The sequence below is a fragment of the Cenococcum geophilum genome, assembly GCF_001692895.1.
Source record: "Cenococcum geophilum 1.58 unplaced genomic scaffold K441scaffold_4, whole genome shotgun sequence".
Lineage (NCBI taxonomy): Eukaryota > Fungi > Ascomycota > Dothideomycetes > Gloniales > Gloniaceae > Cenococcum > Cenococcum geophilum.
The window spans coordinates 3,778,354-3,919,424 of NW_027137562.1; the positions used below are offsets into that span (position 1 = coordinate 3,778,354).

At 40.9% G+C, this 141,071-nt stretch overlaps 22 protein-coding genes across 22 annotated transcripts; 14 read left to right on the top strand and 8 right to left on the bottom strand.

Annotated features, from left to right (window-relative positions):
* Positions 1 to 15,520: 15,520 nt before the first annotated feature.
* On the bottom strand, positions 15,521 to 18,105 carry K441DRAFT_602627 (uncharacterized protein). The gene is made up of 3 exons (XM_067645273.1): positions 17,981 to 18,105; positions 17,223 to 17,923; positions 15,521 to 17,164 (listed from the first exon to the last, which is right to left on the bottom strand). The coding sequence occupies exons 1-3, from the start codon at positions 18,024 to 18,026 to the stop codon at positions 15,749 to 15,751; spliced, it is 2,163 nt and encodes a 720-aa protein (XP_067508903.1). The 5' UTR covers positions 18,027 to 18,105; the 3' UTR covers positions 15,521 to 15,748.
* Positions 18,106 to 18,339: 234 nt separating this feature from the next.
* Positions 18,340 to 19,746, top strand: K441DRAFT_673716 (uncharacterized protein; the record flags this gene model as incomplete). Its single annotated transcript, XM_067650672.1, has 3 exons — positions 18,340 to 18,848; positions 18,905 to 19,242; positions 19,298 to 19,746. The coding sequence occupies 3 exons, from the start codon at positions 18,340 to 18,342 to the stop codon at positions 19,744 to 19,746; spliced, it is 1,296 nt and encodes a 431-aa protein (XP_067508904.1).
* Positions 19,747 to 20,794: 1,048 nt separating this feature from the next.
* On the top strand, positions 20,795 to 26,129 carry K441DRAFT_602629 (uncharacterized protein). The gene is made up of 3 exons (XM_067645274.1): positions 20,795 to 20,934; positions 20,989 to 24,531; positions 24,585 to 26,129. The coding sequence occupies exons 2-3, from the start codon at positions 21,223 to 21,225 to the stop codon at positions 25,749 to 25,751; spliced, it is 4,476 nt and encodes a 1,491-aa protein (XP_067508905.1). The 5' UTR covers positions 20,795 to 20,934; positions 20,989 to 21,222; the 3' UTR covers positions 25,752 to 26,129.
* Positions 26,130 to 27,984: 1,855 nt separating this feature from the next.
* Positions 27,985 to 28,686, bottom strand: K441DRAFT_214647 (uncharacterized protein). The gene has a single exon (XM_067640554.1). It carries the CDS (start codon positions 28,557 to 28,559, stop codon positions 28,104 to 28,106), a length of 456 nt encoding a protein of 151 aa, XP_067508906.1. The 5' UTR covers positions 28,560 to 28,686; the 3' UTR covers positions 27,985 to 28,103.
* Positions 28,687 to 31,520: 2,834 nt separating this feature from the next.
* Positions 31,521 to 33,207, top strand: K441DRAFT_214713 (uncharacterized protein). Its single transcript, XM_067640555.1, has 2 exons — positions 31,521 to 31,547; positions 31,598 to 33,207. Exon 2 carries the CDS (start codon positions 31,727 to 31,729, stop codon positions 32,900 to 32,902), a length of 1,176 nt encoding a protein of 391 aa, XP_067508907.1. The 5' UTR covers positions 31,521 to 31,547; positions 31,598 to 31,726; the 3' UTR covers positions 32,903 to 33,207.
* A 942-nt stretch (positions 33,208 to 34,149) lies between these two features.
* K441DRAFT_652930 (thymidylate synthase) lies at positions 34,150 to 35,571 on the top strand. Its single transcript, XM_067647441.1, has 2 exons — positions 34,150 to 34,443; positions 34,510 to 35,571. The coding sequence occupies exons 1-2, from the start codon at positions 34,358 to 34,360 to the stop codon at positions 35,366 to 35,368; spliced, it is 945 nt and encodes a 314-aa protein (XP_067508908.1). The 5' UTR covers positions 34,150 to 34,357; the 3' UTR covers positions 35,369 to 35,571.
* A 180-nt stretch (positions 35,572 to 35,751) lies between these two features.
* Positions 35,752 to 37,054, top strand: K441DRAFT_652931 (FabD/lysophospholipase-like protein). Its single transcript, XM_067647442.1, has 2 exons — positions 35,752 to 36,232; positions 36,311 to 37,054. Exons 1-2 carry the CDS (start codon positions 35,760 to 35,762, stop codon positions 36,918 to 36,920), a joined length of 1,083 nt encoding a protein of 360 aa, XP_067508909.1. The 5' UTR covers positions 35,752 to 35,759; the 3' UTR covers positions 36,921 to 37,054.
* Positions 37,055 to 37,171: 117 nt separating this feature from the next.
* Positions 37,172 to 40,810, top strand: K441DRAFT_214750 (uncharacterized protein). The gene is made up of 2 exons (XM_067640556.1): positions 37,172 to 37,751; positions 37,800 to 40,810. Exons 1-2 carry the CDS (start codon positions 37,514 to 37,516, stop codon positions 40,637 to 40,639), a joined length of 3,078 nt encoding a protein of 1,025 aa, XP_067508910.1. The 5' UTR covers positions 37,172 to 37,513; the 3' UTR covers positions 40,640 to 40,810.
* Positions 40,811 to 65,396: 24,586 nt separating this feature from the next.
* K441DRAFT_627711 (glycerol:H+ symporter-like protein) lies at positions 65,397 to 67,809 on the bottom strand. Its single transcript, XM_067646175.1, has 4 exons — positions 67,426 to 67,809; positions 67,301 to 67,368; positions 66,639 to 67,244; positions 65,397 to 66,590 (listed from the first exon to the last, which is right to left on the bottom strand). Exons 1-4 carry the CDS (start codon positions 67,721 to 67,723, stop codon positions 65,625 to 65,627), a joined length of 1,938 nt encoding a protein of 645 aa, XP_067508911.1. The 5' UTR covers positions 67,724 to 67,809; the 3' UTR covers positions 65,397 to 65,624.
* A 207-nt stretch (positions 67,810 to 68,016) lies between these two features.
* K441DRAFT_538043 (actin-like protein-like protein 6A) lies at positions 68,017 to 69,631 on the top strand (the record flags this gene model as incomplete). The annotated part of the gene is made up of 5 exons (XM_067642510.1): positions 68,017 to 68,068; positions 68,128 to 68,626; positions 68,683 to 68,777; positions 68,828 to 69,228; positions 69,281 to 69,631. The coding sequence occupies 5 exons, from the start codon at positions 68,017 to 68,019 to the stop codon at positions 69,629 to 69,631; spliced, it is 1,398 nt and encodes a 465-aa protein (XP_067508912.1).
* A 351-nt stretch (positions 69,632 to 69,982) lies between these two features.
* Positions 69,983 to 70,900, bottom strand: K441DRAFT_539106 (N-terminal nucleophile aminohydrolase; the record flags this gene model as incomplete). The annotated part of the gene is made up of 2 exons (XM_067642545.1): positions 69,983 to 70,639; positions 70,727 to 70,900. 2 exons carry the CDS (start codon positions 70,898 to 70,900, stop codon positions 69,983 to 69,985), a joined length of 831 nt encoding a protein of 276 aa, XP_067508913.1.
* Positions 70,901 to 71,184: 284 nt separating this feature from the next.
* On the top strand, positions 71,185 to 75,992 carry K441DRAFT_602644 (uncharacterized protein). Its single transcript, XM_067645275.1, has 3 exons — positions 71,185 to 71,492; positions 71,549 to 72,230; positions 72,280 to 75,992. Exons 1-3 carry the CDS (start codon positions 71,397 to 71,399, stop codon positions 75,795 to 75,797), a joined length of 4,296 nt encoding a protein of 1,431 aa, XP_067508914.1. The 5' UTR covers positions 71,185 to 71,396; the 3' UTR covers positions 75,798 to 75,992.
* Positions 75,993 to 77,697: 1,705 nt separating this feature from the next.
* On the top strand, positions 77,698 to 79,552 carry K441DRAFT_602645 (ubiquitin carboxyl-terminal hydrolase-like protein 22; the record flags this gene model as incomplete). Its single annotated transcript, XM_067645276.1, has 6 exons — positions 77,698 to 77,818; positions 77,871 to 78,110; positions 78,159 to 78,248; positions 78,307 to 78,638; positions 78,697 to 79,128; positions 79,190 to 79,552. 6 exons carry the CDS (start codon positions 77,698 to 77,700, stop codon positions 79,550 to 79,552), a joined length of 1,578 nt encoding a protein of 525 aa, XP_067508915.1.
* A 416-nt stretch (positions 79,553 to 79,968) lies between these two features.
* Positions 79,969 to 81,817, bottom strand: K441DRAFT_214809 (NAD(P)-binding protein). Its single transcript, XM_067640557.1, has 8 exons — positions 81,574 to 81,817; positions 81,509 to 81,522; positions 81,390 to 81,452; positions 81,237 to 81,331; positions 81,090 to 81,181; positions 80,895 to 81,036; positions 80,346 to 80,840; positions 79,969 to 80,283 (listed from the first exon to the last, which is right to left on the bottom strand). The coding sequence occupies exons 1-8, from the start codon at positions 81,735 to 81,737 to the stop codon at positions 80,185 to 80,187; spliced, it is 1,164 nt and encodes a 387-aa protein (XP_067508916.1). The 5' UTR covers positions 81,738 to 81,817; the 3' UTR covers positions 79,969 to 80,184.
* A 197-nt stretch (positions 81,818 to 82,014) lies between these two features.
* On the top strand, positions 82,015 to 83,272 carry K441DRAFT_684338 (uncharacterized protein; the record flags this gene model as incomplete). The annotated part of the gene is made up of 3 exons (XM_067651768.1): positions 82,015 to 82,288; positions 82,341 to 82,576; positions 82,631 to 83,272. 3 exons carry the CDS (start codon positions 82,015 to 82,017, stop codon positions 83,270 to 83,272), a joined length of 1,152 nt encoding a protein of 383 aa, XP_067508917.1.
* On the bottom strand, positions 83,050 to 85,703 carry K441DRAFT_652940 (Glycosylphosphatidylinositol:protein transamidase, GAA1 component). The gene is made up of 5 exons (XM_067647443.1): positions 85,651 to 85,703; positions 85,354 to 85,603; positions 85,060 to 85,298; positions 84,129 to 85,009; positions 83,050 to 84,078 (listed from the first exon to the last, which is right to left on the bottom strand). The coding sequence occupies exons 1-5, from the start codon at positions 85,661 to 85,663 to the stop codon at positions 83,539 to 83,541; spliced, it is 1,923 nt and encodes a 640-aa protein (XP_067508918.1). The 5' UTR covers positions 85,664 to 85,703; the 3' UTR covers positions 83,050 to 83,538.
* Positions 85,704 to 85,788: 85 nt separating this feature from the next.
* K441DRAFT_652941 (uncharacterized protein) lies at positions 85,789 to 87,398 on the top strand. The gene is made up of 6 exons (XM_067647444.1): positions 85,789 to 85,994; positions 86,103 to 86,240; positions 86,292 to 86,373; positions 86,435 to 86,500; positions 86,550 to 86,671; positions 86,726 to 87,398. The coding sequence occupies exons 1-6, from the start codon at positions 85,817 to 85,819 to the stop codon at positions 86,914 to 86,916; spliced, it is 777 nt and encodes a 258-aa protein (XP_067508919.1). The 5' UTR covers positions 85,789 to 85,816; the 3' UTR covers positions 86,917 to 87,398.
* Positions 87,399 to 89,242: 1,844 nt separating this feature from the next.
* On the bottom strand, positions 89,243 to 89,836 carry K441DRAFT_673732 (uncharacterized protein; the record flags this gene model as incomplete). Its single annotated transcript, XM_067650673.1, has 1 exon — positions 89,243 to 89,836. The coding sequence occupies one exon, from the start codon at positions 89,834 to 89,836 to the stop codon at positions 89,243 to 89,245; it is 594 nt and encodes a 197-aa protein (XP_067508920.1).
* A 396-nt stretch (positions 89,837 to 90,232) lies between these two features.
* K441DRAFT_496922 (HET-domain-containing protein) lies at positions 90,233 to 90,967 on the bottom strand (the record flags this gene model as incomplete). Its single annotated transcript, XM_067642001.1, has 1 exon — positions 90,233 to 90,967. A coding segment is annotated over one exon (735 nt), but the record flags the coding sequence as incomplete, so codon positions are not given.
* Positions 90,968 to 92,517: 1,550 nt separating this feature from the next.
* On the top strand, positions 92,518 to 93,038 carry K441DRAFT_214887 (uncharacterized protein). The gene has a single exon (XM_067640558.1). The coding sequence runs from the start codon at positions 92,586 to 92,588 to the stop codon at positions 92,886 to 92,888; it is 303 nt and encodes a 100-aa protein (XP_067508922.1). The 5' UTR covers positions 92,518 to 92,585; the 3' UTR covers positions 92,889 to 93,038.
* A 9,288-nt stretch (positions 93,039 to 102,326) lies between these two features.
* K441DRAFT_537967 (uncharacterized protein) lies at positions 102,327 to 103,355 on the top strand (the record flags this gene model as incomplete). The annotated part of the gene is made up of 3 exons (XM_067642508.1): positions 102,327 to 102,428; positions 102,487 to 102,584; positions 102,635 to 103,355. 3 exons carry the CDS (start codon positions 102,327 to 102,329, stop codon positions 103,353 to 103,355), a joined length of 921 nt encoding a protein of 306 aa, XP_067508923.1.
* Positions 103,356 to 104,364: 1,009 nt separating this feature from the next.
* Positions 104,365 to 105,748, top strand: K441DRAFT_652951 (galactose mutarotase-like protein). Its single transcript, XM_067647445.1, has 2 exons — positions 104,365 to 104,946; positions 105,004 to 105,748. The coding sequence occupies exons 1-2, from the start codon at positions 104,444 to 104,446 to the stop codon at positions 105,503 to 105,505; spliced, it is 1,005 nt and encodes a 334-aa protein (XP_067508924.1). The 5' UTR covers positions 104,365 to 104,443; the 3' UTR covers positions 105,506 to 105,748.
* Positions 105,749 to 141,071: the final 35,323 nt, after the last annotated feature.

The window sequence follows — 141,071 nt, forward strand, 5'->3', positions numbered from 1 at the left end:
TTGAGCAGCTGTAATACGGAAGGCAATGGCCAAAATAGTCAAATTACGGGCCAAACAAACTGTTAATAACGCTCTGCACCACCGCAACGGACCTAATACAACCCCAGTATATAACCTCCCGCTTAACTCTAAAGTCCTCGTGTGGCGGGAAAGCGGCAATTGGACTGGACCTTACCATCTACTAGCCGTAGAAGATAAGACCTGCTGTATATAGCTCCCTAGCGGACCGATAAGCTTCAGAAGCACGTCTGTAAAACCCTATTTTCGGTCCAAAAATACCTATAATGTCGAGCCAGATGAACTAGAAGCAACCGCCGAACCAGATAAACTAAAAACAACTGCCGAATTAGATAAACTGGAGGCACCCTTACCTACCCTAGAGGTCCCCTAGAAACCCACTAAACCTACTAAACCTGCCGTAAAGCGTGGCCGAGGACGCCCCCGTAAGAATCCCGTAACGGAGAACCACCTAACCTCTATAGGCACATCCGCAAAGCAATCTCCGCCTATGGATATATTAGTTCTAGTACAGGAAACCCCTTTTACGGACTTACGGCGTAAAGAGATCAACGGACTACTTAAAAAGGGTGTCTTTGCAATTATAACGGAGAGAGACGTTCCGTAAGGCGTCCGTATATTCAACTTACGCTTCATTGACGAGATTAAGCACCCTAGTACTAATAAAGCCTTTAAGAAATTAAGGCTCGTTGTATAAGCTTATAATAACTAGGGAAAGGACCTAGTCCTTACGCAATCGCCTACAATTTAACGGGTTAGTTAACGGATTATACTCACACTTACGCCTAGACTACAGCAAACCAAATCCGTAGCCCTTTACTTACGGGATATCTTACAAGCCTATGTGCAGTCTAATACCTACCTAAGCAGGGATATCTTTATACGACTACCCTATAAGCTCAACCTATAACTAGGAACAATTTTACGGGTCGTAAAACCTCTTTACGGAGTACTAGAAGCCGGAAACCATTGGTTTAAGACATACCACCAGCACTACGTTAGTAAACTCAAAATAGAACAGTCAACCTACGACCCTTGCCTTCTATACAGCCTATTAAACGGCCTTAGTATTGTTAGACTCCAAATAGACAATACCCTCTTCTTAGCAGACTAGACATTTGCGGACGCTAAAGAGACTAAACTGTAAGAAGCTAAGTTCCTGGCAAAGCCGTAAGAGTAGTTAACTAAGCAGACTCCAATTAAGTTTAACGGAGGCTTAATTATATAAAAGGGCAACTTAATCTAGCTAACCTAGGAACGCCAAGCTTAAAACCTAAAGCTTATTACAGCAAAGCCTACGGACCTCACTAGTTCCCGCGGAGAGACCCGTAAGACTATAAATATAAAGGACTAATACGCTGCACAGCGTGTAAGAGGCGCCTATATTGCTATAGTCTGCCAACCCGAATCTGCCTATAACTTATCCTTTGCGGCCCAGGCAGTAGATCCGCAAGAAGAAAATATTAAGCAGCTTAATAAGCGCATTTAGTAGCAAATTAATAATGTAGTAAGGGGACTTACTTTCGTACCACTAGACCTAAGTTCCCTTAGCTTACTGGCATTTACGGACGCCTCCTTTGCCAATAATAAAGACCTGTTATTACAAATCGGCTTTATAATTATACTTACGGACCGCAATTAGGACGCAAATATACTGCACTAGTTTTTAATTAAGTGCAAACGAGTAACCCGTAGTATACTAGCTTCTAAACTATATGCACTAGCTTATGGATTTAATATAGCAGCCGCAATTAAATCAACGGTTTAGAAGATTCTACAACTGGAGCAGTTACCCCTGGTTTTATGCACCGATTCAAAGTCCCTTTACGACTGCCTAGTTAAACTAGGTACGACACAAGAGAAGAGGCTTATGGTCGACCTAATGTGCTTATGTCAGGCCTATGAACGACGTAAGATTACAGAGGTCAAATGGATTAGCAGCGGAGATAACCTAGTAGACGCCATGACTAAGGCAAAGCCGTGTTAAGCTCTTAAAACCCTAATTAATACGAATAAGCTTAACCTAAAGGTTATAGAATGGGTAGAGCGAGACTAACGGAGCATTTACGGTTCAGCNACGGCCCGTCGGAAGGCCGTATGGTGCATTCACGGCCCGTTAAAAGGCCGTATAGTTTATTTTATGGACCGTAAGCAGGACTTACGGCCAGCTTAGAGCACCATTTGGAAGGCAACCCAGAAGGCACCTTAGGAGGGATTTCCTATGTATTTTCTTATGTGTTTTATGGTTCTATTAAGACAATTACGGAGGCTATATATAAGTGGTTTCATTTTCCAAGTACCGCCAGTGTATAATTACAGCACCTGTCGTACCAACCGCGTGCTTACGCGCTCGGTACGCCGAGTACGCGTTTACGCGTTTGGTGCACCAACTACCCGCTTACGCGTCTGGTGCACTTCTGAAGCACTAACTAATTAGGGGGGAGGCGCATCAGTATATAGACTACGTAGTCTGCTTCATACAATCGACAGTCACCACCGTCTAAATGAGCATACGATACTATACGTATTTCGTGCCCCTAGACACGACTCACTTGTACCATTAAATTGGTACAAACACTTACCTTACTAACTATAGCTTTTTTTCCTTTATACTTAAGCCAGAGCTTCTAAAAGGAAGCGTTATAGCTAGTTATCCAATTAGGCCTCTCTTTCCAGTTATTTTAGCAGAATTGCTTAAGGTTAAGGTATAGTAGGTAAGCTGCGTAGTAAATAGGCGTCTAATTAAGCGCCATATAGTATTTTTAAAGCTTCGCCTACCTATAATTAATATTAATTTTATAGAAATCCTTAATCGCATCTTAATTAGGATAATTCTTTATTATTACCTTAGTTAATCAAGCTTTAGCTTCTTTATAGTGTCTTATTGGAAACTCTATATAAGGGATAACTTCCTATATCGCGCTATTACGCCTAGCCTTACTTCTTCCTTTAAGCTTAAGTATAGCTTGCTAAAGCGGCTTAAGAAGCTAAATATATTGCTTAATATTGCCCTAATTATAGGAAGTAGGGCCGCCGACTTATACGTAGAGAGGGCGATTAAGAGGCTTCTAATACGGATTTAGATTCTTTCTACATTGTTAACTAGACTTAATCATCGCGAACTTCCTATTTTACTTATTAATATTATATTATATTATTAAGGAAATAGGGCCTTAAAGCTTAACAGCCTGTTTAAATGTTATTAAATAACTGTTCTACCTAGTTTTAATAGGCTTAATAAGCTTAAGGACTTTAAAATTGGCACGCGGTAGTATAGCGTTCTCCTCTTACTAAAAGGTATAGAACTACTTATACTTTTATAGCAAACAGATTAAGTAAATAAAATTAATAAGAGTTCTAAGCAAGCCTTTCTTTCGCCACTCCTTTAGGAACCGCTACTCTTCCTATAAAAGTCTTAGTTTTAATTAAATTAATAATAGGAAAACGCCTACCTACCGTTAAGGTCTTATCACCGTTCTTAAATATATCTTTATTAGTTCTAAATAGACTTAATTAAGCTACTAGATTAAACATATGGGTAGTATACCGCACTTAACATTACTATTTATTAAATCCGAGCTTTACTGCGAGGAAGTTAATATAGGTGTTATTATTATAGGCGTTATCTATAACGAACTAGCTAATTTAACTACTAAGATTATACTTAATAATAATATTGCCAATAACGTTATAGTAGTTATAGCCGCTATATAGGCTAAGCTGCCCTAGTAAAGCAAGTATAAAGTCTTAAATCTAACCTTAATTATCTAAATAGTAAACGCAGACGCTAGTAAGAGCCTTCTTCCTATCGCGCGTTATCTAGCTATTAAATAATATATAAAATCTCGTTATTAATCGCGCTAGTTCTTCCGTTACTACACCTTTATTACTATTATATTTAGTAAGAACTTAATTATAAATTGCCTTGTGGTTTTGGTATAGATTAAACTTAGCGCCCTTATATACGGCCATAATTAGGGCATAAAATTTAGGTCACTTAACTTCTTATAGAGAGTGGTTTCCGTCGGCGATCTATAATATAACTACTTATTTAAAGATATTGGAGTTATAGGACTTAATAAGCTTATTAGCAACTGCTTATAATACATAATAGGTTCGTTAAATCTGCTCTAAAATAGTTAAGGTCTTCCGCTTTTAAGACATTGTATAATTAATAGGACTATAAGAATTAACTCAGTGGCCATCTATATCCTTAGCAAGGTATCCTACCGCAGAAGTAGTAGCTCTACTAGTCTTATATAATGTTACCTTAATCTTATATAGATGGCAGTATTTATATAAGAAAACGGTTGTTTTCTTACCAAATCTTTACTAGAGCCGCTAGCTATGGTCCTATATAAAGCTCGGAGTTCTAAAAAGGTCTTAATAAGGCCATTAATATTTCTCTATATGGTCCCAATTAAGGCCTTTGTATTCGTCCTATAGGGAGGTTAATTCTAATAAGGTATTGGAACCTTTATAGGCTTCGCTAGGCGCAATTATAGGCGCGTTCTCTACTAAATTAATAAGGCCAGCTTTAGTAAGATGGGAAGATATAATGTAAGCTTTGCAGTGTGTGGGAATTGAACAAGCAACTTAATTGTAAATCTATAGAAATCAGGTGGAATATATAAATGAATGTAGAGTCATGACCGTAGGGTCTATGACTCGATTTTAACCATATACGAGGTATACGAGGTACGGAGGACGGAGCAGAAAGAAATTTCCCCTTCCTATTTGGGAAAAGCGTGGTTTGGTGCCAAGACCACACCAAAATTTTGACTTCGAGCAACTCTATACCGACTTTTTAATAGAATCGACTTACTTAATCGCTCGCAACGTCCTCTATATACCTTCTACTGTTTTTCCTTACTGTTCTTTAACCCCAAAATGCCTTACTACGGCCTTACAACGAGGGCGCAGGCCGTAGTAATAAAGGCTTTAGGTACGCCCCTAAAACTAATTACTTAAGCTACCGGGATTAGCGGCAAGCACATCGGTAACCTATTAAAAAAGGCAGTAAAGAATAGCTAGCGTGCAGATTAGGTCCTCTTTAATAACTACCTTAAGAATAAGCCCCGCGTAGGGCGTACCAAAAAGATTACCCCCAATATTAAGCAGAGAGTCGTTAACGCTATTACATACGATCGTTATAGGCGTAAAAAAAGCAGCTAAAAAATCGCTTAAGAAATAGGAATCTCTACAGCGTCTATTTAAACTATACTTAAAAAGCATAGCTTCCGTAAGATAAAGCTAACAAGGAAGCCTAGATTAACCGCAGCTATAAAGAACGAACAGTATAGATTTGCAATAGCCTACCGCCACTAGACCCTGGAAGATTGGAAGGCTATAATTTAGTTAGATAAGACGAGTATCGTTTTAGGCCACCGCCGAGGGGGCTACTGAGTATGGCGACGATCCTACGAGGAGAAAAAATAAGCCTATAAAAGAGATCTATATAAACTGCGCTATAAGAAGCGTATAGGCGGAGCACTTACTAAATAGAAGTTTACGGCGGTATAAAAAGCTTTTACCCGATTAAATAGAGGTGGAATTAATTGGTGGCGATATTTAATGAATATCTTACTACCTAAACTTCTTTCTTTTACCTAGAGCCTTACGTGCTTAAATCCTAATACGATTGTACAGGAAGATAAGGCTACTTCTTATATTATAAAGATTCACTAAACCTACTTTAACGTTTGCGAGATTTAACGTCTTCTTTAGCTAGGTAATTTGCCTAATCTAAATATAATTAAGCCCTACTGGAGCTACCTAAAACGGATCACTATAAAAAGAGGCCTACTTACCTCTTGTGCAGCTACGGAGAAGGCTTAGCTTAGAGCTTAGCAAGATCTTAAGCAGTAGCAAATTTAGCAGTGGATTAAGAGGATCCTTTACTATATTAAAAAGGTTATAGAACTTAAAGGAGGCAACAATTATAAAAAGGGAGTAGAGGAACAGTAGTAAAGCCGGAGGCAGCTTTATAAGAAAGCTAATCGCAAGCTCTCTACAATTGTTAAGGTGCTTAAAACTAGTTACTAGATATTACGCAATTACTGTGGTTTACCTAATACCTATCTACAATTCTTCCTTCCAAAGTAGAGCTGTAAGGAAATTAAGGAGATTACTAAGGAAGAGTAGCAAAAATTAGTTAATTTAGTTATTCTAAATCAACGTCAAAATACTTAAGGCCCTAGCTTAATTATAGATCGATAACTCTATAACTAAAGGAACAATCGCGATTAGGTAGTAGAACGGGTAGAGAGCTAGACAGAAAGCTAGGCAGAAAGTCAAGGGCAGTAGAGGCAATTAAAGCCTCGAAAACCTCGAAAGCCTATAGAATATAAGGTGCGGTAGAACGAAATTAATCAGGTAAACTTTAGACACTAAAACACTACGTTTTAGAAGCTATATAGATAATATACTAGTATCAGAAGCTTCAATCAAGTTAATTGAGTTGATTTTGGTGGGGTCTTGGCGCTCAAAACCACGCTTTCCCAAATAGGAAGGAGAAATCTCTTTCTGCTCCGTCCTCCGTATACGAAAGTAGGGGGGTGCAGCTGAGCGTGGTCCGGAAAAAGTTGAACGTGGTCGCCGATGGGGGTCGGGGAAAGCTGAGCGTGGTCACCGATGGAACGCCGGAAAAAGGTCGGCGGTACCCAACTTTTACCCATACAGAACGCGCATCAGTAGCCACAATTTACCTTAACGACTGTATACACTGAATATGCAGTGCATATACCAAGCATATACACGTACTAGTATAAAGTAAATAAGAATATATCGCGGTAGTTAAATGGCTTATTAGGAGGAGTATATGCCCGTATATACGCTGCATATACTTAGTATATACAATAGTATAGCATATATAGAATAGTGAGTATATACGCTGCATATGCTAAGCATATACTATAGTATGCCTACTTTATAGAATAGTAAGTATATCCGCTGCATATGCTAAGCATATGCTATAGTATGCCTACTTTATAGAATAGTAAGTATATCCGCTGTATATGCTAAGCATATGCTATAGTATGCCTACTTTATAGAATAGTAAGTATATAAGCTGTATATGCTAAGTATATACTATAGTATAGCCTACCTACTTATATAATAGTAAGTATATACGCGGCATATACTAAGCATATATAACAGTATATCTTATTATAGAATGGTAAGTATATATAATAGTATAACCTACCTTATAGAATAGTAAGTATATTATAAAAGTATATATATTAGGTCCCGCCGCAGTTATAATATATTTATAATAACTACTATTTTTTTTAGCTATATAGCGACGTAAAGCGTATAGTATATACTTACTATTCTATAAATAGGCTATGCTAAGTATATGCTTAGCATATACAGTGTATATACTTTGCATATACTAAGCATATACACTTACTATTCTATAGGTAGGCCATACTATAGTATATACTTAGCATATACAGCGTATATACTTTACATATACTAAGTATATATATCTTAAATATTATATAATATTATTTATTTGCTAATTCTAAAATAATTAATTTTTTGTATATGCGCTGCATATGCATAAAGCTCGGCGTGGTCCGAAGTTAATCGTGGTCCGAAAGCTGCGGGGTACAGCTAAGCGTGGTCCGGAGAAAGTTGAACGTGGTCGCCGATGGGGGTCGGTGAAAGTTAAGCGTGGTCGCCGATGGAGCGCCGGCAAAAGGTCGGCGGTACTTAACTTTTACCCATATAGAACGCGCATTGGTAGCCATATCTAACTTAAGCGACTATATAAACCAAAATATCTAGAGTATATACTACGCATATACACAGAGACGTATATATAGAGATATATATATATATACCTATACATATACACACACATATATATATACACGCGTATTTATACGTCCTATACTATACTAATAATAAGTAAAAACTATATTAAAGCAAACGAGAGTATAGCAGGGTAGTTAAACGGCCTACTAGTTAGTATCCATAACTATATACTACGTATATGCTAAGTATACGCAAATACCCTAAATCGCACCTAATATTAAATACAAAGATAATGGTTCTAAAGATAATATAATTAGTAGAGAGAGTATTAAAGATAAGGAGGATAAGGGGGATAAGAAGGTTGAGGGTTAAGATAGTATATAATAGCGGCTTCCATTTTATATAGGTCTCTCTAAGGTAAAACTCTGTACCACTCTATACATAGGCTATATATAGGCTATATATATACTTAAGATAGCTAGAGTACACTTTAAGACTATAGAGCACTTATTAGCTCCTACGGTAGACATTAAATTATTATCTAAGAGGTAGTAGACTATATTATAATGCCAGAATATCCGGCAACTAGAAAGGAAGGAATTGCACATTTTATCTATAAAGCAACACCTCTACTATCTATAGATGTAGATAAAGAAATAGTATATAAGGTTATTAAGCAGTATATATTAAAGGTAAGTAATATATATGCTAGGCATATGCTATATTCATACCTCTAGTAGATTTAATTCTTATTCCATAAAACTGGTGACCCTAAGATTATATAACTATAGCTTCTTAGAGAAAATAATAGAGAGAGTAGAAAAGTATTTTATTAAGCGTTTAAATATAGCGGTATTAGACACTACGAGCACGCCTATAAGGATATCCTCTATATATGCCCCGTATATAATAGGGTTAAGCTTAAATTAATTAACAACCTCCAAAAGCGTAGCAGTCGTCTATACTAGGCGGTAGAGATTAATAAAAAGCTTAAGTAAAGTATAGAGAAGTAAGTATCGTTTATATATATTAAATATATACTTATAATATATAGCTACTACTACGGTATTTTATAATTATGGCGGTAGTATATTTACCCTAGGACATAAGAACGTATATATGGTAAAAGTAGACTAATAATGTTTTTTCGGCATGGAGTACGCGTATAGCCAGCGTATGCGTAATATATGCTTATTATATACAGATTAAGTTTATCAGTTATTCTAGCAGCAATAATACTAAACCATGGCATACTGCCTGGCCTTTATTATTAACAACCGCCCAAGTAGATATTTAATACCTTCGTCTACTTATAAAATATAGAATTTAAAAACTAAAACAAGAATGTACCTATATTAGACATTTAACATTAAAGCGAAAATATTATAGTATATAATATTACATATTGCATACGCTAGGTATATATTAACCCTATATAGGGTTTGACCACCTATAAGGCTAAGGTAGAGTAGTAAGCCGAACATATAGTGTACAGCTAGATTACTATATTCCTATTAATATAGCACGGTATCCTTATATTTGCCTTATTACGCGGAATTCTTATATATATTATCTACTATACCTAATAAAGCTACCAATTGACCTTGCTAATAACGTAGTTAAAGTAATAAGGCAGATGGAAGTCCTAAGCCTTATAATATGTATACCCCGTATATGTATAGTATATGCATAATATATACGAATAAAATTACTTACTATAGTATAGGTCGATTTATCCTATTATTGGAATATTATACTTTATATAGAAAGTATAGGACGCAGACACTATGTGTAGTATATAGTAGTCTTAATATTAAGGATCGAATTACTACTTTAATTCAAAAGGAGAGGTTGCTATAATTCCCAGAGGGGACGGTATATATAGGTAAGTATAGGTTAAATACACGCTATATATATATAGAGCCTAAGCAAAGCAGGTGTAGTACGCGAATTCTCTATAAACTAATATAAAGAGAACACCGAGTAATGGATTTAAGTAATTTATAACTTTAATAATAAGTATTTTCTTATTATATGTTATATATACGCGCAAGCTAAGGCATTCTAATATATAACATATATTGAAATAGACCTATTATTTAAAATGGTATAAGGTAAAATGAATCTATTCTTAATTACGGGATGGGACGAGAATTTAAAACATATATACGCCCTATACTAAGTATATACTAGGCGTAGGCTAATATTTATAACAGGAATTAAGGTATAGGTATATACCTTTCTTAACCTAGAAACACGTGTTGCATATATAAAGATATTTAAGCTAATATTTAAGGTTTTAGGCGATGCTGCCTAATTATCTATACAATTTGCATATATTTACGGAACTGGACTTCGCACGGCTATAGTTAATATATATAATAAATAAGCCGGTAGTATATATAGAGAATATATACGCGTTATATATGCCTAGTATATACTAATAGTATATAGGTTTTAGAGATTACCTATATTTAATTAACCTATTATATAAATGGGACGAACACCTTTAATATATCCTTGTATTCTGCCTAGTATATATTAAATAAAATTTTATAAAGCGCTTTCTAACTTATAAAGTAAGATATATTATAGAGCAGATATAGGAAGCGAAGATAGAGTAGAAACTTATAGCGCGTATATAAAGTATATACACACTATATCCGGAGCTTATATCTTAGATAAATAATAAGAAGAAAATATAGATACTAGCTGGGCTTATAAAGGAAAAGTTAAAGGTCCCTTATAAGTAATAGGCATATACACAGAAGTATACTAGAATTAGTAAAAGTAGTTACTTTTAAGACAATAACTTTACTAGTTGAAAATTATGCGTACTTACTGTAGTACTTTGGTAATATATACGCTCTGCATATACGCTATATATTCTAATACTTTAATATAGACTTAAACTCTATATATAAGAGATATTTAATCTATAAGAGCTATATAAAGAGACGGGAATAGATAATATATAGAGAAATTATTGCGACTTAAAGTGGATAGTAGTACAGCTATAGAAATAATATATATATATACGCTGCAGATACAGAGTAGATGCTAAGCTTAAGCAGCCTAAAAATAGCGGAAAGCAGCTAAGCGATAAGCTAGAAATCCTAGACTAAATCTTCCTTAAAATCCTTAGAACCCATTTAACACCCCTAAGCTAAATCTACAGCATATACCTAGTGTAGAATTATCTACTATATTTAGTAGGCAGACTATATCGCAGATAAGTATAGTAGATAATAATATAGTATTAGTATTAGATACGTCGCGCATATCCACAGTATATACAGCGTAGATACCGCCTTTACTATCTTAAAGTCAAACGCCTTAGACTGCGGGTAAGAGGTATAGGTCTAACCTATCTACAAAGGAGATAGAAAAGGAGGTATATATACTATATATATAAAATATAGAGAGACGAATTAGTAAATTAAAATAGGCTAAAGATATATATAATAAAGTAAAGGAACTAGCAGAGCTTAAGAAGTGGGCGTAAGAGCATAGTGTTAGTATATAGGGCGCATATACATAGTATACAGAGAGTAAGTATTATAGAGTTCCATTACCATAAATAAAGAATTAATTAATATGGGCCTATAGCCCCCGCGCCCTATATCGGGTATATACCTAGCCTAACTACCTAGCAAACTCTGCCGAAACTCTAATAATGCATACTGCACACTACGTATGTAGTGTGCAGGCCTAGTATATACTAGGACTTAACCGGTAAGGCGGGATAAGTAATAGGCTCCACCTATAGTAGGAGAGGCTTATATAGAGTATAAGTATAACATATATAGTAGAATAAACTAAACTTACTAGAGCTCTTACTACCACCACAGCGGCGGCCAGTTGGTTTTCTGCCCCCTATGCTTAATATTAGTAATATATATACAGGGCATGTACAAAGTAAACTTACCACTTTAGCGGCGTATAGACGGTAAGGGGGATTCCTTACAGTCGCCCGGGGGGGTTGGGCCGCGCTACGTATATGGTTAGCGTATGCTAAATATATACAAATAAAATACTAACCTTACGCTTTAAGCCGGTGGAGGGAGTAGTGGGGCCAACGCGCTATTTCCCTTAAGTTAGTATACGCCTAGTATAAGCGCGTATTAACCTATAGTTAGTAGAAGACATTAGGGGTTTATATATATATAGTATATACACGGATAAGCTAGCAATATAACTAAGTGGTGGTTTTGGTAATATATGTGCAGGGGATACGCCAAATTTAACTTTCCCAGTCTCCTAAATATAGAGTTAAGTATTAGTTTCGGAATCGGGCAGTAGCCCTAGTAGTAGCCGTACTTATTCCTTATATACGCTACCCTTAGGCCTATAAGTACCTTTACGTCTAAAATTAAACTTAGGGGGAATAAGTATATAGATAGATAGATATATATATTAGGGTATAGTGCGTATATACAGAAGCAACACTAGTGCTCTTACCTCACGATGGAATTGCCTGCCAAATTAGGTGGCAAACCCCTAGTCCTAGGCACTATATTTAATTAGCTTAGGCTTAGTATATGCATAGCACAGAGTGAGCATATATAAAGAGTGTGTAGGTATTTATATACTCCGAGATCCTAGACCCCGAAGGGCCACGACTATATACACTATTAGCGACGTATATGTGATGTATGGGCATAGACATACCTAGGCTTATATAGGTATCTAGCGTCCTACTAAGCACTAAAGAGAACGAACAGTTTTAGGGCGCTATAATGCATTAGCCTTGTATATACGCTGTATATATAATAATAATTCTTCTTTGATTAACGTCTGATACGGATGCTATCTAGCCCCACGCAGACTACTCCGTACACAAGGGAAAAGTAATATTGACGGGAAAAAACCCTTGCTGCTGGGGGGGAGGAAAAACCCTATGAGCCACCTCAGTAGGATGAAAAACCCCGATTTACCATGTCCGTCCGTAGCAGCGGCCCTGCGGGCCTATAGCTATGTCCTGCCTCCTTAGATGTTTCGAACTCCTTGGGAACCACTACTTCCTTCTCTAGCTCATTAAAGCTGGGGTTTACTACGTCCCAGCTAGGCCCTGCTAATCGATTGCTGTGTCTTATTGTCTTATTATGTCCTATATCTTGACCATCCCCTGTATGCTATCTCTTATAGACCATTGCCGTATACGCTATGCCTCCCCCCCCCCTAGAGCCATCGAAGGCGTAAGGGGGATTTATCCGTTCTAACTACCGTAATACAGATAAGCAAGCGGAATATTGTGTATTTAGGTATCTTTTATGCCTAGGCCCTAGCTAGGCCCTTTCTAAGGGTCACCACTCCGTCAAAAGGAGACAGGGAAAACCGTGGGTCGTAATCCAGGCTGCTAGGTAGTATTTGGTAGTAAGACGGCGAGTGACCGCATGCTCCGCGGGCGATCGCCCTGGGGGTTAGGAGGGGCCGTATATTTGCTCGTTTGTTCGCTTGTTGCCCGTTCGTCGATGTAAGGTCGTTGATGCTTTCTATTGGGGGTAAGGGGATGTTATTGAAAGCTGTTTATCCACGTTGGATTACATAGGTGCTTGATAGGAGAACTAGTAGCTGTATTGTGAAGGGGTACCGTNAGTAGTGGTTTTCGAGATCTCACNATCCCATGCGAAAACTTTNCACTACGCCCCACGACGCATACAACCACCAGGTCCTACTTGCACGCGCTGTGCAACGTCTCTGCGTTGGCTCTGGGTCTGAACTTCGAAGACCCAGGTTCGTAGCCGTCACCACGTACAGGTGCAGAATCCGTTTTCGACGGCCTACGCTGTATATATATAGTATATACTTCTCGCCCGCGATTAGCTCTTTAACTGGCGTGTTATTTATGGTCGGGTTGGTTACTATATATAGTAAGCATATACCGGGCTACTATATTAACATAGTAGTATATATAAGCACCGCTGTGCTTATTACGGATATGCCGGCGATACTATAGCTATATTAGTGGAGCCGTAGATACTGCGTATATATAAAACGTATACTCGGTTAAGCGGTAAAGACACGGCCGCATATCTACGTACTGTTAACTACGATATCGCACCTATACTTTAGCTCAGCATATACTATGCATAGGGTATAGATAAGTAATATATATTATAGTATTTACCGAGAAGAGTATAGAGGCGGTATTAGGCGGGTCTGGTATACGCTTAGTATATGCCTACGCAGTATATAAAGCCGTATATACTTACGTTGTCTTAGACTAAGACAGCCAGGGCTATATATAGTTAGCATATACACTAGATATGCAATTCTATATACACTTACGTCTTCCACTAGTAAGAGCTGCAGCGGCGCGCGCTATAGTTATTGTAAGCATATACCGTGCATATATAACTATATAACTTACTAGGTATTACCTAACTAGGATTTAGATTTGGAATTGGGCCTATAAGGCTTTATAAGTGTGTATATATATATATGGAGCATATACTTACTATAGTAATAGCTAAAGGGAGACAGGTTAGCAGCGGAGGCCACCTGCGGGTTGTTAAAATCCGCAATTCTTAAATTGCTTATAGTAAGCGTATACGCGGCGTATGCGATTATTAAATATATTTTTAAAAGTTCGCCCTAGTCTTTCTGTTAGCATATATAAGGCCTATGCCTACGTTACGCTGTACATACTTATGGCATACGCTGTAATATTATAGAGAAGAAGTCGTGGTGTGACTATTATTGTGGATATGCTACGCGTGTGCATAGGCCATATTTTAATAACTAACTACCATTACCTTATTTGGCCACATTAAGGCATATACACAGCATATACAATAATCGCATACTATAATATTTGCGATTTATAGACGAACAACTTTGCATTTTCTATTTTATTTAAATTGCATGTGCATTACATATATAGGGGCTGAGCGTGGTCCGAAGCTGAGCGTGGTCCGAGGTTGAATTTGAAGTTCGGACCACGTTGAACTTTTGGACCACGCCGAGCTTTTTTCGGACCACGCCGAGCTGTAAGCCCCCGAAAGCTGGTTTGCAAGTTCGGACCACGTTGAACTTTTGGACCACGCCGAGTTTTTTGCGGACCACGCCGAGCTGTGAGCCCCGAAAGTAGTGTTGATGCAGCCTTCCAGGCTGCAACCTTGTGTCTCAGCACAGTCCAGGTAGTCGGTTACATATAATATAGGCAGTATAGCAATAGGAATTGGTGGGTAAGAGGAGACTTTAGAGGGTTAAGTTAAAAAGACGCGTTTAGATGTTTATTTTTAGCGTATATATTATATCACGATCGTGGTATGTTATAGAACTACCCAAAACTCAACCACTAAGAACCCCCCCCCTTAGCCAAAAATAATACCTATATCTTATATATTAAACGAACAAACCAACTTAATTAAACAAGACGATATGGGGCTTAATTGACTGCTAAAATTAGGCCCCTAGGCTTGATTGGTTGTTTAATTACAAAGTAAACAAGTAAACAAACTAGCAAACGGGGTTTGTTTATCAGCAAGTCTGGTTAAGATCCTTCAAGCGTTTCTTCCGGAAACCTGCCTAGTTGGAGTGTAGCTTCTGGTATACAAATTGTACTTCGCTGCTCTGGCATGGGAAAAGTAGAAAATCCTCACAAATTAAGTCTGTAAAGCGGTGGCCACTGTCTCAAGCCTTATTCTATTTTCCATTCCAGAGAGAGTATAACTTACAGTACCATGGACGTCGCTCTGGAGTATCACCAATTCGTCCCTCATTCAAGCGCTATGTGTTGAACTATGCAGTCAAGAAGGAGAACTCTGTCGAATTAATGTAGGCTGTTGAGCCTCAATATATACAGTCAAGTCAAATGGCCAAGACACCCCTGGTCTATACCCTCAAAGGAAACAGGACGACGATCGCAATTAGCGCGTCGTCCGACACTATGTGTTCACGAAGCCCATATAGTACAAAGCAAGCGAGTAACCGCCATGCCAAACACCCACTGTACCATCAACGCCTACTTTTGGAATTTTCGCACATTCCTCTTCATATTCATCTTCCCCCACTTCTCGAGCTCCTCCACCTTCGCAACCCACGGCGGCAGCTTGATATCCGGCTCGCCAATGCGCCACTCCTCCGGAATCTCAATATCCAAATCATCCTCATCGTCCGGCTTGAAGTCCTTCCACGCCCTCCGCTCCCGCGCCTCCTCATAGCTGTCATAATGCGGGTCCTCGAGGTAAGACCAAGCTGGGGTGTCGCAGCAGCCAAAGACAAAGATGACCTTCCTAGGATCCAGCGTCTCGACCAGGTCCTCATGCGCCGCCGGTACCAGCAACTGCACGAGTTTCTGCCCCGGGTCGAGGCCGCGCAGCAGCGCCAGACAGACCAGCCGCGAGGTTTTGGGGTCGGGCGGGTCGACATAGTTGTTCTCGCTTTTCGGGAAATACGGGAGGCGCATTTTGGTCGTGCGTGGCAGCTGGCCGTACCGCTCTTGCAGGGCCGGGTCTTCGGTCACGACGATGGAGATGATGCTGCCGTTCAGAACTGTCTTCATCCACTTGGGATCCACCCAGTTGCACAGCATCATGAAGCCTATGAAACCTTGGTCTGTAGAACCGTCCTCGCCGTAGTAGATCTGCCAGGGTGCCATGCAGGACATGGGCTCGGCTTCATACACGCGCTGGCCAGTCTCCTCTCCGATACCTTCGCAGTGGAAATAGGACATCATGTGCATGTCGCGATGGCTGGAGTCAGTGCGTGTCGTATTGGGGTTTGGTTGAGGTTCAAGCGTGTAAAGTGCCGCTCCGGATAACTCGCTGGCTTCCTTCAACGCCCCTTTCACACCAGGCGTCATGTTTTTGCTTAGATACACAACCTGTGTAAGTCGTAGACGTGTTATAGTCTGCAGGAGGACTTCAAGTCCCGCCATATAGGCCCAGCCGGGCGTGTTAACCACTAGGGGTGACCCCGGATGCTTTTCTAGGAGTTCTTGATAGCGTTGAAAGAGCTGAATGGTGCAGAGGTAGAAGTAGGTAGTGTATTCCTCAGCTCCATTTAGCGGGATTGGGTAGGCCCAGACCAATTCATTAGATTTGGAGGTACCCAAGCCTGGAATAGAACTAGGATGCGTAAACGGTGGTCCAAGGTTGAGTTCTTTCACTAGAACGAGAGAAATCTGGCCATGCACGGTGTATTCTGGCTCATTTGCGTCCAAATCCAAAAAGAAAACAGGGGTATTATGTCTTTCAGTCAGAAATCGGTTGACGAGAAACTTGGCGAACGTTGACTTGCCCGAGTAGTTTGGGCCACAGGCCATAACAGCTGGAAGGGTTTCGGATGAGCAGATTGTGTTCATCAAAGCCTGCCAGGATGGTAAGATGAGAACAGGAGCAAGCGGTCTCTTCAGGGGATCCTCCTCTGTTCGCGTCATCTGAAGTGACAAGATTAGCCATTATGAAGAGGGTCTGAAGGGTTCCCGAATAGCTTACTAGGCTGAACGATCGGACTTCTCTGCTTAGCTGTCCGTTTTCATACTTTTTCCGAACATTCCAAATTCTAGAGTATAATGGAGACAGTTTCTCCATTGAGCGCATCGTGTAGTCACAGCTGAAGAATTGAACTTCAGATCGAGAACTTGAAATGCACTGCACAACTGGGACCGCGTGTGTAGAAGGTGCGAAAACTCGGTATCTGATAGGAAATGTTGGATGGCTTCGAAGGATCGCCCCGTTGATGGTTACTACACCTTGCAGGACTGCAATCTCGTACGTTCCAACAAACGTGACTGTTTCGACTTGTCTTAGGAAAATAGTAATATGCTCAGTGGATTCTGATTTTATGTTAGTAGTCGTAGGCGTCCATGTACAAAGAGTCCAAGACCGATTGGCAGGGCGTTCATCGGGAGGGAGTCCATTGCCTCCCGACGGGGCCCCATCAACATCAGTGTCATATTCAATGTCTGATTCAGCGTTGGGGGCTAACGGTGCTGATCTAGACTCTGATGCTACGTTTGGCGGATCAACAGCAAAAGGAACAGTGCCTGAATTGCTGAAAACACGTGCTGATCTGGAGTTATATTCTAGAGCATCTTGATAGCCAGGATCATTTTGTGATGCCTGTGGCTGGTGTAGACGAGCTTTGGCAGCCGCAAAGGCACTCAACGGCGTTTGATTTTTCGAGGAATCGACTGCTGTGACACAGTCAGGTGACTTCATCAATGAACATAGGATGAAATAGCAAAACTCACAGTCAGCTAGAGCATGAAGCTCACCAGCCTTGCGCTTCTCAGCCATTGCACTTTGAGGCCAAGAAAGTCTCAGGGTTTTGTTGCGAACTAGTTCGATCTGATGAGGATTATCCCTTAACCCGTCCTAGGGGAACTAGCCAATTAGAAGGCTAGATTTGTTTGTGTTCCTAAGGCTTGCGCACGGGCCATATCCTCGTACCGGGTAGGGATAGTGCGCAAGTGATTTTGATATTCCGAGCGAAAATTAGTGGCTTGGTAACCCGGGCGGTCAGGAAAGCTTGCACATTTCTGCCGTTCGTAAACTTTTTTCAAGAATTGCTGAAGGCCATTGAAGGCCACGAGATGGTAACGGAGCCGCGATGAAGAAGGTCAGGGTCACCGACGTACCCTTACCGGGCTCAGTACCCAAAAGCCCTCATAAAGCGACTCAAAAGACTGCCAAATCTCAACTGAGCGAAGAGTTTGTCGGTGTTAGCAGTGAGGAAGAGTCCGGGAATAAATCGCAGGGAAAGAAGAGCAATATCAAAAAGAGCGCAAATGTAAAAACCCTAAAGGCTGTGGCAGCCCCACCAACGAAACCAAACGGAACGTCTAGCGCAAAGCGAACTTACAGCGAGTCGGGAAGCAAGAGTGAGGACAATAGCGGCAGCGAGAGCGAGGAACTTGAGGACCGCGACACGACAGATGTGCCTATGAAGGGCTCTAATAGCAATGCTAGGGACACAGAGGCTGAGAGTGAAGAGAGCGCGAGTGGAAGCAGCAGCGAAGAAGATGGAAGCGGAAGTGGAAGCTCAAGCGAAGATAGCGGAAGTGAGGAAAGCGAGAGTGAGGAGCTGAACACAAATATCCGAGAAAATGCTAGAGCGAGGTATGCAGAAATTGACCTTTCAATATTAGCCTGTGGCAGAACTGACAGTTGTCTAGTCAATCAGCATCCTCTCAATTACAAACAGTCCCATTCCATCCTCCACCACCATTCGAACCTCCCAGCGACTTTAAAGCTATCCTAGGGCATCCCGCCTCATCGTCAAATATACTTAAATTGTTCGATAAGTCTAGCCTCTCGGGAAAACAGATATGGCATATAACGGCTCCAGCCGGCATTCCAATCACATCAATTAAAGAAGTAACGCTAGAGAAGATTACTCGCCGTGAAGTAATTCTTAATCACAAGGGGCTTGACTACAGACTCTTTCCCGGTGAGAATGAAGAGCAGGGTACAACGAAGCTGCTAGTTCCTGGCGCTGGCGGCTATACTACTAGTTCGTATGAAATTCTTGGTTAAACTTAATTACAAGACTAAATACTATTTCACAGCTCCAAGCCCCATATCTCAGACCCTTAATTTGCAGCAAGTTGTACACTTGCCCAACCTTACCAAAGCGCAAGCAGATCCGGCATCAGGTTCAGCCGCTGCTGCGTCGTCCAACATAAATTCCACAAAGCCGGTTCGGCAACAACCAAAGGGCCTTCGAATGCGCTTTCTACCATCCGGATTCGGCGATGAGGATCCAGGAATTCTAGGATCATCAGACAGCGAGACTCCTACACCTGCAAGGCCAGAATTCAGGATGCCGGATGGCTCACGGCCTACCCACCGAACTAAGAAACGAAATCATGAGGAAGTGAATGGAACAAATCAAGTGAGCTCTAGTCCGGTTAAGAAACCCAAGAAGACAAAGGACCAAGATGATTCGAAGAAGAAAATGGAGAAAAGGGCACGGAAGAGGGAAAAGGAAATGCCAAAGACTAAGATGATGCCCTGATTGTCTGAATGTCTGTACCAAGAAAATCTCAGAGCTCGCCCATACTTTGGGGTTGAGCTGAGTAACGCGGTAGTGGGGATCCGCGGACTTCCTTTTTTGTGGAGGTCTCACATGAGACTGCTTTGCTGATAAGGCAGTATCTTTCGCATATTTGCGGAGAGTTTCTAGGGATTGGAGAAACATCGGAAGCGATAGAGCGTGATGTTATGGATACCAAACGAGCGTTAAAACGCTCTTTCATTCCGCAAAAGGCGTTTGGTGCAATAACTGGTCGGCTGTGGCTGTGGACTTGCTTTTGAATATAGTCGAAGATCTTGCCTCTGTATGGCAGAAGCTTGTGGACCGAGCTTATTCCCCTTTTCCTTTGAGGCTGGCGTTTCCGATTGTTTATCATCTGGGTTGGCTTGTGAAGTTTTTGCGAAGCGAATCTGTATAAATGGATGAATCTTGGCATTCTTGTGCAGCCTGTAACTACGAGCCCCCCAGTGTGCTCGCAACACCACACCTAATTTCGCTTTCTTGCACACTAGAGAACTTCAAGTTTAGCTCTTACAATTAAGCTTAAAAATCAGAGACTTTACCTTTCTTGAAAGTGCACACACCTTGCTTGCAAGTGCACAGCCCTTTTGTAATTGCATAGTGTTTACGCTGGATGGTGCACATTTGACTAGTTTCTAGCGAAATTGGATGTGGTGTGTCGCGCGCACACTGGGGACACCGGAACCTGTACAGGCTGTATGGGGTTTGGAGGGTTTTTCTGTACATGTTCTGAAGCTGACCAAAGCCAATGAAACATGGAGGCTCGTGAGTTTCAGCAATGCATGTTCTAAATATACCTAAGGAATTAGAGAGTGTCATACGCCTTTCGTCCTAAATGCAATCTTTTCAAATGCTCGAAAATTAGAGCTTGCCACCCCTTCAAAAGGCGTGTGTCATTTCAATAAGGTTTGGATAGACGTTTGGTGTTGACTTTTGAAGTGGTCTTGGCGCGCGTAGATCACTTTCTCCTGGAAACCGCATAACCGTGTTTTGGCAGTCGATGATGAAGCACAAAACTCTAGGACCCAAAATGCGCCACCCTCACTCCGCAATCCACCATAGAGGCCTGATAGAATCCGCGCTCCTCTCGTAATTACCGCTGCATCTCATCGTGTGCCCAGCCGGTCAGATCGCAACTTTCACAGACAGGTAAACAACACAACATTTCGTCCACTCTTACCTTCCATAATGTGACGCGACTAGTTTTCCACGCAACAACATCTTTCACATACCCTCACAAAGTGACCGTCTCTAACGAGTCAGAGGCTAGGCTTTTGCCGATCAAAAGCGACGCGTCCCTCTTCCGAACAGCGCACAACGTCAAGTCCATACAAAATTGAACCGCTCACGTCCTACAACTCCCACGAAGCTCTCAACCCCCAAGGCTGCGAGCCTACCGCTATACCTGCATTTTATCCATCTGCCAATGGACTCAAAATGTCTCACGACTTATATGAGGCTGAAGATGTCCGGTCGTTCGAACAACAAGACTCAGAACTCCCTCCGTTGCCCATCGATGATGACGACAGTTTCCTTCAGGCCCCTAGCGAATCCGCTGATAGCCATATAATTAATGAGGAGAGTGCGTTAATGGACCGAGAGATGAAGCGCAAATTGATGGACATAGAATCCAGTTTCATACCAGAGCCCTCGATCAATGCAGAAGCGCTGCCAACTGCTGGCGTGGATGATACATACTTGTTTGGAGGTTCGCCTGGAAACACGAGACCGCATTCTCAGAATTCGTCACACGAGAAAGGCCCAGGACACCCCCTTGATGATGAACCTATCCACGATCCCGCGGCGGAGAATTCTTCGCTTTTATCGAGCTCCCCTCCTACACCCTCTGATGCATATAAAACCCCGGGTCCTCAAAGACTCGACACTGACACCCAGGCCGGACATGATATAAATGGAGAGTCACTTGATGAGGGAACATCCACATCGGATCCCCTACCATCGTCTCCGGCAGCTGCAGCAGCAGAGCGAACTTTATCCCGGGCAACATCGAATCCTCGTTTCGCGGAGAATACCGAAGCGGAGAACACCGAAGGGGAGGAGAGAGAAGGTGGCACAGCTCGGATTGAGCAAGAATCCAAAGACAATGACGAAGCACGATCAGAACATTCGCAAAGGCCACATTCAAGCGCATCTACTGTAAAGGCTCCGGAATTCTCACCCTACGAAGAAGGCTCATCAGCCTCTGCCGAACATCAAGATATGAGCATTGAAAACCTATCTGTACCACTATCATCCGCACCCTCAAACACAACCAGCCTTAACAAGCGACCCGGGTTTCTTCAAAATCGGCAAGCAAGCCAACGGTCGTCACTTTCGTCTTTCACGAATCGATCCGACATGTCTGGAGATGGCGGAAGTGATGCAACACTTGGGGCAGATTATGCATTGCAGAGCGGAGGTGCTGCGCCAAGTTCAAGTAATCAGGGGCGTCTTAGCTTCGGGTTATCAAGGCTCCCCAGCCTTGGGAGCATAGCATCATCCGTCTCGGGATACAGTGACTCGAACCCGTCATGGGATCGTACAAGAAGTATCAGCGGCACATCCGTAGTAGCAGGTATGCAATCTGAGAAGAATCTCGAACGGCTTGATGAGGAAAGGCCAAGCTCTGCAACCCCCCCTGCAACACCTTGTGCGTCCAGTGTGAAGCCAATAGTTCCTACCGATACCGTTATCGCCAGGCACATCCAGGACATTCAGGTACCCGATACTGTGGCAAGAGAATATCGGGAAAAACACCTACGGTCACCAGATAAAAGACCATCAATGGCAATGCCATTTCACAGTCGAAACAAACATAACCTGACACTCAAAGAGCAGAACAGTAAGATCGACAAACTAAGCAAAGAGAATTTCGACCTCAAACTGAAAATTCATTTCCTTGACCAAGCACTACAGAATCGTTCAGATGAAGGCGTCAAAGAGATGATCTCAAAAAACGTGCAGTTGCAGACTGACCTTGCGAATGAGAAGAAAGAGAACCAGTCTTTAAGGCGGAAGGTGCGGGATCTAGAGCGTAAGATAAAAGCGCAAGAGGACGGCCTAGCTGCTGCACGAGAGACGACCAGCGGGTCTGAAGAAGATAAGAGTGACCAATCTTCAAGGCAGGCTGATATGGAAGAGGAGATTACTTGGCTGAGAGAACGACTCGAGTCCACAGAAACCTTGATTGAGAAGCTCAGAGAGGAGAACCTTGCAAAAGAAGTCGAAAAGAGACGTATGGCGGAGTATATCAAATCCATGGGTGAGAGGAATACTTCCGAACCTTCTGCTGGGGTGAACGAGGCTATGGGGATGTGGAAGGAGGACCTAGATGATGAACGAGCTAGAAGGGAACAAGCTGAGGCCGAGGCCGAGAAGCTCCGCGAAGAAGTGAGACGACTCAAGGACCAATATCAACCCCCACCTACGACGAATCATAATATCAGAAATGTCTACAACATCAGCAAGCGCAATCTCACGTCTTACACTACACGCTCTCACTCCGGATCCGACGTCACCAACGAGCAAGCTCCGGCGGCTAGTGGAACTAGTAGTACGCTTGTTGAACAGCTTCGGACTGAAAATTCAGAGCTAAGACGAGATCTTGGCGCTCAAACATCCATGCTTACCTCCCGTAACCGCGAACGAGAGCGATTACAACAAGAAATTGAGGACTTAAAGCTCACCGCACGGAGGGGCGATGGTGTTAGATCAGTTGCCGGAGATAGCATATTCGAACGGTCAATATCTCGTGCCCACCAGCGATCGGCCTCCAGAGCCAGCGGTGCAACCCGTGTTACTCAAATGAGCGATCCCGAGCGTGATGAGTGGGAGAGTAAATGTGCAGCACTCCGAGATGAAATATCCCAGACGAAACTAATCAACCAGGACCTTGAGAGGGAGCTAAACCAGCACCTTAATATTCTTGAGGATACCGAGAAAGAGTTGGAAGAGCTTAAGAAGGACTTGGATCTTCAGACCGAAGACCTTCAAGCGTTACAAGCCGAACGCGATGAAGCTCTCGAAGCTCTACAAGACAAAGAACAAGAATGCGAGAAACTACGGGAGGAAGCAATCAGCACCATTGAGAGACTGGAAGACGAGATCGAACAAAAAGAACAGGAGCGTAATCGACTTCTCACCGATATTGACAACCAAAATGAGGATTTCGCCGCCTTGCAACAGGAGATGAAAAACGTCAGCGAGAGCTTAGTTCAGCTAGAGGATGATCGTGAAGGCAACCTCAGAAAGATTCAATCATTAGAGCAAGAGCTTGATGATGCTAACAGGGAACTTGAGAGCCTCGATAAACGTCTGCGCGATGCTCTCTCAAAGAATGAGAGACTTGAAATCCAGCTTGAATCAAGCCAAGGCGAAATCTCTTTCCTTCGGGAGGAACAGGAAGGCGATAAGATCAAGATCGGTGAACTTGAATCTGCACTCAATTCAGCACGAACAACGATACAGGACGAAAAAGAGAGATTTCGTGATCTGGAAGAGCGCTTGGCAGAGGAGAGACGGCAGCGCGAAATCCTAGACAGTCAAGAAAAAGAGGAATTGCAGAAAATGCTCACAGACCTCAACCTACAAGCATCTAAGGCGAAGGAAGAGGTCAGAAGGCTCAGGAAGAATCTCTCTTCGAAAGAGGTTGAAGCAACCACCTGGAAGCAAAGGCTTGATGAGTTGGAAAGCAATCTTCGCGAAGCTCTCGGCGACCTCAACGGCACCAGGTCCAGCTTGCTAAAGGTACCTCACGCAATTGCATTATCCCCAGATATATATTAATTACTATCATTCAGGACATTACTAAACTGCAACGGGACTTGGACTCTACCATCCTAGAGCTTGACAGCACGAAGAACGATCTCGCAGAGAAAGACAGACTTCTGCGGAATCGGGATGCGTTGTTGGAGAGCACTGCGCTGGAGAGCCGAAGGCTCTCAGACCTGCTCGAGCGTGAACGCCAAGCACGACGACAAGACCAAGCGAACTTCGAGAACGCCAAACGCGGCCATCAAACCGTCACACGCACAGTTCAACAACATGAAACTCGCGTCCTTGAGCTCGAAACCGCTCGGAATCAAGATCGCCATAAGCTTATGAACCTTGAGCGCCAGTTCAAAGACCAGCTCCTTGAGCGCAACAATCTTCTACTCGCTCTCTGGAATCGTCTTTCAACTCTTTGTGGCGCTGAATGGGCTCGCACCAACAGCCTCGTCAATGGCGAACTACCCTCTCTCGAAGTCATCTCGCGCAACCTGCCTGGCTTCAATAAGAATATAATTCTCGCCGTCAAAACCGTCGAAAACATTGTCGGCAATTTCCGCCAGCGTATTCGTATGATCGAGAAGGATCTATGGAAAGACTACCAAACCCTAGAGCACACGCTTGACGTCCGTGTGAAACGTCTTGATCAACTTGAGAAGACGGTGCTAGCGCAGCGGCAGAGTATTGGGCGACCGTCGACTATTAGAGGTGGTGTGGTGGAGACTGGCAGTGTACACACAGAAGTCTCAAAGCTTAAAAATGAGAACAAGATGCTAAAAGCTGAGTTACAGTTCCATCGCCAGACGCAAACTCAATCCAGCGAGTCGCAGGCTCAGCGCTCGCCGTCGAGTAGCCGGAGTGCGAACCGAGCGAGTGTTGCGGCCACGCTGCTAAGACACCATTCCACCAGCGCGGTGGAGGCACTGGAGAAGCAGGATGGGCAACAGTATTCACCAGCCCTCCAATCCACTTCATTGCAGCCTAGCGAACAACGATGGATCCATCGACTCAAGGAACTAGAGAAGAGGTTGAAGGCAGAGCGCGAGGCAAGGCTTTTAGATCGGAGTGGAGCGAGGAAGAGATTGGAGGAAAGCAGTGCAGAGAAAGAAGAGCTAAGGATGTTACTCGAGAGGGAGAAAGAGCGGCGAGGGAGCGTGGATGATTTAATAGACCTGAATATGGACAAAGTGATTGAGTAGGTTACTCAACTGTACTACTATCATTGGAGCGGCGTTTCTTAGTCTCTATGAGTTTCATAACATCACTCTCAGCCGACGTTTTCTTGGGATGAGAACTTTTGGCGCCTGAGGATTTTTTTTCTTTTACTTTACTAAGAAGAGGACTCATCAACCTTACTAAACAGCATTAGACCAGGCCCGAGATCAGGCGTCGTTGCGTGGGAAAGATTGGGAGATCTGCATGAGCTTGAGTTTTGGCGAATTCATGTATTCAATGTGCTGCGTCGATGACATTTGTCTATCTAGGTGCCACTTGCGTCTAGATTTGTATATTTATTTATCCTAGCAGGTTAAACAATTCATGAGCATACGAGCATATCATCCGTCTGATATAAACCGAATTTAAAGATATCGCAGCGCCGTTAATGATTGAGACCCATTAGCGAAGGCGAGTTTTACTTCTAACACTCATCTACTGCTAGAACTTCCCTATGAGTTGCGTACATTTCAGCATCTCATAACAAGCACACTACCATCAGATTACTCTTGAGGTCTCCCCACATCTCAACTCTCACTTCGACAACCGCCCTGCAATAAACGCAGCATTAGAAGGTTATTTCTCCTTCTACCCACCCGCCTTCCTGACACAAAGCCTTCCTCGCCTAATATCTACACTTTACTTTACTTCTCTTGACCAAGAAGAACCTACTGCTCCATTTTACCTTCTTCCCTCTTAGAACTTATTGCCAAACGCCATCCATCCATCCATCCACCCATCCATCTGCTACCTACTCTCTGCATCAGAATCAATTTCCCCTCGCCTCAACCACATACCAGCCCTCAACCTATTTTCAAGGTGAACGTCGCAATAGTACGTATGCTAGTGAGGAGTCATAGATATCTCACGCTAATCAGTTATCAGATGAATGAAGCGCCTGGGCATGCAGCCACCCCAGCCAAGCGCACCAAGCGTCCCTACGTCAAAAAGGCGTCACTGAAGAACGGAGATGGGACCACGAAGCCAGCTCCAAAGCCGCAAAAGAAGAAGGCGGCAGATAGTTGCCAGAAGGAGATTGGAGGGTTTCCGATTGAGCAGGAGGAGAATGGTAAGGTAGCTGAAGCCACGAAGACAGCTCAGCTACCTGTTGAGAAGCCTCCGCCAACCCATTCTGTCCTGCCCGCCGCTGGAAATGCCGCCACACATGGTCCAGAGAGAACTGAGTTGAATAAAAACAGCGCCACGGAGATGGCTGCTATGGAAACTGGAAAACCACAAAAGGGGGGCCTCTTTGATGTTGCAAGTCAGACAATCAGTCGCATAAAGGAGGAGTGGGACGCTTTGCAGACTGCGTCAGCTGCTGATCGCCAGAATATTGAGAGTTTGAAGACTGAAATTGAGGAACTTCAAAAAGCCAAGAAGGCTCGAAATACATCCATCGTCAACCTGATCCGGGACGCCCAAGTGACAAAGCAGGACCATAACTCCAAGGTTACAAAACTATATTCGCAACTGACCGAAGCGCATGATGATGTGAATCAGAGAAAGGCAATGTTTCAAGAGCTTTCAGCGAAATATAAGGCACTAGATGTGACAGTCTCATCTCACTTGAGATCAGTCGATCATTGGCGTGATGAGTCCACTGCAACGTCTAAAAAGTTAGTCGAATCCGTGCAAGAATTGGAGGCCATGAAGGGCACACAAAGGTCAATGGTGGATTCTTGGACGCTTGAGCGCGACCAGTTGAAGACGGAGCTAGATCGTACAAAGACAGCCCAATCAGCCCTGGAAATCCGTCTTAGAAAGGAGCGCGACAAGTTGAAGGCAGAAATCAAACGGATCGGGAAAGCGCCGCCAGAACTAGTTACGCTGAAGCGCAAGTATGACCAGCTTAACACCGAGTTCAAGGACTTAAAAGAGTCCAGGGCAGCCGAACTGGACGCTGTGAACCAAAGACTCGATGGTACCCAGAAAGCCTTTATCTGTCTAAACAACAAATATGGACAGCTCTTCGAAGTTGCAAGCGACGTCGGTAACTATGCCGGTTCGATGGCCAACGATTGTTATGGAGAGGTTGGTCGAGCGATCAAGAAGCTGAAGAGCGAGCTGCAGGACGGCGGTCCGACGAAAATTTGATGGGGGGTCAATGAGGAGCTTTGAAGGCGATTACGACGGCAAATTCCTAAAATTGAGATGAGATGAGGCTTTTGCCCCATGCGCTTGCTATCTTGGTTATTTAGAGGATCTTAGGTAGGCAGCGCATGACGCAGGAATTCGGTCGAAGTCGCGCAAGTGGTGCGATGAGCTATTGAAAATGAAATGAACTCAATAAAAACGATTGAGATAGCATGCGTGCAGTGTCCGCTTTCGATATATCATAAGGTTCGGGGGTGAGCATTAGAATGGCAGCCTGGTGATAGATTGCAAGAAGTTATTGAATAGGAGCGGATGCGGTAAAGCGGTGGCGGATTCTTGTCACTCGATTTGGATTTCCGGGCCACCTGGCTTAGATAATTAAAATGGATGCTCGTAGGAGCTTCGCGAAGCACCGTTGCAGGTGATGGCAGGAAACGGGCTGGCCATCTGTGGGACATGTTGCATAGGTTGAAAGCATACATAACAAAAAGAATATACGTCCCGAAAAAGACTATATCACGGAATTGGTTCAGCGAAATGCAGAGGGAGCCAAAAAAAAGTGCACTACTGGTGGTTTCGCGCGGGCCCCCGGGGGTACGGGTGGGAGGGCTCGCAGATTCCCGGGGGTTGCTAGGGGGCCCGGGGGTTTTTACTTCGTGAATAATCTGCAAGTCATTGTTAGCGCTTCTGACCATCTGAGGGCCCCACCTTGCCCAAAGGCGAAAGAACCATGTTTCCTAGAAACAATTCCCAGCCCTCGAATTAAGCGAAGATCTTCCAAGTACCTTCTTGTGTATTCCAAAAATCTTATTTGAAATCAAGAGGGGTTGTTTTACACAGCTGTAGGAATGGCATGTTAAAAATATTATGGTCGGTTTGAAGGAAGGTCAGGGCATACTTTGAGAGATAACCTATAGCAGTTCTCGAAACTCACATGATAGTCAAAGTATGAAAAACACGTTAGGGTGCAGACCACGAAGACCTCCAGATACCCTCAAAGATATATATGACTCAGGCTTAATAGTATTCAGACGCTCCGTCCCAGTACTTTCTTTCAATATCTCTCAGAAAAGTTTGCTCAGGCCGGCAACCGAAACTGTGAGGTAATGGGAGGGGATATGGTATCAGCAAATTACTCCTAAGGAAAGCGGCAACTTCAGAAACCTCAGAAGTAGAGATGGGTGATATTTGGAACGAAACTTATTAAGAAGCCCATGCAAAAGCATCAGAAGTGAGCACAATGAGGTTGACTTGGGGGATGAGCTTAGCGATCTGTCTTTCCTCAACGGGGATAGTTCGAACTGGCGAGTCTCCGCCCAAAACTCGCAATATTTTTCTTCTCTGCTCTATATAAAATATCTGAAGAATAGGCGAGGGATGGCCTCGTGGAGGCTGGCCTGTAGGATTGGATTTGTAGTGGCTTAGATGATCATAATCTGCTAGAGTTAAGAAAAATGTATTCCACTCTTGATTATTACGGCCCTGTTCCCTGGAACACTTATGGATATCTACGCCCCCGCAGTAGATCACAAGACCTAAAAAGATATTCCGGCTGCTTCAAGAGGCGTGCATAAGTGTCGACACGTTTGTCGGCTCGTGGCATTCACATGCACACGATCGTGATGTAAGATTAGAGTTTTGGCCCACAAATTATCGTCAAAAATATCGTTAAGACTGCTAAGGAGTACGAGGGGCAAGAACGACTTGGCTATGGCTATGGGCAGATCTATATACGATATCTATACTGCTAACAGCTCAAGAGCCCTGGGTGGCCTATGCTAATACCTATGCCAAGCTGTTACTATTTTAGGCTAGATATGGGGTCCCCCCGAGCCCCCACGTAGATCCAGGTGCACGTTACAGTTACACCAAGGTAATACGAACGGTTCTACCAAAATAAATGAATATATGACGAATATGGGCGTCTGTGTAAGCCTATGAGGCCTATACGGCTACGTACAGGCTTCAGGGAACAGGATCTACAGCAGCAAGAGCGCCATCGGTATCATCAAACCCTTTATCAACTGACCACCCTCCGAGATGGCAATAGACATACCAGGCTACACATGATGGTTCCCATCAAGTGTTTGCTCCTCTCGCAACACCATCCCCCACTTGTGCTGTCGCCACTACTGGAACCTCCACCCAACACTCTCTAACCTAAGTACTTGACCCTTTTAACCCCTTCTACTTCCTTTGGTTCCTCTGTAGAGTGTTATCTCTTCTCGCTAGACGTCAGGGTTGATATATCAGGCGCCTTCCCTATTACAGCATCCGACGGATGGGGATTTATTTAAGTCCTCTCAGTAAAGCCCATCAAACCACACTAATACAAATGCAGTAAAGCGGACAGAGCAATAAATATAAAAAAATTTATTCTTCACATGCTTCTCTTCAATGCCAGATTGCTGAAATAGTTCTCAACTGCTGAGAGGCAGCCACTAAACACATCACTGTACGCATCGTTTGCAAAAATCGTGTTGAAAAATCCCCCGCATTGTTGCTGGAATTCCGCCGGGGTCACGAATCCATTGCTTTCAAGGCCCTGGGTGATATCATGTCCCTCTACTTTTGGCCGCTACCAGGGAGATTGGGTTTTAGCGTCCTTTGCTTCAGGGAGGGCAGACTGCATTTAAGGTTTGACGGTTCTGCTCGCTTGCGAATGGACGCGCGTGCGGCGCGGTCGCGAGCTTGTCATTACCAACCGGAGGTCTCCGAACTCTGTGATTGAACGGCGGAGTAAACGCCAAAGTTTCATAATGGATCAGCCTCTCGATAGCGATCGTTCCAATTGGTTTAGCTTGTGTTTCTTTAACGCCGCTTAATATTTCACGGACGTGCGATTTTCTTTTTTTGAGGCCCAGTACTATTCAAAGATTTATAGCCGATTTTGTTGCCTTATCTACCTTCTCCGTCGTTCGTTGTTGAGCTGGTCAAAAACTGTCCCCAATAATTAGTTGAAAAATGGCGGCGACATTGATTGACGTACGTATTGCTAGTCCGCTGAAATCATAGCATCCTATAAACACCATGTCTTAGACGACTGATTGCACCGATCAGGGAATTGACAACTTTGTGATAGATCACATTTCCTGGAGGTCTCAAAGGAAAGTCCGATCTGTGTTTCGTCTACAAGGTCCGGTGGACCAACCCTTCGCTCCAGTTCTCTCATCCACTCACAGCGAACCTCGTCTGAGTGTTTCGACGAAGATATGACTGAAGCCCTTTTCTCTCCACCAATTGGTTTGCATGCAGGCCGCCGGGACTTGTGTGACTACTGATTGGCGTGACCCCGCATAACACCCCTTTCAGCTCAATCGTATGTCGCCTTGCGTCTCCCGCCGTCGTACAAATACGAGAATTCAGTTCTATATTGTCTCTCGATCGTACGAATTTGTCATCACCTCTATCACAGGCAGGCATTACCTTCATTTCGATCCAAACATTATTACTTTAATCTACTCAAAGGCAGCTTCATTGGTCACAGACCTTTTAGGTAACCAGTTCCAAGCTACTTGATTAAAAGGGTTCAATCTGGCCGCCGTGGCTTATGAGAAAATTAGACTTCCGAGTAACTGTTGCTGGCTATCCTTTTACGGTTTTGCTTTTGGAATACCAACTTTACACGTCACTCCTCACTCCGACCCTCTCTTTACCAACAATTGAAAAAAGTGACAGGGCAGGTTAGTGTTCATTCTATTGTATATACACCCAATTAGTACCAACAGTTAAGATCATGCTATCCGCTGGGGGAAAGGCCCATCATAATTTGACCGCTCAGCTTCTACCCACTTTCGTTTCACTGTTGTACTTCGTCAGATTTCATAGATCGCTGTAGTTGATGGTCCTCAATCAATTATAGATGACGATTGGTGATAACGAATACCGTCCATCCCAAAATCTCCTCCAGAGCGGGAATGACATTGGTTTCGCTACACCTTCAGCGATAAACAGATGCTTTCGTCCGCGCCGATCTGGGCTAGTTTATGATATCTCTTTAAGGGATCAATCGCCATTACCCAATTGTCTGCCTTCAGATAAGGGCGAGTCGGACACTGAGCAGGTGATACAGAGGAAGCGGAGGAAACTAGCCGGTGATGGAGGACGCTCTTCGCACAATGAAAGTAGTAGTGTAAAAGTCAACTACAGGCTTTTCGTTTGCATCAAACTCTCACCAGATAAACTGGCTAAGCTTCCAGGCTTCCAGAGTGGGGAAGGCTCAAGTTGTACAGAGCAAAATCGTACTAATGTGTCGAGCCAATTGAGTTCTGCGACCGTTAAAACAATCGCAGTGGGCTGCCAGAGGTGCCGGGAAAAATACACCCAATCTCATGAGGGCCTCACGAAGCGGTATTCCGAGCTCAAAAAACAGCACGATTCCGAACTCACAAAACGAGATGACGAGATTCGTCACCTCAAAGACAGTCTTCAGGAGCATACGGTGCTTCTCATCGAAGCCAAACGAAAACGCCAGAACGCACAACGACGGAATGAGCGCTACGAGGCCGTTCGACTAGAGAATGCAAACCTATGGAAGATGAAAGCAGACTGCGATAACGCACGGATATCTCAGGATCGACAACATAAAGAGCAGCTCGATAGCCTCTACGAAAGGGAGAGGCAGCTGGGTGAATCGTTGGCAAAAGCATCCGACGAATTGCGCCTTTTGCGGCAGCGAGACGAATTGCAGGTTAAAGAAATTGAGAAACTCGTTCATGCTGATGCTCACTGCTCTAACTGCGAATGTCCTGCCCTAAAAGAATCACAAGAATGTATTGCAGAGTTAAAGAGAGAGCGGATGAGCTTGATGAAGGCCCGCGACGTGACGTATCTGGAGAAGATGGATGCCATCGAAAAAGCAGAACTTGTCGAAGTCAAATTCAGGAATTTGGCAAAGGAAAGAAGTTGGTGGGAACAAAAGTACAGGAGTTTGCTTGTTCAGCCACCCACGCCCTTTCTATCTCACTTGGAGTTAACCAAGAAACGTTCTGAGGTGGACTCCACGAAGAGCCCTCTGCTCTCACCACCTAGGACTTGAGAAAAATTTTTATACGAATCTAATTCTAGAATTTTTCGAATGGATTTCTGTTGTATAAATTGACTAGTTGGCGACAGTGATTTGCTCTCCTACATGTGTGTTACCAACGGATGTCTGTATACAGGCATGAACCACTAACGACGGCGAATGGTGTCGACCTGAATCGGCTATACTTATCCTGTCTCAGTTACCTACCCCTTGACTCGGTCACCGACTCGGTCACCGACTTAGTCTACTGCACCTTCATCATGTATATATAGTCTCTTTTCTTTCATAGATCAATCAACACACGAGTCCGTTCAGCAAATGGCCTTCCTATGCTCGACACGAATGTTCTGGAGAATATGCCGGAAAAACAACGCTACGAGAGAGATTAGCTACGCTGCCAACCTCTGTAAGCTAGTTGCTGCAGCCACGGCGTAATTAGCGTTGTTGCAGGGTCGGCGTATACGGTATTCTTTGCTACGCGCAAGGATAGCAGGGTCTGTGCTTGAAATCCTATTCTTCAGCCAGACTTGCGTGAGTTAAGCCTCATTCCCGTTTCATAGCGCTCTTCAGATTGACCAATCTGCACTTTGGTTTTGGACATGTCAGCCTTTTATGATGTGCAGAACTCATTTGCGACAAGAGTCTTCGGTCAACAATAATCATACACCCCCTAAATGATACGCGTACACCCCCCAATTGATATGCATACACCCCCTACCCAAACAGCTTAGATCCTTCCACTTCAAGTTAGAATATCACGTGTGTTTGACTTGTTTACACCCAAATCACAAAAATTAAAGTGTTAAATACAACACCTGTAATACATTTAAGATCTAAGTTGACTGGTGGGGGTAGACTACGGAGTACTTTGCGAGGCGCTATAAGAACCAGATGGGTGCTGCTGCTTCTACTTGACGTCTGTAGATTGCCCCTACGGCACGCCCGCGACTGCGTCCGGCCCGCGCCCGGGTAGTGCAGCCAGTGTTTCGCCCGAATGCCGAGAGCTCCCGCTGAGTAGGGTTATTAATGCGATTTGTAGAGCCGCTTGGGCGACCGCGACGACGCTTTACAATTGCAGGCTCTTGTCGGGCAAATGCGAAGTATTGATTTAAGTATGGGCGCGTGGTGTTGTTTTCGCGATTTGAGTGTAAACAAGTCAAACACACGTGATATTCTAACTTGAAGTGGAAGGATTTAAATTTGTTTGGATAGGGGGTGTATGCATATCAATTGGGGGGTGTACGCGTATCATTTAGGGGGTGTATGATTATTGTTGACCGCGATTATTAATTCCTGGGTCACAAGCGGACTAAAATAGCGCCCGAAGTTTATCCATCTTCAGAAGGTCTTAGAACGCGTTACATCTCGCACGTCGACGCGCCTCCACGGAACAATCAAATCAATCAAGCGCGTCACCATTATTTGACTATTCGCGTTTCTACCAAGTGGAGAGTCCAGTTGAGAATAATGACGCCTGCTGCGTCGCATGAGGAATTCCAGTACCTCGAGCTCGTGCGCGACATTTTGGACAATGGCGAGCGTCGACCCGACCGGTTAGCTGTTGTCAACATCCAATGGCAAAGTTTGGACTTCAATTTCTGACATTTTTGACATTCCAGAACCGGCACCGGGACACTGTCTATCTTTGCACCCAGGCCCTTGAAGTTCCAGCTTCGAGAAAATGGGCGTCTAGTCCTACCTCTACTTACGACAAAGCGTGTTTTCCACCGTGCCGTCATCGCCGAGCTGCTCTGGTTTATTCAAGGCAGTACATCATCTCTGTCGCTTAGTGAGGCTGGCGTGAAGATCTGGGATGGCAACGGTTCCCGCGAGTTCCTCGATAGCGTGGGATTATCGCACCGTGATGTGGGGGACCTTGGACCAGTCTACGGCTTTCAATGGCGACACTTTGGGGCCAGCTACGTGGACGCATCGGCCGACTACACTGGCAAAGGCGTTGATCAACTAGCCAACATCATACATACACTTCGTACGAATCCATACGACCGCCGGGTGATTTTGACTGCTTGGAACCCGCGAGATTTGCATAGCATGTCTTTGCCACCTTGCCACATGTTTGCTCAGTTCTACGTGTCGTTTCCAATGCAGGGACAGGCGTCGGAGGGGAGCATCGAAAACAAAGCGAAAGGTAACCTCCACTGTCAAATGTATCAACGGTCCTGCGATATGGGTCTCGGCGTACCATTTAACATTGCAAGCTATGCACTTCTGACGCACATGATCGCCCACGTTTGCGATCTGGCCCCTGGAAGCCTCACACTTGTCATGGGGGATGCGCATGTCTATATCGACCATATTGATGCTCTTCATACACAGCTTGAGCGTGAGCCACGGACATTTCCGGAATTGGAGATCACATGCGACAAAGGTGGAAGTATTGACGGTTGGAAGGCAGAGGATTTTGTCATTAAAGGATACGATCCTCATAAGGCAATTGCAATGAAGATGGCTGTCTAGTGAAGTAGTGTAAGATATCAAGGATCTGGCATGCCTTAAAGCACGCGGCGGAGCCTAGAAAGCTTAGCTTGGCCAAACATAAATCAACTCTTCGGAATCAGGTATTTGTCCAGTGTTTGTTGCGAATGAAGTTCACGTTGAAGTGCCTTTCGAATATGTGGTCTGAGCTTGCTAAGGTAAATACCAGACCTTCTTACGAAGGGTTCGCCGAAAACGGCTTAGCGCCGGGCAAAACCTCGGAAGAAGGTCTGGCCCCGAGGCAAGCGAGGTGAAGTAAGGCCTCTGCTGAGGTAATGCGCCGCCCCTCCTTACTTGCGTTAGCTCCCTCGCAGAGGCACCCTCGACCTAACAAGTACATGTTTAATAGAGCAAGAGGATAAAAATAATAGCTATGGCATTAGACCCCGCAGCTAGTAGACAAGAGACACAGACGACGACGACAACGGCAACGACGGCCCCGCCGCCGCCGGGCAAGGAGCTCTACCTGCTCGCCCTGGACGGCGGCGGCGTGCGCGGCCTGTCGGCGCTGCACATCCTCAAGCAGCTCATGGAGCTGGTAGACCCGGAGACCCCGCCGAAGCCGTGCGACTACTTTGACCTGATCGGGGGCACGTCGACCGGGGGCCTTATCGCCATCATGCTGGGCCGGTTGCGGATGAGCGTGGACGAGTGCGTAGCCGAGTACAAGCGGCTGTCAGCGAGGGTATTCACCAAAGTGCACCATCGCATGAACTGGAAGGGAAATGTGCAGGGACGGTTCGATGATGAGGCTCTCGTGCGGGGCGTGCAGGAGCTACTGGTGTCGAGGGGATTGGATAAGGATGCGTTACTGAAGGAACCGGCGGTCGGGTCAGCCTGTAAGACGTGAGTTTTTGTCTCGATCTGCTGTAGTAGTTCGATTTTAATTTGGCGTTCGCATGGCGCTGAGTAGTCTGAATACAGTTTCGTCTGCGCTACAAGTAAAGATACAGGTGACACCGTCGTCCTGTCGAGCTATTTTTCGCGAAGGAGAGGCACGTCACTGTTGAATATCGCTAAGGTATGGGAGGCGGCGAGGGCCACTTCGGCAGCCAGCTCCTTCTTCGATTCGATTTACATTGGGGATGAGGGCTTCGTGGACGGTGCCAGCGGTGCCAACAACCCCATCGACGAGGTATGGTCGGAAGCCCGAGATATTTGGCGTGAGAGCGCCGGGTGGAGGTTGGAAGACAACCTTCGCTGCCTCGTGTCCATTGGGACTGGAGTGCCGACGCTGAAGCCCTTCGGGGACGACCCGATCAAGATCGGCAAGTCGTTGGTCGCCCTCGCCCTGGATACGGAGCGGAAGCACGACACTTTCCAGAAGCATCATTCGGGCCTGTTTCGAGAGCACCGTGCATTCCGTTTCAATGTCATGCGCGGCCTGGAGGATATCGGCTTGGAGGAAGCGGATAAGCAGGGNGCTATCGTCGCGGCGACGAGGAGGTACACGCAGGCTGAGGATGTCTACGACCGGATGGAGATGTGTGCGTGGGCTCTGCGCGACCGCGAATGTGCGTCTGTTTCCCGTTGATTCTGAGGAGGAAGCTTCTTGCCTTTGCGAGGAAAAAATGAATAAGGTCTTCCGTGTATGAGAGCTAATAATCCATTTCTGTCTTTTAGGGCTTTGGCAGATTGTGCAGCAAGTCTACTTGAATGTAAACCAACCCGATTTGTGTTGCCCACTTTCGGATCACACGCCTCACTCTGATGAGCACTTCATGCCCTACGCCAATACCTCTGTCTTTCGAGCGTGGTGTGAAAATAAAATATCCGGAATACTATGTCGGCCGCCCTCGAATGCGCCATGGACCAACAGCTCTCTTGCCGCTTATATTCTTAACCAACTGTGCACCATAAAGCCGCGGCACTTGCTTAATGACTTTGAAGAAATAGATTTCCTGATTGCCCATGTGCATTCTCCAGGAGACACTACCACAGAGCACCACCTATGGCTTTCGTTGCTTGGCCAATTCATTAAAAAGCTCATTGAGCGTATACTGAAAGACCGTGGAATTAGCCATCCGGATATAGCCTCGCTCCGCAGTTTAGACTATATATCGACCACACAACTTCCCATTGCCGCCTGTCAGCAGTTTTACGCAGTTAAGATATGGCGTTGGGAATATGCAAGCCAGCCAACTCTTCAAGATGTTCGAAGGGTTTTTGCTGGCTCGTCGAGAACCAGTCGTCGTTGTGCTATTAGGAACTATGGAGACAACACAATTCATGAAAATGCTAGGGGCACTCGCTGGAGAGTCCGCAACAAGACATATCAAGGTGCTGCTCTGTGGTGACGTGTATCCTTCGATTGCACCAGATTTCCGAGAGTTTCAGCTGATCGAAGCGGACACAGAGTACAAAGGTATAACAATGAATTAACATGTCCCAGCCAAAATTGACTAGTTTGTAGAATGCTTACGGTCGCTCTACCTGGAAGGATATCGCGCCCGTCGGGACGAGGTGGCAGTACGTGAACCGGGAACGAACCAGTGGATCTGGAATCATCCTTCATACAAGGCCTGGGAAGACCTACAAGCTGGGGCGTTGTGTATCATAGGAAAGCCGGGCAGCGGCAAGTCAGTCCTAGCCAAAACCATCCAGGAGAGCCAATTTGCGAAGACGGAGGTCACGAGCTATTGGTTCTATAGTAAACGAAAAGGCGACCGGTTTACTAGCCATGCCTCGCTCGTTCAAGCGGTACTTTACCAAATTCTGAAGGCAAATCGGAATTTTCTTCCATGCTACTATCAAGCATATCGAAAGAGCTACCCTGGGGTGAGCACCTGGACGATTGAGGACATGCGGCGCGTCCTCAAATGTCTCGTTGAACTCGGCAAAAGCCTCTTCTGTCTAATTGACGCCCTCGACGAAGCGGAAAATGACACGATTATGGATATGGTTGGAGACCTCGTTTTCAACACTCCAAATTCTCGAATGAAACTCGTCATCCTGAGCCGTCCCTTAAAATGCTTCGAAAGAAAACCTTGGTTGGACTACAGCATCATTCTCCAACGAGAAAACCAGGCAGATGTCCAGAAGATTGTTGACACTGGGATGGGCCGTCTGCGGGCCGCTATACATTCCCCCGATAGCGAGGGTGAGGATGATGACGGTCCACCGCTTGTCCGCCGCGGAGTTTCCAAGACCTCTCCGGTGCATAGCAGACAACGAAAGACCTACTACTGGAGCATTAAGACAGAACACCAGGAGCAGGCTGATATGAAGATGATTCGAGAAACCCTATTGTTCCGCTCGGATGGAGTGATTTTGTGGGTCGCCTTGTGTATTGAAGAACTTCTAAAGCTGGTCAGACGTCCTGTATTCAGGTTCAGCGAACTGAGAGACAGGATCAACAGCTTGCCGGGCGATATGACGGAGTTTTATGGGCAAATCGTCCGGGACTTGCAGTCTACTCTCAGTGAAGAAGATCTGATCATAACTCGAGAAACGCTAATGTGGGTATCCGGAGCAAGTGAGCTAAGAACATTTCATCTACAGGAGCTCTGGGACGCTCTCGCAGCTTCCTTGCCACACTCTGAACCCATACCAGAGGACGAAGATCCGATAGTCTTCAACAGGATACCGATTAGCACATGGAATCGCTTTCGCCGTGCGCTCCAGAAACTCTGCGGCCCATTCATTGAGTTTAGACCAAACGAATTGGACGAGGATACTGAAACAGCCTCGAAAAAGGAAGAAGCCCGTCCAGACTCCATTGTTCAACTGATGCACCAGTCGAGTAAGGATTTCCTAGGAGATCGTAAGGCGGCAGGGCCGCTTCATTTTACTCGGGAGGAAGCAAAAAGGCTGGTCACTGATGGTGTAATCCACTATTTAACAACATCGTTCCCTGATGCGACCGCTACCTACGTCCCTAAACGCCTTTCTACGCCTGGCTCGATTAAATTCTGGAAATCGTCTATCGGTCACCTTGTTGCATACTTGGAGGATAAAAAACTGCTCCATTTTGCTCTACAAATCTCTATAAGAGAGCGGCTAGGAGCGGAAGCGAATATAGCCAATGCTTCCGAGGCATACCTCTTACCAAAGTTGGAAAACTGCGACGACATGGAACTCCTGTCTACTTTCCGCGGATATGCTTTCGAAGAGCACTTTTCGGCGGTCGATGTTGCAGAATCCGCGATTGTCGGTAGACTTTTCTACCTAGCAACAACACATGGCCTCCCAACTGCCGTCACCAACTTACTGGACATGTCCACGCTCATTGTCGACTGGTGGCTGCAGTACAGGAACAGCGTTCTCAACGCTGCGCTTTTCGCCGCGTTAGACAATGATATGAAGGACTTCGAGAAGGTATTATCATTCGGTGAGAGCAACGCCCAGCAGCGTGTTCGGCGGTTGGAATTGGATGGAGAGCGGGAGAAGTCCTCAGTCTATGCCAGAGACGGACTCTATCACAAATTGCGCAATCCACCAGTCCCTTCCTTTCCGGGCTTTCTCGAAGTTCTTCCCGGAGATCTAGAGGACGTGAAGGTAGCCGTATCGCGGATAGTCGATCATTGGCGAGCGTTGGATCGCCCCGGTGTGATAGGCAGCATTGGTGTTTGTGCTCTTGATAGCAAAGTTCGGAGCAAAACAAGTATGAACATCTTGAGGCTCATGTCTAGGAGTGAATTTGGTATCATAATATTTGGAGATAAGGTTATATTAGATGAGCCTGTGGAAAACTGGCCTGTCTGTGACTTCCTTATTTCGTGGTTCTCAGAAGGGTTTCCCCTTGAAAAAGCGATCGCTTATGCAAAATTGCGAAACCCCTTTTGCGTAAACAATGTGCAGATGCAGATGGTATTCTGGGATCGGCGTTTAACTCTTAAACTCCTCGATCAGTTAAATGTGCCTACTCCAGAACGACTTGAAGTGAGTCGAGACGGAGGTCCTATGGTCCCTTCTGCGGAGCTGGCTCAGCACCTCTACTTGAAGACAGGATTACGTGTTGGGGGTCCTGGAAATGGCAACTTAAGCTCGCCGACCAGAAATGTCAGCTTGGAAGACGACGGCGACACCCTTGTCGTTGATGGGAAAAGACTAAGGAAGCCATTCGTGGAAAAGCCAGTGAACTCCCTGGACCACCAGATCAATATATACTTCCCAAAGAGCCACGGCGGCGGAGGAAGACGACTGTTTGGAAAGATTAACAACAAGAACTCAGAGAAGGACAGCTCTCTTCACACGCCTAGAGCTGCAGGCTTGTTATTCAATCACCCAAGTTTCAATATTGAATTGAATTGAATGCCAAGACTCAATCAATTCAATCAACTGAGAGCTCGCTGGCTTGGCAACTCAATCAATATAGAGGTTCTAGTTGAATTGAATTGATTGATAAATATTGAATCTTTTAATATTATATAGAAATATGCTGAACATAACATAATAATGCTTTAAACCTTATTGTTCTTAGACCCCCTTACCAAAAAAGGGTTACCCGAGCATTACTCGTTGTTTACACTATCACATTATCGCCGGGATCTTGGCAGGTAAGAAAAGTTTTATAACTAGATTTGCCCACCAACAATATCAATTCTATTACCACTATGAACAGGGGGTACACAACAGGATAGTAACTCAACACTATGCCAAGACTCGCGATAGACCTATATTAACGGCAGGAGCGACGGAAACGACGGTAGAAAGCGATTCGGGCGCCGCCAGGTAGGCCCCCCTGCATCAACACTATGCCGAGACTCGTGATAATTACTAACTACTACGTAGTTGCAATTAATTGCAATCGTTTCAATATTGAATCAATCAATTCAATCAACCGAACCTTCTGCTTACAAAGCTTTCAATTCAATCAATTCAAGGCCTCAATTGAATTGAATTGATTGAGTAACAAGCCTGTAGAGCTGTTACAGAGCCTGGTAGCAGTTACATATACGAGAAATTCTTGCATGTCGAGAATGCGGAGGACGTTAAAGCGTACGCTGTTGGCCCATCCTTCTGTCATGCGGAAACAAGGAAGTCCCCAGTAGTCGATGGGATTGTCAGGCGTAACCTCCATGGCAAAGAAACTCGATATGTCACTATTCTCTCGCCCGAGGAAGCCGCGATGGCCTCCAAAATCGTCGAAGCATTCGGCTAGACGGTTTGTGGATTCGACATTCTTCGGTCCAATGGGAGGAGCTTCATTAACGACATCAACGGATGGAGTTTGGCAAAAGATAATAATGAATATTATGACAGATGCGCAGCCATATTGCAGCAGCTGTGTATTAGAGAAGGTCGCAGAGGCAAACTGCTTAGGCCCAGTGAGGAGATTCCAAGTTCCGGCAAAGACAAGTTGAACACCACTGGTGCTTCAGATCCTAGAGCTCCCTTGAATCCTTCACTCCGCCAAACAGAAAGCCCGGCAAGAGCCGACCTTCCTCTACAACGTCAGAAATATGATGAGCCATATCTTACCATATTCAAACGCGATACTCTAGCCACGCAACTAGTCGATCTGGAAAGGCACTATACCGGGCCTCCATCAAAGAAATTGGCGCCCGAGTCAACCTTATCACCCTCCAGAGCATTTTCCGGTCAAAACCGGAAACGAAGCGAGAGCCCTCGAGTCTCATCCAATCATAATGCTGTTGATCCCCTTCTTCCGGTATCTACCGCTCAATGGAAGTTAAAGGGTATAGTTGCAATTCACAGCCATGGGGATAGCACTCCCGAACAGAAGCTACAATTCATGTTCCACACGAAGCCGTTTGTTGACCTACTCGAAGGACATGGTAGCGAAGTTGTACTAACAGGGCAATCCGCCATTGGGCGCGTCCAGTCTGCACTTAATTCAGCTCTTGATGACGGCGCTGAGAATCTCAGAGACCTGGCACGACTGAAGGACGTGCTACGGAAGAGGGGCGACTTCACAGGCACTAAAGTGTTCATTAAGCCAGTGTTCCTTCATGGGGAAATGCAACCTAATACAGCAAGAGAATACTCCGAAACACATGAGATCAGGCAGGTTGGGCCTGAAAGGCTGCCACAGCTGTCTGGATCTTCGCATGACGCCGGATCACATCTAATCACATCGGACTTCGCGCAGAATAACCTCATTCCCCGGAAAGTTCAACTAGTTATACAGTTGGGTAACGAACCCACCCACGCACTCCGTTATCAAGTACAAGAGTTGGGCGACAGCTTCCGCAATGAATTTATCCTAATGAATGCTGAACTCCTGGATAATGTCTCTATATTTTGCAGTTCAGAACGAGCAGTGACATCTACTGCTCACATTTTCTCTGCTGCGTTCTTGAACGATAATGATTTCCCAGCAGACACTATCTCAGTGCGGAACGATATCCTCGGCGATTCAATAGCGGCCGATCGTCAACTGAATCAGGTCAACGGGAGGCTTAAGGTCCTCATTAGAGAGGGAACAGAAGCACCTCCTAATTTCGTTTGGCCGGCCAACACACCAGAACCATTCATTGTTTGGGGTAACCTGGTTGAGTTAATGAAACTACACAGGAAGGCAATGCTTAGCAATTTTTTCAAGTTGCTATCATATGCTAATGCAGCAATATCGAGCACAACTACCACACCCTCTCTCAATTCAGCATCATCCATCCAGCACAGGTGGTGTTCTGGAGAAGACGCGGACATGTTTAGGGATCGTTGGGAGCATATTTTCACCACGTTTTGCGACTCCGCGGAGATTCACCCATCAAAAATCATCGAGCTCTACGACAATCTAAAGTTTGATGCGATACACAACCGACGATTCCTCGAGTGGTGCTTCACAGTGCACCCTAGTTTGCTTGAAGGTGGTGATGGGAACATGGCCCACGCCAGGCGCCCCTTTCGGCTAGACAATCTCAACAAGCTGTACCATCTATGTAAAGTTCTATTTGACTACATATGCCCTCAACAGTATGGCATCACCAACGAAGAGAAACTTGAGATTGGCCTTCTTTCTTCGCTACCTCTGCTTCAGGAAATTGTCCGGGATATAGAGGAAATGCAAGCATCAGACAGTGCGAAGTCGTTCTTCTATTTCACGAAAAGGTCGCATATATACACCCTTCTCAATTGTCTCGTCGAAGGAGCTCTTCAACCGAAGATCCCTCAACATGAAATGGCCGAACTGGACAGCCTCTCTAGCATATGCTTTGAACTTTATGAGAACGAAAGTATGGCGCAGCAGAACGAAATGGGCAGCTTCAATTACAGCATCAAGATCACGATGGGTCGAGGCTGCTACACATATGGCCCGCTGAATATGTAAGGCAGCAACCTCAACAACTATTTCCTTGCTTGTTACTAATGCTGTAATAGAGTACTCGACTCAAGACACAGCGTTGGAAGTGCACAACGAAGGGATTTAACCGGGCACAACGACTGGAGAGAAGTAATCGAAGGGCTTCGCGCAAAATTCCATACGTAAGCAATACCAACATCCGCTTAGCTAAATGCTTATGCCTTGCCAGCGTTAGGATACCTAAATCGTCCCTCTCTATTAACTTGTCTAAAGTTGACCGTTGATGGAATGTAAGTACGTCTCCTCCTCGTCATCCCATACGTCCGCTCCCCTTCGTCCAGTACGTTCCCCTGGCAGCTGCTGACCTCCTTAGGCATGACGGAAGCGTCGCCGGCCTTTGAAAGAGCTTGACCCTAACGTCTAACCCGCTAGACGTTGAAGCAGGGTGGAAAGTCAACCAACTCAACTCAACTGGAGCCTCAGTTGAGTTGAGTTGACGATTATATAATCGTGGGCCCGATTGAGTTGGTGTATACTAAGCATCAATTAGTTAATATTTTGAGTCTTGGCATGGTGTTTTAATTAGGGAAACTTACTGCTGCTCTATACACGCCCTTCCTGCCCTGATATCGCCGGGTCAGCTGTACGAACTTCTTGTCGAGGAGTTGAGGTTCCCATTCAATCCTCCCGCTCCTCCTGCTGCTCCTGCTGCTCCTGCTGTTCCTGCTGCTTCTGCTGCTCCTGCTGTTCCTGGTAGCGTGCACAAGCTGTCCGGAACTCGTACATAGCGCCAAGGCTCCAACCGAGCCCCTAACTAGGGTCTGTAACAGTGCCGCAACAATAAGGATATTATAAATGCTATCTATAAAGAAGGGAAAGAGCTACCTAAAAAGTAAGCTCGCCTATACCATAAATATATCTTAGAATAGCTTAATATTAGACCTTATTTAGAGAAGTAGAAAGATATTACTTTCTATAATAAGTTCTATTTAAGGATTAGTCTATAAGTTATAAGGCACATTAAGCGTTAATAAGGAAAGAAGGTGTAAGAGAAGAAGTATAATATTTATATAAAAAAGATTATAATAAAGGATATAAAAACTAACATCGGCAAAATATGGTACCCTACCAATGGCCTCAATGGTTGGTGGTTGACGCAATTGGCGCGCAGTTGAGGGCATTTGGCAACTCGACCGACTAGCCTATGTCGTGTTTTTTTGACACGCAGCCTGCGCGCAGCCTGCGCGCAACCTGCGCGCAACCTGCACGCAACCTGCAACCACAATTGTATTTAGAGCCATCCACCTCTTTTGTACCAACAGTATATTTTAGATAATAAATAAAGGCTACTTTAAAGCTATTTATAAGGCTAGTAAGGCAAATTATATACACTTCTTTATATAATCTATTATATTATTTTAGATAATTTAATATAATATCCTAACTGTTTTATAATATATTCTAAAAGTATAAGACCTTTCCTGCTCTCCCTGCGACAATAATATACTATAAGTATTTAGCTTTATTAGCATAGCATATATATATAGCTAAAAAGTAGCTACTAAGAGTAGTAGATATAGGCCAAAAGAAAGGTAGATTAAGAGCTAGTATATATAATAAAGAAGCCGCAGTTATCCTATAGAAGAGTATAGAAAGTCTTATACCTAATCTTCTATTAAAAACTCTACCGGCTCCTCTATATTAGAGTCTAAAGTATATATTATAAACTTTATATACTGCTCCTTATTCTTAATTAAATTTAATATTACTTTTCTATTACTATACTAGCCATAGTTATCCTCTGCAAGGCTATAGTACTACTTAAATTGTGTAAATAACTTATTAGATTTAAACCTTTCCGGCCTAAGCTTACTGGTTCCTATATTTAGGATAAAGTGGTATACTAGGGCAGAGGATATATATTCTGCTAAATCTAACAAACTTAGCTAGTTCTAAAAGTTAAATTAGTAAATATTGTAGTAGTAGTAAGGCCCTAGATTTTCTAGCTTACTCTAGGGCTCTTCCTTTAAGATAGACTTAGCGGACTAGTCTAGCCTACTCTAGAGCTCTTTATTTGGGATAGACTTAGTAAACTAGTCTAGCCTACTCTAGAGCTCTCCCTTTAAGATAAACTTGGTAGATTAAATGGTATAGCCCGGCTTACTAATAAATAGCCTAAGTTAATAATCGCGTTAGTTTTATTGTCGCTAAGGCTTATAAGAAACCTCTCTCTTATATTATCACTTAGATCCGCTATAAGGTTATTAAGGTTATCTTTATATAGGTCCTTAATAATTTCTATAGTTAATTAATCTAGCATTAGGCCTATAGTATATTTAATAACTACGGGCTAAAGCCGTAGCCAGATTCTAGATTGCTGTTTTTTAGATATCTAGTTCTAGCTACCTAAGAGGTTAGCGTAGGCTTCTATAACGGGTTAGAGAATAATAATAGGTAATAAAACGCTGGATATATACTAACCGCTAATAACAGTGCTATAAAAGTTATCTATTCCCTTAAACCTAGTTCTATACTCCCTAATTACATAATATATTACTATTAAAATAAAAGTAATAGTGTTACTAGTAAGCTTTTTAAACATATTATAAGAGTAGGGTAATTAGGTAAGGCCGTTTCTTCCTCTACTATAAAATATACTAGCTATACTAGCAACTATTACGTCGGAACGGAAGCGGTTATTACTTAGCTATTAACTCTTATTAGTATTTTACTAAATAGCACGGGTAAAATACCTTTATATAATCTAGCGTAATAAAATTATAATTAGTTAGTAGTTCTATAATTAGTTTAGGCGCGTTGTTAAACCCTAGCCTATATACCTCCCTTATAACTATATAAGCCTTTATAATCGCGTAGTTCCTAAAGTTCCCTATTGCGTTAAATAGCTATATATAATATTAAGATTATTAGTAAACAATTTAATATAATATTTCCAGTATATAAATACCTTATAAGCGGACACCGGGTTAGGAATATAATTAGCTTTTTTTTACACTACTTTTAACTACTTTAAAATAGCTTCTAACTATACCTTTTTTATTATATCCTTAATAAGGCCTAGAAAGCGGTTAAACTATAGGTTAATAAGATACCCGTTATAAGTCCCAGAGTTAGTTACTAGCCTTGCTAGTAAAATAGACCTATAAAGCGCAAATATAGGCTTATATCTCTTAGGTAGGTTTTCTTTTATACGTCGCCATTATAATATTTAAAGGTACTCTTCTCTTACCTATATTGCGGCAGTTAGGTCAAAATTGTTATAGTCTAACTTATCCTTACTTTCCCTAGTGCTATCTAGGTCCCCTTTAGATTAAACACTAAATTAGTATACTCTATATTAAAGGAAGGTTACTTATTTCATAGACAAAGCTATATTAGGGTTTAGGCGAATACGGCTTACTAGGGAGAATATAAAGCTAAATATTGGTTATTTACGCGATAAGGTTTAGATTAGGCGCGCGGGAGAGTATTTTAAACTAGCACGCAATTATTTATATGGTAAGGTACGGATTAGGCATATAGGAGAGTATTTTAAACTAATACGCAATCGTTAAGAGCTGGAGGTATATTATAAAGATGCTGCTTTTTATAGTAGTAGGTGGTTAGATAGTAAAGAGAGTGTTTTATTTACTAGGGCTCGCCAAGTGCTAAATAGTAGAGGAGACTATTAAGTATTATAGTTAGACTCCGGTTATATATAAAGGTATAACCTACCTTAACTAAAAGATTAGGACTTTATATTTTTAACTAAGCTAGTTCTACTGCCAGATTATTAATAGATTTAGTAAATTTATTAATATTTAGTTACTATCATTTCATAAAAGAAGCAGGTATAGACTTATAGTCACTATCCTTATTATTAGAGATTACCCTTTTTAGCTGGAGGCGGCTATATATATTCTATATATTATTAGCTAGCTTAATATATTATATACGACGTTAATAAGGTCTATTATATGCCTACTCCTTTCTATGCCTAGATATAACTAGACCAGAGTTGCTATTCTTATTATTAGATATTACCCTTTTAAGCCAGAGGCGGCTATGTATATTCTATATATTATTAGCTAGCTTAATATATTATATTTAACGTTAATAGGGTCTATTATATACCTGCTCTTTTCCACACCTAGATATAACTAGACTAAAGTTATAATATTACTTATTTTAGCTAGGTTCTATATACTCGTTCTAGCTAGGTTTTATATACTTATCCTAGCTAGGTTCCATATACTTATTCTCCATTAGCGCGTTCTTCCTTCCGTTAGCTAGGACATAGGCAACTCCTAGCAGTAGGCTAGGTAGAGATATAAGGTTAATTATACTAGTTATCCTTATTTCCTTATTTTACGTTAACTTAAAGTAGGGTTCTTACTACTAGTTTAAGTATTTAATAACGCGTTTTTACGTTTACCTACTATAGTAACACTCCTATATTTACCTAGTTAGTAAAAGGTATAGCTTATAGCTAGAATAGGTTACCTTATAGCTATTTCTATAATATCTAGGGCGTATATAAATTAATAACTTAAAAGAATATATACTGGTATAGTATATATTAGACTAATAGCAGTATTAGTAGGAGTATTATTGCTATAGTGCTTATAAATAACTTAAATAGGGGTGTATTTATTATAATTAGCTGCTAGTTCTAACCGGTTACGGTTAAGCCACAACTATAACCTATTAACTCGCGTTAAGTTAGTAGTTAAAAAAACATTATTATATAGTTAAAGATTATTTAATACTATTTGCTATTATACGCGAAACTGTTTTATTCTATTAGTATATCCTTTAGTAGATACGGTATATGTATACAAAAGGTTAAACGTTAATCCCGGTAACAAAAGTAGTAGGCTAATAAGGCTCGTGTTTAAATTTAATAGGGAGGTACCTTATTAAACCACTTTACCTACCTAGGGCGCTAGCTTTTAGATCCTATACCTTATTCCGGTCTACCTACACCAGGTTTAACACCCGTCTTACGCTTAAAGCGAAGCTTATCCACCTTATCCATATAGCTCGCTAATATAGATAATGCTAGGGTAGGTATAGGCGGTATATAGGACAGCAATTACACTTCTATATAGTTATATCGCTATATTCCACACCCTTATACAATACCTAGTATTTCTACCGCAAATATCCAACGTTATTCTTCTATATTATTAACCCCGCCAGCCTATAATAAGCCTAACCTATCCCCTATATATATATCGCAACAGCAATTAAATTTAGTAGAATAGTAAGGAAAGCGTAAGTATAGATATAAGGATTAGGTATTAGATACTAAAAGCGAGCCAAAGACGGTGTTAATATATATTACCCCAATAAGTTCACTAAAAAGAACAGGTATAAACCTTAGGCTTTATCGTCTAATCCCCTTAGGCGTTTTAAGAATACCAGATAAGTTATAAGAATATCTTAGGTTATATTATTTTAAGACTCCCTCGCCTAATAGTATACTAAGGGGCTCTATTAAGCCGTCTACCTTTATATATAGTAATCTATTAAACTAGTAAGCATTCTAGATAAAGCAGTAGCTTTAAGGCGCATAATCTATACTACGGTTATAGTTGCCTTCGCCTTTTCTATTACGGGTTAAGGCGTAGAGTAAGGGCTCTTTTTTAACTAGGAGAGGTTTTTTGGGACAGCTATAGGTCAAGTATCGCCTTAGTATTAACCCGTTTACTAGTTCTACCTATTCTTATATATATAAAGTGCGAGTTATCTAGTAAAGGCAAGAGTGCGGAAATAGAGGGTAAGTGATTGTATTATTCTTAGCTAGTAACGTAGACTATAAATATAAGTTAGTGACGCTGGCTTAACTTTAAGCAGTAACCTACTTATTTTTCTTTGTTCTATTATAAATAAAAACCTATCTATTTTTTTTATAGAAATATATCCTTAACCATACTGCGCCATTTCTCTTTATTTATAAGCTAAATTCGTCCTCTAGCTATTTTATTACTAACGTAGTAGCAAAGCGTTTCGCTTTTAGGGTTAAAGTTAATATCCTAGCCTAGTATATTTATAAATATATTAAAGCTTAGATTATCAACGTGTATATCTAGAGTATTATTCTTACCAGTCGCTAGCTTTCGGGTTAGGATAATTATTAGCTCTTTATTAGCTGCCCGCCGGATTAGTATTATTATTGTTCTATATAACCTTAGTATTCCCTCCTACCTTATTACCTTTAGTATACCGGCCGGTAGATAATACGTAATAGCGGAGTGTGGGAGTACTAGGTTGCCTATTATAATTTACCTAATAAGAGCTGTTTTATTTATTTAACGCGTTGCGTTATAGCTGCAGCGCTAGGTAAGCTATTTAATATATTTAGTATATAGGTTTTTAGGTAAACCTAAAAACATAAATAGGAATTCGTTGGAGATTTTATTTAATATTTGCTATATTTATACCTTACTTATAAGGGAGTATAGTGGCTATTTAAGGAGCCCGCGCGTTAATATTTTAATTTTAACATTATAGTAGATTATATTATATTATTCGTTCATAAGCCCTAGATCTTACTTAAGAGTGTCTTTAGTATTATAGCTTAGGTCTATTATTAGTGCCATAATTCTAAAAGCGTTAGGGGAGGTACAGTAGGAAAGACGTCTTAATTACGCGCTAAGACCGATGTATAGAATTATATAGATAGGTATATTGTTTAGTTATTATATAAAATAATTAGTTAAATGTCTTATAAGAAATAAATAAGCGTATTAGTAAACGCTTTTTTACCCGCTATACTACCTAGACTTACAACCTCCTATCCTTTTTACGTCTCCGTTTATAAGCTTAATTTAGCACCTAAATTTGTTAATACTTTTTTTATATATATTTTTTATATATTTATTATATTATACTATATATAATAATGCGTATACAGCCTTTAGGCTATAGTGCTATAGTTCTATATATATAAATCCTTTCTAGGCAGCTTAATATATACTAGTAACTATATTTACTAATACTTTAAGACGCCTAGTTAGCCTATAACTGGTGGAGCCTAGTTAGCATAATTAGAGGTCCTAACCTCTACTAAAATACTTAATATCCCTAATAAGGGCTAGAATATTATTAGCGAAAACGGAGATATTCCACTATAAGTTAATAAGATCTTAGGTCTATATAGCTTAATAAAGGAGTATCTAAGCTCTTAATATAATCTTTTAAGAGAAGATACGATTAAACCGTTAAAAGAAGTAGTAGGTTAAATTAAAGTAGACCCTTTTTAGTTTACTAAAATCTAGATATAGTAATGGAGTCGGTATATATAAATAGGTAAGCATGCTATAATTCTAAAGCAGTTATCCCCTGACATCTGCAAGGTCTATATTAGCTTAGTAATATTTTCACCTTAAGGGCTAGTAATCTACGTGGCGTTCTTACTTAGGAGAGTAGGGAAGATAATCCATTAGGATTAGTTAAAAAGACTAGTCACTAGGTCTCTAGTTGCTTTAACTCCTAAGACTAATAATTTTTGAATAAAATATATACTTATAATAGTGGTAGTAAGACTATTGGCCGTATTAGAATAGAATCCCCTAGAGATTAACTTATTCTTTAAGACCTAAAGATATTAAGATTAACTTATCTATATTATAAACAATAGTTAAGGAATGAACTAGATTTTATAAAGTTAGTTACTATACTATATTAGCATTATAAAAGCTAATAAGAGAGCCGTAAGTATATAATGTTTTCTAAATAAAAAGATATCTAACCACTAATAGATTCCCGTTATTAGAATACCTTATTTAAGTTTAATAAAATATTAAAGTACTATAATACGTTATAAATAAGCCTTATATAGATCTTAGTTTAATTATAGCTATTAAGAATGCTTCCTTATTTAAGAATGTTTATATTCTTAAAGACTGGTTAGATATAACTACTATAAGGCTTAATAAATCTTAAGCTACTATATTAAAACGAGTTCTTATAAAGCGTCTTATAATAATCTAAAGACCTCTAGATACTAGAAAAACGTGGCTTTAAAGGCATTACTTAGCAATATAATAATGGGAGATCCCCCTATTATTATCATATATTATACAAACTATGCGCTAGACTAGTTATTTGGGTATATTACTTAAAGTAATATATACTTTATAAAATTTCCTAGTACTTCTAACCGTCTTAATACTATTGCTTATACGGATAGACGATATTACACTATATTAGGCGCCAGGGCCATAGAAGTAGAAAAAAGAGGAAGTGTTAGGGCTCCCTCTTTTTATATCTTATATTTTATTTTTTTATATTATCTTATATTATCCTACCATTGTCCTACCATTGTGTTATATTGTCCTATATTGTTCTATATTATCCTACCATTATATTATATTATCCTGCTATTATATTATATTGTCCTGTTATTATGTCACATTGTCCTGCCATTGTGTTATATTATCCTGCCATTATATTACATTATCCTGCCATTATATCACATTATCCTGCTATTATGTTATATTATCCTATTATTACCCTACTATTATATTATATTATCCTAACATTATCCTACTATTGTCCTGCCATTATATTATATTATCCTATTATTATCCTACTATTGTGTTATATTGTCCTGTTATTGTCCTGCTATTATATTATATTATCCTATTATTGTCTTATATTGTCCTACTATTGTCTCGGTACTGCTATATACTTTTTACCATTTACTAAGATTATAATTATAGGTATTTATCAGCCAGGATCCGGGTAATAACTCTTAGCAGTAATTTTACTGCTCAAATCTCTTGTAGATTAATTAATTGGCGTAGAGCCATTATATTATAGTAAAGCTATATCTAAGCAATCTATATTATAATCCTTGGCATAGTGTTATACATAGAAATATTTAATTGTTAGATTTAGGAAGGTATTTATATTTTAATTAAATTTATAAGACTATAACTAAGGGCCTTTATAGCGTAGTGGTATAGTAAGTTCTATAATCGCTTTAGTTTAGGGTTACTTAGTCACTGCAGGAAAGTCGTAATACTTAACGTAGTGTTAAACTTAAGGTGCCTTGCCACTATAGTGGCAGAGATATAGCAGATTAACTACTTACTAAAATATGGCGCCCCCGTTACTATAGTAGCTACTATAGTAATAAAGATACCCTATATTTATAAATTTAGATTCTATATACAGTATAGCTTGCGAATTTAACGCGCTTACTAATTTGGAGGAGCTTTTAGATTAGAAAGTCGCTAAATTAACCAAACGATCGCGTTAAAATTAGATTTAAGCTTTAGCTTAGATATATTCTGCGGCCTTTAGATTTAATCTAAAGTTGTAACCAAACGTTCCCTAAGATTTAATGTAGGGATCTCTCCCTGAGGATCTAGTTTAATTATAAGGTTTAGGAAGGGGTTATGATTTAGTTAAATTTATAAGATTACATTCTAAAGTCCTTATAGTGTAGTAGTATAGTATATTCTACCTTTTGCTATAATTTAGAGCTAGCCTAACGTAATTAAAACTTAATGTAGAAGAGCTAATATGCTTAGTATATAGTGCTAAGATTTCGTTAAATGTATAACTTTAGGCGTTGTGGGATACGTATAAAAATATAAGCTTAATTTAGAGCCTTACTAACGCCTAATTTAATAGGAAACGACCTTCTTTTTTAATATTTTTGATATTTTTAATACGCGATAAGTAGGAATTGAACCCGCCACGCCTAGGAGTTAAATACGCGACGTCTAATTGCTTAATTTGGCTAGGAGGCTCGGCGGCAATGCAATAGGGCTCGATGATGTAATAAGGCTTAACGGCGATATAATAAGACTTAGTAATATAATAAGACTTAACGATATAATAAGGCTTAGCGATATAATAAGGCTCGGTAATATAATAAGACTTAATAATATAATAAGGCTTAGTAATATAATAAGGCTCGGCGGTAATATAATAAAACTTAATAATGCAATAAGTCTTAGCAATATAATAAGGCTTAGGGCTAGGTAATGAGGGAAAGATTTAAGGTTGCTTAATTACTAATACCTAATAGCAAAATCCAACGGTATAGTACTGCTATTAAGGTGTTCTAATACGGGTAGGTTATATAAAGGTTTTATCCATAATATATCTAATATATCCCAAAAGTCTACCTTTTACTTATCTTTAAGGTTAAATTTCTGGCCTATAATAAATTAAATATTATAGTTGGTAAGAGCACGATAAATAATAGCATATTTTGCCCTGTCGTTCTTAAAACCGTTAAACACGAAGTAGTAGGTAGTCTATTAACTTATATCTATTAGTGCCAGCTAATAAAGTGCCTTTAAAACGTACCAATATCGATAATAGCCCTTTTATTTTGCAGCATGATAAGCTTAATAGCAATGGGGTTTCGGTCCTTATAATTAAGTACATTTATCTAGCAGAGCCAGGTTTGCCAATTATTCCAGTTAGTATTGTGTTATAGGTTAATTTAATATCTTACACTAATAGAAAAAGGCAGGAGGTAGATTAAATAGAATAATTAGGGTACGCTTTTCTTCGCCGTTAGGGATTTTATATAGACGTCGCACAGTATACGGGTAGGAGCTAGTAGTCGTTAAGACGTTATAGGCAGTAGTGAAAGTTTTATACGGGATAGTGAGATCTTGAAAACCACTACTAACGGTTCCCCCTTATAGCAGATAACTACGTATATACGCTATAACTATGTAATTAGTAGACGAAAGCGGTAGTTATAAATATTAGTTTGTCTATTTTAATGCTGTCTTGCTTTTTATAATAATTTAAAATATAGAGGGAGCTTTAGTTACGGGATGATCCTCTTATATACTAATTAGGCTTTTAGAATAATAAAGATGGCATATATATATAGTCTATTAGTAAAAAGGATATACCTTAATAGGAATTGTTAATGTATATTAGGAACGAGAGTTAGTAAGGTTATAGGCTAGATTACTTAATAGGTGTTAAGGTAGTTAGTAGCCGGAGTAATATTAATCTAGACAAAATTTAAACTTTTTAAGGTTTAGTTAGTTATAAGGTGGTTAATACTAAGATAATATATTATAAAATATTAAATAGTTACATATTGTCTATATATGTGTATATTATACTAAGACATACTCTTATTATAGGGGGTTACTGCTCTAACTGCACCAGCTACGCTATTTCCATTATATTATCATTAGCCTACTAAGTAGGTTGGGCTTTAAACACTTCGTAGAACTTATTAATCGTTATCCTTTTAGTTATTATATGCCTCGCTAATATAACCATATTAATTGGGTTCTACTTATCCGTACTATATATTGTTGACGTAGTAACTACTAGCGCTAGCTGTCTAGATCTAGCAGCTTAGCCAAATACTTATACCTCTATATCTACTATTATTGCCGGTTTAAGTAGATGGACTCTGTATATAAAGACTAAATTTAGACCCTCTTCTCTAACTTTTTGGTTAATAATGAGAAACTAGACTATGTTATTCTAGTAAGGACCGCCTATTAGAATATAAAACGCTTCGCAGATATCCTCCTAGTCTTTTAGGGATATCTTAGACTCTATTTAGCAAACAGTTAAATATTTAGACTGGCTGAGCCTTTTATAGAAATACTATATTATATTATTAGTAACAGTTTACTACTAGTCTAATAGCTAACTTACGAGGCGTAATAGTGTATATGCCGCTAGTTCGTAACTGCTAAACAGTAGTCTTTTATTAGGATTCCTTTTAAGTACTTTATTAACGTATTTTATAATTCTATTTAGTTTTCTAAAGTTAGCAATTATACTCTAATTCTTCTAAAGTAGATTCTTGTCTAAAGGTTTATCCCATTTTTTGCTATAGAACTTATTAACTATCCACCTCGGCTTTATTCCAACTTTTATCTTATCCTTCTACTATATATCCTGCCACTTATCTCCTACCTTAGCTAGGCCTAGAAAGATAGCAAAAANTTTTAATAAGCNANCGGCTCCCTCTAGAAATTNATCTATATTAAANANGGGTTNTTNTNCTTTTCTTCCTTTAGCTTTCTAGTGTCTAAAAGCTTTATTTAGCTGTTTAAAAGCTTCTAGGGATACTTTATACTAGAGCTTCTTAATATACAGTTTAAATATTAAATCGTTTATTATATAGCAGTCTTAATAGATGACTAGTAGTAGCTTATTAATCACCCTCCCATTAAACCATTAGTCTTCCCCTATCCTACGCATAATTAAGACCTTTGTAATTAAAGAGGAGTATTCTTTAAAGCCCGTAATAACCTTGTTTAGAAAAGAAGAGTAATTAGCTGCTCTTAGCTTTTTATATTTAATTAACACTTTAACATTACAATTATTAATTAATTTTACATTTAGGGAATCCGTCTAATTAGGGGCCCTAAAAATTTCTAAGGCGGGAATTAGACTTATAAAACCTTTGCTGGTTAGCGTACCGGAAGTAAACACTATTAAAGGTCGAGAGGTATAGTAGGTTATTTTACTATTGCCGTCCTTATAAGACCGGCCCGGGTATTAGAAGCGAGGAAATACTGCTTAATTATTATATACTTATTTGGCGATTTTTATCAGATAACCTGTTTCTAACCTATTTATATAGAACTTATTAGTAAAAATCCCACTAATAATATAATGAGGACCACCGTCTCTATGGAGATTGAAAATGGTTTTATGCTGTTTCTGAGCGGTCTAGGTTGTTACCTAAGTTTGTAAGGTCGTAATTATAAGATATAAAGCCGATCTTAAGTCCATTTTCCACTAGACCACTTCGCCTTCTCCTTTATATTTTATAGGTTTAAGAATGTCCCTATCTTTATCTATAAAATCGTATTTCTTTATACTAGACCTAATAAAAGCCGTATGGCGCACGCGGACTTATAGTTTACCTCTAGGAATAAAATTATTTAGTTCTAAGGTCTTAAACTATAATTTAATGTCTTTAACCACTTAGGGTAGTAGATTCTATCTAGTAATATATATAGTTGATCCTACTAGCCGGTTAAGAAATTTTCTGGCGATACTTCCCTTAACATAACAGCACTGTAGTATACTATCCATTTAACTCGGGTATCGGGCGTTAGGTAGCTGCGGGTGTTTATCTATACTAGGGGCAAGGTGGAGACTTTTATCTCTACCTTTTTGATTTTTTTAATTAAGCTAGTTAAGGTTAATCTTGGTTATTAACACGCTGGTATACTAGATTAAAAGCATTTAAAGTATTTTACCTAAACCCATTGTATCCGCAAAAAAGGTCCCACCTAGGGTTATATAATTAAGAAGAGTATAGGTAACACTAAGCAGCTAATATATCCATATAGCTTTACCCTTTTTCATACCATATAAGTGGAAGGTTGCGTCTTAAAGAGTGTTGCGAATAGTTAACGGAAATAAGAGGAACTATAGCGCCTTTACCTATAATATTGGGTTAATATATACTTCTCGCACGTCCTTTAGGTAATTAACTTCCTGATTAACCTCCTTAATTTTATCCTTATGCTTATCTTTTAGTTCCTTATCAGTTGAAATAGGGTTAATTAAGGCGTTAAAGTGGCGGCGCTTCTATATACGGTTAAGATTAATTTCCCTAATACAAATTAGGTTAGGGTTATTATTTATATCCTTAAATAATGTATTAATAAACATTTCGCGATTAGACTTTAGCCATTTATTATACTATCCTTTTATTTTATCCCATAGCATTGTCTTAAATATTTATACTTTATCTAGATCTACGCCTTTTAAGAGCTCTAATTTATCTAGTAGGGGCTAGTCTTTACTACTACGGGTCTAGCTATAAGCAGTTTTAATTATAGCCGGCCGTACGGCTAATGATGTATTAGTAGGTATAGGTGGCGTGGACTTTAGGGTTAATATAGGCTTTAGATTTAACTGCTTAGGTATAAGTGGCGTAGACTCTAGGGTTAACTGCTTATAACTACTTTAACCTAAGGTAGGTATATCTGTTCTTCTCCTAGTTAGCACTAGTTATATAATATTAGGGTCAGAGTTAGACTCGGAATTACCCTTATTAAATCTTATACCTATAAACGTATATTAGACAACTCTATATAATATTATATAATCTTATAAATTATAAAGTCTCTTACGCTTTATAATCTGATTGGGATCTTTAACTCCAATTATAATTATATTAAGTCCGGCCTTCTTTGCAAAAAGCACTGTAAATGCTAGGTTTATATGGTTAAGAATTAGTGTACCAGTAGTTAGATCTACTATAGTCCAGCTATCCCTATATTTATCCGCTAAGAAGTTTTCACTTATTACGGCCTGCAGCTTGTTATATCCATAGTAATATATATTAATTTTCTCTAGAGAATCAAACAATAGATACTTATACTTAGTTTTTAATATAAATCCGTATAGAATAGGGGCCCTAGTGAATAGCGTTTTGTCTAGGTAACTATATATAGCAAAGCTTATTTTATAGAATGGTATAGGTATAGTATTTAGCTATTATAGGGCTTTAATAGACAAATTATTAAGTACCTAGGTAGCCTCAGAGGTTACCCTTAATCTAGATAAGTCGATAGACTGCTCTCTGAAAGACAAGGCGCCACGCTTTTAAATAGTATTAGTTATTATAACCTCCACGCCTTTATATCTGTTGGTCGTTACATATCGCTATATAGATTTTTTAGCGGCGATAGCGAAAGCTTTAAACTTTGATGGTAGATTAAATCTCTTAAACACGTGCCTATACTTAGTGTTAAGAAGGTTAAAGACTATACGCTTAACTCCATTTTGTATAGGTCCGGACGTTAGCAACCTACTACTAGACGCTTTATTAATTTCGCTAGTACAGTATTAGAGGATTTCACTGTATGTTTTTTTGTTAATTATAAGTCCTTACTATAGCTTTAGACTACTTATTTACGATAAGTTCTTATTAGTCGCAGTAGTTAAGTACTAACTAGATTCTAAATATAGCGCCGCTATTATAGTTAGGGACCCTATATATTTATAAGCGGGTAAAAGCTTAATATAGAATAGTATAGAGTAACTTATAAAGATAGTAAAGCGGATAATATATTAGATAATTAGCAATAATACAATAAGATAATCCTAACAGTTATAATAAGAAGGTGTGCTAATGGTGTTAACTTAAGATAATAGCGGATGCTAACAAGAGTAATCTAAGAGTAATATAAGAAATAGAACGGAATATAAGTCTTAACGTAAGAAGTAGGATGAGATATAAGCTTTAATATGGGCAGTAGAATAAAATATAAGACTTAAAGTAAGAAATGGAACAAAAGGTGCGTGGTAAGATAAGATATAAGATTTATACTACTAACTAAGTGAATAATAATAAGAGAGCTAATAATTCTATTCTTTGTATTATAACTAGTTAGTAAAGCAGCTTTAGAGAGATAGGGAAATAAGTTTAGGACAATCTAAGACATTAAAAAATATCTAAGATTATACAAAAAAGTGAAATATAATATGGCATTTTATTCCATAAGTGTAAGGTAAGGTAAAATACATAGTAGAGAGAGGTAGGGGGATAATCTAAGACATTATGAAAGGTCTAAGATTGTATAAAAAAAAGTGAAATATAATATAGTATTTTATCCTATAAGCGTAAGATAAGGTAAAGTGTATAGTAGAGAGAGGTAGGGGGATAATCTAAGATATTATAAAAAGTCTAAGATTGTACGAAATAAAGTGAAATATAATATAGTATTTTATTCTATAAGCGTAAGATAAGGCTTTAGGATACCCTTTTACCTAAAATATAACCTATTTTTAAGCTATATTACTGATAAAGCAACTTTTTTTTAGGTAAGCTATTACGTCTACTATATAGGTAACCCAAAACTAGTATCCTAGATCCTACTTATAGCTACTACGCCTTATATTAAAGATATTCGCTAGACTTATTTATATATAGGTCCCGTAGTCCGAATTATATATTAAGCTATCCACAACACAGCTATTGTTACTCTAGCCCTATAACACCGTACTCTTATTTATACGCCTTTTTCTTCTATTTTCTGCTATTGTCCGCTTGATCTTTTAAACTTCTATAGCCGCCTAAACCGATACCGCAGCCTCTTTATCTTCAAAAACACAACTATATTAAGCTTGGCTTAGCCTCAATTTCTCTTTAAAAACATGGCTACGTTAAGCTTACCTTAGCCTCAATTTCTTTAAACGCATACTGCCTAGAAATATATCCCGCCTTGCACGACTACTATAAGCTCTACCTATAATATGGCGTCTAGTGCCCTAGCGCAAAGCAGGCTCTCTTAAAAGCCGTATTATAATGCCTTCTAGAGACCAAACACCTAAAGCTTCTTTAGCCGCTATAAATGAGGGAGATGCTAATATGCAAATCGACGGTGGTATACCGGGTAGAGATGGCCCTAATCTTCGCGAGCTGGGGTGGGATGTTAAGGTTAAGCTAGCCGATCTACAGACTAACCTAAATAACCCGTTCTTTTCTGCTAAATCATTTAAAGAGCTCTAACTATATTTTAGCTCTCCGCACCCTAGTAGTATATAGGCTTGTGCTAATATGTCTATTTAATAGGAAACCAGAGGTATTAAAAGGAATTCTAGAAATAAACTTTCGAAAGCCGTTAAAGATAAGTAGTTAGCCTATGAGATACAGGCTTTCTATTTAGTTACTTCGCGGGCTTTAAATCATCTATATTATTGCCAATACCTATTATCTAGCCTAACCCTCTAGCGTTACCCTAATAATAAATATAAGACTTCCGGGCGGTAGCTTAAGTTAGATATTAGTTAGAACTCTATATACCTAAGACCAGATATTATAGTTCTAAGTACTAACTTATTTAGTTATCTTAACTTAACTAGTACTACCCTTAATCCTCCCTTTTTTCTTACTATAGCTTATATAGAAATAATAGAATTACAGGTCCGGATAGCTAACATCGTCGGGCTCTATAATATTAGTGGTAAATAATATCTTTGCCGTAGCTGTGGTCCTATAGCTATTGCCTAAAAATACTATATATTGTTATTTAGACGGATAAAGGTTTTTTAGGTACTATTAAGTCTTTAGTTTACAGTTTAGTTACTTTAAACTCTTTTAAGTCCTTAAACTTGGTGTTAAGCTTAGTGTTAAGCTAGTTATACTTGCGCTTTAGTGTCTAGTTTGGTTGCCTTAGACTCTTAAGTCCTTAAACTTAGTGTTAAGCTAGTTATACTTACGCTTTAGTATAACTAGTTCTAGCAAGAAAATAAAAGGTATACTCTTAGCAGCCATAAAGCTAAGCCACTTAGATTAAATACCGGTAATTAACCGTTAGTATTATAATACGCACTCTTTACGCCTAGAAATAATACTATATTATTTAATATATAATTAGCGATAATGCAGCGGAGCTGTTTATAGTATTCTTATACCCCTAAGAGTTACGGCGGCCTTTACTAACACCTATAGTGCTATAAAAGGCGGCTACCTAGCCACTAATATGTTTATAAAAAAACACGCAAAGAGAGATATAACACTCGCATGTTTATTACAGCCCGACTACTTATAATTCGCAATTAATTCCACTACTCTAACTGGTTAGATAACGTGTAATCGCAACTAGACGGTATAAACACGGATACTAATAAGTACGCTCTAGTGGCGGTAAAATATAAGCAGAATACCTACCTAGTACCTCTATGCGGTATACCACATTAGAAAAGCGTCCTATTATTATTATTATTACTTAAAGTAGAGATATTTAAAGTAACTAAGAATATAAAGGCAGGTAAACCAATTTTATACGAGATTGATAATAATATATAATAAGTTAACTAGACAATTTTAGATATTACTATATAATAATATAACAATAGCCAAAGTATACCATATAATCCTTTTCATTTAGAGTTTAATTACGCCTTTTTAATATAGCTGCACCACATTCGCTGTATAAAGGGAGACGTCAATATACTGCTTAAAGACACCCGCCTTAGCCTACTTTATAGCCTACTTAGCTTCTAATCTATAAATTAATAGGAGGAACTAATTACCGCTATTCTATTTAGTATATAAGACAAACAATAGCTCTAATTAGAGTGTAAGGTGGAATTAAATATTAAAGGCTCTAAGTAAAGGAAATACTATATTCTTTACTAGGATATTATAAATATAATTGCCTTTCTAATTGGCTATTAACCCTTTAAAGATGCACTAGTATATATACTAAAGAGACTCTATAATGCTAATAACTACTAAGTCTATAATAAGCTATACAGCGGTGACTAATAGTGGGAGATATAAGGCAAGGTTTCTAGCAGTGCTATAGTAGTTCCTATACTTATAGCAGTTAATAAAACCTAGCTAATAATGCACTATAGCAACAAATCGGCCTAGCCGGTATATCTTACTATTAGTAATCTTAACCAATAAGTTTAACACCAATAGACATCCCCCGCAAATATTCTTATCGGTTTTATACTAGTTATTAAAGAAAAGGATAATAATATAAAAAGTAAAGCATATTATAAGGCGATAAGAACTATACTTAAATATAAGTCCTACTTTAGTATTCTAACGCTATATTCCATAAACTAAAATATAATAGTAATTAAGTATCTTATAGAAAGCGGCATAGACCTTTAATATGCGGATAATTTTATACGACGATGTTATCCAATCATATATAGAATAATAGCAGACTATAAAGAATAAGTGCTGCTTATAGGTGTTAAAAGCTAATAGTACTACACTATATACTAGGTCCCCCCTTTAAAGCGTAAAAACTTAACCGAGAAATAATACCCGCTATGCACCCATAAGGAGACGAGAAGATAGATTAAACGCCAGTAACTAGAGAACATTCTTTTATCCTTAAATAACTAGGTATACCTAGTAGAATATTTTATATGGTACTATTGCCTATTTAATATCTATAAGGGCATAATAGTAGATATTCTATATTAGCTTCTAAAGGGTATTATCATATAACTTATTAAATGGGTATAGAAACTAGTAGGCGATATTATCCAGCTAAAAAGAAAAAGAAGAGGGATGAAGATAACTATAATAAATATATTTACAGAGGCTTAGTTTAATTAGTGTTTTAGATAAGTCCTAGCTTTTACAGGACTAAAACGGTTTAATAATCTGTTATTTAGTAAAGTTACTTAATGGATAGGTAATGAATAAAAAGCCATGGTTCGTTAACTTGTTGCTATACTAGCCCCATTACTGTCGTCTAGGGAACTATATACTATACATTTTATAAGAGCCGTATATAACTTCGTTATTATAGCTTAGTATTACACCTATAATGAGGAGATACTATAATATATACACCACGCCCTATATTAAATTAATATACTTAAAGGCGTGTTTTAAAGTTTCCGTCTAAAGGCAAAGGATTCTAATATGGGCTATTTTAATATACTAAAATTCCATGCCCTTATATATTTTAAGGAAAATATCCGCCTATACGGATGCGCAGATGGGTACTATATTAGCGTAAATAGCGAAGCTAGACACCGTTACATTATTAAGGCGTTTTATAACTTAATAAATAAACGGGATTCGCTATCTTAAATCTGCTCTTATAATTTAAAATAGGTAGCAGTACTAGCAATAGAAGACGAAATAGCTTTTATAAATAGTGATTCTGTACTATAGTCTTCCCAGCGTCTAAAGGTATAGGTTACTTAACTAACATAGCATTTAGCAGTTGTAAAGCTTTAGTGGCCTTTAGAAGATATAGATAGGGTAACAGATCTTATCTAAAGGCGTTTTAGGTTAAAGACGTGGCTTTATATATCTTATATAGCAAACTACTATAAAATCCTAGGGTTTCTAGATAGTATTATGGTATTTATTTAAAAGTATAGGCGAAAACTATAAGGCGAACGTGCCCAGAACTCCAATATAGACCAGAAAGAGAAGGATTCTTTATAGGTTAAGCGCCTGCTTATTAAAATATATTTATCTATCCGCTATTAAAAACGAGACAGAAAAAATACAACCGATCTTAAGGCCTAAATTAGTGAGGTAGTATATTACGTATTAGATTGGTAATGTTCTAACTAGTGGAGGTATAATTACATATAGGTTTAAGAGTATATAGATAACGACGACCGTATTAGAAAGGGCCGCACACCATTAAGTAGAAGACTTATGGGCTAGTTTTAGCTAATTGTTACTATTCTAGATATTAAAAGGTTAGATAAGTACGGTGTATATATATAATATACTAGAGCTATAGTAGAGCTGCTTTAACTATTGAATTATAGATTGCCGCATCTAATACACGGCATAGTTAAGGTAAAAAGGTGGCCGCGCTCAAGCGTAAATACTAGGCAAGTACTTAAAGGTGGTCGCTTTTATTTAATGCTATCTATTCTACAAAGCGCGCATATTATTCCAACCGCTACTTCTTGTCTAGATTTATACTATATTAATAATTATATTAATTAGGACTAATATAATACTCTATACTCAGACAACTTTCTTAAAGAAGGAACCCGCATTACGTTATTATATAGAAGCTAGGACAAATAGTAAAAGCAGCTAAGCTAGTATAGAACCTATATAAGACTATATAGGACTATATAAGATTATATAAGATTATATAAGATTGTATAAGATTATATAAAATTATATAAAATTATTTTAATCCTAATATATATTATAAGCTAGCATACTACAGGCTAAGAAAATAGTAAAAATTTATTTACGCAATTGGTATACAACTTTAAAATAATATATTATATTACCTTAATTACATATTAAGGAATGTGTAGTTAGCTTTTAAAGTTATTAAGTTAGTTAACTATATATTATTTAAATTTTAAGTTAGTTAATTGCATATTAAGGAATATACAGTTAGCTTTTAAAGTTATTAAGTAGGTTAACTACGTGTTATTTAACTTTTAAATATATTAAGTTAGTTAATTGCGTATTAAGTTAGTTAAGTTATATATTAAGTTAGTTAATTACATATTAAGTTAGTTAAGTTATATATCAAGTTAGTCAATTACGTGTTAAGTTAGTTAATTGCGTGTCAAGTTGGTTAAATTGCATATTAATTACGCGAAACGCGAAAAACAAAGTCTACTTGAATCTCATCCTACGAATATTTTCCCAATGAAGGCACAAGAGGAGGAGTATTTACTACTTATTAATATCTTTGTTATAGCTTAAATAAATGCCTTTAAGGTAAAGCTTAAACGAATGCTGTATTATAAAGATACTAAGCTAAGTGTTAGCGACTCAGTCAATCGAGATATAAGCACGGTAAAAGGGTCGCGCAAGCCTATATAATTGGATTGTCTATAAACGAGAATCTAAAGCTAGGGAAAGGAAAGGAGAAGAAGAGTAGCGCTGTTCGGTGTTTTATAAGATCTTCGCGTCACGTGATTGCAATATACGGCAATCTGTGGCAATCTGTGGCAACTTGCCGGTGCGAGGTTCTGCCAAGTTCTGCCAGTTCTGCCAGTGCCGTAACACTAAGGAGCAGAAGAAGGTAAAGGAAAGGACACGTCTATTTATAGGCGCCAAGTCTCCAAGCGAGCCCCTAACTAGGGTCTGTAACGGTGCCGTGACAATCTTCGTCGTTATTAGGTATAATTATAAAAGGATAATACTGTACAAAGTATTAGGAAATTTAGTAGAAAGGATAACTATATAGGTTATTTAAAGGGCATAAAGACTTAGTTTAAGAAGAATAAAGTCCCGTTTATTGCTTCTCCTAGAAGCTCTCCTAATCTATTAATCTTTAAGTCTTACGCGCACCCTTTAAAAAAGATGTTTTACGCAAGGAGTAAGACAAAAGAGGAGGCTTTAGCGCGGTTTATAGATTTATTTAAGGAGATAGACTAGAAGATAATTTAGAATATATACAAGTACTATATAAAGCGTCTACACAACTATAAGAGACGTAATGGGCAAATAACAAAGTATTAGAGTAGTAATATATCTTCAAAAATGGTCGATTTTTAGTAGTTGCGCACGTGCCAATATCGGCCGCTTATTTCTGCGCTGTACAGAGCGTTCCCACCCGCTAAGTCGGCCAATCAACATTTCATCCGAATCCCCTCCCTCAACTCTTGTTCCCTAACCTCGAACATGACCTGCACACCAACGAAAAGCGCTCCACAAGCCGACGCCAAAAAGGCGAGCCCGGAGTAACTGCGCACAATGCCTTTAGCTAAACCTTCTAAGCCATCCAGTCCCAGCGCGAACCCAACTAAGTTTGCAACCATCATCATGAGGATGTTTCCAACAGCGCCAATACCGCATATTATCCGATAGGCATTTGGTTGGTCTCGCCATTTTCGGCGTGGAAGTAGAAGTGAGGCGATTATTTCTGGCAAAACAAAAAGTGTAACTAGCCAACCCCACATAAGTAAGCGAAGCTGGATATCATGCCAAAGAGCAACGAATGTAAAGACGGCCAGGTAGTTTAAGATAGACCTGAACCGCCCCCAGAAACCAGCAGCACCACTGCCGCCAATTGGAATATAAATATATCTGACAATCCAGCGATTGAAGCTCCGGTGCCAGCCCCGCCAAAACGCCATAGCAGAGTAATTATCGCTCATACAGCGGACCATGTTTTCAGGGGGATCGATACCGTCCAGAAGGGCCCAAAGACGGAAGAATCGCCACGGTAGAAGGAGTTTTAGCCAAATATGATTTAGGTTGAAGAAACCCAGCATGCTGAGTTGAAATGGTGTGTAGACTTCCCACGACGGCTGGGCTTTGAATATGGCGACCATGTACATGTAATGAATCATGACTTCCATTGTGAGCAAAGCGATAGCGAATCGGATAGCATACAGAGTAGTGCGCGTCTGATTTATGCTGTAAGGACGATATCTTAGCTGGGAGATGTAGTCGTTGAACGTTATTATGGGTCCAGTAAGATAGAGTGGAGAATACAAGACGTAGGCAAAATAATTGCGGAATGAGTAGTCTCCGTTTTTGGCTGGAGCTGAAACACGATCACGCTCAGAGAGGTTGGAAAGATCAAGTTGCTTCTTCTTGTGGGCGTTAGTATATGAGAAGAGGAATGGAAAAGAACGCACCTCGACCGGACTACCGTTACGAAGTTGCAGACTCCAGTAGTAATCCATATTGAAACTTATGAGGCGAAGCACAGTGATGTTGAAAAGAACCTCCCACCTGGGGATAAGGCCTCCATAGCCATCAAGCCACGTCCCCCAATTTACTGCGGTAAGACCATCCTCCGAAAGCGGTTGAAGGAAGACAAAAGAATATATTCTACCAAATGAATATCCCCGGCAGAGCTCATTCGCGAAGAGGACTCCAATATTGAAGACCCAGGTTGCCGTAGGGATATATTCTTTTGGTAACTTTTTGCTTAGGCTGTAGTTCAGGTATAATATCAAGAGCACTTTCAATGTTGAGAATCCGTGTAAAGCAATAAGAAACAGAGTAGTAAATAGTACATTGAAAGAGATGCGTTGCTCAAGTCGAGCATCTGCAGCAGCGGATGTAGGTAAGCCTTGAGTTAATCTTCCATTTGGCCCAGCAGATGGCTGGACTTGGGTATACGTGTCCGCACGCCAAAATGTGTCATACAGCTTCCGAAGAATCGGATGAAGAATGACAATCAGAAATAGATACGGAATATTTTTTCGAAATCCAGAATACTGGGCATCGGAGTCATCCTAGATCTGGGTTTAGCATATGGCGAAATGTGTGAGAAGAAAATCAGGGAACATACAATCTTGCGGCCAGGAATCCAGCCCTCGGAAAGTAAAGGGGCGAATTTAGCATAGTTGGGATGTGATTCTGCATGTAGCAATAAGAAATAGAGTTGAGAAATATTTTTTTCTGATTAGATCCCACCTTTCGAGACATCATACACCACCTTGAACATGAAGGGTACGGCCGTTATGAAAACAAAATAGTAGATATAGAACTCTGGAGTCCTCCATCTTGAGGCTTGAGCCCCTTCAACGCTTTTTGTAGGCTTGCCATTAATTAGCCTAACTTGGGCTTGGCCATCTTGCTGCGGAGAAGGCCTTGTAGGATCAAGACGTAGCTCATTTAGAGCTTGCTTTGGGGGTGTAGTAGAAGAAATTATAAACCGAGTGTCTAGAGTATCCAGAGAGTAGAGTTGGCGCAAGTATTGAAGCCACATCATGTCATTTGGTTCTACCTGAACATTTCAGAGATCTACGAAGGAGTGTAAAGGAGTGTCGTGGACCGCCGGAGGCTGGGTGATGTTAGCGGAAAGGAGAGAGGTCGGTTGGACGTTTTCCAGAAACGAATGTCAACGCCAACCTCGCGATGCGACAGGCCTTCACCCAAACCAATCGCGACCACAACTACTAGATACTCTAGATTCGGCTGTCGAAGGAGATTCGCGCGTCAATGAACCACTCTCAGTAAACCATCTATCAACAAAGGCCGCCTAATCTCTCCCTCTATTGCGCGATGAATATCCCAAACTCATCCACAGCTCCAAATGCTTCGGAGTACGCTGGAGGTATCTTTCTTCAAGCTTTCTCATACTTGATGCCAGGCGCACTAACAGTTCCTATCTAGACGAGGTTTCAGCGATCGTTCTCGACCCCGCTTTCTCCACCACACGTGCGGGCTTCGCGGGTGAAGATGGACCAAAATCTGTCGTCCCAACCTACTACGGCGTGATAGAGTCTGACTCAGGACCCCAATACCTCTTCGGCGAGAATGCGATCCACAATCCTCTTCCAAATCTCGAGATCAAGAACCCGTGGTCATCAGACGGTATAGTTGAGGATTGGGAGACAGCAACGAGGGTATGGGAATACGCCATCACATCGCGTTTAACAGGCGCAAAGCCCACCGATCCCGCTAAAAACGGCCTTAACGAGCCTTCGAACGGGGATATGGATGTAGAGATGGAGGCATTGGATGATGCAGAGAAGCCGCTGGCGGATAGTCCATTACTGATGACGGAACCAGGCTGGAGTTCGTCTAAGGCGCGGGAAAAGTACATAGAAATTGCAATGGAGGACTGGGGCACACCGGCGTTCTACCTTGGAAAGACTGGAGTTCTGGCGGCGTAGGTGCGAACCACCAAGAACAACTAATGGCGGGTCTCTAACAATATGGGTACAGGTTTGCTTCGGGCAAAGCTTCAGCTATTGTCATTGATATTGGAGCGTCTATGACTTCAGTTACCCCTGTAGTTGATGGGATGGTTTTGAAGAAAGGTAAACCAACTACTTTGTATGTGAATAATTGATACTAAATGTTCTGTTAGGTGTCCAGAAATCACCACTTGCTGGAAACTTTGTCTCGAATCAGATTCGCCTTATATTTGGGCAAAGCCAGCCTCAAATTCCTCTAACGCCACACTATACGGTCTCCTCAAAAGTCCAAGTGGACGCAGGAGCACCGGCCCAAGCCACATATAAGAAGCTCGAGAATCCGCCAACAGCATCGTTCCGCCGATATGAAGAAGAGCGTGTCTTGACCGAGTTCAAGGAATCAGTCGTAGAAGTATGGCCGGGTCCAGGAAGGTTTAGTAACGGCACAAACGAGGAGATTGCCAAATCAAGCCCCGGCAGACCTTTTGAGATGCCCGATGGCTGGAACCAGGTTTTTGGCGTGGAACGATTCAAAGCTGCGGAAGGATTGTTTGAAGCAAAAGCTGCTTTATTCGTGCGTACATTAACTAGGTTTTGCTTTGCTCGTATTTTAACATCACATATAGGATGCAGATAATCCCCGCCCGCAGGATAGCCAGACCATTCCTGAACTCGTTCGTGCTGCCATGAACCATGTAGATGTCGACCAGCGACATGTACTCCTCGCCAACGTTGTCGTCACCGGTGGCTCTTCTCTGCTTTATCACTTTACCGACCGCATCAACTACGAGCTACAGAACCTCTACCCTGCGCCTCGCATTAGGTTAATAGCACCGGGAAATATTGTTGAGCGCAAATATGCAGCATGGATTGGAGGTAGTATCCTGGCGAGTCTAGGTAGCTTCCATCAACTGTGGATCTCAAAGAAAGAGTATGAGGAACATGGGACGGGGATTGTGGAGAAGAGATGCAAGTAGGCTGGTTTTCTAGAGAAGTCTGATCTCCATCGGTCTAGAATGGGTCTGTATCTGGATGTCTGTACTGCCTACTTTGCGTTTCGGATGGGCGTAGCTCGGAAAAGAATGGGAAATTAATGATATCAGCTGGGCTCGCCTAGCGATGCTCTTTGAGAGCGCCTTCGCAAGGCAAGCTGAAGGTGGCTAGGTATTTGTTTATTGAGAGCGTCAAGTACCCGCAATATCTATAACCTGACTGAAGCTTCTTTTTCAGGCCTGCATAGAATTACATGGTCTCCATGCTCAAAACGCTATAGTATACACTGTTCACCTCGTTCTCCTTTGGTCCCCGACCCTTTCATTACGAAATCCTTAAGAATCCACCTCCATCTTCTCCGCCGCACCTGCAACACTTTGGTCATCCAGCTCGTGCACTGTAACGTACTTGCTAATCTCCTCTCGAGTAATAACCTTCTCATTCAGCACAGCAGTCGTGCCCCTCTTAAACCTATAGTTGCGCTGCTTCTGCTCTCGCACGTTGGGAGTGATATAGTTTCGCATCAGGGTCGTTTTTTCCTCTGTGATTACACATACATCCACATTACTTCCCGACCCCAAGTCGTTAAAGATACCGGCCTGAATTGCGTCTGCGGCTAGCTTGATGGCCTCTTCCCGCGTCAGTTTTGATTTCCACTGTGTCTCGAAAACGGACATAGCAGCAAGCGACCCAGATCCCATGGTAACATAAGGGAGCTTGTCAGTCGAGCCATGTGCGTGCACAGTGAAAAGATGTGCTCCAGTAGGGTCAACGCCAGCCACAACAAGGTAGGCGCCAATGTGACCTTGGTAGCGGAAAAGGTGTTGTTTAAGCATCGTCATACATGTTACGACACGCGGCTTGCGGCCTGTGGACAGGGCGTGGAGCTCGAGGTTGGAGGAGATGATGGCAGTGGTGAATTCGGTGTCAGCGGCAGTACCGGCGCCTGCGCACCAGATCTGCGGAGCGATATAGTGGAGTTTTTCACAGTTCTAAGGTATACAGTTAAAACAAATAGAGAATGGGATTCAAGCATAGATATGATGTTTCTTAGTAGACTGCGAGATGAGTTGGCATACCTTGTCTGCCACGATAGGTCCGCTGGTGGCTCTTGTGTCGGCCGCAATCACCACTCCTCCCTCATATATACATCCTACAATGGTCGTACCGGTACTGGTGGCCTTTGGTAAGGGTACGCCCTGTGCATGTAGGGCAGCATTGCGGTTGTGGTTGGAAAAGTCGAAACCGGGCATGGTTGTGGTGTGGGCCGGGCCTGATGAGGTCGACGGTATTGATGAGGTATCGTTTAGACTATCTGATGAAATGAAAGTCTTTGGTAGAGCACTAGAGGTAGTGAGGAGTTCAGGAGATGTGATAGCTGATGTCAGGATGTTGCTGTTCGTGGTGTACGCAGCTGTCCGTGCCTAACTGAAGCTCTCCAAACGCGAAGCTCACCGCGTGCGGAGCTCTCCGTCCAAGCTGCAGGCTTCCAATCAATCAAACAGTCAACAACGAAAGTGAATTGCTTAAGGCATACGGCTTGCCGCTCTCATTCATAGGAGCGCAGGCCACATCGCCGCAACCACTATTTTCAATAAAAGCGTCGAACTCTTCCGCCTGAGCCCTCCCCGGCTCCATTCACGCTCCTTTTCCTCGCCATCTTTTCCCATTCCTCATGTTGAGGACAGACTCCCGCTAACTCGAAGGACTCCATCGCGCGAGGTTCGCCCTGAATACATCTTAGCCAGTATGGCTTTTTCTTTTACAAATGCTACACAAGCTGGAGGTCCAAACACGAGCGCTCAAATCCAAGAAGCACTTCCACTCCAAGTAGTTTTCACGGAGGTATATACTCCTTTTTGGACCTCTGTCGCAAACATTTTGCTAACAACATTACCCAGGCCCTTGGATTTTCTAGTTTAAGCGGCGACAAAAAACTGAGATTGCTTCCTTCCCCATGGCCAAACAATTCCCTACCTCCCTCTACATCCTCTCTTTTGAGTGTCGCCCCAAAGAAAGGACTGGTAGCTGCGGCGTCGCCGGACATGCTCGTCATAGCAACTATGGAATCCGTGCGGCAAACTCTCACTGGTTCTGGCGCAGAACATGATGGAATAAAAGAATTTACGCCGCAACTTAAAATACGAGTACCGAGACTCTCACATGTTGCTTTTTCAAGCAACGAAAACTTCCTGGTTATCATTGCTGAGATCGGTGGCGGGCTAGCTGTTTACAATGTCCAGTCTCTTTTACAAAACAAAACTGACCGACCGTTTGAGATTGGGACCAATGGGGTTTCTGTGCGTGGTCTCATTCCAAATCCAAACCCGGAATACGAGGAGTTGTTTTCAATAATTCTTGCCGGAGGGAAATTACTGCTGGCGGAGCTGAAAGAGCAGAAGCTTATAAATGGGCCGAACGGGCAACCGGTGCTTAAAGAAGGTGTGAGTTGCGTGTCTTGGAGCCTCAGAGGAAAACAGCTTGTGGCAGGGTTGGCCGATGGAACAGCTTTCCAGATCAAACCAACTGGAGAAGGTGTTGCTGCTATACCTCGGCCTCCTAGGGTTGGGACTGATACGCATGGTATGCATTTATAAATATATTCCTAGGGGTTAATACTAACTCTGATTAGTATCTTCCATATACTGGCTTGCTAACGATGAATTTCTGGTTGTACATTGCCCAAACAATCCTCCTACTCCTCCGCCAGGAGACGAGCGGCCGGATTTTCCAGAGTTGGCATATCATCTTATTCAGGCTAACAAAGAGCGGACGGGCTTCACGTTCTCTAAATTTGAAGATCCTTGTCCTCTAATGGATAGTGTTCGCGCGTTTCCTCCTCAGAATTTTATCTTACGTCTTAGGAAATGGGCACCTGCTTTGGAGGATATGCTTATTATTGCATCCACAGGTAGTTCCGAGATTGGTTTGGTTACAAATTCGGACGTCCCTCTTGCTCAGGACGCGCCGGTTAAGACTTACACAAATACAAACCTGGCTATTGACTCCCGGCGGGCACAGTTGCCCACAAGTAGTTCCACTGGAGACGAGATGAATGACATCATAGCCGATCCATCAGCTATCGGCTTAGCACTCGACTTGTCTAGCAAGGAGAAAGTGCTCCGTCCTGTTCCTATGGAAGAGGAAATCACTGAATCACCTACCCCTCTTCCAGCATTGTACGTTCTAAATAATGAAGGTCTTCTTTGCGCATGGTGGATTGTCTATAACGAGTCGGTAAAACAGGGGACTGGATATCCTGGTCTTATTGCACTTGATGAAGCACAATCAGTGCCGCCTGCGCCTGCTCCATCGCAACCGATGTCGATGAATGCAGGTGCAGCTTTTGGTTCTTCGGGGTTCCCTACCGGGGGAGCTATGTTCGGCAAGTCGACATTTGGAGCTTCAACACCCCTTGGTGGTTCAACGGGTCCCCCTGCTTTCGGCAAATCGACATTTGGAGCTTCTACCCCACTCAGCGGTTCACCAGCGGCGCCTGCTTTTGGCTCGACAGGAGGTATCGGAAATCGTGCCTCACCATGGGCAACAGCAGGATCAACTCCGCTGAAATCCTCCTCGCAACCTCAGCAAAGCCCCTTTTCTAACCTTGGTGGAGCCTCAGGATTTTCAAAGTTTGCCGCCGGCAACAACGCGGCTGCATCGCCTCTATCAAGCTTTGGGGGTGGCGGTAGTGCCTTAGGAGGTTCTGGATTCGCTGCACTTGGACAACAAAAACCTGCTCAGCCTGCATTCGCCAGCAGTTCCACCCCAAGCTTTGGTGGCATGAGCACCGAGCCAAGTTTTGGGTCTACGGTCACTGTTGAATCTAGCTTAGGAGGAGGATCAACACTCCCTTCTTGGGCTAATACTCCGGCACAGCCTGCGGGATCGTTGTTCGGGCAGCAGTCCTCTTTTGCATCAACTAAGGAGTCCGATATGGGAGATGCAGACGACGATGCTCAGGATAGGGAACGATCTGAAGTTACACCTACCCCGCAGGTGCCACAGAACCAGCCAAAGGGCCTTTTTGGCATAAGCTCTAGCGGCTTTAAAATTGAATCTACATTTAGAGGTGATGGGACGGCCAAGGATGACTTACCAAAACCCACAGCCCCGTCCAGCCTTTCTCTTTTCGGTGAAGGGTTTGGCAAAGCCCTTGGAGAAGCGAAGCTAGCAGAACCTATCACTCCAATCAAGAAAGAACCGGGAACTGAAAATCAACCCAGTTTGGGGGACATATCGACTACGCCTGCTGCTCCACTAGAATCAAATGGGCCTAAAGAGCCTGCTACTTGGAAATCCCCAGGCATTGCGAATACCACTACAGCTACTAAACCTCCTGCAAGTGGGCTAGAGAAAGAGCCACCAAAGCCAGCGTCTCCACCACCTGCAGAATTCCCTGTTATTGAGGAACCACCTGCGCCTCTTCCTCCAGATCCGATGATATTCAAGCCTACTAAGAACACAGAGGATGAGTTGCCACCACTCGCTGGAAGTCCCGCTATTCAAGTTGAGGCACCGTCTTCGATACCATCGTCACCAGCCCCTTCAAGTGACCATGATGCGGGAGAAATATCGGTTGAGGAGCAAGAAGATGACGAAGAAGAGCTATCTCCATCGGACGCAGTCCGTAGGCCTACGGCTCAACCAACGTGGTCATTTTCGAATAGTTTGGCCGCCGATCAGATATCTCATCGAGTTCCGCCTCAAGCTCCTACCCCTCCTACGAAGTCTGCCAGTTCCTCTCGATCCCGGAATCAATCTAGGAGCCCCTCGCGGTCGCCTGTTCGGCCATCCTTGTTCCAGCAATCTTCCACCCCAGCAGGCTTCCCCAAGGCAGTACCTATTTTCCCACCTCCATCACGAATTCAAGATTCCCTTCGTTCTCCAAGCCCTGTCCGCTCGGCTTCCAAATCTACTCTTACTCCTCAACGACCACACATCGTACCGGCTTCTACGAAACCTACCGTACCACCATCTCTGCCTAAAGCTCCTACACCCCCTGCAGAGGTCTCTGATCTTTCAGATGATGAGGATGAGAAGATTCGCCAAGAGCTCCAGAGCAAGGTTGTCCCGAGTCGACACCTCGACCCTTTCCTCGCACACCAAGACTACACTGGAACCGTTACTAAACCTGGAATCCCTGGTCAAATCGAGCGTGTATACCGTGACATAAACAGTATGGTAGACACGCTAGGCATTAACGCACGCTCGCTTGCAGCATTTATAAAGTTCCACACTGAGCCCCAGCATGCGTCTGAGCGCACTCGTGAAGACCTAGAAGAAGTATTAGATAAGGGCGAGGATGGCGACTGGGATGAGGACTGGTGTCTGGTCGAGCTCGAAGATCTCATGGTGTTGGAACACGAACTCGAGCAGTCGTTGGATACTGGGAGGGTATCTGCTGTACATGATAAGCTCCTTCAGCTTTCAGCACTCCAGCGCGATGTTGCGAAATTGAGAGTTAGGACCGTGGACATAAGGCAACAGATTCAGGCGCGCTCGGATCCGGAGAAACTGGAGATGTTACGGATGCAGCCGTTACCCCCGGAGCAAGCGGAGCAGCAGCGCGCTCTTCGGGCGTCTTTCGCAGCCCTGATGAAGAATCTGAGTGATACGGAGGAAGCTGTAGTATTGCTAAAGACTCGTCTCGCGAGTACGGGAGACAAAACGAAGGGGAAGCAGGTTCCTACCGTTGAAGCTGTCGCGAACACAATTTTGAAAATGACGAGCATGATTGAGAAGAAGAGTGGTGACATTGATGTTCTGGAAACGCAGATGCGAAAATTGAGAATGGGTTCGGAGGCTTCAATGCTACGAAGTTCCAGGGCCGGCACGCCAGCTAGAGATAATGGCGCATTCACTACACCGCCGACGTCGCGAGGCAGGATGACTGCATCAATGAGGTCGGATACGGAGGATAGTAGCCCTGGAAAGACATTTGGACTTTTCTACACCCCTGATGGCACGCCGACTCGTGGTCCGAACGTGTGGTCTGGTTCGGTTGTGAAGGCTGCGGGCGTCGGTGAGCTGGACGAGGAGGAACTCGAGATATATAAGGAAAAAGCGGCCAAGAGGAAGGTCCTCACGGATCGCTTGGCTGCGGCGCTATTAGCTCGTGGTACGAGGGTCACGACGGTTAGTAATTAGCAGGGGATCAAAATGTATGATAAGCGATGGGCGTTGAATACTAATGCTGGTCGGGTGAAGTATTATTAGCGCGAATGCATCGTTGGCTGTTGGCTAGGTAGAAATATGTAGATGCTCAGGAAATTGGCTACAATAAAATGCCGGAGACGGGATCAAGTAGTGTTCCTTTCATTTAATATCATACAGTGAAACCCCAAGAACTTAACCCATTCTACAATCCCTAAAGGTGCTCTGTCCTGGTTCTATGACTGGTCAGGATTCGTCCTGCTTCAACTATGGGAAATTACCTCACTCTCGTGTATTTTAAACCAGTTCTACTACTTCGTCAGAGCAGTCCCTGCCGAGTCTCCTTTTCATACTTAGCTCTAGCATATTTCATTCTGTCTCACCGCTTCCCTAGTAACCCACCGGGGTATTTTTAATCACTTTTCCCCTATCTTCTCCTTATGCATTTCCTTGCATAATTTGCGATGATCGGTGGTTCTTTAGCTTCTCTCCTAATCATATAAGAGAAGACTTGCGCTCTCGCGGCTTAACCAAAATACCCTGGCAATGTGCAACACACAAGCCGAAGCCACCCGAAAAGAGTAGTCTTATAGCAGCCTCAATATAAAAGCCCGCTCTGGCCCGCTCTTATAGGGTTATTATTATCCCATCCTCTTCTAGCCGATGACACTCATTCCGACGCTTTTCATACACCCATAGGTCGACCGTGGTTCATTGCTTGCCGCGAAAATGATATGTTTCAAGAGTACTCTGCCTTCTAAGACTAGGTCTACTCAGATACTCTTCACAGCAAAAGACGAACTTCCCAAAACGTTCGCGTTTCAAAAGCAAGCATCACAGATTTCCTTGATAAAACAAGAAATTCTCCGATGTGTATGACTTACTTGCCCCGTTATCAGAAGGCCGTGCGAGTACTTGCGTTAGTTTTGCGACAAGATTGAATCTGGAATAAGTCAACCCATCGGCGTGCATATTGGCTATACTCTAAACAATATAGGCATATAAATTGCATATCAAGCTCGCCATCTCGCTTTATTGATGCATAATATCGTGCTGGGAAAACAGAGACGACGGGTGTTGTTTCGTAATGATAATCATCAGCTCATCACTTGACCGAAAAGATTCATGTAGACCACCACCATATGCCGGAAATTCAGATCGACCGGTGTTTTACTTGTCCCGCCAACATTAATACATCCTGCTTGCTAAAGCCTCTTAAACTGTCTAGAGACTTGGGTCTAGGTTAGATGAATAATGTAACCGTAACTGTGGAACGATGGAAAAGAAAAAGAAAATAGAGAATTTTCTTGGGCTCCTAAGAATATGTGGCGTTTCTAAATCGTGTTTTGCTATTCAGCGCTTGATACTCTCATGCAATGACACACAACAGAATCCAAAGCCAGTGGAGGAACGTAACGCGGAAGGTTTACTTTATATAACTTCGTCAATATAGAGATAATACCGAATAAGTGTGTGATATAGATTATGAAATGATGCACTCCTGCTTCAGCAGCGAAACTGACAGATAAGCCCAAGAATAGATAGCAGAAACTAAAATAGAAGGTTATTCTATTCTACAGGACGGGAGAAGCCCGGCAGGAAGGGAAGTGGACGGGAGAGAGCAAGACTCCATTTATTTAGCGTGTCAGCCACGCGGAAATCCTTGACCGTCTGGGCGGGAGATCGGCGTCGCGGTTGGGCTGGCCAATTACGGCACAACACCGGAATCTGATTCTATAGTTGGTGTATGCAGGTCCGCCTTATTCTCGAGCGCTCGAGGGCTAGTCAAGACGTGACAAGACAAGATTCCCACTTCGTTCAAACTTCCAAACTACTATCATCTTTTTTTTTACCGAGCCATGTAGTCTGCTTCCTCCTTCACCCGTCAGCCATCATGGACACCATTACCGTCACGCCGAAGACAGCGCCAACGCTGGCCTCGCCCAAGGTGACCAAGAACACCAAGCCTTCTGTGGGAATATCTAGCGCTGTTTCGGTGGTTGAGTTCGGCTGCGGTAATTTCCCCAGAGCATGAGCGTGTATCCCAATACTGATAGGCACATGTAGAGCACATCCGGCAGCTCTTCGAGAATGCCAGCAAGAAAAACGCAACCACAAACTATACTCAACTCCTACAAACTATACACGAGAAACCCAGCATAATAGCTCAGACCCATAGATCCACCCCTAACGGCGACGGCCGGTCCATCGTTTCACTACGACCACTATACTTGTGCTTACAATGTCCAAATGTTATGACTGAGGAGGTTCGAGATCGGCATTTTGATGCAAAAGGGCACGCGTTCTGTACGTACATAGGAACACCGTGCGATTATGAACTGACATTGGAATCAGCCGTGGAGTCACGAGAGGGCTACCTATACTGCCAGGGCTGCAACGACTATGTATATGACCCTATATTAGAGAACATCCGGCTTCAGAAAGGTCAGTATCATCTTTTGCCCTGAATTACATGGCTGAGCTAATTTGATTTGAATTACAGGTAAGAAGCGGAAACACGACGAGATCAATAATCCTGAAGACCAAAAACTCATTTGGACAAACGCCTCTTTCGTCCCCTGTCGAGCAATTGGCCTACGAGGCCTTTACAATATGGGTCAGACTTGTTTCATGAGTGTCATCCTGCAAACACTAATTCACAACCCATTCATACGGAATTTCTACCTGGCGGAGGGACATAGGCCGGCAGACTGCGAAAAGGAGGCTTGTGTGAGTTGTGCTATGGATGAGATATTTATCGAGTTCCACTCGGTAGAAAAGACGGAAGGCTTTGGCGCAGTGAGTATGCTGCTCGGGAGTTGGATGGCCGCACAGGTATAGTCCCCGAATACTCATCCGCGGAGCGTCCTATATTTACTGAACCACCTCCCAGGCCCTTGCAGGCTACCAGCAACAAGATGCTCATGAATACATGCAATTTGTCCTAAATACCCTCCACCTTGAAAACGGCGGCTCCTCTTCCGACTCAAATTCGTCCGACTGCAATTGCATAATTCACCAAACCTTCTACGGAAAGCTTCAGAGCACCGTTACATGCGATAAGTGCCGCAATGTCACAACAGCACTTGACCCTGTTATGGACCTCAGCCTCGACTTGCGAAGTCAAGCAAAGAAACGGAAACTGGACGGGGAAGCTGCGAAGGATGCAGTGATTGATCTACGAGACTGCTTAGAGCGGTTCACGGCTCGCGAGAAGCTGGCAGCAGCAGAGTATACTTGTCAGAATTGCGATAGCACGCAGCAGAATGCGACAAAGCAACTAAGCATTAAGAGGCTACCGCCCGTGCTGCCCATTCATCTAAAGGTAAAATCTTTGGCTCTATATCCTCTCCTCCAAACCGTTCGACAGCACTAACGCTTCCCAGCGCTTTGAGCACTCTAAATCCTCCTCCTCCAAACTTGAAACTAAAATCAAGTTCTCAATCCGACTAGACCTATACCCATACACCACCCAATACAAAACCTCAAATTCGCAAAGCTCTAAATCCTCGGCCGCCATAAAGTCGAACTATAACATCAACTCCCCCGCCAACTCCCTCACCTACGAACTCTCTTCGGTCATCGTACACAAAGGCAAAATCGACTCAGGCCACTACGTCTCATACTCGCGCGAAGGCAACGACTGGTTCCTGTTCGACGACAGCAAAGTCGTGCTAGTCAGTGAGGCCGAGGTGCTAGACGCGAATGCCTACTTGCTATTTTACACGGTTGGGAGTTTGGAAGTGTGATAACCAACACCAGAGGGCCGGAATCTAGAGTTCCTTGTATAATCTGCTGTTATGAGCGTGTATCGCGAGCAGGTGGCATAGCGGGGAATGTTGCGGGCGAAGTGGCATTTCCGGGTCGGCGTTTGTTTTTGCGTGCATCTGAGGGGGTAACCCTCATAATCTGAGTTCCTAGCATGGCGTAAGCGGATTTAGGTGGGCGGACTTTTGTCTAATTGGATTTGGCGTGTTATGGCATGTGGTTTTCTTTTGCGTGCGCCTGATCTTTTGATGTGTTTTCTCTCCACTGTATTTGCGTGTGTTCGTATACATAAACAACCGTGGGAGCGGGAGGACGGTTGACCCCTTTTAGGGATTTTTGTTTGGTTTATCAACAGGTTATTAATACACGGCTGAGATGATCTAGCCACCTCTACTAATGACTCCGTTCGGCTGTTGGTTCGCGCGCTGATGAAACTTTAATGACTGAACTGCTCTTGGCAAACCTTATATCAAGCGCGGGTATTCTACAAATATGCATGTCTTTTGCATTTGTATGTACAAGACGAGAGGTACAATATGAGACTTCCAGAATTTCTCGCAGCTGAGTTTTACACAGGGAATATAGTTGGTAACAAGGCAACAGCGCAAAAAAATCATTGGTCGTCGATGACGTGGAGGTACTTCTTCTCTTCCCGTCTCTCGCGCTTAGTCTGTGGAGGAAGGTCATAGAAGGCCGAGCTACGGTAGCCTTTCTACAAAAGAATTAACGTTGGCGAAGGGATAGTGAGACTCAACGGAAAGGAGAGACGCATACCAGGTATTCGTACGTTAGATTCTTCAACTCTGCAGGCTCGATATCAAGATCCTTGAACGTCTTCGCAGTTGGGTCAATTGTCTGGTCAATGAATTCACGTTCCACTTGGTCGGCCGACGTTATTGGCCACCACAGAGCACGGTTGATGATCTTGGCTGTGGGTTTCCATATGCGTTTCGGGATGTTGATATGCCGCCTGTGCTTGATAATTTCACGGTCTACCAGCTCAGCAATCTCGGCCATAGAGTAGTTAGTTGGGCCATACAGCTCAAAGGTTTCTGAGGCTGTGTTGTCATCGTGGAGCATCTGTTCGAGGGCCATCCCGACATCGATTGCGTGAACTGGCCAGAATCGCTCTTGCATCCAGTTTGACGTAATGAAGTTCCCCCGGCCTGCTAGCACATTGAGAAGGCGATCTTCGAAGCCAAACATTGGTGCTGGTCGAACGATTGTAGTTTCGGGGTAGATGGTTCGCACAACATCCTCGCCATACGCCTGTTGAAGATTGGTTAAGCGAAGTCGCACGCTTCTAAGTTATTGAGGCCCTACCTTTGCTCGGTAGAACTCAGAGGGAGAGTTCTTGTTAGCGCTATGTGAGGATACGTGTACGAATCTGTCGACGTCATATTTGGCTACCGCTTCGGCAATCCGCTCAGCGCCCTCAATATGCACATCTTCAAGATCAAAGTTCCTAGGTCCTTCAAATTAACTTAAAATTCCAGATACAAAGTGCGTTGAACTAACTTTGTGGGATAATCCCTTCCGATGAGGTTGTACACGATATCGGAGTGTCGTATGCTCTCCTCAATAGAGGCGGTATTCCGGAGATCAAATTCCTAGGCTCTATTAGCACATTATGAAGCCCCGCAAGCTCCAGGATGTATGTTTTACCATAAACACCACTCTTCCTAGATCTCCCGCAACCTTTAAGTGGCGTTTGGCCATCTCCTCTCTAAAAGGAACAACAACCGTGCATCCCGAACGTGCTGTTTACATCTCTGCGTTAGATTATTTTTCGAGGTTCAGAGTAGATTGAATCAGTACCCAATCGGTTCACGATATATCGGCCGAGAAATCCTGTTGCTCCGAAAACGGTTGCGGTGTAGCCTATGGTTTGAAGGGTGAGCGGGCGCTATTTTTGCGGATGGAGTCCTTGATTGTACCTCCTAGTGATGACCTAGACAAGATGTTAGAGACACATCTAATTATTCAGATCCAATTGACTGACCTTCCGCCTGATATGGTAATAATGGGTTTGCCAGTTCTTGTGATTCTGACATCTTGGTTGAGGCCCCGCCGGTAAACCCTCGAGATATTTGGTACACGGGCGGGTGTTGACAATGCTATGGCCAGGCCAGCTCCGGATCGGGTGCAATGCCTGGTTAAATCCATCTTCTGGCCGGTCAATGGCTGAGTTACGGAGTTGTGGATCGGTGTTGAAAGCTCTGGGTGGCTTCACGTCGTGCTGTGAGAGATCGCGGAGAGACTGAAATTCCGAAGTTTTGCGGCTCCAGCGCGAAGCTCACCAGAAAGCAAGAGGCGGCCATCCAAACACGAATCAGCTTAAACTCATCCACCAAAAAAATTTTCCCTTAAACACCTCCAAGCCCACATCTACCACCTGAAGCTTTTAGAATACCTTTCAACCCGAAATACGCGCCTCGCAATAATGGCTATGGATATAGATACCATTCCGAATTTGCTCGGAGATCAGCGAGATCAGGCCCCGGACGAACTCCAGCACTTCTTTATTCAATTTGAGGACTATTGGGAGAGGAAATTATGGCATGAGCTTACAGACTCCTTGATCGAATACTTCAACCACCCAGAGAGCGCACCGCAACGGATACCGCTATACGAGACCTTCATCAAGACCTTTGCTGGAAAGATCAACCAACTAAAGCTCGTCACATTAGGCTTGAGTGCCGCTTCACAGTGCAAAGGTCCGCTTTATTATGCTTATATAGCTTAATGACTAAAATTAACATATTACAGATGATAAGGAGCGTCTTGCTTTCCTTTCGGCACTCGCAGAAAAGGTTAACAAACCTGCCTCTCAAGATGCCTACGTTTACGCAACAGTCGCAGCAGCCAGCGTTCAGTTAAAACTAGGAGATTACGACGGTGCACGGAAAAAGCTAGATGAGTGCGAGCAGATACTAGATGGTTTTGACTCAGTGGAGACAGTTGTACATGCTTCCTTCTATCGTGCAAACGCCGATTATTATAAGGTAGGCTCTTTAGATCTTCATAATTTATTTGGATGAGATACTGAACACACATAGGCCAAACATGAATTCGCTTCATACTACAAGAACGCCCTCCTCTTCCTCGCATGCATAGACATCGCTACTCTCGCAACCACTGAGCGTCAATCCCGAGCCTACGATCTGAGCATCGCTGCCCTCGTTTCAGACTCTATCTATAACTTTGGAGAGCTTCTCCTCCACCCAGTCCTCGATTCCCTTACGGATACCCCGCACGCCTGGCTCCGCGATCTGCTCTTTGCGTTCAATCGCGGCGACCTTGTCGCTTATGACGTTCTCGCTGGCAACATATCCAAGAATGAGTTACTGCATGAGCATCAGACATTTCTTTACCAGAAGATATCCCTGTCTGCGCTGACCGAAACGGTGTTCCGTCGCCCACCGCACGATAGGGCTATGACTTTTGCTACTATCTCAGAGGAGACCAAGGTGCAGCCTAACGAAATTGAACACCTTATCATGAAGGCGTTAAGTCTAGGGCTTCTGAGGGGAACTATCGACCAAGTGGCGGAGATCGCTAGGATCAACTGGGTCCAACCAAAGGTATTGGACATGAAGCAGATCGAGAACATGAGGGCAAGGTTACGGGATTGGGATTCAAGCGTCAATCAGCTCGGAAACTGGATCGAAGGAGTTGGGAAGGATGTTTGGGCTGCATAGAAAGTTTTGTGTTGCATGCCTCCGAGCTGGCGGTGGTCTAACGAATCATCCCTGCATTAGTGCAGGAAACAGGGCTAGATGCATTTGTATAATCATAACAACGGCGTTGATAGCTCCCCTTGATGAGCTATTTCGGCACGAATCGAAACACATAGACCAAACCCATGACGTCTACATGTTCTTAAGATCAGCTGTTCACACACTTCTCAATATCTCATAATTTATTCTAAGTAACTACCATGACTCCTGTCTCCTAAATGTATCGATCACGCCTTTTTCGCCCCTGCTTCCTCATTTGCAAACAACGTCCCAGCAACCACAACTGCTCCGGCAAACCACGCCGGCCACCAGACCAACCAGACCACAAGCTGGGTCCACATACCCCAGACGTGCCACCCCTCAGCTGCCTGAACGAGCACGTTCACGACATCGGCACCCCAGTAATACGTTGCTGCTGTTATAATTACAATCGGATTAACAAAGCTCAACCCAACGCTCATTATAGCAGCGAGAGTTTTTCGGTTGCGGGTGATAAGTGATGAAGACGCCTTCTCACTCGATCCCTGTGCGGGCACAATAGGTCGCACGAAGGTTAGGGGAGCAGCCAAGAGGCCAACCAGGAAAGAGAGGGAGAAGTTCAGAGTCGCAAGTGCGGAGAGGAACATGCCGAGGAGAAGGAGCGAGAAGCATTGGATTAGGATGGTCTCCTGCGCGGACGGACGGCGGAAAAACGAGAGAGTAAAAGCGGTTAAGTACGGAAGGCTGAGCGTTAGCAGACCTGTAAAGTAGAAGCAAGCCTCTAGTGTCTGCAACACAGTTAGGGGAGATTGATTCGCAAAAGTGCGAGGATACATACGCTTTGTGGAACATTATTGAAGATGTAGAGGGGTAAGAGTCCAAGGAAATGAGCACTGCTGACGAAGGCTAAAGGGAGGAAGAGCTTCCGTTCGAGAATGGCAAGGTTGGGCTCTGGGACTAGGGCGACCATGCCATCTTTCTTAACGACTGCCATGTCCGGCTTCTCGGACGCTTTTGTGTCTGTTGATGCAGGTGTAGATTGCTGGTTTGCACGACCACTTTGTACCCATAACGCTATCGATGTGATCGTGAAGTTTACGGCGATCAACATAGCGCTCGGCAGATACGTTCCAATGCTTACGAACCGGTTCGCTTGCATCAGGAGGTAGAAGAAAAAGCTTTGATGGAGGTGTTCCAGCAGGTTGTTTAAGCTTCGGAAAATGCTCTCTACGGTCCGCCCAAGAGACATTTCATCATGCCAACCATCTCCAACTGTCTGAAGCGTTATAGCGTCAACGTGGTAGGGAATAAAGCTGCTGTGCGGACCAGAGGCGTGCCCCAATCCTTGATTTATCATGCCTCGGAGCATCGTTTGAAGCCTCTCTTGGTAAGAGTCATCATGCTTCCACATGCGCTGTAGAGTGCAGCTGATACCCATCTGCCCGCTAGCGATTGAGACAACGGTGTTGAAGAGGTCTAAGTTAGGTAATTGGCCGTTCACGCCATCATATACAATATGCAGCTTGTCAAACCTATGGCCCCAAGGCCCGGCTGGATAATCAACAGCTATGGCTCCTTGGAGTGCGCCACTTTTAATTGAGAGCGGTTCAATGGACGTAGGGGAGTGAGAATCATGATAAGCATCTACCCAAGCTTGAGGCCCCGTAGTACTGTCTCCCGAAATTAAGAAAATGATGTCTTTTGACCACAATGACCACCCTGTAAAGAGTAAGCGGCATGTCTAGATGCATAACAAGTGTGGGCCCTACTCTTGAAGTACCGAGCCAGCGTCAAAACGAGTGCCACCCCGCTGTGATTCACTACTCCATCCATATTTGTCCAAGCTCCAACCAAAACAATTGCCTCCGTAGCATCTGCTCTTGGCCCCTGAAGAATGGCGTACACATTCTGCCCAGATATAGTCCTGCCTGAGGAAGAATACTGGTACTTTTGTGTGGAAACTTTGAGCCCGGACGAACGTAAAATATCACCAAGCCTTTGTGTTCTCCTATGACACTGTTCAGCCTCAATTACTCCTAAAGGAAAAGAGGAGTGGCATGTACTCATCAAGTGGCTTGTCTACCAGTGCCGCAACCTCATGCCTGTATGCTCTGAAAATATTATGTTCACTGCCCGTGAAATACGTGTGTACCTGGCCAGGTAGGAGGGCGTTTTCCGAAACGTAGGTGTTCCTAGAGTACTCGTTTAACGGCAGGACCAGTAGCCATACAACTCCAACGAGGATACATAAGGCGGAAAGGTAGGGGGGTAGCTTCAGAATTCGGCCATCGCGGCGGAGAGCGAGGATGGATGCTATTACGCGTTTAGTTTCAGTCATATCATTAGAACAGAGGTCTTACCTGCCAAAGACATGCTCTTGGTGGCTTCAATGCATGGTTGGTCGCGGGGGTTCCTTTAAAGTCGGCGATAATAATCGCTTCGGAGCCGACCCCAGATTTTTTGGCGTTGATGTCGCGCATCGCCTTGGAAGCCACTTCACGGGAGACTCAACCTCCTGTCAACACCATGGCGTACACCTTTGTTCAGTTTAACCCGGTCCGGATACGTTCCTATATATTCCGTCTGCCATTATGTACACGCGTTCTTATTTTCGCCATATTCGCTCTTTGGCTGGCTGGCATCCCGTTAACCTGGCTTCGGGCATGGGCCGCGCTCATCCCCCAAGAGGTTGGTCTAACTACCAGTAAGTTATTTTTTCTTATGTCGGAGATATTTCTATGCGCGTACTCTTTGCGCCATGAATGCCTTGTAAGGTTTGTTTAAATAGAGCTAACGTAGCTCCGGCCGGTAGTGTACCGCCTTAATACCTTTCCCCTTATGCATCTAGGCTTCTTCCACCTAATATTCAATGTTTTGGCATTGACACCCTTACTCGAGCGCTTCGAGGCCGAATATGGGACATTGGTTACTCTGGTTCTTTTTACCGGGCGTAAGCAACAAGAGTATGGCCGTGTGTTTTCTCGAGATTGACAATGGCTAGCCTTCGGAACGCTCCCTGGGGGCATATATGTATTGATAGAACGAGGGATCCTGAGAAGTAACACAACAGTTCAGGGTGCAAGGTGTGTCTTAAAGGCCAATACTTCCTGTCGTGCAGCGGAGTAAAAATCTAACATTGCGTAGCATATGGGTCTTCCTTTTGCTTGCCAACGAAGCCATGAAGACATACAAGGCGAACCCACACTTCAGGTATTTATTACTCACTATAATCATTCTATGCCTGCTAACAGTAATGCAGTATCGGCCCGTACAAAATTCCAACATGGTCAACACCCCTATTCTTAATCCTGGTCATCAGCGTTCTTATCCCAAATACTAGCCTTCTGGGGCACCTATGTGGCGCAGCAATTGGTTATTTATGTAATTCAGCTTCCTTTCCTACCATAGAATCGACTCGTGCTAAATTTGTTATAGGGGCATTAAGTTATATTAAATTCCTTGTTCCACCGGAAAAGATCTTGCGATATATCGAAGGCAAGCTCAATTTACTCGGCCGACTACCTCACTATGTTTCCGTCGATCAGAAGACATACGGTCGATATGGCGTTCTACCAACTACCACAGCGTCAAGAAGTCCAGAAGGAGGGCAGCGACTAGGCCCATAATGAAGCATATCTTACAAGTGAGATTGGGGTCAGACAGGCGTTCTACGGTGGCAATACGGAATGGGTCTTGTACTAAAATAGGTGCTTGAGCTCACTCTGAAGAGGATTGTATCATCGTATCGGAATGGGAAATCGTAGGACTAGGTTAAGGACCTTTTAACAGCTCCTAGAAGGTAAAAGCCATACTGATTTTTCATAGAGGAGTTTCTATTGTATTTATCGCCTATGTCAAATCTCTCAAGCGCTTGTTGAGGCTCTTTTTGGGCATTGGAGATTTATTAAATGTTTATTTTGCAGATCTTTGTACTCCGCGAGCTGTCAACTTAGCAAGGTGGCTTGTTTTTCGCTGATATTGTGGGATCTTTGACCGTCAAGGTACAATAGGATGGTAATTAAATCATTGAGGCCGTCGACTACTGAACTAGTTACTCAGTTACAAGAATGGTCGACCTCATCTTGAAGTAGACTTTTAAAAACCTGCCGGAATTAGCTGACCGCAGTGATACCTTTTAGGAAGAGCTACCCTGATATTTAGTTAACTTCACTTCACTTCGCCTCAGCTCATATCTCAGAAGGGCTCCGGCTTCTCATCTTCACCTTCAGCTTTCGAAACCAAAAACTATATTCGATCGCATGGTCTGTGTCTGTAAGCGGCTACTCTTTACTCACTTTGAACTTGGGTTATCGTCTGGTTGACTTCTTAAGCATGCTCAGATAATGTCACAGCTTTGACCTTTCCTTTCGACCAGTTCAGTCAGAATCACTGTCTTTTGTCCTTCACTTTGGCTTGCCTGTTCGTGTCTTGATCTTATACACCAATCAAACGCCAAGGTTATTGAGGCATTATTACGCTTTTCATCACGTCCTTCACGCCACTAATCTAATGGCAAAGCGACCACTAGCAAAGCTTAGCGCGGAGGGCCTATTGGGAGGTCTTAGTCCGGTGAGTGAGAGCGGGGTGAGGCACTTGATCTTGCCCAACAACTTCCTGCATCCGTAGTCGGAACTCCACGACCGATGCCTCTTCGCCTCCCAAGGAAATCTTACGGCTTTCCCAGGACATAAAATTTCTACCATTCATTCCTGAGATTCTCGCAGAAGTCAAGAGCATTGCAACATCAAAATATGACTGGGCAGGCGCCTTTGAGTTATCACGATGGTCGATGGAGGATCACTTCAATTGCGCGGTATACAAGATTTGCAAAAATCTTGCGCGTGACTAGGAGATTTTCCGGGAATTCTTCGATAGAAAAGGCCAAGATGTTCTCGAGGCAAAATTGAGAGATATATTATCTAGCCTTATGGGTTTATGACTTATGCCATTATCCCAACAGTCTCTTTATGGACATCATCTTATATATCGAGCAACCCTAGCCCACTTCACATCCACAGATGTCTCTAATACCATCGATCAAGCGTCAAGCTGAGCTTAAGAACATGAGCAAGGAGGGTCTCAAAAACATCGTATTCAGCAAGATCTCATGCGAGGAATGATCAAACCCGTCATGAGCAAGGAAGGGCTCGGAAACCAAAAGTCCTTGACTCGTTTTAGCATAGGTTAGTCTTTAAGTAAGTTGCAATCCATTTCATAACACTAGCACACATGATTGAAAGGTTCCACGATATCAATAGTGTGATATTGCTTCCCACAATACTTGACAATCAATCAGAGACTGGGTCCAATTGAAAAGTCCCCTTACAGTAACGATCGGGATACCCGCAAATCGGCCATTTCTTTAGCGCAAAATTTCATGAGAGAGAGCGAATCTATGCATTCGGAATCACATGTTGTCCTTGAAACCCCATCAGCAAAGCAGGCACAGGATGGCAACAAAGGAAGATGTTACTGCATTTAGCTTCCCCTCCAATGTTTATGGACTACGAAATCCGCGCTAACACGCTCATCGGTGAATTTTGGGGTTCTATTGGGCTAGTTCTCTACCTTTACACCTCATCATCCTGCATTTCAACAATCCCTTCATTTATCTAGCCTAAAATAAGAATCAGTTCGCTTCCACAAAAGCATGATTTTAGATTAATCTCCTCTTATTCAGCTCCTTTATGAAATTTCTATCACAGCCAACAACTCCAACTTGCACCTTAACATTTCCGCATGCTAAGCGCTGGTACCAATTTATGCACAAAATCCTAAATAGTAATTTACTTCCAGATATCTGGGAACGCATCAATGAGGACCTAAGAAAGGATAAGAAAATTCAAGAATTAGGATTGGCCGTGTTATTCGAGGCCACCGCGAAACTTTTCATATAACCTCCTGTTATCATTCTCCATAAGATTTTTACTGCTTCGATCACACGAGCCTTGCTCAAAACCCGTCACTATCCGCCCTATGAGGCCCAAACACCAACTGGCGTTTCACAGAGATAGTGAGTGTATATCCGCGCATTCGAGTCCCCTGCTGCCCAACATCTGGTAACGGGCCTTGTCTAGCCGCAGCAGTGACCAGCTTGTTCAGCCCCAGAAGCTTCGAAGCACGATCAGTCTTGCCCGCGTAGCCATCCCAGTAGCCGGTAGAATTGTACAGCCCTTCCGCTGTTCCCTCTCCATACCCGCTCATTTCATCCCCGGTCAGGACATCACACCAAGGAATGTTCTTCCCCTTGAGGACCCCGAAAACTATGAAAAACGGCTCTGACTTTGGGCCGCCTCGAACTTCTAGAATCCTCACGGCGAGATGAGTCAGCTCGTGTAAGATGAACTTGCCTCCAACGGGATCCCATTTGTCCTCCGACTCGACCTTCGGGAAGACTTCGCAAATCGAAAAATTCTGCCCGGTATCCTGAACAAGCTTTACTCCAAATACTTGCAGGTCGTACTCGTGCGACCAGAGCGGCCTCCATTCGGCGGAATCTGACGTTCCTTGGATTACGTAGATTGTCGAATACTCAAATGTTTGCATCTGGTCCGCTGGAAGGAACACCACATCGTGTGCGAGAACTCGACCAAATAGCCAACGGTTATTTGGTATTTTCCGTAAGGTGATGCAAAGAAGCTCGTCGTTCATCTCTCTTCGACAGTAAAGACAAGCTAGATAATCCTCGCCTGTACCTGTCCGTCTAAGTGGCAGCCGTATGCGTAAGCCTCTGCTGGTAAGATTTGGTGGGTCTTCCCAGATAGTCTGACGTTGGCCGGGTGTTGGTGGGCCCGGGAGGGAGCCGAAATCAGCAGGAGAGCTGTGGAGGAGCTCTGAGAATTGCCAGGTCCTCCGAGAATGGCCTTCGGGGTTCCCGAATTCTTGAGGAGAGCTTGCTAACAGTCCACGGTGGGCCCAGGATGCCTGAGGATACTGTGCTGACCAGGCGAAAAGAGTGTAGTCTTCCGAATTCCTCATGATCTCTTCTTGGAGGCGAGTAAATGCCCTTGGTCCTCCTTCTCCGTACAGCAGCGGCATGTTGACGTTAAATAAACCGATGAGGCAGTACGCCATGTCTTCGGGCCTTGTGGTGGTCCTCATAGATGCCCAAGACATTCTCTGCGCAACATTGCAAGTCCATGGCTCATCACCTCTCAGCACCCGTATGTCAATTCCGGTTATTTTTGACACTTCTTCCTGAAGGCTCAACTTCGTTCCGAGCTCATTCCAATTCAAGTCATAAAACTCCACAATCGAAGGTGCGATCAGCTCTTGAAGCGTCCATCCTCTCGTAAACCACCTGCTTGACTTGAGCGTCTCAAGGTATTGGAGGTCCAGTCCGTCAGCCTCTAGGGTGGCATCTTCGAGGTAAGCATAACAGATCTGAGCATTTTTATACCAGTCGTACATCGAATTGATAGCTTCCGAGAGCTCAGCGCTACTGGACTTGTCAATACAGCATGTGTCTATCCAAGCGTATTTGAAGCCATCTCGAGCAGCCTGAGCGCAGCAGCTTTTGATTTTGGCGAGCCCCTTCGATTGCTTGACGATGGGTCCTTGCATATCTTTGAAGGACACTTCTTCGTCGCCCCACATATGTGATAGGATCACATACTCGGGGGTCTGGTCATCGCCGAATTCCTCGAGCTGCAGGGTTATAGAGTTTATTAAACGCATGGTAACAGGGTCGCAGTTGAAAGAAGAGTTTAATGAATGAAATATCGGCCTTGGGGTCACTATGATCCCTTCTTCAAGTTGATGTCAAGAGTGAAGGTTCCAGGTTCGAAATCTGAACCTCTTGTGAAGAACGAGGATGACTCAGTTCTCTAAGCCAGTAGGCTTTCGAGCCTCTTGCAATTAGGAAGCTCTTAATAGAGGCTATCTAGCATGCTATGATTATAAAGCTGCTGTTCTCCAGCGTTTCGTCTAAGACACGGAACACGTGTCGCGAGAGCCTCGTGAAAGTCTGGCCAGTGAACAGCGCAGTGGCTTGGTATATGCGAACTGGCGTGGCAGACAGAAGGAGGTGAGAGAAAATTGACGAGTTCATCGCTGATTGGTGGTTGAAAATACACTCTAACTAATTGAAGCGAGTCGGACAGGCTCTTAATAAATCCGCGTTGCTCCACAGTCTGTTTCAGTAGGTGCTTGGTGTATGCGCTGGAAGTGGAGGGAAAGCCTTGGATATTTCTCTTCAAGCTCTGAGAGACCCCGACAATCTAGGTGAGGCGTGAGATTACCATCGGCGTGGCAAGTTGTACACGTTGCTCGCCATATTGAGTTTACTACATACGGGACGAATTCTTATGCTGCGCATCCGGCATATTGTAGAGTCAGAGAAAATAGCGGTGCGAACATAGGTATCAATAAGAACGAATAAATTTTAGGTGCGAAGATACTCGTACGTAAAGTTTATTTTCCCCAGATCCACTAACGCCGCCGGACCTGACGAGGCACTTTTTTAAACCTCTATTGGCCAATAAAGAGAAGTAACTTCAACCCTACGGCATGACCCACTATCCCAATGGGAGTTTCAAGTTGGGGTGCAAAATATGGTACCAATATATCAACAATACTTATTCTCTTCCGGATTTTCTTTACCCTCTCCATTCCACATTTGCATGAATCTAGACTTTTAATTTAAGTTGCGGTTTTGCTTCCCTACCACCTCCTTACTAACTGCATCTACGGATCCACGATCTAAAAGACGAAAGATTTTTGTACCTCTAACAAAGGTCTAAAAACAAGACCACCACGTTAATGTATATATTTAGGTTATTTAAATTAGCAGTATTTATCTCTTTAGCGTCCCCTTTTCTCCTATATAGACATATTACACTATACGGCACCTCTAATATATGTACCGCCCTTGAGCATAGCGAGGTATAAGGCCTCTCAGCTGCGAAAAGTTAGACTATTATAAAAATAATTATAATATATAAGAATTCTTTTACTTACTATTAGGCTTCTAACGTCTTAGCTTAAAGAAATTTTCTACGGTAAATACAATTAGTATATATAAAATTTGGTATGGAAATAACCCATTTAGTTACCTAAATATTTTGGGAAATAGGGCTAAATTTCGGTATACCGAACTATTTTAACTAGTATATACTAAACTAAACCAATAAGGGCATTTCCCATACCATATATATTCCCAAACGGGTTATCCCAAACCGTGGTGAGGCATATTCTTTAGTTCAATAATTAGTGTCCGTGACGGACTGACGATATTCAGTCACTGACGCTTTTGATTTTCGACACTTATTGATGCTTTCAGACAGTGTGCTATAGCATGCGACAATCTGCGGTAATATGGCAAAAGACTTTTTTGTATTGCAATTTAAGACCTAAGTGTCATGGGAGGTCGTACAGACCGTGTGAGGACAGGTTGTTAGTGAGTAGGAGGTTATTGTATTCGTTTTCTAATGCTACTTGGCTATATACTACTTGTGCTAGGCCCACGTCGTGCCTTTTCCTGCTGTCGACCGGGTCGGCTTTGCTTACCCTGTTTCAGTTGTCTACCACCCTATGGCTCACCACCTGTTTCTGTTGCCTGCACCTACACCATGTATTCATAGTCTCATTTTCTTCATAGATCAATCTACACACGAGTCCGTTCAGGCTTGCTAATCAATCAATTCAATTCAATTGAGGCCTTGAATTGATTGAATTGAAAGCTTTGTAAGCAGAAGGTTCAATTGATTGAATCAATATTGAAACGATTGCAACTAATTGCAACTACATAGTAGTTAGTAATTATCACGAGTCTTGGCATGGTGTTGATGCAGGAGGACCTACCTGGTGACACCCAGACCGCTTTCTACCNTNATTTCTGTCGCTCCTGCCATNAATATAGGCCTATCGNGAGTCNTGGNATGGTGTTGAGTTACCATCCTGCTGTGTATTTTCTGTTCCTTCCTTCCGCGGTCGCCTTNGTATTGCCATCTAAGCTNTNATCGGANGTGTGCTNGGGGCCGGTAGGGACGGTATNATCAGAACGAGCTGTAGAGAGTGTTNAGGTATTCGTTTGGCNATCATCTNACGCGTTGGAAGCCATGGNGGTAATAGAATTGATATTGTCAATAGGCAGGTCTAGCAGTAAAACTCTTCTTACCTGCCAAGACTCTGGCGATGATGTGACAGTGTAAACAACGGGTGATACTCGGGTAAACAATTTTTGGTGAGGGAGACTAAGAAAAATAAGGGTTAGAGCATTATTATATGTTATGTTCAGCATATTTCTATATAATATTAAAAGTTTCAATATTTATCAATCAATTCAATTCAACTAGAACCTCTATATTGATTGATGCCAAGCCAGCGAGCTCTTGGTTGAGAATTGATTGAGTCTTGGCATTAAATTCAATTCAATATTGAAGCCTGGGTGATTGATTAGCAAGCCTGAGTGTTGATCCGAAGTCCGTGCGTAGATTTCAGGAAAGCAGAACTCGTGTATTGATGGATCTATGAAAGAAAAGAGACTATATATACATGATGCAGATGCAGGAACCAGGGGAGGGGTGCGTAATCGGGGGTAGGTGGTCGAGTCAGGTAGGGGTAGGTACTGAGTCAAGGGGTAGGTAACTGAGTCGGGTGACAAGACAACCTGATTCAGGTCGACACTGAGTCCATTCGACACCTGCCTACGCCTTGTAGACCCTGCTTCCCTAACACTAAGACTCATCAACTTCTGGCAGGTGAACAGTGTAACCCAAGCGCTGTTCAATATCCTGAAAAACTTTGTCGATAGGAGTGACGTATGTAAGGTCATTGTATTTGTCCGTAGTACGGTCTCTGAGTCGCAGAGCTTCGGAATGTTTCGCCCACCTCTACATGCACCTGGAAGGCCGAGCCTGAAATGACATAAAGCGGCTCTGCCGGTGGCGTATCGCCCCTAGTAGTAGAAGTCGAGGACATTGAAATGACGGAGTCGAATGAATCTTAAATCGGATATCGTAGGTTGTGAATAGGAGTGAGATAATTCGAGGTTTACTAGGGTGGCTGGCTGTCGAAATCAGACTCTGCACCTATACGTGGTGACGGCTACGAACCTGCGGTCTTCGAAGTTCAGACTCAGCAGAGCCAACGCAGAGACGTCGCACAGCGTGCGGGTAGGACCTGGTGGTTGTTGAAACGTCGGGGCGGTAGTGAAAAGTTTTCACATGGGATGGTGAGATCTCGAAAACCACTACTGTTGGTACCCCTTCACAAAATAACAGCTACTACGTACTCTTAGTCCAAGCACCTGTGTAATCCTCATGGATACGATGCGGATTCCAATGTCCCCCGACCCTCAATTGAAAGCATCGACGACCTCACATCGACGGACGAGCGATCGAACGAACGAACTGCACACCCCTTCCCAATCCCCAGGGCGATCGCCCGCAGCTTGTGATCAATCGCCGTCAGCACCATATTCTGCCTGGCAGCCTGGATCACAACTCCACGATTTACCTTGTCTCTTCCCTACGACTGGTCACCCTTAGGTTTGCTAATCATTCAATGAGGCTTCGGTGTTGAATTGAATTGAATGCCAAGACTCAATCAATTTTCAACTAAGAGCTCGCGGGCTTGGCAACGTATTCAATCTGGAGGTCCTAATTGAATTGGGTTGATTGAAAATATTGAAGCTTTTGATATTATAGAAATATACTAAAGTTCATATGCAATGATGCCCTAAACTCTATTTTTCTTAGTGTTCCTCGTTAAAAAAGTTTATCCGAGTACCTGTTATTTACCCCGTCATACTGCCGCCAAAGTCTTGGCAGGTAGGGTTTTGCTAGCAGATTCGCCCATTAACAATATCAACTAGAATTATATCGTTAGACCCCGAACGTATATTTAGCCNCATGGGCTTGATATAATTGAAGCTTCAATGGCGGTAGGATCGTGGGACAAGGAAGGCATAATTGATATAGTAGATGACAGACTTGCTGATAAGCAAGCAAGCAAGCAAAACACCCCTCTGCTTGCTTGATTGCCCGATTTGGAGGCCCTCCGCTTGCTTGCTTGCTTGTTAATTGCTTGCCAAGACAGTATAGAATCTGAAGTTGTATAGAAAATCCGCTATGGCTTCGCCCAGCAGCAGTATATTGCCCACTAAGCTCCTCCACGATCAATCAATTGTAGTATAAGCTCATTCGCGCGGCTCGGAGGCAGTCTATGAGGTAGACGCGGTAAAGGCAGCGCGTATATCGCGATCTTGGTGTGGTGTAGAGGATCGAAGAAGAAAGCTGCGCGAGACTTTAGGTGCGCGGAAACCCGTTTTTAAATAGGCTTAGCGATTGCCTAAAAGGACTTGTTTGCACTATTTGCATTGCCTTGGCCATTAGAAATTAACTCTAAAAACACTGAAGGTCTATTACCAACCACCGCTACTACTAAATTAACTATATACAAGCAATAAACAAGCAAGCAGGGTTTTGCTTGCTTATCAGCAAGTCTGGGTAGATGGGCAGTTGAAGCGCTCGCAGAAGGAAGGAACAGGACATACACGGCAGGAAGGTGACTCAACACCATGCCAAGACTCGCGATAGGCCTGTGTTGAGGGCAGGGGCGAGAGGAACGACGGTAGAAAACGACCTAGGCGTTGGTGGGTAGGTCCTCCTGCATCAACACCATGCCAAGACTCGTGATAGTTACTAACTACTACGCCAGTTGATTTAGTTGCAACCGTTGCAATATTGATTCAATCAATTCAATCAATTGAGCCCTCTGCTTACAAAGCTTTCAATTCACCAACTCGAGGCGTCAATTGAATTGAACTGAATGATTGGCAAGCCTGGTCGGCCGCCAAAGCAGCAAGACGTTGTAGCCTAATTGGGCAACCCCCATTTCCTGATGCAGAAAAACTAGAAAGTAAATAACTTTAAATGGGTTTTTTTACTTTATTATATTTATAAACAAAGTAAGTATATAGTAAATATATTAATATTAAATAAAATTATTTTATATTAAAAAAGATAACTGAAAGTTTCGGATTACACGTAAGACGATAGGCTCTACGCCACCCAAGCCAAACATACCAAAAAGGTAAGCGAGTGACTGGCAAGTTGCACGCTGTGCGGAACATTATATATAAGCGAGGTGACTCCATTACATGTCATTCTTAATTCCATATAGCCTTCTGCTGCTGCCAGCACATTCGAATAAATCTACTTTGAACGTTTCTTATGGTAAGCTCCACTACGATCAGTAACGCTTTGTTGAAGGCCTAACTTCCACCATGCATTATTTGATAATAGAGTGAATGGTTTAAGCATCTATTTGCACCTATAGCACTCTATCCTGCAGTCTGGCCTTTTCCTCGTTCGCCAATTCAACGAAACGAAACGGTATTGTCTTGAGTTAGTGAGGCGAAGAGTTGAGTGGTTCTCAGATTCCTTGATAGATGGTACTGAGCGAATGGATGCAGGCTGTTTGGCGCGGAGGAGTTGTTATATTTATGACGGCTGTAGAGATGTTGTGGTCACTGCCAGGCAAACGCTGACTTCTGAGAAGAAGGTGACTACTCGAACGAGAGGAAAAACGACATGGGAAGTGAGTACTGGCAAGAAAAGCTATTCGGTTAGTTGGACTCGTAGTTAGTTATCGATTCGTGCAATCCAACGTCATCAGACATTAGAAAGCTTATGCTATTTCTAACGAAAATAACCTCAACAGCGTTTCTTTGCAAACTGTACCCTAGCGCGTCTATCCACGATAGTCGCCTCGGTTCATCAGCAGATGATTAATTGGCGCAAAGGAAGCCATTGCTGACGCGATCGACACGTTCCACGCCCTGATTATCAAAAATACCATCCCCAAACTAGGGTATATCTTATTCAGCTCTCTAATCACTCCAGACATTCCACGGCAGGGTCGACTATCTTTCCGCTATGCCATCGGCTCGAGAATCAGTGAGTTAGCTTCGCGTTCGGACGAGTCGGTACACCGCTCGCGCGTGGTCGGTCTTTCGGTCTTCCGATTTGTCAGCGGACCTAGACCGCTAGTGAGCGTTATAGTGATGACTATTGTGACTTGTTCCTCCCAAAAAAAATTCATAGTATCTGACCGCAGTGCTCTTATCAATATTCAGTATTGGTCAGTGATTATTGAACATTGACGTTCAATATTCAATATTTAATATAATATGCTCAATATTGGAGAACATATAATAGCCAGCCCTATCCCTTGCACCGATATCGTCCTTAGAGGTGCGGCCCGTGCACGCGATCAAGAACATCAACTTCCTCGCGTCAGGTCGTAAATAAATAACTTTATTAATTAAATACACCACTAAAATGGTGCGCAATTATATATCCAATGACATAGATCTTGTGTAGCCTACTTAATATATTATTTCCGAAAATTGGGTCGCAAAACGCCACTGCTTCGGGCTCTGGCACTTGCTCCTTTTGAGAGCTCTAGTAATGCGGCAGAATAACTTATCGCCCGTGTATGCACTTCATTGATTGGTGCGCACGGGCCACAGCCCTAAGGACGCAGTTATCGGTGCAAGGGATAGGTTCTACCACCCTAAATACTAAAAAGACGTACTACACCATAATACCACAATAAGGTATATAAAGGTTATAGGGCAACGTAAGATGTCTGTTTTGGACGCGAAATGTCTGTTTTATGCGATGTTTGGGCGTACGTATGGGCCAAGGCTCGATTGTATCATTAGGTGCGCGGTTCGCAACTTAATATTTGAATGGAGGCTTGGCAAAATATTCAATATTCAATATTCAATATCAACACGGCCTCATACTGATATTAAATATTGATAAGAGCACTGCCTGGCTGGTTAATGGCGGGATATAATAATCTGCATGTATGCTTCGCGTTGATAGCTACAGGCTCTCTTAAAGTGTGCGAAGGACGAGATTAAAAGACCGAGCCTGAAGGGTAGAACCCCTGCCACACGCCCTAGTAGAAATGGCTAGAGGAATGGTATTGGTGAGTATATTCTGAACGGTAGGGTCTTAGTTATCTGGCTAACTTATGTACTGACTGTATTGGACATTGAGTACACCCATCACCAGCGCCATGGTATATTCCAGTCCCAGTGCTCTAGTTCCTAGCATAAGAAGTGTCCATGTTTGTCCAGCTCTCAATAAACTCTACCACAGACTAAATTGACCCGAAAGCACCTTTCGTCAGAGACTAGTGTCGAAGGATCGAAACTAAGGGGAAATTTAGAGCTACATTAGACTCATTGTTGTGAAAGAACGGAATATTTTTGGTAGGAAGGTATAGCACTGTGCGATGGGCGCCTTTAGGGTATGTTCGGTTGCAAGTTCAGGTCAGAATGAGGACTTCAGAATGGAATTGATCTGGAGCTCCAATCTGATTCTGAGGCGACTGTTCGGTTGAATTTCAGTTCAACTTGACTTCAGCCACAAATTTTTGATGTTCCTCTGACCGCCCAAAAAACACGCTAAAACTAGGCGCACTTTACCATATATGGAATCTGAACTGAGGTCTTGGCGTCAGTTCAAATTGTACACGTCCGTGCAACCCGTAGAGCCACAGACGCGTGTCAAATCGGGAAGGAACGCGTTCATTTTGCCGGACTTTCAGTTCAGATTTAATCTGACGCTTTTGCAACCGAACGTAGCCTTAGTTTTATTGCATGTGCACATTGAGGCAGTGAACAGTACGTAATTCGAACTTGATGCCAATGTGCAGAGCGAGAAATTAAGGGGCTGTGATAACGATTACGTGGAATATGTGGACGAAAAAGTATAAATCTTCTGTTTGAGGAAGTCTTTTCGAGATTAGGGGTATATGCTAAATGCTTGTGCATTTGGCAACACGAATTTTGTGGCGGAGCAAGCCACGTAAAGCTGTTGCACACCCCGCGTCGGCAAGTCGGTATCTTACTGTTAGAGAGGTATTGAAGCCGTTAGAGTTCAGCTTTCTGTCAAAAGCGGCAGTAGTTAAACCCAACCCTTTGTGGTGTTGGAGATTTGTCAATCCCATTGACCTCTTGAGTATTTGTGGCTTTTCGGTGGAGGTGGCTTGCTCATCCTTCCGGGGAGTGGCTTGTGTTGCCAACATCTTACGATCGGGGGCTCTCAAATAATTAGCGAAATTTCTATTTCCGTGAGATCGGCGCATTGTTCTCGGTAACCTATTCGTCAGCTCAAATTATTCCCTAATGTGGGAAGCGAAGTCGCCAGATGGCCAGGCCCCAGAACCTCGTATAGTAATCGCCACATGCAGACTCTTTAGGAACAAATGCAAAAAAAAAGAAACCTATTGCTCCATTTTGAATAGTGTATAGGAATCTGCACGTCAAAATGTGAGTAAGACTGCCAGTATTTGGTAACCTCAGACATATCCATATTACTGAAGCTTTGACGTGCTAGGATTATGCGCACCATGCGATGCAACGATTATCAAGCACACTTTGGTATAACGCTCGACATGGTCGGTCAGTCGTAGGTGAACAACCACTTCTTCTAGAAAGCCACAGTCATATTCTGGGTCTGTTTCGCAATAAAATATATTATGGTCATTCGAAGCCAACAACGTTAAAGATTTGATTCTGCGAAACGCGGCAATATGAGCGATTCTGATAGGGGAAAAGATCCACAGATTGGAAAGTAAGGGTTGAATCCTGGAGGCCAGGTCTGTAATATGTTAAATCGTTTATGATGTACGATATCAACGTGGATTGAAATTACTGGGAAGTTATTAAAGGAGTCTCACCAATGAATGCTCATGGTGGAGCTCCGCCCCTAGGTCAGGATCTGAGTCGCGATACTTACTTGATCTAGTTCAGCCGTTGCTGACGCCTACCAAAATGCGTCGCTACCTTATCAATCAACACTGGAGGCTTAAAACTTAGAACGGAGCAGCATAAGTATGAAGCCGAGGAGATAGATTATCTCGTGACAGGTTAAATGTCGCACTTGGCGGCTAAGAAATTATGACTGTGCATTCAACCCTACCTTTAGGGCTTAGTAAGGAGGTAACGCGACAGAGATTAACAAGTATTCGCTGCTTCTGTGCTGAAATACAATAAAATTTTCGGTATTGATATGCTGCGTGATCGGTCATATAAATTCTCTGGGTGGCTCTGTTGGTAAGCCAGATTTGGAAGCAGAGTACTTGTGCTGCCTAGGATACCGGGATGAACGAAGATTGCGATATCGCACCCGATCAGTTCTGCGAAGGAAAGTCTGGAGTTTTGTCTGTCGAGTCAAAGAACTTCGTCGAGTTATAAAAGTACCGTCAGCGGGTCGCATATCGCGAAATTGTCCAACAGGGACTGTGGATCAATGCACTCCATGTTCGGTAAGAATTTCCTATTCGCGCTGGGCGCTGACAACAGCACTATTGATGCCGACGTTACACGCGAGACTTAAGCTTACTCTAAAACTGCACAATTGCCGAAGTTGAAGTGAGTGTCGAGCTGAATACGAGTTACGAAGCCGTTGACCTCAATGCAAACTATGGATCTCAGCCACGATGCCTTACGACAGCACGTGGAGAGAGTAGCAGGCTGGAGAGAAGGAAATTTGAAATGCACCTCGGACGAATCTTGTGTTCAGTAATTACGCCTTGGGCCGAAAACAACATGTGCAGCCGATGACCATTGCAATATGCAGGGTAAATCATACATACGGGCGTATGAGAGGATGGGCTGCCCTTGGCTCGATGCCGACTGGGCGGCGTGACTTAGAAAACACAGCGGACACGGGATCTCGAGGCGACGCAAACAAGCCAAGCGGAGGTTTGAGGGGCAGCGAAAGAAGCTTAAAACCATTTCTAAAACATTTGTCGAGATAACGTTATACTATACGTTATAAGAAATCATGGTAGATATTTCGTGCGATGGAAGCCATGCCAAGTATTTCTCGAAGGAGGACGTGCGGACTAAACTCGCACCAGGCGCAGATTGATAAGCACCACGAAAGCATTGACCCACAAATTAAGGGACTGGTACCACGATTGCTACTGGTCTCTAGCAGGGACTTTCGATCCCACCACGCAGGATGGGAGTCATCCATGCATTCTGTAAGCAGCTTTGCTGAGCGTTTGTCCTGAAGGGGATGGCGGAATTAACAAGCAACGAATAATCCGGCCTGTTCTGCCTCGTTTTGCGTAATTCGTAAAGCGCTCTGGGAGTACGCAGGTGCGTGGCTTTGGGGGGGGAATGGCCAAAGGAATTGGCTCCTTCGCTATGCCTCACTGTTCGCCCTCGTTGGTGCTCGCTGTATTTCGGTGTTTGTGCGCGATTAAGGCTGCGTTCGACGTCAGAACTGTCGACGGTGAAGCCATGAGCCATTTTCAATTGCGACAGAGGGAGCAAGTGATCAGAAATTTCGCTGTTCGGCCGAGTAATCTTTCGTTCACGGACCAGGGCTGGTTATTAATGATGATAATACAGATGTGGTGGATGTGGCGGCGTTCAAAGCGCTGTGGGTAGTGGGCAAGCTGCCCCAGATGCGAGCTGCCAGTCGGTCTTGCTCTGGATCCGATAGCCGTGCAAGCGATCATCGCAAGTAATGCCGTATTCCGCTTTGCATGATCAAATCAGGTGGTTCCCAGCTAGGTGCCCTGTCCTGCCTCATACTCAAGAAACCCCACGGCGCAATTCTCGAGCCCGAGTCGCGCGCGCCGTTACAACTCGTCACTTCGGTAAGGTTTGGCGCAGCACGCCAACCCGCCTTATCCCTGGCCGGCCAAATGTAATCCAGCTTCCTCCTCGGCCTCTGATGATGTGTGCCCGCCGAGTAAGTGTGTGCTTTCGCACTGCAGGGTCTTGTTTTCATAATTACATGTTTATTACACCGTTAAATCCGGCTCGTATTAACCTCTGACGCGAACAGATATAATGCCCTGTCCACCCACATGCCAGCCCATACATTTGGAAGAATCCATCCTGGTACCTCAGCTCACATCATTTGATGCTGTTCTGCTCACTATAACAGCAATATCTGCTCTGTCGACCTCAATTGCATTACAGTCTCACTTAAAGTGTCGTCTACACACAAGCTCTATCTGACCTCGTTGCTCCTGAAGCCTCAACGTGTTTTTCATGTCATCGTCCCAACGGTCTGGTTCCATGGAGTCGTCACAAGATAACGTAAGAAAGAGAGTGTGTAAGGCGTGTGATCGCTGCCGTCTAAAGAAATCAAAGGTAAGCTGCAGATGAATCGATTTTTGTCTGCACTAATAAAATACTAATTTTGGCGCAGTGTGATGGAGCCAATCCGTGCAGTCGGTGTAAGGCAGATAATGCCATCTGTGTATTTGGTGAAAGGAAGAAGTCACAAGACAAGGTGTATCCCAAAGGGTAATACGCTCCCCTTTCGCTAAGGCTTGTTCTGTTGCTAACGAGTGCAGATATGTTGAGATGCTCGAGCAGCAGCAGGCGCAACTAGTGGCTGGACTCAGGGAGCTCTACAGTCGGCTACAGAGCGGTCAAGGCTGGCCTGGGCAGCCACTTCCAGAAGCGCAAGGCGGTCATCCTCTCACACACGATATTCTTGAAAGACTTGATCTCTTGCATCCTACCAGCGATACCGGCAGCAATTACGAGGGATTCGAAGAAGACTGCAGTCGCATGCAGCAACGACTTCTCGAACGAGGCGCAGGATACATACACCGCAGGGGATCCGTAAGTTCGGATTCAGAACACGGTCATGCCTCCTCGTCCTCGTCATATGGCACTCCAACTACCAAGTCAATGCCATTCAATGATCCATTTGCTCGCAACGGCGCGCCACCAACACCGCCAATGAACAGTCCATTTCCAAGGCAGTCGCAAATCACTTCAACCGTGAAATCTGACACGCCTTTCATTTCCACAACATTCATGCGCTCTGGCCTGGATCCATCGAATTTGATACGGTCATCGTGGGCGGCAGAACCCTCAATGCTGGATGAGTCTTCAATAGATTTCAAATATCTCTCCACATTTGATTCACCCATGAGTTACGACCCAACCGCCATGGCACTGGACCCATTCTCAATGAACGCATCCTCGACAGGCCCAATGATGCCCGACTGGAACGATCCGAGCGACCTTGATTTCAATAACTTTATTAACCCGGTTAGCACATAATCATCATGTAATTTTCTCATTGCAGGTCTGTCCGTCGTTAGTACAACTTTCAAGCGTTCAAGCGTCAGGCTACAGATGCACATTCCGGCGTTGGTAGGGGTCATTGGTTGACGGCGTTTGAGGTGTTTAGGGATATGGATTATTTGGCATGAGTAGATGGCTCTACTCACTCATCCGGAGCACTTCTCAAAATCAAGGTTTAATCATGACGTTTCAATGCGAATTTAGGGGTATGGCAAATCGGCATCTACTCCGAGGCGGATTCCCAGGAGATAATTCCATGGTAGCAGTTCGGCAAGAAGGACAGATCGTGGGATCGTGCGTGCTGGTCCTGTTCAGAATAATTGTATCACCACTTTTCCATTCACCACATCTACTTCAAATATGTTTGAATAGTGAGCGACCTGGAATATCATTACACAATGGCGCAACATTCTGATTATTCTCCTGAGCCGAGTTCTGCACAAGCGCACTGACCAGAGAACGACCAACATAACTAAACATAGCTTGAGAATCTAGCTCCCAAAATTCAATCGTAAATGTATGAAGCTTCTGCTTGATACTGGTCTTCTCAACTTTGCATCTGGATGTTATGCCCTTTGGCGTTTCGCTTTTGTTGGAATGGTCGTCAAACTTGCACGAAAGGCCCGGCTTATCACCGGAAGAACGATGTTTCCACCGGATTAGCCTAAAAGCCAGGGATTCATCATCACATCATTTCGTGCGTAGAGTATAAAAAGTCCATTTGAACATGACATCTGGCCTAAAAGCCGAAGCTTAAACTACGAAGATTGTAATATTCAGCTGCTTTTGGGTAGGTTTTCTACATGTTCATAGAACCCCTCATTCGTCTTATGAGAGGCCTTCTTGTATTGGATACAACCGATCTGTGGACGCGTTTCTTTGGCGTTTAATCTACAAGGTCTGCTTTGTAGACTCAAGCCACCGAAGCTCGTTCTTTTTGGTCAGATCTCCTTCTGACATGAGTAAACAGCTATTCGGACCTTACCTAAGCATTTCGATCCCGACTAGAGAGGATCGGACCCGCTTCTGTCTTGACCTCATAATCGGCCATTGGAATCGGCAACATGTCTTCGACCAATGATTTTAGTTTCCTTCCTCTTGGAGCGATTATCCAGGAATTCCAGATTAATGGGAAGAACATTGTCCAGAACTTCCCAAGCGCAGACCTCTACAAGCAGTATAATGCGCCCTTTTTTGGTGAGACTATTGGCCGGATCGCGAACCGCATTTCAGGGGCCAAGATAAACAACCTCAATGGAAAATCATATCAACTGGCAGCCAATAATGGACCTAATTCTTTACATGGTGGGAATACGGGTTGGGGAAAGCGGGAATTCGAGGGACCGGCACGGGTAACTCGGCATGGTACAGACTGCATCCTGTTCAAGTACACAAGCCCAGATGGCGAGGAAGGGTATCCAGGTACGGTAAGCGTGAGCGTCTGGTATACTCCTGGTAAAGAACAAGAGGACGGCATAGAGAAGACGATACTACAGATCGAATATGAGGCAGAGCTAGTAGGGGACAATGATATAGAAGAAACCGTCATCGGAATGACGAATCACAGGTAAGGGTCAATAAGTATATGAGTCGTCACATTTGACTAAATATCACGTTACCATAGTTATTTTAACCTCACGGGAGACACTATGATATCGGGTACTGAAGTCACTCTGGTGACAAACAAATATCAGGTGGTCGACGCTAGTGGAATTCCCACTGGACCTATTCAGGAATATCCAGGCGTTGTTCCAAGCAAGAGCTTCACTCTTGGCCAGGAGGAGCCGGACATTGACGACTGCTTCATAATTAATACTGATCCAGCTAGTGTGCCTATAGATACGCGGGATCTCCCACTTCAGAAGTTAGCTTCTTTCTGCCATCCAGAAACGAAATTGCATCTTGAGGTCTCTAGCACAGAGCCGGCTTTTCAATTCTATACGGGCAAGTACATCGACGTCCCCGCTGTTGAAGGTCTCCCGGCTCGCGGACGAAGATCGGGGTTCTGCGTAGAGCCAAGTCGCTATGTCAATGCGGTCAATGTCCCTGAATATCAAGGAATGGTAGTCCTTAAAAAGAGGCAAAAGTATGGAAGCAAGATTATGTATAAAGCGTGGGAGGCCTAGCGCTAGGCGGGTATTTCGAAAGATTTCTTAACGAAACCTCTCGAATAACCTCTTATGGCACTTAGATGTGTCCCTCTCGCAAACTTGTCCAAGCTGGCTCACCCGAGTGTTTGAACATTCGGCTCTGAGCAGGGGTTTTATACCTCAATGCGATTATGCAGTACTTTTGTGCGCCGGTCTGCCGTTGACTTGCAGCTTTTGAGTGTTTTTCCGAGGGCGTCTCCTACGAGAGCAGAAAGTGGCTAAAGCACGATGCTTCAGACTTGTCGCATGACCTTCCCCCAATGAAGCTTCAATCCTTGGCATCGAAGATACGGATCGTCCGTCCTTCTAGAAATTCTCGCAGCATGGCCGCATTATCCGCCTCCCGCAGTTCTCGGCTTTCCCTCATCGCCGACGGCCGAACAGGTAGTAGGCTGTGTCTCGTTCTGTGCCTCGTTCCCCATCGCGAATACGAGTACGGGTTTGCCTTTAAGCTTTAATATGACTCCTTTGAATCCTGAATCCCCAATTGAACCTCATCGATGCTGCCTTCACATCCTGCCGTTCTTCGCCCCTGGCGGGGTCAATACTAGGGTTCCACTTTCCATTCGCCTCCTTGATGTGGCTAAAGCGATTAGGAAGTGATGAACGTCACAACCTTGCCTGCATTAAGTAGAGAACACTTCGTCCCGCTAGGCCGTTATTACCGCTTACCCACTATTAAGGGGAAACGCTCGACTACACGATTTTCCTTTGTAGACAGCGGGTCCTGTTCAGCACCGAAAGTTTCGTGGGACTAGTCAACGGACCTGGTTGTTTCTTTCAGCGTCATGCTGCATAATCAATACCCCACCGATTGCACGATTGAGTTTCCTGCATTCTCGTTCAATCCAGAAATTAAAAATCGACGAATCAGAGGTCACGATGTACCTTATTGCACACTTTCCAGAAAAAGCTGGGAATGTATTGATCTCCTGACCAAAAATACTAGCGCACGTAGAATCTCAACAAAATATCCTTTATCCTTTATCAGACACATGTTGAAGAGGGGATGATGCCCCAGCAAAAATCGCACCATGACCATGCTGATACACTCAACAGTCATCCGATAACAAATCTTTCCACTCACGCCTTCCGACATATTTTCTGGGTTTGCCGCTTAATGCTGGTTTAGGCAGCACGTCAAGCGTCCCTAGCTTGACCCAACCAGGGCTGGCGGACACCACTCCCTCGTCTCAATGCTCAGTGTTTCCAAGAATACCATGGGATTGATTCCGCCTTAATTATGCAAAATGGGGTCATCATTGTTTCTAGACCACGCTCCGAAGAACTTTGTGGGGGGGGGGGGGGGGGGGGGTCCGTATCCGCGACACCAGCATTCCAGAACAATATGCGTGAGATGACTAAACTGGCGGCTAGCCGACTGGCGGGTGGGTAAGGTATTCTGGGCATAAATCCATGATGTTGCGATGATTGTAAACCGCTCTTAACGGTAGGTAGCATTGAGGATGCTTCCACTCACTTCGGGCGCTCTACTGCTCTTCCCGACAGAGAATCTACTTACAAAAATGTGCAAGCAACGAGTGGCCAGGCCTCGGTAGCCCGATCGCTGATCGGCGTTGAAGACGTCTAAGGTTCGCAGGCAGAAATATCGTCGCCCAGCTGGCTGGTAGCGATGCCGGAGGCCGACGCCTAGTGTCGATCTCCGTTTATTGAGCAAAGGCCAACACACGTGGGCGGCGGGTCCCATCGAAATACCATGATATCGCTGCACGATCTACGCTGCAAATTGGACCGTCTTCACTTGCACAAAGGGCATAAGGTTATGTACGTGGGAGGATACAACCGCTAATATTTGGGGTTATTGAGCCTTATTGCGCTAGCAGGCATGCATTGGACTATTTCTCCACTACTAATTACTGCCGCCCTTAATTTGAATCCTACGAACTAGCTACGTGTAGAACTAACCACTCTATTGCTTTATTTAGACCTCTCCTGCGGAGTCCTAACTCGAACCTCTCCCCTGGAGCGGCTGCATTCCCGGTCTGTGGGTCTTCCGCCTACAGCAAGCTATTTGCACGCCTGCAGTTATGTTGTATCTGAGACATCATGCTGGAGCATTAACTTGTTTAGTTATAGGTGTATTGGCTGCAAGTGGGTCTGTAAGTTATCCGTGAGAAGCACGGTTGGGGAATGTTAATTTAGGATAGTCGCCCTGGGAGATTGGGGTTAAGCTGGCAACCTGCAGCTGTTGAAAGGGGATACTAGACATGTGAGTGAGGCTGCGGTACGTTGGCTCAGAGATCATTGAATTGGAGAGTCTGCTGGTTAGAGGATCCTGAATAACTCGGATGATTGAATAGGTTTGGTTAATAAATTGGATTTTGATTTACCGTATGCTTAGCATCTGGCATATTTAGACAAACATATAACGTGATGATGCTTTTCGTACTTTCCTTAAACACTTAATGAGAAGTCGCATATATGCTTCGCAGAGGAATCTGATAGCTAGAATTTAAGATGAGCTCTGCCGACTCATGATTTAACCCCAATGGCAGTATTAACTAGAGTACGTGAGAACTGATTTAATACAATTCCACCATCTTTGCTGGAATGGAACTGCCTGCCTGCCTGCCTGTCAAGGAAGAGTTGTTGCATGATAAATATAAAAGAACATGGCTGATTGAAAGCCGAGCTTTACGTCGAATAGAAGCATTGTACAAGATAATTACAGCCTGTGAAGGCTCCAGTGTCTCCCCCCTCTGTGTGTGCGCGCAACAGCAATTTCGCTTTATACGCACTAGAGAATTTCAAGTTTAACTCTTTTAATTAAGCTTAAAAAATTAAAGGCTTTACCTTTCTTGCGGGTGCACAGCTCTTTTAGCAAGCGCACAGTATCTACGCTGGATGGTGCACTTAACCAGTGATTACCGAAATTGCTGTGTTGCGCGCGCACACAGGGGGGGACACTGGAGCCTTCACAGGCTGTACTTCGTGAGGTCAGGAGATATTTTGAGTGTGATATACGAAGATGCTTAGCTGTTGTGAAGACCTAACAGCCGCAACGTGGCTAGAACAATTGGGGAAAAGAACTGTCGTAGGATTTTCCAGCTCTCACCGGGGGATGACGAGTAGGGTACTCGGAGAACTGGGTTGGCACTCTGCCGGAGGTGTTATCTCGAGCCAGACCTTCTGCCGAGGTTTTACCATCACGCTAAACCGTTTCAGAAAACCTTCGTTAGAAGGTCTGGTAAGCGAGTTTTCTCAGTAAGCGACTCAGCCGGCAAGGGCAGAAATTAAGGCGCACTCACTAATACTAAAGTATCACTAGTCTCCATCCTAAAAAACGCCACTTTCTTTTAACCAATCAGCTATCTACCGACCTTAAGTTTGCCCTTCCGTCTGAGGGTGCGGAACTCTATGGCGCTCAACTTCAATCTGAGCAATTTTGTATGAGAGACACTCTCTCCTGTATATTTGACTCCCCAACAACATCTATTTAACCTAATAAGCTGATAAGTCGAGTTAGGCTAGTCTCCTCTATAATCGATTACTTTTTTACGATAGGAGTGTGTTGGTAGGGGGGCAGTCTCTTTAAGCTTGACGACGTGTACGTGATAGTGCATGGCCACCTTGAAGGGCGATCGAGCTCTCATAGTAGGTAGACACCGACCGACGCGTCGTCTCTACAAACGTCTCCACAAAAGTCTCTACGAAAGTCTCTACGAACGTCTCTACGAACGTCTCTACAATCGCCCATACAATCGTCCGTACGAACGTCTCCACCATCGTCTCTACGAATGCCTGCACGAATGTCTGCACGAACGCCTGCACGAACGTCTGCACAAACGCCTGCACAAACGCCTGCACAAAGCTCTATACAAAGTTGTTACAGGCCTTAGAAAAACAAGCCTTAGAAAAACAAGCCTAAATACATGCTCTGTGTGGGGGGGGGGCTCTATACAAAGCTCTGCACAAGGCTTTGCTTAAAGCTCTACTTAAGGCTCTACACAAGGCTCTGCTCGAAGCTCTATCGAAGCTCTACTCGAAGCTCTACCCAGTCATATACTGCCCGAATGAAACGTATACCGACCAGCTCTGGAGGCTCATGTTGGATGGTTTCGAACCCCAGAATGTCAAGCATCGGACGGTTCGATAGAGCTTTGAGCAGAGCTTCGAGCAGTGCTTCGATAGAGTTTCGTGCAGAGCTCCGATAGAGCTTTGAGCAGAGCTTCGATAGAGCTTCGAGTAGAGCTTCGGTAGGGCTTTGAGCGGAGTTTCGATAGGACTTTGAGCAGAGCTTCGATCTTGGGAGGAGTCGAAGAGGTTAGAGGAGTCGAAGGGTTATAGCGCAGGTCGCCACGTTGTCGTTGGTAATACCGCTTGCTTCGAGGCATCGAGAGGATTCGCGCACGAGTCGACACAACAAGACGCGTTGAGAAATTTCGAACCTTATAATTTCGGAACTTTATATTAGCTAAAATGCATAAATAAGTACATAGATAAATAAAGCGGCCCTTGAAATATAATCGATTGCCTTTTGAAGTGGCTAACTAGTCAACTGGTGGAGATATATTGCTCTTTAGTAGCGTCACGTTCGATTGATGAGTCGACCCCGTATATTTTCGCACCAAAGGCCCTTAGAGTGCGTACAGGTCGGCGCGACCACGCTAAAATGTCGGCCCGATAGGCGAAACCTCCGCCTACCATTACCCCCTTGTCTCGTTCCCAGACCTTCTTGCCAAGGCTTACCTTGCCAAGCCGCTAACCACTTTTGGCAAGACCTTCGTAAGAAGGTCTAGTACACCATTCAGATTTTTATTAATCCCGCGCGGCGTAATTAGGCCTATATACACCTACTTTAAGCTTAATTCTAGCAACATCGGCATCCTTTTAAGCTATTACTAATGGCTAGAATAACTAAATCAACCCCTGCGAAGAAGACTACGTTGCCCGATTTCCCCGATTCCAATTCATTGTCTCGTCGTCGCGCCCGACGCTCCCGAGTTGTAGCAGCCGCACCTCTCCCACAACTACCGCCGCCCTCTTCTTACCGCAGCTAGAGTACCCAAACCGACGAGCCAGCTTTAAATAACAATTAAGGACCGTAAGTCTTTTATTTAGAACGCGAAAGAGTTAATTTAATATTAAAATAGCTGCATAAGCTGTTACGGACGCTTTAAGTACGATGTTACGACTACTTGGAGAAGAATCGGAAGAAGCTAGTTGGTTAATACAAGCACGGTCCAGGATGGAACCCGTGGAACCATGTAACGAGGAATGGTAAGTGAGTCACATAATAGTTGAACGTGTTGGCTATGTTGAACGTAAGGAACGTCACGTCTAATATAGATAAGACGTACATTACGTACAAGAAGGATCTCTTAGGAGTACGGTTGTGTATTTAAGGACCCTTAATCCCTACCTAGATAGTTCCTTCCTTATAGTAATTCTTAGAATATAATTGGAGTTAATTTGTTAGGCAACCACTCCACTAGTTATTATTACGTTGTTAACTTACTTATAATACCTATATACTTAGCCCATTAACGAGCCTACCGTAATCCCTACTATAAGGCTTTATTATATAATTACTACCTAGTTATAGTAATAAATATAGAAGTTAAACAATATGCCACTAAAAGCAGCTACTATAACGCCATTAATGGCGGCAACTACTTTAAGGTTAGGGGGTAACACTAGTATAGCGGACACTAACTCGTAATAACCTGTAACAGTAGGATAATTATAAGAAATAGTGGATTAATTAACAGAAAATAATGCAATACTTAAAAACAGACTTAATGAAATTAAAGTAGTAAAGGTTAAGTTACCATTAATTAAATAATTCTTAGGAGAAAGATTAAAGCTTAAAGGATTTCTAACGTAAATGCATTTTAAAGTTATATAAGAAGGGGCTAAGTTAGCTATAATAATAAATTAGATAGCCTACGCAGGACTATTCCTAACAGGTTAGGCACTTAAATGGTTTAAACCCTACTTAATAGAGATACAGACTAATGGAATAACTACTACTAATTAAAAGGTACAATTTATATTTTCTAGCTAGGCAGGATTTATAAAATAATTAATATAAATATTTAGGGACCTGGAAGCAACAACTATAGTAAAAAGGAAGCTTTAGGACCTAATATAGCGAACTTTAGCAATTAAGTATATAATATAGTTTTAAATACTTATAATATAAGTTAAGTGGAATAATAAGGCGCTTATAGTACAGTATAAATAGGGACTTAAGGCTAAAGTCTAGGACGTAATTATTTTAATAGAAGATACGGACACCCTAAGGGAATTAATAGATTAAGCGATTAAGATTAATAATAGGATCTTCTAAAGGGAATAGGCTAAGAAAGGCTAGGATAGAGTTCTATAATTATATAAGACGTAAAGTACGCAATAACTAAAGCTAAATTAAAAACTATAGTATGGCGCAGAGCTAATAAACCTAAGTGGTACTAAAGAAGCCTATAAGAGATAAAGTAAGAAACTATAAAAACCTAAAGGTTAAGGATCTAGTAATTATAGGACTAAGGAGCATAGGCTAAACCAGGGATCTTAACAGCAGAAGATGTTTAGGTAGACTCTATAATAAAGTTAATAGTTTAAAGACGGAGCTTATATAAATTATAGAAAATAGGGTTACTTTATAAGGGATTATAAAGATAGTTAGAGTTACTATATAATAAAGGGAACCAGACTAGTAGTATATAACATATATATATAGAGAAACGATAGTATACTACAAGGAATAAAAGAATGTTTAATTAGAAGTTTTGCGTTTTATTATAATAACGTATACTAAGTTTATAAAGACGCCAAGTACGGTATAAGCTATTAGCCATAAAAGCTAGAGTTAAAGGGACTTAGAGGAACTAAAGAGTTAAATAAAGAATAAGATTAACTTTATAAGCTAGATTAAAATATTATAGTAATATACGGATAAAGATTAGCAACAATAATAATGGAGTTAGAGTACTTATTAATTAATAGCAATAAGGACAGTAAAGGAACTAACTAGGGGTATCTAAACCTTAATAATATAATAGAAGTAGAGACTAAGACCGCTATAGAGTAAGGTTTAGTAATAGGTATTATAACACTATTAAATACGGCATCTATCACTTTATAAGACGGAAGAAGTAATATCTAAAAATGATTAAGCAAGCAGACAACTGCTAGTGCTAGCTTACCACTTAATAAAGGTAAAAAGCTAAAGGCTTAAGATTCTTAAGATAAGATAAAAAATAACTAAGATTTTTAAGATAAGATAAGGTAAGCTTAAAGACCTATAATAGACAGAAACCGATAGAGTAGAGTAGTAGCTTAGTTTAAGGACATATAAATAAGCTTGGGATAAGAATTCTTAACGGCATAAGACTTTTAAGATAAGATAAGTAAGATCTAGGACTCTTAAGAAGAGATAAGGACACTAGTTAAGCCTAGTTAGACTAAGGTAGGGGCTAAGCTTAAGTTAGAAGCAAGCTTAAAATTAAAGAATCTAAGGGGTTAAGAATTTAGAGTATAAATTAGGACACCCACAAGTAAGAGGCAAGGAGCTTCTTTATAGATTAGAGAATCTATAGTATAAATAGTAATTAGACTAAGAGACAGATATATAGACCTAAAAGACTTACTAGGGGAATATAGTATTTAGCCTAAAGATTAAAAAGTTAATACTAAGATTAAGAAGCACGAAGACTTTAAGGATTTACTTATAAGACGNNACATAAANGAAACNATAGAGGAATTTAGNGCAAGNATTACCTNATAGNAAGAACAGAAACTAGATAAGAGATCTAGCATATTAAGACGTATAAAGAACAGAGCACTAGTATAAAGGATTACTAATAGGCCTAGAGTAGGTATACTAAGAGCTAAGTAGCTTATTAAACTAGAATAAGAAAAGGATCTAGGGATTCCTACTAGGTTTAAGGAATAATATACTAAAGGCTATTATAATATAGTAATAAAAAGATATTTCCTTATAAACGAGCCGTATATACTTAAGCAGCTATACTAAAAGTAGTATAGGCAATAACATAACGATAAGTAGGAAGATTTCTATATATAGTTGGATAAGAAAGTTATCCAAGACCACCCGATTATAGAAAAGGCTATAACTTATATTAAAAGATCTAGAGAAGTAATTAGAGGACTAGAGAAGCAAAAGACAAATCTTAGTACCTGCGAATAAAGTTACAACGCTTAGATTAACACGAGAAAGGTTTAAACTTAAGGATAAGAATAAGCTAAAAGTTAACCCAAAACATTAAGCACATTACACACTATTATAGATAGTATGCGTAGATAATGCGTATAATATACATAGAGCACTAAAGGATAAAAATTAAAAGTATCTAATAAGGATATATTAGATAACGGACAAGGCGAAATATAAAAACGCTAAATATATACATAGTTAGCACCTAGTAGAAGTTTAAGAATAAGGGGACTTAATACTTTAACTAGGAAGATTCCTTATGGAAGAATGCCTAAATAGACGACAATGGTAGGAATATCCAGAGAACACCTATTTATAGCATATTAAAGACAAAAAACAAACTAAGTATTAGCCTAAGTTAAACTAAGTATAAACAGGATCTAGTAGCTAATAGTCAGGAAAAGTAGAGGCCTATAGGACTAAAGGGAGCCAATAGTAGAGCCTTAAACCCTTAAAGAAATTTAAAAACAACACCTAAATTTATAAATTAAGTGGTAAGATTAATAGTTCAAGGCATTAATAGATAGTGGAGCAACCAGGAACTATATCTTATTAGCAGCAGTAAAAAGAATAGGATTACTACACAGGTAAAAGGAATATTCTTACCTATTAGTAACAATTTTAGGAGATCCGATAGCCTACGGAGGAGGTATTATTAATCTTAAAATAGGACCTATTTAGTTAACTATTAAGGGAAGATAAGTTGAGATATCTTTTAATATATTACCATTAGGGAATAATAAGGCAGTACTAGGAATGCCTTAGTTACAGAAATATAATCTAAAGATCAATTAGGTTATAGGTTAGGTCAATATTAGAGATATACAAAACCGTAAGATATAATAATAAGCTAAGTTAGTATAGTACTAAGTAGGAGCGACCTATAAAGAAATAGAAAAAAGGTTAAGCTATATACCAAAAAGATACCATAAGTATAGTAAGAAACTATAGTCACCTAAGAGTAAAAAGCTATTAGAGTATATAGTATAGGACTATAAGATAGAATTAGAACTAGGAATAAGTCTAAGGTTCTTTCTAATCTATAAGCTTACCAAAGAAGAAGGTAGAGCATTAAAAGAGTTTATTTAAGAAAACTTATAAAAAGAATATATTAGACTATCATAGTCATCAGTAGAATATCCAGTACTATTTATACTAAAAAAGAATAGCAAACTAAGGCTGTGTATTAACTATAGACAGTTAAATAGCATTACTAAAAAGAATAGGTATCCTTTACCCTTAATTAGTAAAATCTAAGATAGGATAGGTAATGTGTAAATCTTTATAAAGATAGATCTAAGATAGGCGTACCATTAGATTAGAATTAAGGAAGGCGATAAATAAAAGGCAGCCTTTAAGTTAAAGGAAGAACTGTATAAACTATTAGTTATATAATTTGGGCTTATAAATGTACTAGCAACATTCTAGAAGCGTATTAACAATATATTAGGAGAACATTTGGATGAATTTGTTATAGCATATTTTAATAATATTATTATCTACTTAATAAATAAGGAAGAGTATAAAGAACACATTAAATAGGTTTTAAAGAGACTATAGGAAGAATAGATGCTAATAGCAATTAAGAAATACAAGTTCTTTACTAGGAAGACTAATTTCATTAAATTTATTATTAAACTAGGCTAACTTAGTATAGATCTAAAGAAGATTAAGGCTATAGTAAATTGGCAGGAACTAGAGAACGTTACGCAATTAAAATCGGTTTTAGGGTTTTATAATTACTGTAGAAGGTTTATAGCATAATAGTTAAAGGATATTAAACTATTTACATAATTAATAAAGAAAGAAGAACTATAGGCATAGGGAGAGGAACAGTAAGAACTCTTTAAAAAAGTTAAAAAGTTATTTACCTAGGAGCCAGTTCTTAAGATCTATTAACTAAAACTAGAGACGGTTATAGAAATAAATATATTAGACTTTGCACTAGGAGCATGCTTTATATAAAAGCATCTAGATAGATAGTATCCAGTAGCATACTATAGTTAAAAGATAATACTACTAGAGTTAAACTATAACATCTATAATAAGGAGTTATTAGGTATAGTTATAGTACTAAAAAAATAGAGAGCGTTCTTACAAGGCATAAAGAAACCATTTATAGTTAGAATAGACTATAAGAACCTAATAGGATTCCTAATAATAAAGGAACTTAACCAAAAATAGGTTAGATGGGCAAAGATACTTATAGAATACTATTTCGAAATTTAGTATACTAAGGGTATAGACAACACGCGAGCCAATACGTTAAGTTAAAAGGCTAAACTACAAAATAACGACAAGCTATTAGGGGCTTTACTACAAAAAGACATAGATAGACTAATTAGGTACAATTATCCAAAGATCGCAGTAATATAAGAGAATGAGTTAGAAAAGAAAGTCTATAAGATACCAGAAAGCTTTTAGGCATAAAGGATTCTAGAAGTACAACTAAAAGACCTACAGTTAGATATATATAAAAAATTAAGAAGCAAAATATATCCTAAGAAGCATAGCAGAGTAGTTTATAGAGGACTTTTATAAGGGACTAACTTAAGGACATAACGGAGCCATAGGCTTAGTATTAAGACTTTAAGAGGAGTATATTATTAACGGAATCTAGAGAATAGCTAGAAGGGTCACTAAAGAGTATCTAGATTACTAAAGAAACAAACTAACGAGGCATAAGCCGTATAGAGGGCTACAACCTATTAAAATACTAAAGAGACCATAGGAGGTTATATTATGGGACTTTATTATTAAGTTGCTAAAATTAAGAGACCCTATTACCGGATAAGATTACGACATAATCTTAGTAATAGTAGATAAGCTTATAAAGTGGGGATACTTTATAGCCTATACGGAAGAAATCTCAGCGGAAGATATTGCTAGAATCTATATTAAAGAAGTGTTTGCAAGATATAGAGCACTAAATAAAATTATATTAAATAGAGATTTAAGATTTATAGCAGCATTTTAGGAGGTATTTTTAGCGGAATAAGGAGTTTAAGTAGTAACTTTTACCGTATATTATCTACAGACAGACAGTTAAACAGAAAGATTAAACTAGACACTAGAGCAGTATCTAAGGCATTATATTAATTACGCACAGAATAATTAGGTATCGTTATTACTAGTTATATAATTTGCATATAATGCAACACTATAAGAAGGAATGGGTATATTACCATTTAAGGCGAATTACGGATACAAGCTAAGAACATTATTATTACCACGTTAAGTAAAGAAAACGAGTAGTAGAGCTAAGTAAAGAATAAAGGATTTAATAAATATTTATATAAACCTTACGGAAATAGCTAAGGTAGTACAGCAAAGAATAAAAAAGTACTATGATGCTAAGAGATCTAAGGGACTAGATCTTAAGGAGGGGGATAAAGTATAGCTACTATACAAAAATTTTAAAAGTTAATAACTAAGCAAGAAGTTAAACCACGTTAGATTAGGACCTTTTAAAATTATATAGAGGATTTTACCGGTTATATTTAAGTTAAACCTACTAGCTAGGATGAAAATCTACCCTATATAATATATCGCGATACTAGAGCTAGCATATAGGAATATTAAGCCACTAGTTTATAAAGTAGATACGTATAGAGGATAAGAAGAAGACAAATAGCAAGTTTTAAGGATTATTAGTTATAAGGACATTAACAATAAAATATAGTATAAGGTTAAGTAGATAGGCTATACTAAAACTACCTAGGAGCTACTAAAGAATTTAAAGAACGCTATAGGAAAGGTATAGGAGTATTAAAAGAAAATAGGTTAGGCAATATTAATAAAAAAGGATCGTTAAAGAATAAGTCACCTAAGGGGGACCTAGGAAGAGCGACTGCTAAACTACTTAAAGTTATTCCCTTTACTATAGGAGGAGAATTAGTTCTTTTATTACCTAGTTCCTAAAGACCTTATTAAACAAGCTTCTATTTTTTTTAAATAAACTTTCTTATAGACACGTTCTAAACGCTAAAGATAAGTATAAGCTAGACGCTAAGCTTTAAGGATATATACGGACTCTTCTAAGGTATGCTAAACCTTAAGCAGCATAGAGGCTAGCTTACCGTTAAGTTTCGCAGCGGTAGATTAAACACGAGACCCTATAATAAATTACTTAGGGAACTTAAAGACTATTAAGAGCAATAGGACGTGTACACTTAATATTAAATATAGAACGAGCGTTATATAATAAACGCATATTAGCGCAAGTGCATTTAGAATAAAAGGAAGGTTAGTAACTAGAAGGACTTGCGATTATAATATAACTTAACCCCTCTTTTATATAATAAGAGTAAGGGATCGCTATTACTTCACCTAATAATAGTATTAAGGAGACGGTATGAAGGCGACGCTCAACCTAAGAGAGAGAAGAAATTGCTTTAGGTATAATAAGCAGCAATATTAACTAAATTAATTAGACGGATATTATACCTCTAGTAAACAACCTAAAGATATTAGGTATCTTTAAGGATAAAGATAAAAAGGAGGGAGATAGTGTTACGGACGCTTTAAGTATAATATTATAACTACTTAGAGAAGAATTGGAAGAAGCTAGTTAGTTAATATAAGCACGGTCTAGGATGGAACCCGTAGAACTATATAACGAGGAATAATAAGTAAGTTACATAATAGTTAAACGTGTTGGCTGTGTTAAATGTAAGGAATGTTACGTCTAATATAAATAAGACGTATATTACGTATAAGAAGGATCTCTTAGGAGTACGGTTGTGTATTTAAGGACCCTTAGTCCCTACCTAGATAATTCCTTCCTTATAGTAATTCTTAGAATATAATTAGAGTTAATCTATTAGGCAACCACTCCACCAGTTATTATTACGTTATTAACTTACTTACAATACCTATACACCTAGCCTATTAACGAGCCCACCGTAGTCCCTACTACAAGGCTTCGTTACATAAGCACTACTAGGGCTTTATAACTTTTATTAAGCATTATATAACCGCTTTTAGCCCTTCTAATTTTTATACACTAGAGTAACGTGTAAATAGGCTATAGAAGGCAATATTTAAAGAGCTATAAGTTAAGAAACGGCTTATAGCGCACGGTAATTACTAGCTAGGAAGGCTTTATTAAGAACCTCTATATAAGTAAATAGAGTAGGAGTTAAAGGATCTTATACGCCTAAGAGAAGAGAATAGAGTTATTATTCCTAGTAGGCTTAGATAATTTAACACTAAAGAACCAGTTAAAAAGCTTAAGCTTAATATAATTACTACCGATATATAGCGCCTTACTCTAACGCTATAGAACTTCCTTATAGCTTTAGTTTAGCAAAGGCTATATACTAATTCTTGTAATATTACGCCTTACTACAATAAGCTCTTTATAGTATATATAATCCTAGCAAATATATAAGCCCTTTAAGCTAGCTTCCGGTTCTATGCTGCTTTAGAGGTTTATTTATATAATATAGGTATTAAGTAAAGGTATATTACGCTTCCTTATAAGTTAAAAGTTGTAATATTATATACTGGCCTTGCTAAAATATAAAAGGAGCTAGAGGAAGTTAGTAGGGTATATACTTCTACACTTAAGAGTTTAGATAAGACGCTTCTATTATTACGGGCAAAGGGTATAGTTAAGGTAGTATTACGTAATAAGTATAAGCGACGATAATATATAGTAAGGTAGATATTATTAAGCTATATATATAAACTGTATAAAGAGGTTAAGACGTTATATAAGGAAAGAAGGTAGGAAAACGGGGAGAAAGGGCATATATTGCTAGCTTAGTTACTTAGTTAATATATATATAGGCAGAATAGGGTTTAGGTTATAGTCTTAGCAGAACTTAGTAGAATTTAGTAAAACTTAGCAGAATATAGTAGAATGCCATAGATTGCCGTTAGATTGCTATTAGATTGCCATTAAATTACTATTTTATAGTTAGTCTCTAATTGCTAAGTTAGTGGAAATAGGTAGATATATATAAGGTGTTATAGGGGTGTCCTATAATAGTACCCCCCCTTTAAACTCGAGCTTCTATAATATAGGGCTATAGTAGTTCTAAGTGGAGTTTATAAAAGTCTTCCGTGGCTTATATAAGTCCTATAGAGTTAACAGGACTTAGTAAAGCCTTTCCATTTTATAAGATATATATATTAGCGTTTCCGTTTATTATACTTAATATTATTAATTCTTTTAATAAAGTACTTGTTTTTATTATCTACTTTAACTAGTAAGGGAGGGTTTTATATCTATTTAAGCAGGGCATCTAATATAGGGGTACATCGGCAAAATATTGTCCCTTATAAATGACCTTAGCTGCTAGAAGTTGGCGTCGTTGGCGGGCTATTAAGGGTATTAACTAACTTGACAAACCAGCCTATATTAAGTTTATTTGACACGCAGCCTACGCGCAGCCTACGTATAGCCTACGTAACCTACGCAACCTACGCAACCTACGCAACCTATATAACTTATAATTTTAGATAATAAAGGCTACTTTAAAGCTGTTTATAAAGTTATTAAGATAAATTGTATACACTTCTTTATATAATCTATTATGTCTACATTTGCTACCTATCTGCATTATCTACCTATCTACATTACCTACCTATCTGCATTATCTACCTATCTATATTGTCTACCTATCTATATTACCTACCTGTCTGCATTACCTACCTATCTATATTGCCTACCTATCTATATTATCTACCTATCTGCATTGTCTACCTATCTACATCGCCTACCTATCTACATCGTCTACCGGTCTGCATTGTTTACCTATTTATATCACCTACCTGTCTGCATTACCTACCTATCTATATCGCCTACCTATCTATATCGCCTACCTGTCTGCATCTGCCTATAGTGTTTAATTTAATTCGGGGGAGAGGTCGGCCCGATTAAAGGCTTTAATTAATTCGAATCGTTCTCTATAGCCGTTCGCTGGCTGTATATTCGAACAGTAGTTATCTAGGGTGCCTCCCTAGGAGGCCTTAATTCGATTCGATTCGGTAATAGGCTCTAGATTAATTTAATTAATCAATTAAATTGTTCGTGGTGTTCGCTGGCTAGTTATTTAAACGGTTGTCGTCTGGTTCTGGTAACGGTTGTCTGCTAGTTCTAGCGATAGTCGTCTAGTTCTAGTGACGGTTATCTAGTTCTAGCGACGGTCATCTGGTTCTAGCGACGGTCATCTGGTTCTGGCAACGGTTATTTAGTTCTGGCGACGGTTATCTGGTTCTGGCGACGTTCGTCTAGTTCTAGCGACGGTCGTGGTTCTGGCGATGGTCGTCTAGTTCTGGCAACGGTTGTCTGGTTCTGGCGACGGTCGTCTAGTTTTAGCGACGGTTGTAGTTCTGGCGACGGTTATCTAGTTCTAGCGACGGTTGTCTAGTTCTAGCAATGGTCGTCTAGTTCTGGCAACGGTCCTCTTCTACCTACCTACCTGCCTGCCTACCTACTTGTCTGCCTACCTACTTATTTATCTACCTACTTACCTGCCTACCTGCTTGCCTACCTGCCTACGTTAGTGTCTAGTTTAATTTAGGGGAGAAGTCGGCCTAATTAAAGGCTCTTATTAATTCGAATTATTCTCTATAGCCGTTTACTAGCTATATATTTAAACGGTAGTTATCTAGGGTACCTTCCTAGGAAATTTTAATTTAATTTAGTAACGGGCCGATATTAAAGCTCTAGTTTAATTTAATTAATTAATTAATTAAATCGTTTATAGTATTTGCTAGCTAGTTATTTAAACGGTTATTGTCTAGTTCTAGTAACGGTTATCTAATCCTAGTAACGGTCGTTTAGTTTTAGCGATAGTTATCTAGTTCTGGCAACGGTTGTCTAGTTCTAGTAACAGTTATCTAGTTCTAGTAACAGTCCTCTGCTAGCTGCCGTTCTAGTACCTCCTAAGGTAGGGAGGATATAAGGAAGGGTAAAAAATAAGGTAGCTGTAAAGGGGGTAACTTAGTAGAGGCACGTGCGGGGACCTAATGTAGAGCTTTATGTAGAGCCTCTATACGTAGAGCTTCGCGCAGAGCCTTATGCAGAGCCTCTATACATAGAGCTTCGTATAGAGCTTTGTGTAGAGCTTCGTGCAGAGCCTCGTGTAAAGCCTCTATACACAGAGCTTCGTATAGAGCCTCGTGTAGAGCATCTATACGCAGAGCTTCGTGTAGAGCCTCTGTCGTAGAGCTTTGTGTAAAGCTTTGTGCAGAGCCTTATATAGAGCTTTATGTAGAGCCTCTGTCGTAGAGCTTTGTATAGAGCTTTATGTAGAGCCTCTTAAGCATATAACTTAAAAATAATATATTATATTACCTTAATTATATATTAAGGAATATATAAGTTAGTTAACTGCGTGTTATTTAACTTTTAAATATATTAAGTTGGTTAACTGCGTATTATTTAACTTTTGAATATATTAAGTTGGTCAACTACATGTTAATTACGCGAAACGCGCTTAACAAAGTCGACTTGAAACCTAGCCTGCGAATATTTTCCCAATGTAGTAGGGTAAAGGACTAACGTATAGAATATGGGGTAGATTTTAACCGTATTAGGGAGCTTTAGTTAATAGGCATAAGGAAAGATAACCTTTTTAACCTTATAAGGGCCAGCGTTCTTCTAATTAAGTTTCTTAGTAGGTTGTTTCGTGTTTAGATTTCTTATATCTAGCTAGACAAAATTACTAATTTAATAGGCTAGTGCTAGGGTTTATTTCTTATTTACTGCGGCTTTATAGACAGATTAAGCCTATATTATCTTATTAGTAAGGAACTATTATAGTTCCTTTATCTTCTCTATGAATTTATTTACTTTTATAACTTATAAGACGTAATAAGCGGGGTAAGGAATATTACTAAAGGGTTTAAAACCTATTTATGGGTACTAGCCGTAATTAGCTAGAAATGGGGAGACTTTTATAGTTTCTAAAACGGAATTATTTGTAGTAAACTCGGCGAATATAAGCCAGTTAATCTAGTCATCCTATAAATATAACGTATATATCTAAATATACTATTCTATTATAGCATTTACGCGTTTTATTTAACTACCTGTTTTTAAATAATACGCGGTAAATAATAGTGCTTTAATACGGAGTTAAGTAGTTAGTTCTTTTTAGAATGCTAAGATAAACTAGCTACCTTTATTAGAGATAATTATTTTAGGGAGTTTATAGAGTTTCTATATATAATCTAGGAATAGTTAAGTAATAGTAAGCGTTAATATATTAGGGCAGGCAATTAAGTATCTTATTTTAGATAGTTGGTCTATAACTACTATAATATTTATATAGCCTCTACTCTTAAAAAGGTTAACAATAAAGTTAATTAAGATATCCTTCTATCTTTAGTCTAGAATAGGTAGCGGTTTTAAAAGACCGTTATATGTCTTATATAAGGCTTTAGCTTATTATTAGGTATAGCAGCTAGAGATATACCTTTATATTTGTATAATTACAGTACCTGTTATACCAACCGCGTGCTTACGCGTTCGGTACGCCGAGTACGCGTTTACGCGTTTGGTGTACTAACCACCCGCTTATATATTTAGTGCACTTTTAAAGCACTAACTAATTAGGGGGGAGGCGCATTAGTATATAGACCACGTAGTCTGCTTTATATAATTAATAGTTACCATCTAAATAAGTATACAATACTATATGTATTTCGTGCCCGTGGATATAACTTACTTATACTATTAAGTTAGTATAAATACTGATTAGTAAGCGCGCACAGATTAGTAATTACTTAACACCTCCCCCTAAGCGATATATAATAGCAACTACCTATTTAGACTTCTAGTACAACCTATTAGAAGGTTAGAAGTTAGGGATTATAGACTTATCTCTAACTCTATATACTTATTTAAGTCTTAATACGGTTTACTAAAAGTATAATAGACGTGAATACAGACCTGTATAGAACCCCTACCCTTAAACCTTAAACCCCTATCCCTACTATACCCTCTTTTAATACCTCTAACGTCTTTTTAGACCCCTTATAAAGACCCCCTACCCCTTTATAAACTACTATGGACCTATTAAGACCCCTTATGGACACTCTTACCCTTTTACGAACCGCTATAGATATTAACCGCCTTTATGGACCACTATAAGACCTCTTCCACCTACTGCGTACTACACTATACTATATAGTATAGTAGACCTAAGGAAGCAAGTTAATAAAGGCTAGGAAAAGTAGAGGTAGGGAGCCGACCTTACGTCTATACCTAACGTTAACAACTATATTAAATTTAAAGTTCTTAAATATGAATATTTTAAGCTTATAAACGTTAACCTATAGGAGTAATATTAGGAAGACTTTACGGATTTTACGGAAGCTATCTTTAAAGTATATAACCCTACTACTATCCGTAACCTATAGACCCTTTTATATAACTAAGGTATATAGGTTAAAAGGAATAAACGAGTTATTATTATATAGTCCTTATATAATACAATATATAAGAAGGACCAAACGGAATAAACTAAAGAGGAAATCCTAAACCAGTTCTAAGAAACTAAGGAACTCTTTACTTTTTCCAAACTTAATATAATTGCTAGCCTTATACCTAACCCACTTAACTAAATTTATCCTATAAACCTAAGTAGTTTTAGAATTAATTTTACGGGCTAAAGTATACTTAGTACTTAAGTTATAGATTATAATACCCCCGTAAACCAAAATACGGACCAAATTACCCCTATTATTTAAGTTATAGATTCGCAAGCTATATATTTATAAACTATAAATCCGCAAGTTATAGATCCGTAACCTATTTAACTAAAGACCTATAGCAAGGAGCTAGCTAACCTAGCTAAGCTCTATACCGACGAATCTAAGTATAGCGGCGAAAACGATAACTTTAACTTTAAACTGACTATCTTTACGGACTTCTACTAGAAGGCTAATATTCCTAAACAAGAGTTTAGCTAAGCCTGCTCTACTATACTGCGCGGCCTAGTACTTGACTACTACTATACTAACCTTAAGAGTAACCCCCTTAGTGTTCCTTTTAATAAGCTATATAAAGCTATATATAATTACTTTAAAGGACCGGAATATAAGCGTAATATCCTTACCTAATAGAATGCGACTAAGCTACAGACCGTAATAGACATGAACACTAAAAAATTAACTATAGAGTGCCTGCAAATCCTTATTAAAGACCTCCGCCACTTATAGCACGGTTTTAATATTAAGCTTTAAACGGACGACTTTCTATATAATAAACTTATTACGGCCTACTAGGAAGTAGAGCCCTGCAAGTACACCTATTATAAGCCTATAGATACCTTAGCTAGCCTTATTAATAATCTACGCTCCTTTATTATAATATATAAAGTCTTAAACCCACTAGGCAGCACTTAAGCCTTTATTACAGATATTTAATATCTATAAATAGACTTAGACGTCTACTTTACGGACCGCCGCTACTACTAGTAGTACCCGTACCAACCAAGTCCTACCTATAACCCCCGCAGCAACCCCCGTACAAAAATATACCCCCGCAGATAAACCAGCCAGAAGTGCTTCGTGTGCGGTAAGAAAGGATATTAGTCTATAAGGTATACCCGGGAAGAACGTAATAAGTCTAGGAAGAGACTTAATAGCCGTATTAACCAGTTTATTTTAGAATACGAAGGAGAGGAAGTAAAAGAGCCCCCTAATAAGTTAATAGAAGCCCTTATAATTAACTTTAACTTAAACGCTTAGGAATAAGAGACCTTAGAGACATTTCTAACCACTTTTAGACCTTTTACGGACAGCTAAGCCTTTAATATTACGACCGTATTAGCTAACCGTTCCTTTATACACTTAGTTACGCCCAAAAACCATTCCGTAAGTACCCCTATTATAGACGTTATAGATTATAAGCAGGACCTATTTGTATATATCACTACAGAACGCTATACCCCTAAAGAATTCTACGGCGTTATAATCGATATGGGTACCTCTAAGAAGTCTACTACAGGTTACGGACAATACCTTATATATAGGACTACCGTAAATAATAATACGGATATTAATACTACGTAAAATAGGGCCGTAAACGTCTAATTCGGCATTAGCTCAACTATATTAATTAGATTAGTTACAGTTAAGACCCTAATTGGCCTAGTTAACTTCTATATAGTAAAAGCAGACACCCCTTTCTTACTTTGCCTTGCGGACATAGATAGGTTATAGGTTTACTATAACAATATTACGGACACCTTAATCGGCCCTGTAACTACCCTAGGAAGTAAGCATATTACCCTACTAATTACACAACAATTTAGACACCCGTTCCTTATATAGGGAGAGACTTTATAAACCTACATTTAGGAATCTTTTAACTATAACCCGTGCTACCTTACTAGTACAAAGATCTACCGTTTACACCGCTATTTCGGCCACCTGTTAGCCGAAAAGCTATATAGAGTCCTTAAACGCTTTAGACACGACAACGTTAATAGGAAGGCAGTTAATTACCTAACTAAATACTGCTCCTTTTGCCAGAAATACGGACGTTCCCCAGGCCGATTTAAGTTTACCCTTTATAAAGACCTTAACTTTAACTACTTAGTGTACGTAGATATTATATATATTAACGGCAGCCTAGTATTATATATAATTAATAAGGTAACCCACTACTAAGCCGCCTGTTAGTTATAAAATATATCCATAAAGTATACTTAGGATATTTTACGGACCTGCTAGATTAATACGTACGTTAGACCTCCTAAGTATATCACCTATAACACTAGTAGGAACTTCATTAGTAAGGAATTCTAGCAGTATGCTATGGCTATAGCTATATTAACAAAAGCTATTCTAGTTAAGGCGTATTAGTTTATTAGGCTTATTAAGTAAGCTTACTTAGCTCTATAGAGAGCTTATTAGATTATTATAGACGAGTATAAGGATATTTAAAAGAAACTAGCTTTACAGATAGCCGTAAAAGCCGTTAATAACACCACTAGCCCTAATGGACTAGTACCTACTCTCTTAGTTTACAAAGCCTACCTAAGAATAAGCAACCTAGGCCCTTCTACCCCATCTATTATAGAATAAGCAGCTATAATACGGAAGGTAATAGCCAAAATAGTTAAATTACGGGCTAAATAAGCTGTTAATAGCGCCCTATATTACCGTAACGGACCTAATACAACCTTAGTTTATAACCTCCTATTTAATTCTAAAGTCCTTATATAGCATAAAAGCGGCAACTAGACTAGACCTTATTATTTACTAGCTATAGAAGACGAAATATACTATATATAACTTCCTAGCAGACCAACTAACTTTAGAAGCACGTCCGTAAAACCCTACTTTCGGCCCGAAAACACCTATAACGTTAAGCTAGATAAACTAGAAGTAACTATTAAACTAGATAAACCAGAAACGACTACTAAATTAGATAAACTAGAGGCACCCTTGCCTACCCTAGAGGTCCTCTAAAAACTCACTAAACCTACTAAACCTGCCGTAAAGTATGGCTGAGGATGCCCCTATAAGAATCCTATAACGGAGAACCATTTAACCTCTATAGGCATATCCGTAAAGCAATCTCTGCCTATAGATATATTAGTTCTAGTATAGAAAACCCCTTTTACAGACTTACGGCGTAAAGAGATTAACAGACTACTTAAAAAGGGTGTCTTTGTAATTATAACGGAGAGAGACGTTCTATAAGGCGTCCGTATATTTAACTTACGCTTTATTAATAAAATTAAGCACTCTAGTACTAATAAAGCCTTTAAGAAATTAAGGCTTATTATATAAGCTTATAACGACTAGGGAAAGGACCTAATCCTTATATAATCGCCTACAATTCAATAGGTTAGTTAATAGATTATACTTATACTTACGCCTAGACTATAGCAAACTAAATCCGTAGCCCTTTACTTATGGGATATTTTATAAGCCTATGTACAGTCTAATACCTACCTAAGTAGGGATATCTTTATACGACTACCCTATAAGCTTAACCTATAACCAAAAATAATTTTATAGGTTATAAAACCTCTTTACGGAGTACTAAAAGCCGGAAACCATTAGTTTAAGATATACCACTAGCACTACGTTAGTAAACTTAAAATAAAACAGTTAACCTACGACCCCTGTCTCCTATATAGCCTATTAAACGGCTTTAGTATTATTAGACTCTAAACAGATAATACCCTCTTCTTAATAGACCGGATATTTGCGGACGCTAAAGAGACTAAACTATAAGAAGCTAAGTTCCTAGCAAAGCCGTAAAAGTAGTTAACTAAGTAGACTCCAATTAAGTTTAACGGAAGCTTAATTATATAAAAGGGTAACTTAATCTAGCTAACCTAGGAACGCTAAGCTTAAAACCTAAAGCTTATTACAGTAAAGCCTATAGACCTTACCAGCTCCTATAGAGAGATCTATAAGACCATAAATATAAAGGACTAATACGCTATATAGCGTGTAAGAGGCGCCTATATTACTACAGTCTGCCAACCTAAATCTGCCTATAACTTATCCTTTATGGCCTAGGCAGTAGATCTATAAAAAAAAAATTAAATAGCTTAATAAGCGTATTTAGTGGCAAATTAATAATATAGTAAGGGGACTTACTTTCGTACCACTAGACCTAAGTTCCCTTAGCTTACTAGCATTTACGGATGCCTCCTTTACCAATAATAAAGACCTATTATTATAAATCGGCTTTATAATTATACTTACGGACTATAATTAGGACATAAATATATTGCACTAGTCTTTAATTAAGTGTAAATAAGTAACCTATAGTATACTAGCTTCTAAACTATATACACTAGCTTATAGATTTAATATAGCAGCCGTAATTAAATTAACGGTTTAGAAGATTCTATAACTAAAGCAGTTACCCCTAGTTTTATACACTAATTTAAAGTCCCTTTATAACTGCCTAGTTAAACTAGGTACGATATAAGAGAAAAGGCTTATAGTTGACCTAATATACTTATATTAGGCCTATAAACGACATAAGATTACGGAGGTTAAATGGATTAGCAGTGGAGATAACCTAGTAGACACTATAACTAAGGTAAAGCCATATTAAGCTCTTAAAACCCTAATTAACATAAATAAGCTTAACCTAAAGGTTATAGAATGGGTAGAGCGAGACTAATAAAGTATTTATGGTTCAGCTACGGCCCATCGGAAGGCCGTATAGTTTATTTTACGGACCGTAAGTAGGACTTATGGCTAGCTTAGAGCACTATTTAGAAGGCAACCCAGAAGGCACCTTAGGAGGGATTTCCTATATATTTTCTTATGTGTTTTATAGTTCTATTAAGACAATTACAAAGGCTATATATAAGTGGTTTTATTCTCCAAGTACCGCTAGTATATAATTACAGCACCTATTATACCAACCGCGTGCTTACGCGTTTGGTACGCCGAGTACACGTTTACGCGTTTAGTATACTAACCACCCGCTTATACGTCTAGTGCACTTCTAAAGCACTAACTAATTAGGGGGGAGGCGCATTAGTATATAGACCACGTAGTCTGCTTTATACAATTGACAGTTACTATCTAAACAAGTATACAATACTACATGTATTTCGTGCCCGTGGATACGACTCACTTATACTATTAAGTTAGTACGAACAGTATTATATTATATATATTTAGCTAATAATACTCCCATTAGAGTAGTTTTAGGGTATTTCTTTAGTCTAGGTAGCCGGCGATAGGTAGATTTTATATATATTTAAGGAGTTTAAGCTTAAGCTTATTATAATTAGGGATAACAAGACGGTTTTAGTAATATAAGCGGTTTCTATAGGCTTTATTGTCGGAATATTAGTTATATAACGTGGTCACGAGACCACGAAGCGAGACTAACTAATCTGACCTTAAAGCAACCCCTTTCTTCTAGACATCAATCATCTAACAATTAACAACGCATACGTATTATATAGTGATATTCGTGCCCGTTAATTAAAGCATATATACTAACACTAATTAGTAGACGTATAGATTAGGAGATATGCAAAAGCTAGAGCTTAAGACCATACTGGAAACAGTACCAATCGCCTAGCCTTGTCTATTTTAGTTAAAGGAGAAAGCTATATTACCCTTAAAGCTTAAAACCACGTATCAGCTTAACTACTAACGCGTTAGATTGCCTAAAGAATTATATCTTTACTTAGAGAAGATTACGACCTCCCTTAGCTTAAGAGAATTTATACTAGCCTTACAGCTAATATAACAGATCGCTAAGAGAATAGCAGTCTTACTAAGAACACTTTATAGGCCTAACGGCTATAGAGAACGTATATATAACCCTCAACCTCTACCTTAAACCTTAACCTTAACCTTAACCTTAACCCCAACCTTTATTTAAGCCTTAAACCTTAAACTTAACCTTAAACTTAAACCCTAGAACCCCTATTTAACCTTAAACCACAATATATATAAAAACACGACAATATAGAAATTAATTAGAAGGAGAGAATTGCCAAGTACGGCTACCCAATTAACTTAGAGACGGCTATAAATAATAATCTAACGGAGTATATAGAGACTAAGATATACCTATATACACGATCCAACCTTATAAACTATTTATTATAGACAGCGTTTTAGAAAGACTTTAAGGACTTTATACTAAAGATCTTTAAATAAGTACAAACCAACACTAAAATAGGAATCCGTAATTATCTAGTTAAAAAAGGAGTATATATTGTTACGGACGCTTTAAGTACGATGTTACGACTACTTGGAGAAGAGTTAGAAGAAGCTAGTTGGTTAATATAGGCACGGGCCAAGATGGAACCCATAGAACTATATAACAAGGAATAGTAAGCGAGTCACATAATAGTTGAACGTATTAACTGCGTTAAATGTAAGGGACGTCACGTTTAATATAGATAAGACGTACATTACGTACAAGAAGGATTTTATAGGAGTACAGTTATATATTTAAGGACCCTTAGTCCCTACCTAGATAGTTCCTTCCTTATAGTAATTCTTAGAATATAATTAGAGTTAATCTGTTAGGCAACCACTCCACTAATTATTATTATGTTATTAACTTACTTATAATACCTATATACCTAGCCCATTAATAAGTCTACCGTAGTCCCTACTACAAGGCTTTATTATATAATTACTACTATAGTTACGGTTTTAATAAGTTAAATAACATGCTACTAAAAGCAGCTACTATAACGCTATTAACGGCGGCAACTACGTTAAGATTAGGTAACGATACTAGTATAGCAGACACTAACTCATAACAACCTATAATAGTAGGACAGTTATAAACGATAGTTAATTAGTTAATAGGAGATAATACAGCACTTAAAAATAGGATTAATGGGATAGGAGCAGCAAAGGTTAAGTTACTATTAATTAAAAAATTCTTAGAAGAAAGATTAAAGCTTAAGGGATTCCTTACGCAAATATACTTTAAGGTTATATAGGAAGGAGCAAAGCTGGTAATAACTATAGATTAAGTAGCATATGCAGGATTGTTCTTATTAGGAAGAGCACTTAAATAGTTTAAGCTTTACTTTATAGAGATATAAGTAAACGGAATAATAACAACAAACCAAGAAGTACGGTTTATGTTTTTAAGCTAGAATAGATTCGCGGAGCAACTTATATAAATATTTAGAAACCTAGAAGTAATAACTATAGTAAAAAGAAAGCTTTAGGACCTAACATAACGGACTTTAGTAATTAAGTATACAATATAATTCTAAACGCTAGCTATATAACTTAAGTGGAATAATAAGGCGCTTATAGCATAATATAAATAGGGACTTAAGGCTAAAGTCTAGGACGTAATTATTCTAATAGAAGATGTAGATACCCTAAGGGAATTAATAGATTAAGCGATTAAGATTAACAATAGGATCTTCTAAAGGGAATAGGCTAAGAGAGGCTAGGATAGAGTTTTATAGTTATATAAGGCGCAGAGCATATAATAACCAAAGCTAAGTTAGAAACTATGGTATAGCGCAGAGCTAATAGACCTAAGTGGTACTAAAGAAACCTATAAGAGATGGAGTAAGAAACTATAGAAACCTAGAAGTTAAGGATTTAGTAATTATAGGACTAAAAAGCAGAGGCTAAACTAGGGATCTTATTAGTAGAAGATATTTAGGCGGACTCTATAATAAAGTTAATGGTTTAGAGATAGAGCTTATATAAATTGCGGAAAATAGGATTACTTCGCAAGGGATTATAAAGATAGTTAGAGTTACTATATAATAAAGGAAACTAGACTAGTAGTATATAATACACACGTATAGAGGGATAATAGTATGCTACAAGGAATAAAGGAATATTTAATTAGAAGTTTTGCGTTTTATTATAATAACATATACTAAATTTATAAAGACGCTAAGTATGGTATAAGCTATTAGCCATAAGAGCTAGAGTTAAAAGGACTTAGAGGAACTAAAGAGTTAAATAAAGAATAAGATTAACTCTATAAGCTAGATTAAGATATTATAGTAACGTATAGATAAAGATTAGTAATAATAATAATAGAGTCGGAGTACTTATTAATTAATAGCAATAAGGATAGTAAAGGAACTAACTGGGGGTATTTAAACCTTAATAATGTAATAAAAGTAGAGACTGAGACCGCCATAAAGTAAGGTTTAGTAACGGGTATTATAACACTATTAGATACGGTATCCATTGCTTTATAAGACGGAAGGAGTAATATTTAGCGATAATTAAGTAAGCAGACAACTACTAGTGCTAGCTTACTACTTAATAAAGGTAAAAAGCTAAAGGCTTAAGATTTTTAAGACGAAATAAGAAATGACTAAGATTCTTAAGACAAGATAAGGTAAGCTTAAAGACCTATAACGGACAGAAACCGATGGAGTAGAGCAGTAGCTTAGTTTAAGGATATATAAATAAGCTTGGGACAAGAATTCCCAACAGTATAAGATTTTTAGGATAAGATAAGTGAGATCTAGGACTCTTAAGAAGAGATAAGGACACTAGTTAAGCCTAGTTGGACTAAGGTAGGGGCTAAGCTTAAGTTAGAAGCAAGCTTAGGATTAAAGAATCCAAGGGGTTAAGAGTTTAAAGCACAAATTAGGACACCTATAAGTAAGAGGCAAGAGGCTTCTTTATAGATTAGAGAATCTATAGCGCAAACAGTAATTAGATTAGGAGATAGATATATAGACCTAGAAGACTTACTAGGGGAACATAGTGTTTAGCCTAAAGATTAAAAAGTTAATACTAAGATTAAGAAGTATGAAGACTTTAAGGATCTATTTGTAAGACGCGACGTAAAGGAAACTATAGAGGAATTTAGAGCAAGAATTACCTTATAGTAAGAATAGAAACTAGATAAGAGATCTAGTATATTGGGATGTATAAAGGATAGAGCACTAGTATAAAGAATTACTAATAGGCCTAGAATAGGCATATTAAGAGCTAAGTGGCTTACCGAATTGGAATAAGAAGAGGATTTAGGGATTCCTACTAGGTTTAAAGAACGACACACTAAAGGCTGTTACGATGCAGTAATAAAGAGATATTTCCTTACGGACGAACTGTATATACTTAAGCAGCTATACTAAAAGTGATATAGATAACGACATAACGATAAGTAGGAAGATTTCTATATATAGTTAGACGAGAAAGTTGTTTAAGACCACCTAATTACAGAGAAGGCTATAACTTATATTAAGGGGGCCTTAATTATAATATTAAAAGATCTAAAGGAGTAATTAGAGGACTAGAGAAGCGAAAGATAAATCTTAGTACCTGCAAATAAAGTCGCGACGCTTAGATTAATATAAGAAAGGTTTAAACTTAAGGATGAAGATAAGCTGAGAGTTAACCTAAGACATTAAGTATATTATACACTATTATGGATAGTATATATAGATAATGCGTGCAATATATATAGAGCACTAAAGAATAAAAATTAAAAGTATTTAATAAGGATGTATTGGATGACGGATAAGGTAAAGTATTAAAATGTTAAGTATATATATAGTTAGCACCTAGTAGAAGTTTAAGAATAAGGGAACTTAATACTTTAACTAGAAAGATTCCTTACAGAAGAATGCCTAGATAAATAATAATAGTGGGAATATCTAGAGAATACCTGTCTATGGTATATTGAAGATAAAAAGCGAACTAAGTATTGGCCTAAGTTGGACTAAGTATAAATAGGATTTAGCAGCTAGTAGTTAGGAAAAGTAGAGGCCTATAGGACCAGAGGGAGCTAGTAGTAGAGCCTTAGACCCTTAAAGGAATTTAAGGACGATACCTAAATTTACGAATTAAGTGGCAAGATTAATAGTTTAAGGTATTAATAGATAGTGGAGCAATAAGGAACTATATCTCGCTAGTAGCAGTTAAAAGAATAGGATTACTACACAGATAGAAAGAATGTTCTTACCTATTAGTAATAATTTTAGGAGATCTGATAGCCTATGGAGGAGGTATTATTAATCTTAAAACAGGACCTATTTAGCTAACCATTAAAGGAAGACAGGTTAAGATGTCTTTCAATATATTACTATTAGGGAATAATAAGGTAGTATTAGGAATGCCTTAGTTACAGGAATATAATCCAAAAATTAATTGGGTTACAGGTTAGGTCGATATTAGAGATACTTAATGCCGTAAGATGTAACAACAAGCTAAGTTGGTATAGTACTAAGTAGGAGCAACCTATAAAGAAATAGAAAAAGAATTAAGTTATATACTAAAAAGATACTATAAGTATAGTAAGAAACTATAGTTACCTAAGAGTAAAAAACTGTTAGAGTATATAGTATGGGACTATAAGATAGAATTAGAACCAGAAATAAGTTTAAGGTTCTTTCCAATCTATAAGCTTACTAAGGAAAAAGGTAGAGCATTAAAAGAGTTTATCTAAGAAAACTTATAAAAGGGATATATTAGACTATCGCAGTTATTAGCGGGTTATCTAGTACTATTTGTACCAAAGAAGAATGGCAAACTAAGGCTGTGCATTGACTATAGATAGTTAAACAGTATTACTAGGAAGAATAGGTATCCTTTACCCTTAATTAGCGAAATCTAAGATAGAATAGGCAATGCGCAAATCTTTATGAAGATAGATCTAAGATAGGTATACTATTAGATTAGGATTAAGGAAGGTAATAAATAGAAGGCAGCCTTTAGGTTAAAGGAAGGACTATATAAGCTATTAGTTATATAATTCGGGCTTATAAACGCACTAGCAACGTTCTAGAAGCGTATTAATAATATATTAGGAGAACATTTAGATAAATTTGTTATGGTATACCTTAACGATATTATTATCTACTTAATAAATAAGGAAGAGCATAGAGAATATATTAAATGGGTCTTAAAGAGACTATAAGAAGAATAAATGCTAGTAGCAATTGAGAAATGCGAGTTCTTTACTAGAAAGACCGATTTCGTTAGATTTATTATTAAACTAGGCTAACTTAGTATAGATCTAAAGAAGATTAAGGCTATAGTAAATTGGCAAGAACTGGAGAATATTATGCAGTTAAGATTGTTCCTAGGGTTTTATAATTACTGTAGAAGGTTTATAGCACAATAGTTAAAGGATATTAAACCATTTACATAATTAACGAAGAAAGAAGAACTATAGGCATAGGGAGAGGAATAGCGAGAACTCTTTAAGAAAGTTAAAGAGTTATTCACTTAGGAGCTAGTTCTTAAAATCTACCAACTAGGACTAGAGACGGTTATAGAAATAGATGTATTAGACTTTACACTAGAAGTATATTTTATATAAAAGTATCCAGATAGATGGCATCTAGTAGCATACTATAGTCGGAAAATAATACCACCAGAATTAAACTATAACATCTATAATAAGGAGTTGTTAGGTATAGTTATAGCACTAAAGAAATAGAGAGCGTTCTTATAAGGTATAGAAAAACCATTTATAGTTAAAACGGATTATAAAAACCTAATAGGATTCTTAATAATAAAGGAGCTTAACTAAAGATAGGTTAGATGGGTAGAGATACTTATAGAATACTATTTTAAAATTTAGTATACTAAGGGTATAGATAATACGCGAGCCGATGCGTTAAGTTAAAAGGCTGAACTATAAAATGACGATAAGCCATTAGGGGCTTTACTGCGAAAAGATATAAATGGATTAATTAGATATAATTATCCAAAAATCGCAGCAACTTAAGAGAATAAGTTGGAAAAGGTCTATAAGATACTAGAAAGCTTTTAGGTATAAAGAATTCTAGAAGTATAGCTAGAAGATCTATAGTCGGATATATACAAAAATCGAGAGGTAAAGTACATCCTAAGAAGCATAGCAGAGCAGTTCGTGGAGAACTTCTATAAGGGACTAACTTAAGGACATAATAGAGCCACGGGCTTAGTGTTAAGACTCTAGAAGGAGTATATTATTAACGGAATTTAGAAGATAGCTAGAAGGGTTACTAGAGAGTGTCTAGATTGCTAAAGGAATAAACTAATAAGGTATAAGCCGTATAGAGGGCTACAACCTATTAAAATACTAGAGAGACTATAGGAGGTCATATTATAGGACTTTATTATTAAGTTACTAAAATTAAGAGACCCTATTACCGGACAAGATTATAATATAATCTTAGTAATAGTAGACAAGCTTACGAAGTGGGGATACTTTATAGCATATACGGAAGAAATCTTAGCAAAAGATATTGCTAGAATCTATGTTAAAGAAGTGTTTATAAAACATAGAGTACTAAGTAAAATTATATCGGATAGAGATCTAAGATTTGTAGTAGCATTCTGGGAAGTATTTTTAGCGGAATAAGGAGTTTAAGCAGTAACTTCTACCGTATATTATCCGCAGACAGACGGTTAAACGGAAAGATTAAACTAGATACTAAAGCAGTATCTAAGGTATTATATTAATTACGTATAAAACAATTAGGTATTGCTATTACTAGTTATATAGTTTATATATAATACAACACCATAAGAAGGAATGGGTATGTTACTATTTAAGGCGAATTACGGATATAAGCTAAGAACATTATTATCGCTATATTAAGTAAAGAAAATAAGTAGCAGAGCTAAGTAAAGAATAAAGAATTTAATAAATCTTTATATAAACCTTATAGAAATAGCTAAGGTGGTATAGCAAAGAATAAAAAGGTACTATAACGCTAAGAGATCTAAGGGACTAGATCTTAAGGAGGGGAATAAAGTATGGCTACTACACAAAAATTTCAAGAGTTAACGACTAAGTAAGAAGTTAGACCACGTCAGACTAGGACCTTTTAAAATTGCGTAGAAGATTTTATCGGTTACGTTTAAACTAAACCTACTAGCTAAAATAAAGATCTACCCTATACAGTACATTGTAATGCTAGAGCTAGCATATAGAAATGTTAAGCTACTAGTTTATAAGGTAGATACATATAGAGGACAGGAGGAAGATAAATAGCAAGTTTTAAAAATCGTTAGTTATAAGAACATCGACAATAAAATATGGTATAAGGTTAAGTAGATAGGCTATAATAAGACTACCTAGGAGCTACTAGAGAATTTAAAGAACGCTATAGGAAAGGTATAGGAGTATTGGGAGAAAATAGGTCAGGCAATATTAATAAAGAAGGATTATTAAAGAATAAGTTACCTAAAGGGGACCTAGGAAGAGCGACTACTAAACTACTTAGAGTTGTTCCCTTTATTATAGAAGGAGAGTTAGTTCTCTTATTACCTAATTCCTAAAGACCTTATTAAATAAGCTTCCACTCCTTTAAATAAACTTTCTTATAGATATGTTCTAAACGCTAAAGACGAGTATAAGCTAGACGCTAAGCTTTAAGGACACGTGCGGACTCTTCTAAGGTACGCTAAACCTTAAGTAGTGTAGAGGCCAACTTACCGTTAAGTCTCGCAGTAGTAGATTAAACACGAGACCCTATAATAAATTACTTAGGGAACTTAAAGACTATTAAGAGTAATAGGATATATATATTTAATATTAGACGTAGAACAAACGTTATATAATAAACGCATATTAGCGCGAGTGCATTTAGAATAAGAGGAAGGTTGGCGACTAGAAGAACTTGCGATTATAATATAACTTAACCCCTCTTTTGCACAATAAGAGTAAGGGATTACTATTACTTTACCTAGTAATAGTATTGAGGAGACGGTACGAAGGCGACGCTTAACCCCAGAGAAAGAAGAAATTGCTTTAGGTATAATAAGCAATAATATTAACTAAATTAATTAGACGGATATTATACCTCTAGTAAACAACTTAGAGATACTAGGTATCTTTAAGGACAAAGATAAAGAGAAGGGAGATAGTGTTATGGACGCTTTAAGTATAATATTATAACTACTTAGAGAAGAGTCGGAAGAAGCTAGTTAGTTAATATAGGCATAGGCTAAAATAAAACCCGTAAAACTATATAATAAGGAATAGTAAGTAAGTTATATAATGGTTAAATATATTAACTGCGTTAAATATAAGGGACGTTACGTTTAATATAAATAAGACGTATATTACGTATAAGAAGGATTTTATAGGAGTACGGTTGTGTATTTAAGGACCCTTAGTCTCTACCTAGATAGTTTCTTCCTTATAGTGATTCTCAGAATATAATTAGAGTTAATTTGTTAGGCAACCACTCCACTAGTTATTATTACGTTGTTAACTTACTTGCAATACCTACACACCTAGCCCATTAACAAGTCCACCGTAGTCCCTACTATAAGGCTTCGTTATATATGTTACTAAGTAAAATAAAAGATACTCTCTTAGCAAGGTGCTAACAGATATTCTTTTAGAAGAGGAACCCTATAAATAGATAGATAAGGAAATCACAGAAGCTCTTAAGGAAGTCAGCCCTATAATTATAGTGGCACTATAAAAACAACTTAACTTAATATAAACAGCTCTAATATTAAATTAAGCTATACCCCCGTTAGCTATAGCCTCTTTAGTTCCTATAACCCCCCCCCTATAGCCTACTACCTTCCTATATAGTGCCGACGCCCGTAAGCTACTAACTACCTCCACTACCTCCGACGCCTATAATCTAGCCTATAGCTATAACCACAACACCTAGAACGTAAATACCTACCCCTACGACACCCTAACTAGCTGTTATATCTATACCCTAGCAAACTGCACCAACTGCTACCTAATAGTAAGCCGTACCTACCTCTACCTAAGATCAACTACTTACTCTTCTCACTTAACTCCTATAGACGCAGAATTAGCAATTATCGCCTGCGGTAACTGCCCCTACCCTTCCTTTAGCAACCGCTCCTACCCCACCTAGTCCCCCTCCTGCCCAGTATTTTTACCCTAGTACTGCTAATACCAACCCTACTATATACCTGCCTACGTATAGTAAAGAGGCAGCCACTATTACTAAGATCTATATAGACGACCAGAAGTACGATAGAGTAAGTAACAGCTTTAACTTTAAGTTAATTATCTTCTATAATATCTGCAAGAGAGCTAGTCTACCTCCTAAAGGCTATATAACTATATTCCCAACTATGCTAAAGGGACTTACTTAAGATCACTACTATAATAGTAGCCTTTTAACTAGATTATTTACTAAGGCATATAACTATATACGTTACTTCTTTAAAGGACCAGAGTACTATTAGAGAAACCTTACTAAATAGAACGCTACCAACTTCTAAGGAATTATTAACGAGAACCCCAATAAGTAAATCTATTAGAGTTTCCAACTACTCCTTAATAAGCTCTTAAAATATCGCTATAGATTATACCTAGAGTTTTATATAAACCTCTTCCTTATAAATAAGCTAGTTACCGCTTGCTAAGGAGTACCAGTATGCCGTATCGCCATCTCTAACCCTTCTAAAGACCTCTCCTAGTTAATTAGTAAGTTGCAATCTTCTATAGTTGTATAGGAGAAGGAATACCCCTCCTAGGCCTTAATAAGACCGTCTTAAGCAGCCTACTTTACGGATCGTATATACTGCCGTAATATCCGTAACAACCGTAATTAAACCCGCCCCTATAAATAAAATACCATTAGATTCCTAAAGGCTAAGTGCTACGTTTACTAAAAGGAGAGCTGCTGCTTATAGAAATATATAGAGGAGAAGCGGAACCGTTCTAGAAATAAGTATAAAAGACGTTTTAATAATAACAAGGGCCGTAACAGTAACTTTAAAGAACGCTTTAGATAATATACTATTTACTATAAAGGAGACGATAATAATAAGTGCAATAAGACCTTTAAAGCTCTTATACTAGACATAGATACTAATAAAAACACTAATAATAATAACAGCGAGGAAGAACTAGAAGACCCTAACGGTTACTACCTTATATTATTTAGGACCCTTACTATAAATAAAGCAACCTCTATAAGCGCAGAACTAGCCAACAAGGCTTATGCTTACTTACTTACTATAACCTCTATAGAACCTACTATGGAAACTAACCCGTTTAACTATAATATAACAACCGCCGCTTTACGCTATACTTCCACGGTATTTATAGGAATTATAATTAATACCAATGTATTAAAGAAGTCTATAGCCAGTTATAAACAATTCTAGGCACTATAGAACGCGGATTAATCTATAAGACTTAATACCTTAACTAAAGAACAAGTTAACGTACAGTTTGGCATTAAAATTGCTACCTCTATTAGAACTATAGATATTATTACCCCTATAGGTAAGATATAGTTTTATATTATCCATACGGATACCCCCTTTTTACTCTATTTAGCGGATATAGATAAACTCTAAATCTACTATAACAACCTTAGAAACGTTGTTATTACCCGCACTAAAGAAGTGCTAGTAGTGCGATAGTTTGGCTACCCATTTCTCTTATAGAGCTTATCACTATAGTTATATTTATCTAAATCCTTTAACGTAAACCCCTACTACTTAACAGATATAGAGCTACGGCGCCTATATTGTTGATTTAGATATCCCTTAGTTAAGAGATTGCAAAAGCTACTCTACTATACTGGCCATAAAACTAATAGAATAGCCATTAAGTAACTAACCAAGTTCTGCTACTACTATTAGAAGTTTAGCAAATTACTAGGTAGATTCCGCTTCACCCTATAAGACAATATTAATTTTAACTATAATATTATTGTTAATATCATATATATTAGCGGATTACCCCTCCTATATATTGTTAATAAAGGAACGCGATTCTAAGCCGGTAAATAGCTATAAGATATTAGCGCCAAATATATATAGGACGTTCTATAGATATACTGGATTAATATTTACCTAGGGCCACTAGACCTAATTACCCACGACGCCAGAAAGAACTTTGTTAGTAAGGAATTTAAGTAATACGCTACTATTATAGGAATTAGTATAAAGGGAGTACCGGTTAAAGTATATAAC

Coding starts and splice junctions, on each gene's coding strand:
- K441DRAFT_602627 (XM_067645273.1), bottom strand. CDS start 18,026: ATGGCTGAGAAGCGCAAGGCTGGTGAGCTTCATGCTCTAGCTGACT. Junction 17,924..17,980: donor GCTTCATGCTCTAGCTGACT/GTGAGTTTTGCT, acceptor ACTGTGTCACAG/CAGTCGATTCCTCGAAAAAT. Junction 17,165..17,222: donor AAGTCCGATCGTTCAGCCTA/GTAAGCTATTCG, acceptor TTGTCACTTCAG/ATGACGCGAACAGAGGAGGA.
- K441DRAFT_602629 (XM_067645274.1), top strand. CDS start 21,223: ATGTCTCACGACTTATATGAGGCTGAAGATGTCCGGTCGTTCGAACAA. Junction 24,532..24,584: donor CCAGGTCCAGCTTGCTAAAG/GTACCTCACGCA, acceptor ACTATCATTCAG/GACATTACTAAACTGCAACG.
- K441DRAFT_214647 (XM_067640554.1), bottom strand. CDS start 28,559: ATGGTCAGAAGCGCTAACAATGACTTGCAGATTATTCACGAAGTAAAA.
- K441DRAFT_214713 (XM_067640555.1), top strand. CDS start 31,727: ATGACGATTGGTGATAACGAATACCGTCCATCCCAAAATCTCCTCCAG.
- K441DRAFT_652930 (XM_067647441.1), top strand. CDS start 34,358: ATGACGCCTGCTGCGTCGCATGAGGAATTCCAGTACCTCGAGCTCGTG. Junction 34,444..34,509: donor GGCGAGCGTCGACCCGACCG/GTTAGCTGTTGT, acceptor TTGACATTCCAG/AACCGGCACCGGGACACTGT.
- K441DRAFT_214750 (XM_067640556.1), top strand. CDS start 37,514: ATGCAAGCCAGCCAACTCTTCAAGATGTTCGAAGGGTTTTTGCTGGCT. Junction 37,752..37,799: donor AGCGGACACAGAGTACAAAG/GTATAACAATGA, acceptor ACTAGTTTGTAG/AATGCTTACGGTCGCTCTAC.
- K441DRAFT_627711 (XM_067646175.1), bottom strand. CDS start 67,723: ATGATGTGGCTTCAATACTTGCGCCAACTCTACTCTCTGGATACTCTA. Junction 67,369..67,425: donor GGTGTATGATGTCTCGAAAG/GTGGGATCTAAT, acceptor TGCTACATGCAG/AATCACATCCCAACTATGCT. Junction 67,245..67,300: donor GGATTCCTGGCCGCAAGATT/GTATGTTCCCTG, acceptor ACCCAGATCTAG/GATGACTCCGATGCCCAGTA.
- K441DRAFT_602644 (XM_067645275.1), top strand. CDS start 71,397: ATGGCTTTTTCTTTTACAAATGCTACACAAGCTGGAGGTCCAAACACG. Junction 71,493..71,548: donor TCCAAGTAGTTTTCACGGAG/GTATATACTCCT, acceptor AACATTACCCAG/GCCCTTGGATTTTCTAGTTT. Junction 72,231..72,279: donor GGTTGGGACTGATACGCATG/GTATGCATTTAT, acceptor AACTCTGATTAG/TATCTTCCATATACTGGCTT.
- K441DRAFT_214809 (XM_067640557.1), bottom strand. CDS start 81,737: ATGGATTTAACCAGGCATTGCACCCGATCCGGAGCTGGCCTGGCCATA. Junction 81,332..81,389: donor ATATATCGTGAACCGATTGG/GTACTGATTCAA, acceptor AGATGTAAACAG/CACGTTCGGGATGCACGGTT. Junction 81,182..81,236: donor TAGGAAGAGTGGTGTTTATG/GTAAAACATACA, acceptor AATAGAGCCTAG/GAATTTGATCTCCGGAATAC.
- K441DRAFT_652940 (XM_067647443.1), bottom strand. Junction 85,010..85,059: donor GCTGGCTCGGTACTTCAAGA/GTAGGGCCCACA, acceptor TACTCTTTACAG/GGTGGTCATTGTGGTCAAAA. Junction 84,079..84,128: donor TCAATAATGTTCCACAAAGC/GTATGTATCCTC, acceptor ACTGTGTTGCAG/ACACTAGAGGCTTGCTTCTA.
- K441DRAFT_652941 (XM_067647444.1), top strand. CDS start 85,817: ATGGCGTACACCTTTGTTCAGTTTAACCCGGTCCGGATACGTTCCTAT. Junction 86,501..86,549: donor AAGGCGAACCCACACTTCAG/GTATTTATTACT, acceptor ACAGTAATGCAG/TATCGGCCCGTACAAAATTC. Junction 86,672..86,725: donor CGCAGCAATTGGTTATTTAT/GTAATTCAGCTT, acceptor AATTTGTTATAG/GGGCATTAAGTTATATTAAA.
- K441DRAFT_214887 (XM_067640558.1), top strand. CDS start 92,586: ATGCGACAATCTGCGGTAATATGGCAAAAGACTTTTTTGTATTGCAAT.
- K441DRAFT_652951 (XM_067647445.1), top strand. CDS start 104,444: ATGTCTTCGACCAATGATTTTAGTTTCCTTCCTCTTGGAGCGATTATC. Junction 104,947..105,003: donor ATCGGAATGACGAATCACAG/GTAAGGGTCAAT, acceptor ACGTTACCATAG/TTATTTTAACCTCACGGGAG.